We start from the raw sequence: 144,179 nt of genomic DNA, 5'->3' as shown, positions 1-144,179 counted from the left end.
CTCATATGTAGGCTAAATGCTCATATGTAGGCTTAATGCTCATATATAGACTAAATGCTCATATGTAGGCTAAATGCTCATATAGGCTTAATGCTCATATGTAGACTAAATGCTCATATGCAGACTTAATGCTCATATGCAGACTTAATGCTCATATGTAAGCTTAATGCTCATATATAGGCTAAATGCTCATATGTAGGCTTAATGCTCATATGTAGGCTTAATGCTCATATGCAGACTTAATGCTCATGTGTAGGCTTAATGCTCATATATAGACTTAATGCTCATGTGTAGGCTTAATGCTCATATGTAGACTTAATGCTTATATGTAGACTAAATGCTCATATGTAGGCTTAATGCTCATATGTAGACTTAATGCTCATATGCAGACTAAATGCTCATATGTAGGCTTAATGCTCATATGTAGGCTTAATGCTCATGTGTAGACTAAATGCTCATATGTAGACTTAATGCTCATATGCAGACTAAATGCTCATATGTAGACTTAATGCTCATATGTAGGCTTAATGCTCATATGCAGACTTAATGCTCATATGTAGGCTAAATGCTCATATGTAGGCTTAATGCTCATATATAGACTAAATGCTCATATGTAGGCTAAATGCTCATATAGGCTTAATGCTCATATGTAGACTAAATGCTCATGTGCAGACTTAATGCTCATATGCAGACTTAATGCTCATATGTAAGCTTAATGCTCATATATAGGCTAAATGCTCATATGTAGGCTAAATGCTCATATGTAGGCTTAATGCTCATATGCAGACTTAATGCTCATATGTAAGCTTAATGCTCATATATAGGCTAAATGCTCATATGTAGGCTAAATGCTCATATGTAGGCTTAATGCTCATATGCAGACTTAATGCTCATGTGTAGGCTTAATGCTCATATATAGACTAAATGCTCATATGTAGGCTTAATGCTCATATGTAGACTAAATGCTCATATGTAGGCTTAATGCTCATATGTAGGCTTAATGCTCATGTGTAGACTAAATGCTCATATGTAGACTTAATGCTCATATGCAGACTAAATGCTCATATGTAGACTTAATGCTCATATGTAGGCTTAATGCTCATATGCAGACTTAATGCTCATATGTAGGCTAAATGCTCATATGTAGGCTTAATGCTCATATATAGACTAAATGCTCATATGTAGGCTAAATGCTCATATAGGCTTAATGCTCATATATAGACTAAATGCTCATATGTAGGCTAAATGCTCATATAGGCTTAATGCTCATATATAGACTAAATGCTCATATGTAGGCTAAATGCTCATATAGACTTAATGCTCATATGTAGGCTAAATGCTCATATGTAGGCTTAATGCTCATATATAGACTAAATGCTCATATATAGACTAAATGCTCATATGTAGGCTAAATGCTCATATAGGCTTAATGCTCATATGTAGACTAAATGCTCATATGCAGACTTAATGCTCATATGCAGACTTAATGCTCATAAGTAAGCTTAATGCTCATATATAGGCTAAATGCTCATATGTAGGCTAAATGCTCATATGTAAGCTTAATGCTCATATATAGACTAAATGCTCATATGTAGGCTAAATGCTCATATGTAGACTTAATGCTTATATGTAGACTAAATGCTCATATGTAGGCTTAATGCTCATATGTAGACTAAATGCTCATATGTAGGCTTAATGCTCATATGTAGGCTTAATGCTCATGTGTAGACTAAATGCTCATATGTAGACTTAATGCTCATATGCAGACTAAATGCTCATATGTAGACTTAATGCTCATATGTAGGCTTAATGCTCATATGCAGACTTAATGCTCATATGTAGGCTAAATGCTCATATGTAGGCTTAATGCTCATATATAGACTAAATGCTCATATGTAGGCTAAATGCTCATATAGGCTTAATGCTCATATGTAGACTAAATGCTCATATGCAGACTTAATGCTCATAAGTAAGCTTAATGCTCATATATAGGCTAAATGCTCATATGTAGGCTAAATGCTCATATGTAAGCTTAATGCTCATATATAGACTAAATGCTCATATATAGGCTAAATGCTCATATATAGACTAAATGCTCATATGTAGACTAAATGCTCATATGTAGGCTAAATGCTCATATGTAGGCTTAATGCTCATATATAGACTAAATGCTCATATGTAGGCTAAATGCTCATATAGGCTTAATGCTCATATGTAGACTAAATGCTCATATATAGACTAAATGCTCATATGTAGGCTAAATGCTCATATGTAAGCTTAATGCTCATATATAGACTAAATGCTCATATATAGACTAAATGCTCATATGTAGGCTAAATGCTCATATGTAAGCTTAATGCTCATATATAGACTAAATGCTCATATATAGACTAAATGCTCATATGTAGGCTAAATGCTCATATGTAAGCTTAATGCTCATATATAGACTAAATGCTCATATATAGGCTAAATGCTCATATATAGACTAAATGCTCATATGTAGACTAAATGCTCATATGTAGGCTAAATGCTCATATGTAGGCTTAATGCTCATATATAGACTAAATGCTCATATGTAGGCTAAATGCTCATATAGGCTTAATGCTCATATGTAGACTAAATGCTCATATGCAGACTTAATGCTCATATGCAGACTTAATGCTCATATGTAAGCTTAATGCTCATATATAGGCTAAATGCTCATATGTAGGCTAAATGCTCATATGTAGGCTTAATGCTCATATATAGACTAAATGCTCATATGTAGGCTAAATGCTCATATAGGCTTAATGCTCATATGTAGACTAAATGCTCATATAGGCTTAATGCTCATATGTAGGCTAAATGCTCATATGTAGGCTAAATGCTCATATGTAAGCTTAATGCTCATATATAGAATAAATGCTCATATGTAGGCTAAATGCTCATATAGGCTTAATGCTCATATGTAGACTAAATGCTCATATGCAGACTTAATGCTCATGTGTAGACTAAATGCTCATATGTAGACTTAATGCTCATATGCAGACTTAATGCTCATGTGTAGGCTTAATGCTCATAAATAGACTAAATGCTCATATGTAGGCTAAATGCTCATATAGGCTTAATGCTCATATGTAGACTAAATGCTCATATGTAGACTAAATGCTCATATGTAGGCTTAATGCTCATATGTACACTTAATGCTCATATGTAGGCTTAATGCTCATATATAGACTAAATGCTCATATGTAGGCTAAATGCTCATATGTACACTTAATGCTCATATATAGACTTAATGCTCATATGCAGACTAAATGCTCATATGTAGGCTAAATGCTCATATGTACACTTAATGCTCATATGTAGACTAAATGCTCATATGTACACTTAATGCTCATACATAGACTTAATGCTCATATGTAGGCTTAATGCTCATATGTAGACTTAATGCTCATATGTAGGCTTAATGCTCATATGTAGACTAACTGCTCATATGTAGACTTAATGCTCATATGTAGGCTTAATGCTCATATGTAAGCTTAATGCTCATGTGTAGGCTTAATACTCATATGTAGGCTTAATGCTCATATAGACTAAATGCTTATATGTAGGCTTAATTGCTTATATGTAGGCTTATGGCTTATATGTAGACTAAATGCTCATGTGTAGACTAAATGCTCTTATGTAGACTTAATGTTCATATGTAGGCCTAATGCTCATGTGTAGGCTTAATGCTCATATGTAGGCTTAATTGCTCATATGTAGGCTTATGGCTTATATGTAGACTAAATGCTCATGTGTAGACTAACTGCTCATATGTAGACTTAATGCTCATATGTAGGCTTAATGCTCATGTGTAGGCTTAATGCTCATGTGTAGGCTTAATGCTCATATGTAGGCTTAATGCTCATGTGTATGCTTAATGTTCATATAGACTAAATGCTTATATGTAGGCTTAATTGCTCATATGTAGGCTTATGGCTTATATGTAGACTAAATGCTCATGTGTAGACTAAGTGCTCATATGTAGACTTAATGCTCATATGTAGGCTTAATTGCTTATATGTAGGCTTATGGCTTATATGTAGACTAAATGCTCATGTGTAGACTAAATGCTCATGTGTAGACTAAATGCTCATATGTAGACTTAATGCTCATATGTAGGCTTAATTGCTTATATGTAGGCTTAATGCTCATATAGACTAAATGCTCATATGTAGGCTTAAGGCTCATGTGTAGGCTTAATGCTCATGTGTAGACTTAATGCTCTTATGTAGACTTAATGTTCATATGTAGGCCTAATGCTCATATGCAGACTAAATACTCACGTCTAATTAATCATCTCATTAAGATTACTCATAACAGCTTGTTTGTAAAATCATGCTGGAGCATTTCCCAGTAGCTCATGAAACAGTGACACCATGAGGCTAAAAGATCTTCTACCAGGGCCTTTGTACACCTTTCTCTGACCTGTAGGTCACTGTGCCACAGGCCTTCTCTGCAACGCTTGGTACATTTAGAAATGAGCTGAGAAGTTGCATAACTTAGTTGCAAAGTGTTTGTGTGAGTTTGGCCTCTAACAAACTGAGGGCCTGGCTGTACACTGACAGTCTCTATAGAGTCTGTAGATTTGTAAAGACTATATAAATGCTGGTTATGCATTCGATCAGTTTATGGATGCAGTTTAAACCAAATTTACCACGTTTTAGTGCAAATTGGACCAGACAGCTCAAGAAGTTAGGACTTGCTGAGAAAAGCTTATTATGAAAAGTCGTTATAAAAGAATGAATATATATAAATCCTGTTTCACAACACAACTTCAGGTTCGATTTTATTTATTTGATGATAAATGATGTATGAAGGGGTTCGGTTTCCCTGACTTAGGGGAATTAAGTTAGGTGTGTTGCATAAAGCTTCTTACTGTAAAAAAAAATAAAGAAAACTTCAGTTAAATGAAGTTACACTGTTTCCCAGCTGCATCTCATGAAACAGTGACACCATGAGGCCAAACCGGTCTACTACCAGGCCTTTATACACCTTTCTCTGACCTTCAGGCCACTGTGCCGCAGGTCTGCTCTGCCACGCTTGGTACATTTAGAAATGAGCAGAGAAGATAAATGAAAACAGGGAGTCACTAAACAGGTCTGGTAAATCAGTGTAAACACAACAGTTCTATATTGTTTCCAATTCAAACACTCAAAAAAAAGAAAAATCGTGTCCTAATAAATACGAGATTTTATTTACATTGCATCTGATTTCTGATCAATCTGTGAAGAACAGCTTCCAAAAAATCATATTTCTGTGTTTAGGTTTTGTAAACGTTTTGTTTGTTAATTTGTTTATTAATATGTAGAATAAATATTAATATAGAGACAGTTAAAATACAAATTTGGAAAAGCAATTTATTCAGGAGCACATTAACTAAAAAAGTGGTTTCTTTTTATTATTATTATTATTATTATTATTATTATTGCTATTTAGATAAACAGTCAAAGAAACATCACTTTCACGAAAAGCATTTAATTAGGATTCATTATTTGTTTATTTCTCTCTCTCTCTCTCTCTATATATATACATATATATATACATATTTATATACATATATATATACACTTACTCTGTATTTCTACACGTGAATAAATGTACTTTAAATTTAAATTACTTTCATGAAAAGCATTTAAGTGGGATTAATGAATTAATTCGATTAATAGGATTATTATTTTTGTTAGGTAACCAGGTAATCAATCTCTCTCTCTCTCTCTCTCTCTCTCTCTCTATATATATAGTTATAATATACTTAAATATATTGTAAAAAACACAAACATATCAAATCATCTGCCATCCTTTCTATTTTATTTTAATTAAAGTGTCTCTATAGAGGATTTTTTTACTCTATAGAGGATCTATTTACACTCTCTCTATTTACTTATAGAGTCTCTCTATATACTTATCTATATATATATATATATATATATATATATATAATTATATATATATATATATATATATGGCAGTATAATTATATGTTTATCATTTTACTATATCATATTTTAGTTAAACTTGATGTATATACACACACACACACACACAGTGTTAATGGGGACATACGGGGTTCTCTCATCGGTTACTTTGGGGATAGTTTTGGTGTATTGGTGTGTTAAACTAACCCCATCGAGTGAAGGCCAAACTGTAGCCTGGTGAGCTCTGACTAACTCTAGCTGCTCTGTCCTGAACGCCATCAGACCTCTGCAAGCTTATTCACCATAATCAGGATCATAAGCATGGCATGAGATGATATTGTGCTGTCTGTGTCCTAATTTGTTATGGAAAGGGTCCTGTTCACTGATTTCCCCCCTTAATATCCACTTAATTATCTTTTTTACCCCTTAGAACTTAACAGGCTGTTTCTACGGCTCCTGCGATTGTACTGAATTTTTAGGCCTCATTCAAGCAGCAGTCTGCAGCAGACTGCTCAACTTGCCATAGGCTGAGTATACAGATATATGTAAATATGTTGTTTGTGACATTAAAAAAATGATGGATTCAAAAGGGCCAGCTTAGAATCCATATGGATATGCACATGTTTACATATTGCATAAAACACTGGATGGAAATCTGGGTTATCTGGGTTTTAGTTGTTGCTGATGAGAAATTCTAATGACTGATAACGTCCAAGATAACGCCTGTCCAACACTTATACAACCAGAACAACTAAGTCTGATCCCTGATGGGTTACGTTTCCTACTTATGTGACACAAAACACACGGATTTCTGGTGTTTTATTCTGCAGTTTTCTCCACGGTTGCTGCAGAACTGCTATGGAAATGTGTGAACTGTGGGCTAATGGTGGTTCATGCTGATGGAAGTGAGTCTGCTGACCAAAACACAACTAAAGAAACACATCATTTGTGCTATACTGCAGAGTGAAAAGCCCTCCTGTCCTGTCCAGGGTCTGGGAATTTGAAGGCTTTTAAAGGTACTGATAGCAGATTTGAATGCAGGGCAGCAGGAAGCTAGCTAGCTAACCGCACTGAGGCGAGCACAGGAACGTGCAATGTTGTAAAAACATTTAAAGGTCTTTTTTGGATCGAGTTTTTTACATCAAACCATCCTCACAACTTGTGTAAGTGATAAAACACTGCTTTTGGGATCATCCACCAGGCGGCGACAGAGCTCCACAGTAAGAAGAGCCACACTCAGGCTCTCATTTGAACTGAGAGGATTTTTAAAATCTTAAAAATAGACTTTTAAACAGTAAAGTTGTGATTTTACATCAGAAAATGTTTTGCTTTGAACACCAGCCGTGAAAAGACGCTCACGTCTTAAGAGTGTTTAGGTTTTGTAAACCAGGCTCTGTTTATATCTGTTCTGTTTCCTCCAAATAGTTGCTTTTTAATCTGTATGAAAAAGCTGGGAAAAACCCCTAACCATATTTATTACATATGTAATATTTAGTTAAATAAATAAATACATATTGATTTATTAATATTTAGAATAAATATTAATTTAAGGCAGTTTAAATACAAATTTGGAAAAGCTATTCAGTAGCACAATAACAAAAAAAGTGGTTTCTTTTTATTTTATTCAGATATATATATATATATATATAATCTCATTATATTGGACAGTGATGTTATATATAACAATATAACAATAACAATAACAATTGACCTAAACAATATACCTCTATCTATCTATCTATCTCTCTCTCTCTCTCTCTCTCTCTCTATATATATATATATATATATAGTTATAATTTTTATTGTTATTGTTAATTTATAATTTTAAATATATATATTTATATATGGTTTGATATATATATCAAACCAGGGACACATCACACTTCTGTATATGGAAATATAATTATCTGTTACATTATTACATTACATTTACATTTACATTTACGGCATTTAGCAGACTTACAAAGTGCTTTGCTATTTACCCAAGAAAAACTTTAGCTACATTACATTATTTGACTCATATATTTTAGTTAGACTTGATGTATTAATATATATATATATATATATATATATATATATATATATATATATATATATATATATATACAGTCCCTTCCAGAAGTTTTAGTCTGCTCCAGATCTCATCAGATCAGATAAAGCAGAACATAAATCCAGTAAAAAGGAGAAACAAGAGCTTCTCATTCTGAAGAAAGAAAGTAGTGAGATCTTGTCGGTGAGCTAGTCTAGTCTGAAGAACAGAGCTTGGTTCCTCCAGGGTTCTCCTGGACGCCCCCCAGTCCAGCCAGCACAGCGTGGAGGATGTGTTCAATCAACTCCATCATTATCAGCAGCAGCAGCAGCAGCTCACCTGATTTACCATCATTAAGCCCTGATTTACCACCAAACCAGGTGTTGATCTGAGGAGAACTCTAAATAATACTAGACTCCATGAGAGAGGAGAACTTTGGAGATGTTCTAATGATGAACACAGTGATGGAGAACCTCCACCACATGTTATCAGTGTTTATTCTGATATCAATGGTTTACTGAGCAGATCAGCAGCTTTACATATAAATATGTATATTAATATATGTCTGGTGAATAAAGACAAATATAGTAGTTTAAGGTCAAACACTTGAGCTGATGGCCACTAATACAGTCCAGCCCTTCCCTGTTCAGCTGGACGCTGGTAATTTAACTGCACGGGACTGCAGAGGCTGCAGAAGGACAGTGTACAGCGTGACAAATACAAATGTGGACAGTGCAGAAGGATAAACCGTACGTCTGTAACGGAGCGATTGCTCAGTTAAGTCGCTGATTTGTTCTAGGCCGCTCTCTTTAATATGGAAAAAGTCATATTTCCTCGTAGATTAGTATAGATACAGGCTGACAGAGCGCACTGCTCAAGGTATTTGGCCGGCATAATTCATTCATAATGCCACAATGCAGCCCATCTATCATCTCATTTTTTCCCTGCCACTTCGCTCCCTCTCCAATTCACTGCAGGCTCCTGGCTCTTTACTGAGGAGGAGAGGGGGGGTGATTTCTGTGTGTGTGTGTGTGTGTGTGTGTGTATATGTGTGTGTTGGTGCTGGGGTTGCAGGACAAGGTTGGGACGTCGTCAGCTTTGCGCCTGCTGATGTATTAGGCCGCATATGCAAGCGATGAATTACCCAGAGAAGGGAGTCAATTATCCAGTGCAGAAACGGCACCGGGCCCTGCGTTGGCCTAAGGGCCCCTTTTCCAATTGAAGGAACGATTTTTGGGGGACGTAGAGGAAGCAGAGCTGCAGAAAAAGAGAGGGATGAAGATTAGAGAGGGGACGGGACGTGTCCTGCTTCTTCCCTTTGGCTCCCGCTCTCTCGCTGTCTCTCGTAACGCCGCGGTGAGGATCTGGAGCAGGCAGCTCCAGACAGGCAGATGTTTTGACCTCTTCACCTGCTCTCGGTTCTCCTTCGCGTCTTCAGCTCGGACCCTGCAAACGTGACTACAGAGCTAAAGGCAGTTACATGGGAGGATAATATTTATATGTAAGATGTGGACAAAAGTATTGGGACACCTCTTAATCATTGAATTCAGGTGTTTGAAATCAGCCCCTAGCCCTGCAGTCGGCCTCTCTTCCACACATCAGTGAAAGAACGGGAGGTTCTGAAGAGCTCACTGAACTCCAGCGTGGTTCTGTATGTAATAGGAGACGCCGCTGCACCAACAACAACAAGTCAGCTGGTGAAATTTAGACCTTCCCTCCTAGATCTTCCTCCATCAGCTGTGAGTGGTGTTATTATTGAACAGTGGAAGAGTTTAGGAGGAACAGCTCACAGAGAGCAGCTCAGCCACCGAGTGTCTGTCAGACCACGTAAAGTTACAGAGCGGGGTCAGGGCCGAGTGCTGAGCTCAGAGCAGAGTGCAGAAAAGCCTCCAACTGACTCAGTAACTGCAGCAGAGCTCCAGACCTGCTGCTGCTGGTAGAGCTTAGAGCAAAGGAGGACCAGCTCCATATTAATACAGCCTATGGGTTTAGAATGGGATCCTAAAAGCTCCTGTAGGTGGAATGTATAGGTGTCCTAATAGTTTTGTCCATAGAGTATATATAGATACATCCATGCCCATCCATCAAGTTTTCTAGGTCTACCAGATCTCGCCTTGACCTCCGCAGTTCTCTGAAAATGCTTGGCTATCTTCTTATAGCCTTCCCATGATTTGTGGTCATCACTTCTATATAACATTAGAATAAACCCAAATAAACATAAAGTCATAAATATATATATAAGATTCTTACTTATATATATATATATGTAAGAAATAGAATCTGGAACAGCGGGCTGAGGAACAGCGGGTTGAGGAACAGCGGCTGTTCTCACCTCTTTATCTGCTCTGTGTTCTCTGTCACACAGAAACATCAGATCCTGCCCCTCGTTTGAGTACTGCTGCTGTTAGAAGTGGAGGTCAATAGGAATATATAAACGGCCACTCATGGACACGCGTCCCAAACCACCGAGCGCTGTCACTTTCCCCAGCGAGGGGAGGAGGAGGTGTGTGTGTGTGTATGTGTATGTATTTAGATCTTAATGGGGACCAGACTGATGAAATCGTGAAAGTCATGTGAGGACCATTTCTCTGGCCATACAAAGGGTTCTAGAAGGCACTGAAAAGGGGTTCTTTGACTCATAGTACAACAATAGTGGAACCCTTTTTGGTGCTATAGAGAGCCATTTTTCTAAAAGTAGCTCACCAACAGGTTTACCCTGTATTTAAAGAACAGTTCCACTGTTCAAAATTGGTTCTTTACATCACTTAAATGGTTCCTTGCCTGGTTCAACATCTCTTCATATACAAGAACAACCTTTAACAACCTCTAAATGTGGCCATTGATTAGAACCACAAGGTTGGTGTTTCCAATAAAGTGGCCAGTGAGTGGTACCACAGGGTAGGTGTTTCTAATAAAGTGGCCAGTAAGGAAGCACCTGGTAGGTGTTTCTAATAAGGTGGCCAGTAAGGAAGCGCCTGGTAGGGGTTTCTAATAAAGTGGCCAGTGAGTGGTACCACAGGGTAAGTGTTTCTAATAAAGTGGCCAGTGAGGAAGCACCTGGTTGGCGTTTCTAATAAAGTGGCCAGTGAGTGGAAGCACAAGGTAGGTGTTTCTAATAAAGCGGCCAGTGAGTGGAAGCACAAGGTAGGTGTTTCTAATAAAGTGGCCAGTGAGTGGTACCACAGGGTAGGTGTTTCTAATAAAGTGGCCAGTGAGGAAGCACCTGGTTGGCGTTTCTAATAAAGTGGCCAGTGAGTGGAAGCACAAGGTAGGTGTTTCTAATAAAGTGGCCAGTGAGTGGTACCACAGGGTAAGTGTTTCTAATAAAGTGGCCAGTGAGAAAGCACCTGGTAGGTGTTTCTAATAAAGTGGCCAGTGAGTGGAAGCACAAGGTAGGTGTTTCTAATAAAGTGGCCAGTAAGGAAGCACCTGGTAGGTGTTTCTAATAAGGTGGCCAGTGAGTGGAAGCACAAGGTAGGGGTTTCTAATAAAGTGGCCAGTGAGTGGTACCACAGGGTAAGTGTTTCTAATAAAGTGGCCAGTGAGAAAGCACCTGGTAGGTGTTTCTAATAAAGTGGCCAGTGAGTGGAAGCACAAGGTAGGGGTTTCTAATAAAGTGGCCATTGAGTGGTACCACAGGGTAAGTGTTTCTAATAAAGTGGCCAGTGAGAAAGCACCTGGTAGGTGTTTCTAATAAAGTGGCCAGTGAGTGGAAGCACAAGGTAGGGGTTTCTAATAAAGTGGCCAGTGAGTGGTACCACAGGGTAAGTGTTTCTAATAAAGTGGCCAGTGAGAAAGCACCTGGTAGGTGTTTCTAATAAAGTGGCCAGTGAGTGGAAGCACAAGGTAGGTGTTTCTAATAAAGTGGCCAGTGAGTGGTACCACAGGGTAGGTGTTTCTAATAAAGTGGCCAGTGAGGAAGCACCTGGTAGGTGTTTCTAATAAAGTGGCCAGTAAGTGGAACCACAGGGTAGATGTTTCTAATAAAGTGGCCAGTGAGTGGTACCACAGGGAAGGTGTTTCTAATAAAGTGGCCAGTGAGGAAGCACATAGGTAGGGATTTCTAATAAAGCACCTGCACACTCCCCACAATGACAGGAATACTCACTCCGATGTGTGTGTGTGTGTGTGTGTGTAAGTGTGTGTGGGTGTGTGCCTACCTTGAACGCTTGCCAGAACAAGCGGCCCGGCGCTGACTGACATGGGTGACACTTAGGGAAATGAGGTCATTAGCTCGAATTACAGTGGGTTTTGATGGCTCAGTAATGGGGTTTAATGATGGAATTTAGCAAGAGGCCCCACCAGGGACCCCCGGCGAATACAGGCAGACAGGTCATTTAATAAAGAGAGAGAAAGAGACCCTCCGCTATAGAATAAGGTGGAGAGCTTTGCCTGTGTATGTGTACGTGTGTGTACGTGTGTGTGTGTGTGTGTTGGGGGGGGGGGGGGGGGGGGGGTGTATATGGGGGGGTTTGAGGGAGAATCTAAAAATAAAACCTGAAGCCCAGCCCAGAAGAAAACACCAGCAACTTTCCAAAGCTGGCCTATTTTTCTTTTCATCCTCTTCTTAAATACTCAGAACTTTCTAAACAATGGCCAAACATCCTCGCTAAGATCTCAGAGGCTTTGGTATAATGTTCTCTGACTCTGTCCCAGACCAACGGGGGGAATTTCACTGGATCTGCTTTGTGTGCGCCTTGTTTCGATGCGCCCAGCCCGGTTCACTTGGACCTCAAATCAAGGCGTGCATCTACATATCGTTTGTGGCCTTTCATGAAATGATTGATGTTTAGAAGGTCAGGCCAGGATAGCGGTGTCGATTTGTTGGGCTCTCAGCAGTATCGTTGACTAACCATCTGTGGAAAGCACAAAGGAAATCACAAAGCTCTGTGGTTTTAAGCCTTAAAGATTTCAATGGAAAACCTTAATAGCCTTAAATAGAACGAGTCCTTCATCCCCGACTTTTGAAAGCGCTTAAAAACACAGCTGGCACATGTAACCCAGAAGATCTTAAAAAGCAAAGGGAAGTAAGAAGATCCAGCAAACTGGCATCGGGCCACTCCGAGTTTACATCAGAGTTTGAAATGGTTTGGGTGGGTTTGCGCTCTCTTAGCAGTGGAAAGACCATAATATAGCCATGTGTCTGTAATGTTTGCTCGGTGGACACTTTATTAGAAACCCCTTGTAGGTCCGCTTGTAGGTCCTCCTTGCTGTTGGCGGCTTGATCTAGTCCTCAAAGTTCCACTAATGTAGCTAATAATGTAGAATAAAAGCACAAAGTTGTTTCTAATAAAGTGGCCACTTTGTGGAAGCACAACAAGGTAGGTGTTTGTAATAAAGTGGCCAGTGAGGATCTATATAATAGGTGTTTCTTATAAAGTGGCCAGGAAACAAGCTCAAGGTAGGTGTTCCTAATAAAGTGGCCAGTGATGAACTAGATGTTTCTAATAAAGTGGCCAGTAAAAAAGCACAAAGTAGGTGTCTCTAATAAAATGGCCACTTTGTGGAAGCACAACAAGGTAGGTGTTTCTGATTAAGTGGCCAGTGAAAAAGCACAAGGTAGGTGTTTCTAATAAATTGGCCAGTAAAAAGCCCAAGGTAGGTGTTTCTAATAAAGTGGCCAGTGAGGAAGAACAAGGTGTTTCTAATAAAGTGGCCAGTGAGGAAGAACAAGGTGTTTCTAATAAAGTGGCCAGTGAGGAAGAACAAGGTGTTTCTAATAAAGTGGACAGGGAGGAACCACAAGGTAGGTGTTTCTGATAAAGTGGCCTCTTTGTGGAAGCACAACAAGGTAGGTGTTTCTAATAAAGTGGTCAGTGAGGAAGAACAAGGTGTTTCTAATAAAGTGGCCAGTGAGGAAGAACAAGGTGTTTCTAATAAAGTGGCCAGGGAAAAAAGCTCAAGGCAGGTGTTTCTAATAAAGTGTCCAGTGAGCATATTCTATTGTAAATGTACTTGTATATTATTGTACTTCTGGGTTCTGGTGAGCCCAGCAGTTGTGAGGTTCTCCGAGGGAACAGGCAGATGGACTTTGAGCTGGACTTAGCGAGCGGATCCAGCGCTAAGCTGTGGAAGCGGAGGCTGTAATGGCTTGTTGAGCTGCAGAGGCGAGGCCTAGGGGTTTGTTCAGCCATATTTCAGCGCGTATCGATCAGGCAGTGGCTATCGCCCCTAGCCCTCCCTCCCCTCTGTCCTTGATCCTGTAAAGTAATAACCGTACGCGTGTCAGGGAGGTAATTATCATTGATCTGCTGGAAAAAAGTGACAAATTTCTCTGTCGTACAGAGGCATGATTCATACCCGAGCATCGGGTCAACAGTGAAGCTAGGTAACTAGTGGAGAAAACAAGGCTTCTTTTGCTTAACAAGCTTAGTATTGTGACAGCAGTGAGGCCATCAGTTGGGCCAACTTGAGCCAACACTGTTATATATACATGTAAAAAAAAAAAAAGTATTTGGACACCTGCTCATTCATGGTTTCTTCTGAAATCAAGAGTATAAAAAAAACACATTTACCCATGTGTTTGTACTGTCCACTGCTGGAACATCTTGAGGAACATCTGGAGGTTCCTCAGTTTGGAACTGTGGAGGAACCTTTTATGGTGCTTTGAGGAACCTTCAAGGAACCCTATACTTCTTCTAAAATGCTTAAGAGGTTCCTCCAAAAAGGTCTTTAAGGAGCTTATAATTTTAACAGTGAGAGAAGTGAAGACTTCTACAAATCTTTTTAAGAGAAATTGCTGTGTTGATTTGATTGCATTCAGCTACAACAGCATTAGTGAGGTTAGGATGGAAGTACTGGATGGAGCACCACCATCCATCATTCCAGAGAAATGCCGATAAGGTCATGTTACTTCTTCTCTACAGGGACTAGACATGGACTGGGTAGCTGAATGCATTCATTACAAGGGGCGTCCACAAACATTCGGACATACAGTGTTGATCCTGGTAGGACTAAAAGGAAAGCTAACTTTGCTGCACTGACTGGCAGCCTCTCTACGGCCGAGGCTGCTAAAAAGTTATCATCCTACTTAGCTAGCAGTCCCCACTGGCAACAGCGGAGCAGAAAGCAGCAAGCACGTCAGGTCCTAACAAATGAGTTGGACAAGGCAAAGGGCTGGGAGATTGCCACATTCATCATGAGAGGACTAGATGGCATCAGGGGCTTTTAGCGCTTACTGCCAGCACTGCGGCTGCGGCGGCTAGAAGGACAAACTAAAGCCTGAGATCCTATTGAATGTCCTTTTGATTACAGAAATGCTCAGAGAGATGCAGGGATTATTTCCAGGGCTAAACCTTGAAAACCTCCTCTCTCGCTCTCCGTAACGGTAACTTTATGGGGGAAGGCTGGTTTTAGCGTAGCGTGCGTTAGCCTAACAAAAGCATACAGTCAATTTACAGTGTTAGCGCACTGGCCAATAGCCTCGTCCAACATCGCTACCACAGTGTTACCGCACTGGTCAACGTCTTCGTCCAACATCGCTACCACAGTGTTAGAGCACTGGCCAACGTCCTCGTCCAACATCGCTAACACAGTGTTAGCGCACTGGCCAACGTCCTCGTCCAACATCTCTACCACAGTGTTAGCGCACTGGCCAACGTCATCGTCCAACATCACTACCACAGTGTTAGAGCACTGGCCAACGTCCTCGTCCAACATCGCTACCACAGTGTTAGAGCACTGGCCAACGTCCTCGTCCAACATCGCTACCACAGTGTTAGCGCACTGGCCAACGTCCTCGTCCAACATCTCTACCACAGTGTTAGCGCACTGGCCAACGTCCTCGTCCAACATCGCTACCACAGTGTTAGAGCACTGGCCAACGTCCTCGTCCAACATCGCTACCACAGTGTTAGCGCACTGGCCAACGTCCTCGTCCAACATCTCTACCACAGTGTTAGAGCACTGGCCAACGTCCTCGTCCAACATCGCCACCACAGTGTTAGAGCACTGGCCAACGTCATCGTCCAACATCGCTACCACAGTGTTAGCGCACTGGTCAACGTCTTCGTCCAACATTGCTACCACAGTGTTAGCGCACTGGTCAACGTCCTCGTCCAACATCGCCACCACAGTGTTAGCACACTGGCCAACGTCCTCGTCCAACATAGCCACCACAGTGTTAGCGCACTGGTCAACGTCCTCGTCCAACATCGCTACCACAGTGTTAGCGCACTGGTCAACGTCCTCGTCCAACATCTCTACCACAGTGTTAGCGCACTGGTCAATGTCTTCGTCCAACATTGGTACCACAGTGTTAGCGCACTGGTCAACGTCTTCGTCCAACATCTCTAACACAGTGTTAGAGCACTGGTCAACGTCTTCGTCCAACATCACTACCACAGTGTTAGAGCACTGGTCAACGTCTTCGTCCAACATCACTACCACAGTGTTAGAGCACTGGTCAACGTCTTCGTCCAACATCACTACCACAGTGTTAGAGCACTGGTCAACGTCTTCGTCCAACATCGCTACCACAGTGTTAGCGCACTGGCCAACGTCCTCGTCCAACATCGCTACCACAGTGTTAGCGCACTGGTCAACGTCTTCGTCCAACATCGCTACCACAGTGTTAGCGCACTGGCCAACGTCTTCGTCCAACATCGCTACCACAGTGTTAGCACACTGGCCAATGTCCAATTCCAACATCTCCACAGAAGCATTACCGCACTGGCTGACGGCCTCGTCCTACATCGCTACTGCAGTGTTAGCGCATTGGTCAGCGTCCTCGTCCAACATCGCCACCACAGAGGTAACGCACTGGTCCAACATCATCCTGTTGGGGGTTTGATCCCCATTAAGAGCTAAATACACACACACACACACACACACACACACACATTTTCTATTCTAAACTCTGTACACACACCCCTCCCACACCCCCCACCCTCACACCGCCCCCCTAGCTCGGTCTCTCTGAGTTTTGATAGATGACTGATTGCCTGCCTGTACAGGAAGATTTATTAGTGTTTATCCAGCGCTCGGTGGTCACCTGCGGCTTAGAGTCCTGGGCCCAATGCACTGCTAAACATACTCAGTGTGTGTGTGTGTTTGTTGTGTGTGTCTGTGTGTGGGTGGGGGCTCAAAACTCTTATCCTGTACATGATTATATGTGAGACCCTCAGTGTGCACCATATAGTGCACATCTGTATAAGAGCTAAATTTACAGCCTAGATGAAAACACCATACCTGTCTCCCGCCTCGCCCGAATTTCATCTCCCTATCTCAGCTGCTCGAATCCCAGAGGTCCAGACTGGCCTGTGGAAAAATAAACTTAGTGGAAAAGCCTGATGGAGGTGACTCCTTATCCTCTGACTAAACAGAGTGACCCGCAACTCTGCCTTTACACCGCCCGCACATGCTGGCTGTAGATTGTGATTAAGGGGATAAGTGGGGTGAGCGCCGGCCGGATGCAGGAATTCTTAGCCGGGATATTGGTTTGACACAGACTCACTCCGGGGGCCGTCCAGAACCTCTACAGCTGGCCGTGGGCTGCTATACGAGCTACGAGGCTAATGTAGCTAACAAACACACAGACGCTTTTGGACAGCAGTTAGCATCAGGCCTAAATCATCACACACTCAGTGATCTCTCATAGACGTGAGTTTCTGAATGGTATCTGTAAACATGGGCTGAAGTAGGTTAGCATAGCAGAAACAGTGTTAGCCGCTGTCCAGAAGACTGGACTGGTATTTTTATGGACATTACTGGTTAGCTGCATTCACTCCAGTTTATTCCAGTGTATCACCAATGAAACCAGTTCAGTGGTATTTGGTGTTTTATCAGTTTGCATCATATGAAGGAATGCTTAATAATGGGGCGGGGCCAAGCCACACCAGTCATCTTATTTTGGCTTGAGAGCCCTAAGCAACTGCATATACTTAAAGGTCTTTAATTACACCTATTTCCATGGTTACGCTACATCCACTTCCATGGTTATGCCATACAGTTTCTATGGTTTTGCCACAGTAAGTTCCTTTGTTACATCATCCCCATTTCCAAGAGTTACACTACACATATTTCCATGGTTACGCTACACTCATTACTATAGTTGAGCTACACCCATTTCCACTGTTATGCTCCACCCATTTCCATGGTTTTACCACACCCACTTCCATGATTACGTTACCCTAATTTCCATTGTTACACCACCTCCATTTCTATTGTTATGCTGCGCCCATTTCAAAGGTTACACCACACCCATTTCCACTTGCAGTGGATTTCAGTGGGATTCGGTGGATTGCAGGGGGTTTCAGTGGGTTTCAGTGGATTGCAGGGGGTTTCAGTGGGTTTCAGTGGATTGCAGGGGGTTCAGTGGATTGCAGGGGGTTATATTGGGTTTCAGTGGATTTCAGGGGGTTTCAGTGGGTTTCAGTGGATGGCAGGGGGTTTCAGTGGATGGCAGGGGGTTTCAGTGGATGGCAGGGGGTTTCAGTGGGTTTCAGTGGATTGCAGTGCGTTCAGTGGATGGCAGGGGGTTCAGTGGATGGCAGGGGGTTCAGTGGATTGCAGGGGGTTTCAGTGGGTTTCAGTGGATTGCAGGGGGTTCCGTGGATTGCAGTGGATTGCAGTGGGTTTCAGTGGATTCCAGGGGGTTTCAGTGGGTTCAGTGGATTGCAGGGGGTTCAGTGGATTGCAGTGGGTTTCAGTGGATTGCAGGGGGTTTCAGTGGGTTCAGTGGATTGCAGGGGGTTTCAGTGGATTGTAGTGGGTTTCAGTGGATTGCAGGGGGTTTCAGTGGATTGCAGGGGGTTTCAGTGGGTTCAATGGATTGCAGGGGGTTTCAGTGGATTGTAGTGGGTTTCAGTGGATTGCAGTGGGTTTCAGTGGATTGCAGGGGGTTTCTGTGGGTTTCAGTGGGTTTCAGTGGATTGCAGGGGGTTTCAGTGGATTGCAGTGGGTTTCAGTGGATTGCAGTGGGTTTCAGTGGATTGCAGTGGGTTCTGAATGGCTATGAGCTGCTGGTGGGTCCAATCTTCTAGTCTAGCTTTAGAAGATCTAAGAGTTGTCTGTGCAGTTGCTGAATAATAAACCTGGAGGCCCTTTCTGAACCAAACCTGCAGCCTCCGTGTGAGACATCAGTGTTTCACCCTTTTATCATCGGAGATAACAGCGTCCATCAGTGCTGACGTGTGGACTCAAGCGTGTGTGTGTGTGTGTGTGTGTGTGTTCATCCTCTGCCGTGTAACACTAGGACAAATCAGCTACATGGTCTTCGTGTGACCTTTCCAGTGCGCCGTGGCGGTGAAGAGAGAGAGAGAGAGAGAGAGAGAGAGAGAGAGACGAAGATGGAAGGAGAGTGTGAGAGAGACAGGCAATCACTCCTCTGGTTGAGGGCAGCGGAGCGCGGAGGCGTGTAGATGAAACCCCATTTTCCTCTGATTAAGTCCCCCGAAAATATTCCATTTGTCAGTGCCAGCGCGGCCAGCCGGCTGTGTCTGTTGACTATGTAGCGCTCGCCGATTTACATCACTCACTGACAACATCATCTACTCACTAATGTCCTCCTCCACTCTCTATACCCCCCACCCCCACCCTCAACACTTCTCTCTCTCTTCTTTCTCTTCTCTCTCTCTCCTTTCTCTCCTCTCTCTCTCCTTTCTCTCCTCTCTCTCTCTCTCTCTCTCTCTCTATCTCTTTCTCTTCTCCATCTCCTTCTTTCTCTTCTCTCTTTTCTTCTCTCTCTCTCTCTCTCCTTTCTCTTTCCTCTCTCTCCTTTCTCTCCTCTCTCTCTCTCTCTCTCTCTCTCTCTTTCTCTTCTCCATCTCCTTCTTTCTCTTCTCTTCTCTTCTCTTCTCTCTCTTTTCTTCTCTCTCTCTCTCTCTCCTTTCTCTCTTTTCTTCTCTCTCTCTCTCGCCTTTCTCTTTTCTCTCTCTTTTCTTCTCTCTCTCTCTCGCCTTTCTCTTCTCTCTCTCTCTCTCTCCCTCTCTCTCTCTCTCTCTCTCCTTTCTCTTTTCTCTCTCTTTTCTTCTCTCTCTCTCGCCTTTCTCTTTTCTCTCTCTCTCTCTCTCTCTCTCTCCTTTCTCTTTTCTCTCTCTCTCTCTCTCTCCCTCTCTCTCTCCCTCTCTCTCTCTCCCTCTCTCTCTCTCGCCTTTCTCTTTTTCTTCCTCTATCTGTCCCCTTTCTCTTCAGGTCTTTCTCTCATCACCTGTACACTCTCTCTCTCTCTCTCTCTCTCTCTCTCTCTCTCTCTCTCTCTCTCACCTGTCTCTTTATCTCTCTATCTAACTTTTCTTTCTCTCTCTAGCCTATTTTACTGTGATCTGCCCTCATTGCAAGGTTGGCTGGTGTGATTTTCTCACTTAAAAAAAAGAAGAGAGAGAGAGAGAGAGAGGGAGAGGGAGAGCAGGGCCGTCTCTGTCAGCGTCGCTCTCAATGTCATAAATTTCAATTTCCAATCTCCTCTTTTTTTCACCTCAGCCGGTCTCTCCTGCCCTGCGTTCTCCGGGGGAATATTCCTCTCCTCCTGTGTGTGTGTGTGTGTTAGTGTGTGTGTGTGTGTTAGTGTGTGTTAAGTGTGTTTTTCCGTTCCTCACCCAAGCCTCACGGCCCTCACCCTCGTTCTCCTGCTCTCTACACATATTACCCATTACTGTCTCGCGCTTTCTCAGGCTTTCACCAAATAGAATGCAATCTCGCCCCTCGCTCGCCCGGTGATGAGACCCAAATGAAAGATCATTAATATTTTGTTTAAGAAAGCACACACACACACACACACACACACACACACTGATATTGAAATGGAAGGTGCAATTGTTTGTGTGTGTGTGTGTGTGTATATATGTGTGTGAGTGTGTGTGTGTGTGTGTGTGATGAGGCCCTCTTACACCTTTGTGCATTTGTTTCTCAGCCGGCTAATGATGAACGCCCGTCTGCCCCGCGTAAACAAACGCTTCCACAGGCCCTTCTGAGGGCTTCTGAGATTGAAATGAAGCCAGCAGTGGAAACGAGGGTGTGTGTGTGTGTGTGTGTGTGTGTGTGTGTGTGAATGGAGGGGGGGGGGGGGGTGGCTTTCCAATTTGTCAGGCCACAAGACAGAGTGGCAACATTAGTGCCCCAGACAAACCCACGCCAGGTCCCAGTCTGTCATTTGTAAGTGTGGAATGGAGTGACAGCTTGATGAGGTGTCTCTCTCTCTCTCTCTCTCTCTCTCTCTCGCACACTCTCTCTCTCTCTCTCTCTCTCTCTTTCTCTCTCACTCTCTCTTCTCCCTCAAACACCTCTGTTTCGACTCTGATATCCGTTCAGGTGCGCAGAAACAGGCGTGAAGAACCAACCCACACCCATACACTAAAAGGACAAAAGTATTGGGACACCTGCACATTCATTGTTTCATCCAAAATCAAGGGCATTAAAATAAGAGTTTTTCCAGCTTTTGGACTATTGCTGTGAGGATCTGATTGCATTCAGCCACAGGAGCATTAGTGAGGTTAGGATGTGTGGATGATGATCACCACCCCACCTCATCATCATCATCCCCAACTCATCCCAAGAGTATTGAATGGAGCACCACCACCATCATCCCAGAGGTCAACGCTGGTGGGCTTTATACACCCCTCTATAGCCCACGCCTGGCATTAGGCAGCATGGTGCTGATAGGGTCATGATGTCTATTATCTGCTCCAGTTAGTCCTATTCTATTGGCAGTACTTCTTCTCTACAGGTTCTAGACAAGCTGCGCGTGTGCATTTGCACATCGGTGTCAGCAGTGGGTGAGCGTTCAGTAGTCACTGTTTAACCCAGGACTGTGCTCAAAAATGCTAATACTGCTAATTAGCAACCCTTTAGCATCTTGCCAATGTTCTGCTAACCAGGCCTGGCTAGGATTGATGCATGGTTAGCCTTAAGTTAGCCAGGATGAAGAACTAGCCTGTCTCGGTTTCCTTAATAAGACGCTTATTAACTATGTTAATTAGCGACCAGCTATAATTATTTCAGTGAGGTCATGCTACCTTTAAACATGTCTGTTTAAGCCCCGCCTTCTCACCGCCATGACTGGACTACATGACCAACTAGCCAACAATCATGCCTGCGAGGTCATGCTAACTGGCCCTTGCTATTTGTAATTGTTAGCCTTGCTTCTTAGCTTCTTCTTAGCGACCAGATAGCATCACACAAGGGCGGTAATGCTAAATGGGCCTTGCTCGTTCTCTTTCATTGTTAACCCTGATTGTTAAGCCAGGCCCAATAACAACACTGGGTTAGTTTAGCTTTATGCTAACTCCTCTACATTGTTATCAGCTGAGATTTATCAATTAATAAAACAGTAAAACTACTAGCAAAACGTAGCAGCATGCTTTCTGGCCCTTGCTAGCCTTGCTAGCTTAAATGTTAGTGTTGAATTAGCCTGGGTTGGAAAAATGGCTTTCCTTGCTTCATGGTAACTCCACAGTTGGGTCTGTATATTTATTAAAATGATTCGCAATGTTAATTAGCATTTAGCAAGGGTGCTCATGACTAGCATTTGTTTATTGCTAGCTTTGTTGTAGCTATCCTTTCCTGCTGTACAATAACTCGAGGGATAGAATAAGAGAAATTAGCAGCGCTAGCTAAAATGTGTGAGTGTGAGAGCGAAGGAATCGGCTACAATGAGAAACTGAGGAAGAGCGAGAGCGAGAGCGAGAGAGTGCGCGAGAGAGAAAAAAGCAAATTGAGAGAGAACAGTTGTGAAATTTAATTTGGGAATCAATCAGTATTCATTAGCCCAGAGGGCATTTCTCTCTCTCTCTCTCTCTCTCTCTCTCTCTCTCTCTCTCTCTCTCTCTCTCTCTCTCTCCAGCTCTCGCGCGCCCGCTCTCTCTCTCTCGCGCCCGCTCCCTCGCTAACGAAACATTTTGCCACTCAGCATGGCACCAGGCGTACTCACTGCTCACCCAGCCATCCCTCGCTCTCCTCGCCGCTCCGCTCTCTAACCAAACTTTACCCCCCGCCACTGCCCTCATTAGCATACCATTTGCATGTCATTTGCATGGCCTTTTTAAGGAGAACTGCCCTCATTGACTTTAATTGTTTTTGCTCTTGTTGGCGGGGAACGGGAATACGTGGGAATGCTGCATAGCAGAGCACTTAAGGAGGCTTAGTCTTACACCAGTCGTGGTGTACGTGGATACGTTGGAGAACCATTTAAAGGTTCTTTAGGGAACCCAACGTTGTTGTTCTGTGGATATCCTTGGGAAAGGAGATGAGAGATGAGAGAGAAAGTAGGTTTGGATGTTGCAATCAATGCAGTTTCTTTAGGAACTTCGACTAAACCACGTCTTTTATCTAAATACTTGTTTAAACTACAATTATGTGCAAAAGTTTGGGCACCCTGGTCATACGTTGTTGGTGTTCTAAGTGTAATTAAGGCACATCTCCTACTCCAGCTGTGATAACACACACTTACTTCTTCTTTTTTTTTTTACTATATTTAACAGATTGGGAAAATCAATAAATTATAAAATATTCACACATAATTTTTTGTTTTTACCACAAATGTCATTTTTAAGTGAACTATTTAAGCTCAGTCAGTCTTAATAAAACATTTAAAATGTATATTTTTTCCATGCCTGATAATAACTTTAAATATATATATATATATAAATTATTACAAATTATACCAGTATATACATATCCTATATCCTACCTATGTAGTTTAATAATATTTGTATATATACATATATAATATTATATACAATACAATTATAATAATTATATATGAATAAATAATGTATAAGCAATGTTATATTATATAACATCATATAATATAATGTATTTATTAATTATTATTATTTACTTCATGCTAAATAGCACTGTTTACATTCAGTTATTTTACATTCAGTTATTTTACATTCAGTTAGCACAGTTATGACAATATGGTCAGATCTTACTAACTGGCCTTTGCTGGTCATGTTGGAAAATAATAAAACATAAAATATGTCACATTATTTGTTTTATGTAGTAAATTCAATAAATAAACAGAAATGATTTAGCATGTAGAAATATGGCATATTTGAGTTTCCTGCAGAGGATTTGTTCCCTTATTTGCACTCAAAACATCGACACGTCGTCTAAACCAGGGTGAGAAACCTAGTGGCCTTCTAAAAAAAATGATCCTGGATTTACTTTGATGTTAAATATTTAAGTTTAATATTGGCAATTTCAAACAGAAATTTAAAATGTAAAATACACAGTTTCTTTAATACCAGTGTTTAATTTCCCTTATTTATTTATTTATTTATTTATTTACTCATTCATTCATATTATTATCCGTAACAATAATGCTAACCAGGTCTCGTCTACAGTGTTCTGCTGAGAGCTTTTGGCATGCAGCTGCACTCGGTCTCACACACACACACACACACAGGGGGTAATTAGCAGGCTGTCAAGTAGGAGGATGGGGTCACACAGGCAATTAAGAGTGTGACAGCTGCTGGAGTGTGTAAAGCAGTGTGTGTGTGTGTGTGTGTGTGTGTGTGCACGTGAGGCCGGCGCTGACAAGTCGAGGGCTCGTTCACACTTGTGTGTGTGATCAGCCTCTCACCTCTCCACGCCGGAAACATATCTGATTGATTAAGACCCTTGTTCATGGAGTAATAATAATAATAATAATAATAATAATCATTATTATTATTATTATAGAATACAAATAAATATTATTCACAAAAGTGATAATAATCACTATTGATCATCATTAATCATCATTGTAATCATCATTAACTAACTACTAATCGGGTAAGCTTGTTTCTAATAAAGAACCCTTGGAGAACCCAAATGTATAAAGAACATTAGTGCTTCATCATCACTTATAATACTAATAACCATCATTGTCATCCTCATCATCATCATTAGTCTCCATAACTACTATAATTGAGCTGAAATCAGCTGAACTGACACACACACACACACACACACACTCTTCCTCCAGTTGAGCAGTGGAGTTAGATTACAGATTGGTGATGTCTGATAATCAGCAGATCTGTCAGGGACCCGGCGTCTGCGCTGGAGCTCATCTCGCTGGGCGTGTGGCTCCATGCTGGGCTGTAATGTGGCTGTAATTTGCCAGCTATTGCCCCCGACAGACACACACCCCTCACTCCGAGCAGCTCTGAGACGCAGCGAGAGGCCGATCTGCCATCAGACGTGCTGCCGGGGAGAGAACGTGGCTGAGTAATCCGCACTTCTCACCCTCTGATTTCTGATTAACCACAGATCGTTTCTGTTTATCTACTGGATTTACTTTAAGTTTACTTTAGGGTCTACTTTCTGCCACACTACACCCTGCAGCATACATGTATCCCTCCACCATTTTAATGATCTGATTTTAAAAGCAGGTTCTAGAGCCGAACTCTTCTCAGAACTCTGGTAGAACCGTGTCTCAGGCATCAGGCAGCGTCTTCATCACCATTAGGTGAAGAACTTTCTGTGAGGAGCTTTTATTATTAGAGCTTCAGACGTCTGCTCCCCTTCACCTCCACTAGGCATGTTTCTCTAGGATGGAGCATTTCACAGCAAAACCCAACTCTGAATGACTCTGTTTACATCTATATATATACGGGCATCTGAAACCAAGCCTTGCTGTGCTCTTTCTGTGACGTCCGGTTAAAAACTAAGGTGACCTTTATAACCTAATAGACCTAAATCTGACCTTTATAACAGCATTATAAAAACATCTTATAATAATAGAATTTGTTAACCCTTTGATCTTTAAGGTGCACAGTAAAAACAAACAAGCTCAGAGAAGCTCACTGATACACGTGTTACATCCAACGGTGTTAAAAGTATCCACACTCATTCCTCAGGTAGAAGTGAGTGGAGATACGAGGGTTTAAAAGACTTCTATAGAAGCTGAAGTATCAACTGAAGCTTTTTACTCCAGTAAAAGTGTAAAAGTACTGGTTTCAGAACCACTTCAAGTAGAAAAGTAAAAGTAATGGAAGGAAAACAAAGGCTGAAAGCTTAGGCCGCGCCACAGGGGTCTATAGTGCACTACCCCCCCCCAATCCCCAAAAAAACCCATTTCTCTAAAAGTCATAATGAGGAGAATGATCTATTAAAATGTTGATGTTAAAAATGTTGGGCTGCACTAGGCTCCTGTTTCAGCTGCAGATCTGCCCATTGAAAATGAAGCATTTCAGTAATATCAGCTCTATTAAAGGAGCGTCTCTGTGCTCTACTGAGCATCAACATGAGCTTCATGGAGGAAAATATGAGGAGTCGTTGTCTAGAAGTTTTGTAAGGAGGAGAAAGTTTAGATAATTGGGTGAAAATGTAAGAAGCTGAAGTAAAAAGTCTGAAAAATAAATAATTACTCCAGTAAAGTTTAGATAACCAACATTTCTACTGTAGTAAAGTATTTATACTTCATTACTTGACATGGTTACATCACACAAGACTAGTCAAATGTTTGTAGTCAATTTCTTCTTCTTATTATTTTATTTAATAATTGCTCTTTGGGTGTAACTGGGACCTTGAGGGTATCCACCCCATGTAGCACATGTGATGCGAATGAGTCTCCATGAATCCTTGTAATAACACTGTCGGCCCACCGGTGGGACACAGGCTGTTGAAGGGGTTAATGCAGTAATATAGGCCAGACCCTTCTCAGAACTCTGGTAGAACCGTGTCTCAGGCATCAGGCAGCGTCTTCATCACCATTAGGTGAAGAACGTTCTGTGAGGAGCTTTTATTATTAGAGCTTCAGACGTCTGCATCCGTTCATTTTAGAACTCTAGAAGGAATCCAATAGAATTAGACTGTCTAGAACATGACCCTATTGGCACCATGCAGCCTATATAGTGGAACGATGGCGATGCTCCATCCAGTACCAACTTCCTGACCTCACTGACAAGGGTCAGCAATGGTCCAGTAGTGACTTGGAGTAGTTACTCCAACTCTTTTTAATCCCCTTGATTTCCAAAGAAACTGCGAATGTGCAGGTGTCCAAATACTTTTGCCCACACAGTGTATTAGTGTTTTAGCGCAGGCGTTTTTGAACCGGACGCCACAAAAAGAAAAGAGCGCAGTAAGAGCGTGTAATCCATCACGGGCCCGGCTGAAGCTGCTGAAGCTGCTGAAGGTGGAGGGAGATAAGTTGACATTGAGTGCAGGCCTCAGTTTCTGACAGTGTCCCCTAAACTCTATTAAGAGAAAGCAATGCTTTGGTAGGTACACATTCTGCATGGTTCAGAGGGGAGCGCTTTTTCAATCTCTCCCGCTATCATTTTTGAATATCATTAGCGGAGAGCAGTCCATTTTCCATGCTTGCCAGCTCAAGTCCCAGAGAGAGTCGGGCGAGAGAGATAGGCAGCGAGTGCGAGCATACAGGCGCCAGACGAAAGAGAGAGAGAGAGAGAGGGAGATAGAGAGAGATTCAGAAGTCTGGTGATTTATCACTGGGTGTCTTAGGGCCTGCCTGTGCGTTGACATTAAGGGCTGATGATAGGAGCGTGTTGGTGGGATATTAACGGCCTGTTATCATTTCAAATCTTTCACACACACACACACACACACTCCCCCTCGACCGCTAGCATTCCCATACGCGCTCTGGATGTGTGTGTGTGTGTGTGTGTGACAGGCCCGCTCTCTTCATGACTGGACTCGATCACCTGTGACAGTTTTGATTGGATGTCACTTTTCCCCTGTGCGCAGTTTGTCTGAGCGGTTAAGAGGTAATTGTGTGACATTAGCATTAGCATGGAGGCGAATGCGGGGGTGGGGTGGGGGGTGTATGGTTGAGGGGGTCTCGCTTTGTCTCTCAAGTTGGAGAGGGGGGATGTGGGGGGGTTATAAATGGCCTCCATTTCCCAAACCGCTCTGTTCTCCATTGTGGAACGCAGCGCCGCAGGGCAGAAGAGGGGGGTTGTGGGTAAAACGGGACTGAGAGTGAGTCGCCTTTTCTCGGGGTGGGTGGTGGTGGGGGGGTGTTGAGGTGTTGAGCGGAGAAGGAGCGGAGGGGGGGGGGGTGGATGAAACACACCTCAGGTAGGCTGGAATCAGTCAGAAACGCAAACGGGCCCAGCACACTATCATCAGTGTCTCAGCTCAGGCTGGAATACACACTTGGGCAGTGTGTGTGTGTGTGTGTGTGTGTGTGTGTGTGTGTTATACATCGCCTTGCAACTCATACCCTACATCTTACTGAGGTCGAATTCTAACATTTTTTAGGTCTATGTCCCCAAACCATTTTCTAACCTCTTTTAAGCGCTAATTAACTCTTCTTCTTTTTTTGTTACTGTGCCTTTAAGACTGATGTATGTAAATGAGCTCTGTTCTGATTGGATGTCCTGTATTACATCTACTTCAAAATAGCAGGCCTGCCTGAAACAGTCCTTATATCTTCAGTCTGAATTGGACATACTGTGTGTTACTGCATTGGTGTTTGTGACATCATACAAACTGTGACATCATAAAAACAGCCCTTAAATAATGTAGCATCTTACATGATCTTACCTTATCTTAAATATATCTAATTTCTTTATTATCATACAAAAAAGTTTGCAGTTTGCAGACTGTTACTATGATGCAGCAATTCAGGGGAACTGTGGAAGTGTCAGCAATCCCTCTTCCGACCACCAGAGGTCCCCTGCATTTTAACCATGACACCATGACCCTGTCTAATCAGCCTCATCTGCTACTTAAACCCCTCAACTCTTTGAACTTGCAGATGGATCCTTGTCAAGTTCCTGAAACCCTGTTGTCACAGAATATCAGGAGAAGATCTTTAAAACCGATACACCTATTGGTTCATACGCTGGCAAGAAAGGCAAATCATCATATGACTGCCAAGAACCTATAGGAGGGATTAGATGAGTCAGGGGGGCGGGGCACTATTCCACTGTGCAGCATTGCTTGCAAAAACATCGGTGCAACTTTCGTGTAAAAGTCTTAAGAAGGGAACCGTACCCATGGTCATATCATATCATCAAATGTGTTCTACAGAACATCTAGAGAACTCAGAAGTTGTTTATGGATGAAGGGGGCATGCCGGTGTTGGCCAGCCCTCATTAACTGGACCAGCATCTCTGAACTACCTCTTAGGGTCCATTAGGCGTTTAATACAGGTTCGAACCCCTCCATTCTAGATGCTGGGAAACCCAGCTAGCGACCAAAACCTACTTGAGTACTTTTAGCGCCCCCTAGTGGGGAATCTTCAGTCATACAGCATCAGAAACCACTTAATCTTCTTATTAATACCAAATGGAGAGCGTATAAGCCTTTTGTTCCCATATATGCTCTTACTGGCCACTTTAACAGAAACCCCACCATGGTTACAGACTGCAACAGCTCATCTGTTGACTGTTGCTGCACAGTTTGGGTTGGCCATCCTCTAGACCTTCAACAGCGGTCAGTTTCTGAACACAGAGCCGCTCCTGTCTGAATACTGTTGGATGGTGGACCCACTCTGAACCTCATCTCCACCAATCTGCCTGATCCCCGTATCCCCATACCAGCGTCATCCCACCCGCCCACCATCTATCTGGCCAAAGCACAGTGGAGATGCAGGGTAGGTGTTTCCTCACATAGTGGCCAGTGAGTGTACAGTGCGTTTAGGACTTTGTGAACAGCCTTTAAAAGTCATGATTCGTTTGACACTATAAGGCCGCCCACAGCCCTCTAAAATATTGATGGTCCAATAGGCTGATTAGGCCCGTCCTGCTCTGCTTTAGGCAGCCTGGTGATAAACTGGCGGTCATTAAACACACCACGCAGAGTGTGAACAAACATCTCTAATCACAGCCTCTTAAAGACTCTTAATGAGCTGATGTAATTAGCCGGCACAGAGTAAATCTTTTCTCTCCCCGATCTGTTTGCCAGGCTAATTTGTCTGGTATAGATTAGTGGATGGAGAAGGGGGTGCGGACGGGGAGTTTATAGGCCTATGCATGTGTGTATGTGTGTGTGTGTGTGTGTATGTGTGTGTGAGGAGAAAGAGAGATGTTTGGCCAGTGATTTGTCCTCCATTGATCTGAAGCAGCAGTGCTGGGCTTGGGCCTGTTTAACTCTGGTTAGAATCAGAATCATACTTTATTTCCCACTGAATAGAATTTACACAGTCATTCTAGTCATTGGCTGAAGCATCCGACACTGTGCCCGACACAACTTAGCACAGCACAACCCTATAAAACTGATTAACCAAGTAAACAAGCACATTAACAGTAGAGCAGGACCTTCCGGCCCTTCTAGGTCTTCAGAAAAGGCCTGGTTTTATACCACAGGATGCTGGTATTGCAGTGTGTTCCTTAATTCCTATTAATTTATAGTTCATTTCTGTTGTAAACAAAATTCGCTAGTTAAAAAAACGTCCAATCAGGATCAAGATCTCCTTAGATACTGCTAAACAAGCTCTCCCATTGGTTAGGACTTCAGGAGCAGAACTGAAGACCTTGTATATGCGGTATGAGCCACTAACACAATTAGAAGATGACACAAAGGAATCAGCCAATCATGTTTTGTGAGAAAAGCATGTTACTCTGGACCTTCCTAAAGTTCTAGATACATCACTGTGAATATGAGCCGTAGCCCAACCAGTGTTACATGCTAGCTTGAATATGATGTAGTCATAGGGCAGTGGTACTAGAACTAGCTACTAGAAGATAAAAGGAACATTGTGTAGCAAGTTTAGCTTAAAATAGCATAGCTTGAATGAAGTAATGGGGTACAAAAGCATGCATACCCAACCCACCACATAGGGTTCCACAGCAACCACTTGGCAACACCCTAGGAACCACTTGAGAGACCCTGGAAATCACTTAATATACCGTAGCAACTGCCTTACTTCCAAACACTTGGAACACCTTAGCAACAACCTAAAGTACCAAAGCAACCACCCCACCGAGAAATACTTTAGCAACAGCTTAGTTATCACCTGAAATACCATTGAAACCACCATAGCAACCCCCCTAGAAAATACCCTAGCAACTCACCAAGAAACATGTTTGCCTACAATATAGCACTTACCTAGCAACACCTTAGCAACCACCTAAATCCCAAAGAAATCACCACAGCAACCACTCTAGCAATGACCCTAGCAATCACCAATAAACACCTTAGCTACACCACACCACCAACTAAGCAACACCTTAGCAATCACCTGAAATACCATATCAACCACCTGGAACATTTTAGCGAGCACCTGAAGTACCAAAGCAACCACCATAGCAACTCACCGAAACACTTTAGCACCCACTTAACAACACCTTTGCAATCACCTGAAATACCATAGAAACCACCACACCACCCACTAAACAACACCTTAGCAATCACCTGAAATACCATAGAAACCACCACACCTCCCACTTAGCAACACCTTAGCAACCCCATATCAACCACTCAAGCAGCAACCCTATCAACCACCAAGAAACACCTTAGCTACATCACACCATCCACCAAACACACACCACCCACTAAGCAACACCTTAGCAACCACCTGAATCACCATAGCAACCACTCTAGCAATGACCCTAGCAATCACCAAGAAACACTTTCGCTTCATTACACCACCCACTATACAAAACATTAGCAACCACCTGAAATACCATAGCAACCACCATAGCAACCAACCTTCTCAGGAAGTGCTCTTTCCTTGTTCATTACGTAACTATATTCACAAGTAACTTTGTAATTAATTCCACAATTACGTAATTACATTTAAACAGTACAACACGGAGACACTAATAACTCCTAAGGGTTTAAAAATGCCGCCCTGTCCCCTGTCCCCTCTCCCCTGTCCCCGTCCCTCTGCAGATCAGATAAGAGTAATAGTTCTATTGTGAGACGATTTCCGCGCCCGAGTCCGGCCTTGATCCTGCAAATGTCCTCTTCCCCTCCGCCGCCGCGGATAGAGGGGTATAAACCCCAATCCTCCTTTCTGCCAGGGAGGAAAAAAAGACAGAGAACGCAGAGGAGAAAGGAAAATCCAAGAGGATCAGGGGGGAGAGAGCGGGAGAGCGAGAGAGAGAGAGCGAGCGAGAGAGAAGGGCCAAAAGATCGGCTCCACTGGCGAGTTTCTGGCCTATTTCTGCCTGCATTTCTCTCCTCTGGCCACAGAGCCATGCTAGCCCACTTTTTTTCAGCCGGCGCGAATGAAAAGAACGCATTCCCCTTCCATACGCTGGGCTGATCCATTTGTTTTTATCCCAATCCTGGATTTAGAGAGATACAAAGCTGATTAGGCAACAAAAGCATATGGGCAGATAAAGGACACTTAGGTAATGGGTTTTGACAGCCTCTTTTTAGCTGAATTAAAAAAAAAGAGACTCATCCTCTTTCTCTTGCTTTTTGCTCCAAATATGTTTGTTATTCTGTTTCTTTGCCAACTACTTTTGAGGAGGCTGCTGCGGCGGATGGAAGGGGGTAGAAGGCGGGAGGTGGAGGAGGAGGGGGGGCTTAGCAAGACACTCTGAGAAGTCTGTAAAGCCAATGCAGAAAAGCTAGGCTAAATCCTCTGCTGAGGGGCACCGTTATTGCCTTTTTGTTCTCAGGCTCCAGAATGCAGCAGACCAGCACACGGTGGCCACGCCGCCTTTTCTCCACCCCCACCCCCCCTCATTTGTGTCCAAACTCTTAAAAAGTTCCTTATAATACACTTTTGGGAAGGCCTCTGTCAGGTCTAAACGTATTGTGTAGGAGTTATGTAGTGTGTCCATAAATATTTGGACAGTGACCCAACGTTTGGAAAGTGGAATTTCAGCTTTAATTAAAGGTGTTTAACAAAAATGTGACCATTTAGTTGGTGCACAGATGCAAAATTGAGTCACTGTCCAAATACTAATGGGCCTGACTGTAAATAGGTGCCTAGGCATGCATATGTATGGATGGTAAAGAATGGGTATAAATAATTTTGAGTATTAGGTTATATGGTATATGGATGGTATGGATGGGTATGAGTGGATTTGGGTATGGATGGTATGGAAGGGTATGAGTGGATTTGGGTATAGATGGTATGGAAAGGTATGAGTGGATTTGGGTATAGATGGGTATGAGTGGATTTGGGTATGGATGGTATGGAAGGGTATGAGTGGATTTGGGTATGGAAGGGTATGAGTGGATATGGGTATGGAAGGGTATGAGTGGATATGGGTATGGAAGGGTATGAGTGGATATGGGTATGGAAGGGTATGAGTGGATATGGGTATGGAAGGGTATGAGTGGATATGGGTATGGAAGGGTATGAGTGGATATGGGTATGGATGGTATGGACATGTATAGAAGCATAGGCTTTATTTATGCTAGCTGGTAAAAGGGGCATTGATAACACAAGCTTGCTAAATGAGCGTTATAATGAAGCCAATATAAAAGTACACTACTAATTTAATTAAAAAATAGTTTGATGCTGCAAAGGAAATATTGTATGCTTGTATAACAGCACTAATAATAACAATAATAATCTAATTATTGTTAACTATGCCCCAGGTACAAGAAGTAGTCTAGAACCCCTCGACTGGTAAGTACATTTCTACAGTTTTTCTTAATACACACACTTCAGACAGTCCTCATCATTACTGCTGTACCCCAGTGAGCCTAATGTATCATGTACATATTAAATGTTCTTCTGTGCTGAACGAAATCAAGTGAGTATAAATGCTGTCATTCAGCAAAAGTAAGGCTACATTTCAGTCCTGTTATGGATCAACAGTTGATCGTTTTTAATCAGGTCCATAATGACAGAGACAAACAGAGAACCCGGACTCTGTGAGCAAAAAAACAGTGTATGATACAGCGCCAGACAGGCCGACTTTAACGCCGTCTGAGAGTTAAGCTCTTCATCTCAACTCAAAAAAAATCCACACTGATTTTACATACAAACAAACAGCTTCTTAAGGTCCGGAGTGACCAGTATAAACAGCTCCGTCCCCCCCAGTTTGAGGCTTTACAGGGAGGAAAACATATTTACTCCCGTTACCGTGCTGTTACTGCAAATAACACTGCGGAGACTCCTCAGCTATATATTATCTACATACATATACAGAGTATTGGTCAGCAGCAATATATACATAAACATATAGGTATTTTATATACAGTATGTATACATACATTTCGTATATAGAGCATTTCTATTGGTCTATTCATTCAGAATTATTTACATAGTGTACAGAACAGCTACAGGTATATATATATAGTATATACAAGTATAGTTTGGTTAAGTAAGCTATAGTATGGTTAATATTTATGGTTATGTGTATATATATATATATATATATATATATATGTGAGAGTGTGTGTGTGTGTGTGTTGGGGGGCCGGGGGAATGAATAGACCAATAGAAATGCTCTATATACGAAATGTATGTATACATACTGTATATAAAATACCTATATGTGTGTATATATATATATATATCCCTACACATAGACTCTAAAACATAGACAATACATATGGGCCATAAAGGTGTACTTCACATATTGAGCAGAGGTATATATAGGTCAAGGGGTGGCTCTATATATTAGGCAATGAGTGAACAGTCGTATAAGAATCTAAGAAAATAACCAAACTATATATTTATATATATATATATATCAGTCAGACTGGGTCAGCAGGTCTTGTGGGGTGTTCCCGGTATGCTGTGGTCAGACGAAAACCTACCAAAAGAGCTCTAAGACATGACACGTACAAGTCCACACCTCATCTGCTGCTACTGACTTCACTGTCTTGACCTTTAGAGGTCTTGTGGAACCAAAGGAACCAAACTGTGACGTTCTAGACAGTCAAACTGGGTCAGAACATCTCTGAAAACATCAGGCAGGTCTTGTGGGGTGTTCCCGGTATGCAGTGGTCAGTACCTACAAAAAGTGCTTCAAGGAAGGACAGCTGGTGAACCAGTGACAGGGTCATGGGCACCTAAGGCGGCTGGTCTGGTCTTGGTACCAGATACCACTGCAGGACACCTTCAGAGGTCTTGAGGAGTCCATGTCTCGATGAGTCAGAGCTGTTTTGGCTGCACAAGGGGGACCTACACTATATCAGGCAGGGGGTTTTAATGTTATGGCTAATAAAAGTGTTATAACTTTTTATAAGCAATTATACAGACTCATGTCAGGCCTTATAACAGTCCTAAAAAGGTATAAAAACAAGCATATGTGTGTAGCAGGGGGGTCCTCAGTCTGCAGGAGTGTGTGAGCGTATTAATCTGAGCTCAGTGAGAGCGGGCTCTTGGCAAACAGCCCCACAGCCGGAGCTTAGGCCGGGCCGAGTCTGAGAGAAAAGTCCAAAATCTTCACATTAGCTCTCTGCGCTTCTTCAGCTCAAACCGTAAGCTCTTTTTTCAAAACGCCGAGCCCAAACAAACCACTACCCCACTCCCCCCGGCCCCCCAACACACACACACACTCACAAGCCACCCTGTTGCCCTTCATGACCTCTTGAGAAGACACACCGGCCTCCGTCAGCCAGAGTTATAAAATCAGAAGGATTTGGAAATGGAGATTGCATGCAGTTTATACAGCGTGGAGAGAAAAGGGCGGAGGAGGAGGAAGATGAGGAAGGGCAGGAGGACGAGGGAAGCACTTTAGGAAGGACTTTAAGAAGCCTCCTCCAAAGCAAAAGCAAAATCGCATCACTTCTTTCTAAGCTCAAGCCCACTTTACATATTAGGCAGAGCCAAGTTCAGGTGATTTCACACAGCCAGCAGGCCAGAGGCAAAGATACCCCACTGATCACTGCCTGTGTGTTTTATCCTGCAGGGAGCGCTGCACGATGCAGCCAAATCAACTGACCTACATGAGTATTTTTACATATAGATAACTAAATACATACCGGACATATGCTATATAGGTGTCTTATATACAGTATACACATAATATATAAATCTATCGCTGCTGTCCATTGAAAAACATATCTCTTTTTCTTTTTTTTGTCCTTTTTTTAGTTTCTCCAAGGTTTGAACCCTGTAGCTGCTTCTGTACACTGTGTAAATAATTCAGGAAGAACGGACCAATAGAAATGCTCTAAATTATTGGAATAAGCTTTTATTTTACATTAACATCCATTCATAGCTAAGAACATTTTGGAGATACACCTATTTATTGGTCAGCAGCAAATATACATATATATATATATATATATATATATATATATATATATATATATATACAGTATCGTCACATTTTGTATATACAGCATTTCTATTGGTCTATTCACGTAGGCTCTAAAACATAGGCAATACATATGGGGCATTTCTATTTGTCTATAAATCCAGAATTATTTACATAGTGTACAGAGCAGCTACAGGGTTCACAAGAGGAGAAATGGGACACAGTATGGTTAATATTTATATTTAATATTTATATATATATATATATATATATATATATATATATATATATATATATATATATATATATATATATATGGGAAATATCTCTACATGCAGTCTCTAAAACATATGGGTCATCAAAGTGTACTTCACTGGGCAGAGGTATATATAGGTCAAGGGGTGGATCTATACTATCTAACGAGTCATATATTCTATCTATCTATATATTAGCATCTAATATAGGTATGATATATTAGGACCTATTATCATATATATATATATATATATATATATATATATATATATATATATATATATATATATTCTTACACGTAGGCTCTAATACATAGGTAATAAAGGTAAACTTCACATATTTGGTAGTGCCAGGTTCAGGTGATTTCACACAGCCAGCAGGCCAGAGGCAAAGATAGCCCACTGATCACTGCCTGTGTGTTTTCTCCTGCAGGGAGCGCTGCACGATGCAGCCAAATCAACAGAACTGAGGTGAAGGAGAGGTGGTTGCTTTTCTGAAAACTTCAGAAACTAGTTGGGAACTTCCACTTGGAATAATTTCCTGTACCTAAATAACTGGGTGATGAAAGTTTAATGACCATTACAGCTGTGTTCAACATGATACATTTTAGATATGTAAGTAAGTTGTTAATTAAGAGCTAGAAATTGAGTTAAAAGGAAAAACTACACGAAAAAAAAAAGATCAGATAACCACTTTCCTGAACAGAAATGAAAATTAGATTACCACTCCAGGGCTGCAGGAGTTCACGGCTCATTTGAGGGGTTTCCTAATGAAAAAATGTCCTCCTCCGCCGCTGATGAGAAATATTAAACACCGAGGAGCAATTCATACTGGATTCCTCTGCATTTCCGCTCGTTTCTTGTTTTGTTTAGTTAAAACTCATCACTGATCTGCAAATTAACAGTGGAAATGTAATGGATTTCATGGCGGTTGATTATTATGGTTTACAGATAAATGATTTGATTTGCTCACAGAGTTCTAATCACACACTCAGAGATAACTGACTGCACACTCGCCATCTCCGTCATTCCTAATGGAGGTTTTACTCTGTCTTTTAAATGAATCTGAACTGAACGAAATGCAGCTGAAGATGTAGCAAATGAACAGCCTGCCAATTTGGAGGCCTAATGTCCACCAGCTCATCTGGCTTGACCAGAGCATTGATAAATAATGCAGGACAATTCCGAGGTCACAGCATTATTTACATGTCATTAGTGAGCTTTTCCCAGCTGAGGTGCTAAAATACTGTTCAGTTGAACTATGGACCATAGTGTTATTACATATAGATACTAACACATGTAATACATATGGGCCATAGCATTCATTTATGTATGTATTTCAATATATATAATATATATGGACCATAGTGTCATTACATCTATGTACTTCAATATAAATATAATTTGTATGGTCCATAGTGTTATTACATATATACATATAGTGTCATTACATATATGTTCTTCAATATATATAATACATAGGGCCCATAGTATTATTTTAGGTATGTACTTCAATATATATATATAATATGTATTTTAATATGTACAATATATATGGACCAGGGTGTTATTACATATATGTACTTCAATAAATATAATATGTATGGACATATTATAAGGTTTTTCTAAGGTTTTCTTGGGTAAATAGCAAAGCACTTTGTAAGACTCTCTGGATAAGAGCGTCTGCTAAATGCCGTAAATGTAAATGTAAAATTGTTTTTACATATATATATATATATATATAATAACACATGTAATATATATGGGCCATGGTATTATTTTATTGATGTATTTCAATATATATAATATATATGGACAATAGTGTCATTACATCTATGTACTTCAATAAATATAATATGCATGGACCATAGTGGTATTACATATATACATTTAGTATACATATATGTATTTCAATAAACATAATATGTACAGACCATGGTGTTATTACACATAAATACTAACATATTTAATATATATGGACTATAGTATAATTTTATATATATGTACTTCAATATATGTAATACATATTATCTATAATATGTTATAGATTAGTGTTATTATATATAAATACTAACATATGTAATATATATGGACCATAGTATAATTTGATATATGTACTTCAATATATATAATACATATAATCTATAATATGTTATAGATTAGTGTTATTATATATAAATACTAACATATGTAATATATATGGACCATAGTATAATGTTATATATGTACTTCAATATATATAATAAATATGATCTATAGTATAGTGTTATTACATAAAGATACTAAAATATGTAATACATATGGGCTATGGCATATATATAAAAGTAAAATGGCCATAATAACTATATTTACCTTTATGTAATAATGCTATGGCCCATGTGTGTTCCATATATTTAAGTATCCATATGTAAAAATACTATGGGTCATGTGTATTGTGTATTGTATATATTAAAGTACCTATATGTACACATCATGTATATGGGGCATATTATTACATATGTGTGCTTACACATACAAGTACTTACATATATAATATAGATGATAGACATTATTATTAATACATATAGTCACTTATATACATGTGTTATATACAGGAATATATTATATATTTTGGGGCATATTTCATTTTAGGTATATTATTATATTATCAATACTTTTAAACATTTTGATATAATGTAACAATATTGTAATAATTTCCCAAAATGTGAGAATTGTCTCCACTGATATGAAGACAGGAAGTGTCCACATCGTCCCATCCCGTACTCAGAGCTGATTGAAGTGGAGATAGGGCAGGGAATGAGTTTTTATGGATGGAAATGACTAAAATGACTCTCGCGAAAGTGGAGAGATGGTAAGAGCGTGAGGCAGAAAGGAGGAAGGTGTGGAGAGAGAGAGAGAGAGAGAGAGAGAGAGAGAGAAGGACGAGGGCAGTGAGGGGCTGAAATGAAGGGGGTCCGTGGAGATTGGGCCGTCTATCTGCTGGTTGCCCCGGGCGACCGGACGAGTAAAGTTGCTAATGATCTCATCGACGTCAAATCTCTGCGATGTCAAACTGCAAGCAGCTCCATCAGGGAAATGAGACATTGGACAGCATGTCCTGAGGTGCATCGCCCGTGCACACTTACTTTACAAGCCAGCCAGGCAGCCAGATTAAACGGGACGGAGCAGATTGGCACAGGGCGGCCGGCTGGCTCCTGCTGCAGCTGTAATAACTAATGAACTGCATGATAATGACTGGCTAATACAAGTGGGGCCATTTGATACAGGTAGATGGAACTGTTTTAAAGGGATACTCCAGGAGCTTGTACTCAACAAGCAGGCCATTGGGTGCATAACCATACCCTATATATATTCTACACCATATGGACAAAAGTATTGAGACACCTGCTCATTCATTGTTTCTTCTAAAATCAAAAGTATTAAAAGAGCTGATCCTGCTTCTGTTGGAGTAACTGTCTCTACTGTCCAGAGAAGACGACTTTCTACTAGATTTTGGAAAAGGAGCATTGCTGTGAGGATTTGACTGCATTCAGCAACAGGAGCATTAGTGAGTTCAGGATGTTGGATGGATAATCATCACCTCACCTCATCCTCCCCAACTTATCCTGAAAGTACTGGATGAAGCTCCACCACCATCATTCCAGAGAACACAGTTCTTCCACTGCTCCACAGCTCCTCAATGCTGGGGGGCTTTATACCCCTCTAGTCCACCCTTGGCATTAGGCAGCCAATAGGTTCATGTTTGTTTATCTACTCCAGGCAGTTCCTATTCTAGTGGACGCCCCACTAACTATTTTATTCCATCACACTGCATATTTATAATAAATCAAATACACTTAATGTAAAGAAATATTCAGTTTGTAAACCAGTCAGCTACCCCCCCCCCCCCCCCATGGGTTAATCATGGTTCGAACAACCACCTTAAATCTAATTTTGGAATACAAAATAAAAACATTAAATTGATATTCCCAGACTTATCCAATATTAATTCAGGTCAAATATCGATTATCATATTAAATACAGTTGCTGGAATGGAAAATATTCATTGAACTGTACTGAAATGTGCTGAAATGTGCTAAACTGAATTTTACTAAACTGATTTTTACTAAGATGTACAGTACTGTACTAAAATTACAATACTGAATTCTACCGTACTGAATTTAACTGTACCGATTTCTACTGTACTGAACTGCACTGTACCAAAATGTACTGTACTGAACTGGAGTGCACTGAACTGGAGTGCACTGAAATGTATTGTACTGAACTGAACTGAATTCTACTGCACTGAACAGTACTGAATGCTACTGTACTGAACTATACTATTTTGAACTGTACTGTACTGAATTCTACTGTATTGAACTGAACTGTACTGAACTGTACTAAATTCTACTGTACTGGACTGAACTTAACTGAACATTACTGAATTCTACTGGACTGTACTGAAGTGTACTGTACTGAACTGAATTCTACTGTACTGAACTGACATGAACTGAACTGAACATAACTGAAGTGTACTGTACTGAATTCTACTGTATCAAACTGTACTGTACTGAACATTACTGAATTCTACTGGACTGTACTGAAGTGTACTGTACTAAACTGAACTTAACTGAACATTACTGAATTATACTGAACTGTACTGAACTGAATTCTACTGTACTGAACTGACAAGAACTGAACTGAACTGAACTGTACTGAACATTACTGAATTCTACTGCACTGAATTGTCCTAAAATGTGCTGAACTGAACTGTACTGATTTCTAAATTCGAAACTTATTTTATTCTACATTAAATCAGCATATTTTCCATAATTCCGAACTTGTTTGGATCCTTCAGACATTTAGAAATTCCCAACCTTGGACCATTCCTCCAGAACCAGCTTTAGAAACCATGGCTTCTTTTAAAATAACGATGAATAGATAGAAACTGAAATTTGATCACATTTAATTGACATTTATGACTGTTTGGTAACGAATCACTGCTCAAATACGACCAATAGCCTGAATTTGACATCATCTCCTTTTTAACCAGGAAATACTGAGAGCTGTGCTCCTCGAGCTCAGAGAACATATGGACCGTAAGAAACGTACCTCAGTGACGGGCATTAATGTAATGCCTGAAATGGAAACTGAGAAAACAAAGATACATACAGTAAACAACCACGACCTGATGGACTTATTTATCCAGCTCGAGCGGTCAGTTTCAGCGCAGTACGTAAAAAAAAACATGTTTCCCTGACCAGATACTTAGCCATGACCACGCTGAGCTCTTATCTGCTGATGCTTTGTGAGGATTGAGGAGGGGATTAACCAACGGACGAAAACAGGCAAGTGTGCATATGGAGGCCTTGTACTTGTACTGTACTGTACACCAGCATTCACACACACACACACACACACACACACACATATATATATACTACACACACACACTCAGCCATCAGCTGGAGCTGAAACATTAAGAGAAGACATCATTTTACCGGAGCAGTTAACCATAGACTTCATTTGCTACTAAATTATGAATGGTAACCCAAGGCTCAACACTTTTTTGGGTCTGTAATTTAAGAGCGCTGGCGGCAATTTTGGGAAGCGCTCTCGGAAATTCCTCTATCCGTTTCATTAAAGCCATATTTAGATTTCATATTCCTACGGTGGCCCATAAGTTTTCCTCTTTGCATGATAAACAGCTTTCCAGCGTAAAGATCAAGGCTGAGAATATTTAGATGTGGGCCCATATTTATTCACATACAAAAGCAGAAAATTCCACTCTGTGCCCGGGAGCAAATAAATAAATAAATAAATAAATAAACAAACAAACGTCAAAAAATAAATAGCTGCACTAATGAGGTTAACTATTTTGGCTCTTTGAGAAGCTTTTTCAGCCCAAATTAATGACAGTAGACCAAATGCCATCCCAGTACTCGGGAGTGTGTCCAATACTTTTAAAGCACAGCGTTAATGGAGACTTGGGAAGAGATTGATTTGAACATCAAACAGCACCTTATAGGTCAGCTTCTTTCATGCTTGGGTTTGGGGGTGGGTTTTAAAGTTCTGCTGTCAGTGTTGGAGCTCAAACCTGCTCTCTAGATTAACATAATTATGCTCGGAGTCTGTCGACACCATAACGATCTATCCTCGAGAATACGATTGGAGGCCGCCTGACCCAAAAGGACTGAGGATCCCTAAACGAGGCTTATCTATTAAATGACACACTGTGGAATCTATTGCGGACCAAAAAAAAAAAGTTACCAATGGCCTGGGATTTTTCTTTCCTGCTCTAATTGTAATTATTTGGGCCGTTAACCCATTTAGATGCATATCCCATTGAAAGGCTCAAAATCTATTATGCCGTATCTTATTAGCCATCCATCCATGGAGGAAGGAAATGACCTTGCAGGGAGCAAGCCTCCACCCGAACTGCAGCTGAAGCTCCAAACTCTGTGCTGGAGGACACCTTCGTGACTTTGAAGGAGTTCTTTTATGGAACTCTACATGGCACTGAGGATCTCAATGCCATTTCCATAAGCACCGGAGTCAGAGGTGATGTCACCGTGCAACTCGGATGAAATTCATCATCATCAGCCGAGAGCGGCTATAGGTGAAGACTTACACTCCAAAATGATGAGTCCTGGGCATCGGATTCGCCTAGCAGGTCAGGAGTCTGCTGCATTGGTCAAGGTTGGGGCTCAAGCGGGCCAAATGTTGCCTAGAGAGTATGAAGGTCACAGTCGTCCCCTCAAAAGTGGGCTGTAAGGCAAATGGTACAAAGCCCTCCAGCTTGGAAGACATCCAGAATTTCAGATTTTAGGGTTTGAAGTGTTCTAAAATGGACAGTTTTGACTAACTTTGGAAAGTTTCTTTTCCTAGTGGACCATTAAAGATCTAGCATTGCCCCCCCACAGCAAATACAACGGGGCAAAGGGTCCCAGGAGATGCTCAATTAGCCTTAACACCCCTTCAGAGGTGGACGAGCTGTGGACAGTATGAAGGCTATGGTCATTCCCTCAAAAGTAGGCTGTAAGGAACTAGACACATTGCTCACCTACTCAGAAATAAAGAATACAAGAACGATAAAAGAAGGAAGAAGGTTCTAGAACAGTGTGGATGGAATAAGGACACTCAAGAACCGTGCAAATTGACATACTAGACGTATGGTTATAACAGTGTAAAAGAAGAAAGAACATTCTAGGACCGTATAAATGAGGTAGACCATTCTAGAACAGTGTGAATAAACTGTAGCGTTCTAGATATTCATAAACAGATTAAATGGCCATTTTAGAATATTTTGGAAAATTATAGACATTCAATGAAGGGGATAGGGAGAACATTGTAGACCATTCTGAGCAGGAAGAACACTGTAGAACCGTACAAAGGGTGAGATTCTAGAACAGCATAGAAAAAAGAAGAATATTTTAGAACAGTGGAATACAGGCAAATGGGCATTCTAAAAGAATGGACGTTCTAGATATTCTGGAAACGAGGGGGCGGAGCAAGAACCTTCTAGAACATTTTGAGCGTGGAGATCATTCTAGACCAGTGCCAATATGGAGAACCTTCTAGAACTGTGTGAAAGCAGAAAGAACAATCTAGAACACTGTTGAACTGTGATATAATGAGAGGTGAGATCATTTTAGAACTTCACATAAGAAGGAAGAATATTCTAGAACAGTATTGATGAATGAAAATACTCTAGAACCAAGCAAATTGACATACTAGGAGAATGGACATCCTCGATATTCTGGGACAGAAGGGATGGAGCAGGAACCTTTTAGAACATTTTAAGCGTGCCATTACGGAGAACGTTCTAGAACAGCATGAATGAACATTCCAGGATGAACGTTCTTGATATTCTAGAACAGTGTGAATGACCAATTTAGAACGGACGTTCTAGACATGCAAGAATGAAGGGGGTGAGGAGAACATCCGTGAGCACGGTGCGAGGAGAGAACACTGTAGACACACTGAGGACAGTACGAACCTAGAACACTCATAGAACTCATAGATCCTCAAAAGTTGTCCCTGCGTCCTCCCTCGCGCATCCAGGGCCTCCTGAAACACGCCCCCAGCGCCCGCCTGCTTCTCCCTGCCTGGGCCCCAGGCAGTGTCGGGGTGAGCAGGGCCTAGGTGGCTAATCACCCGGTCCCAAGACGCTGCTCATCAAGCCGCCCCTTACAACAGATCAATCTTCTCCTGACAGTTCATTTAGACTGAATTAATTTGGAATTAGAGGCCATTATGGCAATTGGCAGCCGCTGATATTCCCACAACGCAAGCTGAAATCCCCTCTCAGAGAGCGAGAAGGCTTCCAATCGACTAGATAAGGCCTTTTTTTTTCTAGGGACTAGCTTAGAGCTGAGCACAGGATTTCATTTTTACTTTAAGCAAGTCATCATTGCTTTAAATAGACTGATCAGGCTCTTTTTTTTGGGGTGATGGTATTGTATTAAAACATGCTGCTAAAGTCGATCAACCTGCATATTTGGAACTGTACTGCACGGCACACATTCGTCAATACAGCTTAAACTGCTCAGGACTCAGCTCTTCTAGATGCACTTTAAGAATTGTCATCATTTACATGGCGTGGTGCTGTATAGACAGTAAATCGGCTGAGGCTTGTCATGGAAAATGACTAATTACTCTTTGAATTCAAAAGATGTGATCGTTTATAAAACATTAACAAATTTAATTTAATTTTATTTATTTTATTGAACTGTAGCAGATTTACATTGAGCTTTGCACTGATTATACTATATATAATTCCTTCATTCCACATTAATCAAAAATATTCAGTTAATGCAATATTTTAACTCTCTGCAATAACTGCTGGATCCTAAATTGTTCAGTTTCACTCCCAAGGCTAACAGCTAATCTTCACTAGTCAGATTAACTAGGACAATTAACTAAAGTACCAAAAGATAAGTGAATTCTGGGTTCATATCCAATATTTATCCAATATTTATATACATAAAAATGACACTGGGGGACGCGCAGCCATCCACCACGGCTAGAATGCTGTTGTGGGTTGGGGGGAGGGGGGGGGGGGGGGGGGTTGGGGGGGGTATCTTCAAGTAGGCCTAAGTCGTAGCATTGTGGCAGTGTGTGTGTGTGTGTGTGTGTGTGTGTGTGTGTGTGTGTGTGTGTGTGTTGAGTAGGAGAGAGTTAAATATCTCTAAAGTCAGGCAGCTATATTAATGAGCATTCATTCATTAACATGACTTCTAGTATTTACATGGTTCTAGAGTGTCCTTGTTTTATTCACACTGTTCTAAATGGTCCACCCCACCTACAGTGTTCTAGACGTGTCTTATTTTACACTATTATAACGTTCTCCACATTTGCACTGTTATAGAATGTTCTCTCCACTCAAAATGTTCTAGAACGTTCTTGCGCCATCGCCTCTGTTTAAAATCTTCTAGGATATCCCTTCTTCCAGAGGGCCCATTGGCAGGGTAAGCCATTTACACTGTTCTAGAACAGTATGCCTTCTTTTACGTTCTCCAGCAGTGATCTCACGCTTTGCACTGTTCTACAGTGTTCTTCTGACTCACAGTATACCAGAATGTTCTCCCTGTCCCCTTCATGCTTGAATGTTTAGAATACCCTTCTAAAATGAACATTCATACTGTATAAGAATATCTAGAACATTATAGAACTTAAGTTACTTTTTTAACACACTGTTCTAGAATATCAAGAACGGTCATCCTACAATGTTTATTCACACTGTTCTAGAATGGTTCCACCAATTTACAGTGTTCTAGGGTGTTATTTCTGCTGTCTCATGGTTCTCTATATTTGCTCAATTCACATTAATGTTCTTCCTCCCTAAAATAGTTCAGAGGGTTCTAGAGGGTTTACATGGTTCTAGAGTGTCACACTGTTCACACTGTTTCTAAATGGCCTACCCCACTACAGTGTTTTAGAAGTGTCTTATTTTACACTATTATAACGTTCTCCACATTTGCACTGTTCTAGAATGTTCTCTCGACTAAAAATGTTCTAGATATATCCATTCTTCCAGAGGGCCCATTATGCCTTCTTTTACGTTCTCCTATAGTGACCTCATGCTTTGCACTGTTCTACAGTGTTCTCCACTATAAATATCAGGATTTAATGTTATTTATCTTTCTAGTATTTAAGTCAGAGTTGGTATCGGTATCGGTATCGGTACTTGGTATCAGCAGACACTTGAAAATATCTGGTATCGTATCAGACAGGGAAACTTGGTATCAGTGCATCCCTACACATAATACTAAGGACCAAATTGTGCGCTACGTTCTTTTAGCCAGTAAATTCACCGATGTTTTTTATTGCTAATAGTAACAGTGCCTCATATTTGAGCCCAATAGACCTCAGACCTGCAACGTAGCCGGATTTAGTCTTTAACCTGGATCACAGGATCAGTAAACAGTGACCAAATGAAAGGGAAAGTCTCCATCCACTTCAGCAGAGGTAAATATTAACACTCGCACCGTCCTGCCAGGTCCTTCCCAGACTCCGGCTCCAGTAAAGGAGAGCTTCCCTTCAAGTCGAGCGAAACCCCATCCCTCCTCGAACACCTCCGCCCCGAACACCTCCGCCCCAGCTGATGACATACTCCTTCAACACCTCCTGACGATCCTCAAAGACAAACGCGGTGAGCCTCTTGTCTTGACAGCCTGGCCTCTTACACCCGCAATACACACAACCCACCCCCCCAAATTCTTCTAAAGCAGCTTAACGGACCACAGAGTTGCCAATGACGTCACTGCGAGCCTAGACTCATATCTGACCCAGTGTTAACCTCTGTAAGTACAGTATGTGCAAGTCTTACAGTCTGACAGTTTGGTAGCATCAGTATATGAGAAGGGAATGTGCTAGAAAAACGCTGTGACTAAATAAAAAATCTACCGATTCATTTAATTAAATTAAAATATTTGTTTTATTTGAACTTATAAATGTTACCATACGCTAACCATACGTTAACTTTTAACTTTAACTTGTAACTTTTAATGTTTAACTTTTAACTTTCATTTTAACTTTTAACCTTAACCTTAACTTTAACTTTAACCTTAATTTTAACTTAACTATAACTTCAAACTTTAGTTTTAAACTTTAACTTTTAACTTAACTATAACTTTAAACGTGTAACATTTAACGTTTAATGTTTAACGTTTAACATTTAACGTTAACTTTAACTTTAAACTTTTAACTTGTAACTTTTAATGTTTAATGTTTAATTTTAACTTTAACTTTTAACCTTAGCTTTAACTTTAACGTTTAACTTTTAACTTTAACTTTTAACCTTAACCTTAACCTTAACCCTAACTTTAACTTTAACCTTAATTTTAACTTTTAACTTTTAACTTAACTATAACTTTAAACTTTAATTTTAAAATTTAACTTTAACTTTTAACCTTAACTTTAACTTTAACTTTAATTTAACCTTTACACTTGTAACATTTAACATTTAACATTTAACTTTAACTTTTAACCTTAACTTTAACTTTAACTTTAAACTTTTAACGTTTAATGTTTAATTTTAACTTTAACTTTTAACCTTAACATTAACTTTTAATGTTTAACTTTAACTTTAACTTTTAACCTTAACCTTAACCTTAACTTTAACTTTACCTTAATTTTAACTTTTAACTTAACTATAACTTCAAACTTTAATTTTAGACTTTAACTTTAACTTTAACTTTTACTTTAACTTTAACTTTAAACTTTTAACATTTCTCAACGTTAGGCCACATTCATACTGTTGTTTTAACACATGACCATGCCGTATGACCAGACATGGCTTCAGCGTGATTTGGAAGACTGCGCTTAACACGTGAAAAATCATTTGACTTTATTATTCGAATTATCAGCAGACCGTAGAGGAATTCTTCAAGTGTTTGTGGAACCGTATTTAGTACTTTCACTGAATCCTTTAATGTTTAGCACTTCAATAGACTCCAAGATGTTCTAACAGAGCGGCGGTCAGAGAGGTAGACAGGGCGGCAGTGAAGTCCATTGCAAGTATTTAAAGTGTAGGCGTGACATTTTGACATGGTCTTGATAATGGAGTCAACACACAGCAGCTTGGTTTAGGCCTGAGAGGATGTATATGAGGAATTCACAAGAAAGGCAGAGAAAAGGACACGACCGTGAAGTCACCCCGATGTGCAGTACTGAGCAGAAGTTTTAGGCCCCTAATCCCACTATCCTACCCCCCGTCTCTCAGCAGTGAGAGGGTTCTACTGTAGAAGCTCCAGATCTCATCAGAACAGATAAAGCAGAACATAAATCCAGTAAAAAGGAGAAACAAGAGCTTCTCATTCTGAAGAAAGAAAGTAGTGAGATCTTGTCGGTGAGCTAGTCTGAAGAACAGAGCTCGGTTCCTCCAGGGTTCTCCTGGACACCCCCCAGTCCAGCCAGCACAGCGTGGAGGATGTGTTCAACTCCATCAGCAGCAGCAGCAGCTCACCTGATTTACCATCATTAAGCTCTGATTTACCATCAAACCAGGTGTTGATCTGAGGAGAACTCTAAATAACACTAGACTCCATGAGGAGAACTTTGGAGATGTTCTACTGATGAACACAGTGATGGAGAACCACCATCACTTTCTGTAGGAGTGTTATTATTAGTGTTTATTCTGATATCAGTGATTTACTGAGGAGATAAACCTGTACTATCCAGATAAGCAGCTTTACACTCTTTACACAGGAGACTAAACCCTTTATCTAACCTTATAGCCAAGACCTGTAAAGTACTTGTTTTTAATACAATAAATGGACGAAAGTATTGGGACATCTCCTCATTCATTGTTTCTTCTGAAATCAAGGGTATTAAAAAGAGTTGATCCTGCTTTTGTTGGAGTAACTGTCTCTACTGTCCAGGGAAGAAGGCTTTCTTCTAGATTCTGGAGGAGCATTGCTGTGAGGATTTGATTGTACTCAGTGACAAGAGCGTTAGTGAGGCCAGGATGCTGGATGGATAATCGCCACCTCACTTCATCATCCCCAACTCCACAACTCATCCTTAAAGTACTGGATGGAGCTCCATCATCATTCCAGAGAACATAGTTCTTCCACTGCTCCACAGCGAAATGCTGGGGGGGGGGGGGCTTTATACATACCCCTCTATAGCCCACACCTAGCATTAGGCAACATGGTGTCAATAGGTTCATGATGTTGATCTGCTCCAGAGAGTCCTCTTCTATTGGCAGTACTTCTTCTCTATAGGGACTAGACAAGCTGTGTATGTGTGTGTGTGTGCATTTGTACTGTATCTGTGTCAGCAGTGGGTTCAGCTAAAAGGGGTGTCCACAAACATTTGGACATATAGTGTAGGCAATGTGGCTTTTCTGATTGTTTACACCATGTCTCAGCACTAAACACTGTATTATACCCTGGGATAAGCTCACAAATCCCTATATCCCCGTCATCATCTGGCCCTCTGATCCCATCTCTGTCTCTCTCTCCGGGCCCCTCAGTCGGCCCCGTGTTCGGCTCGCCTCTACCTGTTGACTTTGACAGTTTGTTGAGTGCGGTGGTGTTTTTCCTCCTCCCAGCCACCTTAAAGGAGGACTCTGTGATCCCACGCAGGAGCTCTCTGCCCTGCAGAGACTCGGTCAGATTTATCCAGTGCTTTTTGGGCAGCTCGGCTCTGTGCACAGCTACAGGTCTCTGCACTGGATAGATCAGATCTGCCTAATGGAATCCAATTCACAAATCAAACAGTGGCAGAAAATGTGGCAGCAAAACAACCAGGCCTTCAGGAGCTTTCCGCCGTTTAGCTCACTCTGCTCAGGGCCTTGTAGACGTTCAGGCTAAAGCAGGATTTGAGAATTATCATTAATACCCTCGATTTATGGGTATTTGTGAGGATTATTACAGCTACAGGCTGAGCAAACACCCAGTTGACCGGATCTTGTTTGTCCAGCGGGAGTCGTAGCTTGACTCCACTTCGCTGTGGAAGATAAGCCATTCTTGGCCCTGACCACAGGAAGCGAATAGAATTTAATACCACATGAGCTAATCTGCACCTCTAATTAACAGTCGACCCCTCAATATCAGATTCCTGAGGTGATGACTTGTACTGGAATGATACATTATATTAGATTTTTAGGCAATAAATTATATCAAATTCAAGTCATTTCTTTTTCAGTTCTTTTTTACGTACAAACATAAACACAGTAAGGATGTAAAGTTTTAAAAATGCACTAAAATGAGCTCAATGAGCAGTGTTTTAATTACAGGAGAGCATAAAAGCAAGCTTAGTTCTTAGCGAAAATAATCATATCAGAGGTTTGTGGATGGTGATAGGCCGAGGCCCTGGATATAACATCTGGATATTCTTAAAAACACAGCCATTTCTCTGCGTTCTGGCCTCCCGTCCACACCAACACAGTACTGGTGACTGAAAATTGATGATTTTGAGAATGCTCAGCAATGGGGGAGATTTTCTGGAGTGTTTTCGGTATTTTTGTGCGGACAGGCAAAATGCAGAACTACTCAAAGGCACACTTCTCCACCTAGCAGGAGTGCTCTCACTGCTGTATTGTTGTGTATGTGCTAAGTAACGGGCCTTTCTTCTGAAAAGCGCACAGGACGTCTTTCATTAGTTGACTTAGTTGACCCACTGGCATTCAGACGAAGGCCTACAGAGACTCTTCCAGGCACTTACGCTGCTAGGCCGCCTCGCTTTCACGCTGTGCCGAGCCACTAACAAGTCAACACATGCGGTCTGAGCGCTCCCACAGTGGACGTGTGGGGTCTCTTATAATTGCAAGTCTAATATCCATTTGAATCTCAAGCCTTTGGAGGCGAGAGGACCGCAGAGAGCTGTGGACTCTCTCAGGGAAAAAGGGTGGAAACCAAGGCCTCCGTTACATAAATATCAATTAAAAAGGAACGGGGGGTGGTGGTGGTGGGGGACTACTGTGGCTAATCTGCCCCCAGAGAGCAGAGAGGGTGCACGGGGGAAACGACCGAGGAGGGAAAAGGGAGGGACTGGGGGAGGAGAGGAGAAGGCCGTGGGGAGAAGTAGGGGAGGAGACGACGTGTCATTTAAAACAATCAGCTGACACTTTTTATTAGTGCGCATGGCTGGAGATGACCAGGGTCCTTTCTAGGGTTCTAGAGAATGCCAGGGCTTAGACACGTCGGATATGAGGACAGAAGTGTTCTTGAGTAGGATTTAATTAGCCGGGAGGGGAAAATACTGTAATCCGCCTGGAAATGTTTTAATTAAGATTCAATTTGGCTGCGGATTTGCAGAGCGGAGTGATGAGTAAATTCCAGAGCCATTAGTGTCAACTGTCTGAGGCACACTGGACTATAAAACCCCACAAATGGAATACAAAATGTGCAGATGGGTTGGGGGGAGGGGGAGGGCACGATGAGGGGTGGTGGTGGTGGTGGCGGTGGTGGTATAGACGTGATTTCTTTCAAGTGGGGAGGATTTACCCCCACCGGTTGGGCCCCTCTTTCATGTCTAATGGGACGATTGGTTAATAAGGCAGCCAGTTAAGAGGATTATGATCAGTATTGGTCCCTGGTTGATAGCGGCCCACGGAACAGAGAGGATAGTCCTCACTGTCAGGACCCATATTCTCAGAGCCGATCGGTGCGGTAGGCTCTTTATCATTCATGGCTTGAGGGATTTGCCTCTGGCAAACCCCCGCCGGATCACTCTAATGAAGGCCAATTGGATGGGGACCGCTCTGATATGGGCACCGAGCGCCAACAGGGTGCCGGTGGGTGTCTGTCGGGTGCGAGTAAATCCAGGGTCCCCATAATCCACAGCTCTGGGCGGGTGAGATTGCAGAATCCCGTTGCTGGTTCGGATTATTGGAGACGCGTGAGGAGTGGCTTATGGGACGAACTGAAGAGAAGGGAAGCAGGACCCTATACATAAAATTGCTCCAGCTCCTTCATGGTCAAGGATTTGGAGATATTCATGTCTCTGGGGAGCATATGCAGCACGCTTCCTCAGGACGGCTGTTCTTGAGGACCATGCGGAGTTCAAATGTTAGATTCTGTCTGTCTCCAGTTATGCTCCGTCCAGTTTATCATGTGTCGATCAACCATGGACAACGCTTGGGGACAATGGATGGATCAACATTTGGGAGAAGTCTCAGGCCTATAAATCTTGGGCCTTTTAAAGAAGGGTCAAAAATGAAGGCACTTCCCCTTGGTCCACCTCCTTGTTTAACGCTAGCTTTCCCATTGGCTGACTCAGGCCCTGTCCCTCTAAAGACTCTTTTAGGAGAACGTATTATCCAGCATCAGCCTGATACTTGCGTCTCTACCAACCTGCGAACTGATCCTAGTGGTACCTCGAGTCGGCCACTTTGAAGTGGTGCCGCCTTTCGCAAAAAAGGCAGCCAATCAATTATGAATGAAGCAATCTCCTTAGGATATTTAGAGGTTTCTAAAAGTCTATGGAAAAATAAGGGAAGATTAGAGGGCCCTAATCATTTTTTAAGCAATATCTTCAGCAGCGGGACGAAGAATTGCTGTGAGGAACGGAAGGAGGAAATTTCCTTCAAAAGCGATTGTGTATCTGTGTCACTGCCGAACACTTCAAGCTAAATCCCAAACCTGATCTAGTGTGAGAGAAGCAGAACTGGATTATTCCGAGCCTCGTCTGGGAGAAATGTGAGTTAGTTACAAAACCGCCGGCCGTTAAAATATCAGCAAATCAGAGCCTATTCAAAAGAGGTCCATTAACAATAGCAGCCGTCCACCTAGGCTCGCCAAAGGATCTTCCCCCATAGAAAGCAGTATGTCGGGAGAGTGTCTGTTTCTCATGGGTGGACACGCTTGGCCCCTCACTGTGAGTTGTCTGGGTGCAGTGGGGATGCAGTAAATATGAGCTCAGAGGAACTGCAGTATGACACTAATCAGCTTGCGTGGTGCATTTCCCCCAGCAAATGCTTCCAACCGTGGCTATGCTGTCGCAGGAGAGCCAGCCAGGAGGGGCATGACTAACGTTATTTGGCCAAGCAGGTGCCACGACCAATTGGGCCATGTGACATGAAGAGCCTAGGCCATGCCATCACGCAACAAGTGCTTGCAAAACGAGTGGGAGTCGACCAAGGCTTCGCAAACAGCAAGAGGTTGGCAAATCTGGAGCAAACCCATTGGTGGAACATTGAAAAACCAAAAAGATTCGGTTCAGCTGACAGATTTGAACTGAAATCAAGACTATAGTAGATGTCAGATGTAGGCATTGTTTGAACAGACCCTTCAAAACACTGTCAAAAAGTGATCTAGTGGTTAATTTAAGAAAAATTACATCACATTTGCTGAAACAGAAAATAGAAATAGCAAAACTCTGTAGTTGTGAATGTGCATTCTAGGAAAATGCTTGTTAGAAAAGCAGTCTGAGAACTTACGTAATACAATAAGATCCTTTATTAGTCCCACAATTGGGAAATTCACCCTTTCTTGCGAAAGATCCAGGCAGTCTTGTGTTAGTTGACTGTGACCCACTGGGCCACCAAACGGGCCATGTGACATGAAGAACCTAGGCCATGCCACCATGTAACAAGTCGAGCAAGCCCTCACAAAACACGAGTCAAACAAGCCCTCACAAAAGAGATGCTGAAAAGTGCTAGCGAATTAATGCAATTAACGGAACATTGGGAAAGTTGTGGGCATGTTTTGAAGAGACTCTAGATAATTAGAAAGCCTTTGGTGCTCTTTTGTTGTGTGTGTGCTTTCTAGGAACAGAACCAGTCCAAGAACTTACGTAATGGGAACTTTCTTATGAAAGATCCAGGCAGTCTTGTGTCAGTTGACTGTGACCCACTGGGATCCAGATCAAGGTCAACATAAACTCTTTCAGGGACTTTGCTGCTAGCCGGCCAAGTGGGGGATCGTTATTTGGCCAAACTGGTGCTATAACCAAAGGGGCCATGTGACATGAAGAACCTAGGCCAAGCGACAAGTGCACAAGTGGGAGCAACAGGGAGTCGACTTGGTTAAACATCAAGAGAGGCTGAAAAGTGCTAACGAATGATTGCAAAAGCATTGAGAAAAGTGGGCGTGTTTTGAAGAGACCCTAGATAATAGGAATGCTATTGGTGCTCTTTTGTTGTGTATGTGCTTTCTAGGAAACGTCTAGGAAAATAACCAGTCCAAGAACTTATGTAACGGACCCTTTCTTGTGGTAAGTGCAGGCAGTGTTAGTTGACTCCAGTTGAGGTCCTTTAGAGTCTTTCAGACACTTTAGCTGACCAAGAGGACCATGACCATCGTCATTTGGCCAAACTGGTGCTATGATCAATTGGGCCATGTCACATGAAGAACCTGGGCCAGGCCACCTGGAGTGAGTGGAAATCGACTAAGGCCTTGTAACAGACAGGACGCTGAAAAGTGCTAGTGCTAAATTTATGCCAATGCCAATTTTTGCATGTCACAAATCAAGACTATGACAAATGCTGCCTTATGTTTTAGAAGAAAGCCCAGATAAGAGTCCAGGGAAGGAACCAGTCCAAGAACTTGCAGGCAGGCTTGTGTTGGTTGAATTTGACCCACCTGGATCCAGATTAAGGTCTGTATAGAGACTCCTTCAGGCACTAGCCTTTGCTAGCCGGCCAGGAGGGGCATGACTGTTATTGGCCAGGACCAGTTGGGCCTGAAGTGACATGAAGAACCTAGACCAATGGGAGCGAGTCGGCGTTGATCAGGGCCTCGCAAAACAGCAAGCGAGAAAAGGTGCAAGGGAATTTATGCAAAACAAAACATTCGTAAAGTGCTGTTAGATTTGCATGGCTTCTCTACGTCTCAAATCAAGACCAGTGCTGAGAAAACCCTCTGCGGGACGTTAGCAGCTTGACGGCTGAGAAAACGCAGCTTTTTCCATTACTGCTTATCACTCAGGCCTCCAGCCATTTTACCTGTCTACGTTTTTTTTTCTGCTACAGTAAGCTCAAATTCGCCCTCCATCGATCGTGCCGCATATCCGCCGAGTCTCGCTCCTGTCTAGCTCGCTAATTCTCCCTTTTGCCTCTTTCATCCGGATTGAGGTGGCACGATGAGGTGGCAAAAAGAAATGGAAAAATCAATAACAGAGCCAAGTGGGAGAGGTCAAAGTTCAACGGGGTTCTTGACTAATGTCAGTAGTGGCAGGACTCCGGAGCGCAGGGGTGTTGGGGGTGTTGGGGGTTTTGGGGGGGGCGGGGTTGTTGATGGAGATCAAATTTCCAGACATCGATCGGGTCAGCAGTAGCGCTGGTGAAGGGTTATCAGAGAGTGGACGAGGGGGGTTATCAGATCAGCGGCCCGGCGGGGACAGACTTTATCTGGCTCAGGGCCAACGGGTGTCAGAGCGAGAGGAGAAACATCCGGAGAAACGTCAGGAAAAACAACGACCGCTACGCACACTGATGACCAAGCCTCTGGACCCTGCCCTGGGGACTAACGGGGTCTAACGAAGTCACTAATGAGGTCCTGTGATGGACCGCTGGACTGGAACCACAGGCCCAGGCTCTGGTAGAACCTGTGTGTGTGTGTGTGTTTTAAAATAATCATAAATAAGGACAGAAAAATGAGAAAACGTCCAGTTTTAGGGAAGATTTCAAGGTTTTAATCCAGATCACATCAGTGTCTTTGAGCAGAAGAGGGGATTTGATTTATTATGATCTGAATAATAAATCATTTATATTAATTATTATTATTTTTAAATAATAAATAAATATTAAATAAATTGAAAAAAAAAGGTTTTGTGTGTGGAGATGTTGTACAAAGAAATCTACTTTACCATGTTTGTTTTTTTTAGCTTCACAGCTTCACAGTCAAATCTGACTAAATAAACGGAAATTAGGTGTAAATTAAGTGAAATTCATTTACATTTAGGAAATGAATTATGTAATAACATCTCCCTCTCTCTATATTATTATTATTATTATTATTATTATTTATTTTAGTGTGTTATAATATAGTTATATACATATATATATATATATATATATATATATATGTTTGTATATATATATATATATATATATATATATATATATATATATATATATAACAATATATAACACACTAAAATAAAATTATTATTATTATTATTATTATTATTATTATTATTATTTTATTGCTATTAACCTCTTTATTAACCACTTTCTTTATTAGACACTCTGTGTCAAAATCTGTAATCATTCACTGTAATCTCTAAAGTGCTGTTTAATCACCAGGCTTTTCTAGGAATCAGCTCATTTTCCTCTCAATGGACTAGAGATGTGTGTGTGTGTGTGTGTATGTGTGTGTATGTGTGTGTATGTGTATGTGTGTGTGTGGGTAAGGGGGAGGGCATGAAAAGCAAATTAACTGCCATTTAAATGACTGACATCTTCATGATACGGGTAATTATCACCACTGATGTTGTCAAATGAGTTGAGGCAGCCTGTTTGCTGCCCCGCCTCCGCAGGGATGTGGTGTTAAAGAAAGATGATATAATGCGCTCACACACACACACACACACACACACACACACACACACACACACACACACATGCGCATGCACCACACCCACACATGCACACACACACTTGTGAAACGCAATGTAATTAAGTAAGCATCTATTACAGTATTATTATATCAGTTATATTATCTATATGTAATAACACATATAACACAGATACGGTGCCTGAAAAAAGTATTCACCTCCCGGATGCTTACCCCTTTCATTGCTTTTACAAATGAAACTATGGTCAGTATAATTATCATCAAATTTAATGTCAGATGTTTACAAAATAATATCAATTAAAACGATATATATGTAAAAATAAGTGACTGCATTAATATTTAAGCCTGTAAGTGCTGTGAATTCTGTTACAAAGCAATGTGAACTGGCTGAATTGTTCGTAAGTTATACCAGTGGGGGGAAAAGTCAGGAACCACCGGTGTTTCTGAGGAGTTTAGGAGGTTACTAAGGTAAAGTAACTGGCCTAATTCAACAGAGGTCCAGAAATGAGATCACCTGAGTGCAGGGAATGTGCCTCAGGGAACTGTAGTGTAAAGGCTATGTTCAGAGAGGCCCAAATCAGGGTTTAGACATTAGTGCTAATTTATTTAAAACATGGAAAATATATGTACACAAGTTCACACCCGTAAATATGACCCCCACCAGAGACAGAAAGACAGATAGACAGATAGATAGACAGACAGGCGAATAGACAGACAGGCAGACATACAGTCTTACTATATATATATAGAGCTAGATAGATATATGAATTAGATAGACAAACAGACAGACAGAAAGATACATAGATACATAGATAGATAGATAGACAGACAGACAGGGTGATAGACAGACATAAAGACATATAGATAGATAGATAGATAGCTAGATAGACAAATAGACAGATAGATAGAAAGATAGCTAGACAGAGAGGCGGATAGACAGACAGACAGACATATAGAAAAACAGGCAGACGGATAGATAGATAGATAGATAGATAGATAGATAGATAGACAGACAGGCGAATAGACAGACAGGCAGACATACAGTCTTACTATATATATATATATATATATATATATATATATATATACATATATATATAGAGCTAGAGAGATATATGAATTAGATAGACAAACAGACAGACAGAAAGATACATAGATACATAGATAGATAGATAGACAGACAGACAGACAGACAGGGTGATAGACAGTCATAAAGACATATAGACAGATGGCAGACGGATAGATAGATAGATAGATAGATAGATAGATAGAGACAGAGAGTCGGATAGACAGACAGACAGACATATAGACAGATAGACAGACAGATAGAAAAACAGGCAGACGGATAGATAGATAAACAGACAGATAGATAGACAGACAGACAGACAGATAGATAAACAAACAGATAGATAAACAGACAGATACATAGACAGATAGATCAATTTATTATGACTAATTATGATGAGAAACAGATTTGTATAAATGTGTATGTGAGAGAGGGAGGGAGAGAGAGAGAGAGAGAGAGAGAGAGAGGTGTAGAGAGGTGGTCTGGTGGTGGAGGTTGGCCAGAAATCCATTTGCAATTTAGATGGAAATTTAATGACCCCATGGTGCCAGTGAATTAGCCCACTGATCAATTGATCATGTCAAGGACAAATAGGTAAACAAACATGTCCATTAATTCTGGCCCTCCCTCTGCTCCTCCGTCTCCACCCTGCTGGGACGGGGCAATCACACATTAAAGAGAGAAAGAGAGAGAGAGAGAGAGTGCGAACGAGCGAGAGAGAGAGAGAGAGAGAGAGAGAGAGAGAGAGAGAGAGAGAGAGAGAAGCTAACAAGTTCCCTCTCCACTCCTCTCCCACTGGGACGGACCAGCCCACCTCTTTACATGGATAGTTGGGCTCAGCAAGACTCCATTCACCCACCAGACGAGGAGAGAAGGACGAGGGCAGAGAGAGAGAGAGAGTGAGGGATGGAGGGAGGGAGGGGTTGCTGGGGGTGGAAAAAGACCTGCTGCCAGGCCTCCTCCAATCTGGCCCTGAATAGAGCCCTTCTGCGAGTAAAGAAAGCACGAGGGCCGCCCGATGACTGATCACCGCTACTCAATGACTATTGGTTACAGAGACACCAACACATGCTCCACAGCATCTGTTAGAGACTGAAGCACATCCTGAAGCACATAATCCATAGCCCATCCATCACAGCCAAGCAGATTCAGCTACTGTAAACACAGAGAGGAAGAGGGGGGGGGGGGTCATTTACACTGCCCTGGCAAAAGTTCGGAGACACCTTCTGTCTTCATTGTAAAAGATAATAGTGCACTTTACTAACAGGCAAACATCCACTATATGAGAATGTGTGTGCTACCTCACCTAGAATCAAATTAAGAATTAACTTTACAATTAAGTTCACAATTCACTTTAAAAGAAACGGTCAATTGGCCATTTTTGAAACTGTCCATTTTGTTTTATATTAGTTTTTAATTTACTCAGAGAAGGTTAGGCCACCAATCTCCCGTTAAAAGTGCAAATTGAGGCTAATTTAGGCTTTTGGCCTAAGAGAGGTTTAAACACTCAGGTGGTTTGCGTGCTGAGGAGTGTTGGGATCTTAGGCTTTATAGCCAAGCTAGCACTGCCATTAATATTTACAGGTGTTTCAGCAACAACAGGCACTTTTAGGCCTCTTCTGTATATTTTGGTTTGGTTAGCTTGATTTCTGAAGCATATTTGGGGTCAAAATACCCATTTTATTAATATCCAATAATCTATCATCTATAATAATTGCATAAAATGACAAATTAACAGGTTTTCAGTAGAAGCAACACTGCATAAATATAATAGTAAATCAAATTTAAATAAATGTATATAATTTTACACTGTTTTTACTATGCATATATCTGTACACATATGTCCCAAATAAGCTACACGTTGGTTTGAGGGTCATTTTGGAAACATAAGTCATCAAAAGTTGTAACGGAGGCATACACCAATCACCAATCACCAATCAAGTGTCTCAGATTCTCATAAATTCTCAGAAATGTTCACAAGATTAACCTATTATGATGTTATTGCTAAATCTATTGTAGGTGGTTGCTATGGTGTTGCTAGGTGATTTCTAGACGTTTACTATGGTATCAAAAAGTGATCACTATGGAGTAACAAGGTGGTTGCTAGGTAGTTGCCCTGTCATAGCTATGGTATCCTAAGCGGTTTCTATGGTGTTTCTAGGTGGTTGCTAGGGGGTTTAGAATCCAACCTTATTAACAGCACTCTTCATTCTACAGTCCAGATGAGTGAGTCGGAGCAAACCAGCAAGCATTGATCCCACAACTACAGACCCCTGGTGTGGCCTATCGAGACATTAGCAGCAGGTCCTTCAATTAAAGTCCTGAAAGATACCAAGAAGAGGCATCAGCGAGGCCCTAGGTGGCCATGGCTTACCAGGTGTCCTTCCTTGGAACGTGTGTGGTAGGTACTGACCACTGCACACCAGAAACCCAGCCCAAGACCTGCCTGATGGAGTTTTGGAGATGTTCTGATCCAGTTTGACTCGTCTAGAACATCACAGTTGGGTCTCAGATTCTCATAAGTTCTCAGAACACATCGCCTAATAGATCCAGCCCAGGACAGGAGCCAGTGGAGATTCTGTCACTGTTGCTAATGTTATGGTTGATCGGTGTAAGTCAGCCATAAGAGCACCTCTACAAAAGAGGGGGGAGTCCCTAATTCCTGCATTTTCTTTACCGTAATGTATTTTAAATGAGTTTAATGTTTATGTTAGTATCTGTTTCCAAAGGTCACGACCTGTTAAAACATCCTAGGACGTGTCATTACTGCAAGACATATCACAGCATTCACGACATTCACTCAAACATTCGGACCAAAAGACTGCTCATAGCTGCAGAAACACTCGTATACGTGTAACACTGTATCCGAAAAATACACAACTATATGTTAAAAGGCTATTAAAAACTGAAAGGCTAGGTGTTCCCAAACTTTTGAAGGCAGTGAACTCTCAGAGAGAGGACTCTCTGGTCCATTGTGTTACCAAAAGGCTTGTTGGGCCCAATAACAGATTGTAGCGGTCACTGATGGCCAGCTAGCGCAGATCAAGACTGAAAAAACAATTAGCACTGAAATAAACACCTTAATTCACTGCTCATATCCATCGATCATCCCTCTTCAACCTACTCCTACTCCCCCTCTCCGCTTCCAGTCTCCGCCTGCCCAGTGTTGTCCCAATCACCCGACACTGCTAATTACCGCTAATGAGAAAGAGATAAAAGCTCCTGGTCGCTGACAGACTCTCAAAACATCTTGATTACTGCTAAATAGCTCTGGCCCGAGTCGATAGGTCTCAAAGGAAAGGATGTTTACTGTCTTAATAGTTCTTAGAGAAGAAGAAGAAAATGCAATTTGACACCGAAATTAGCTGGAAATGTGCTTTCGGGGACATCGGCTAACGCTAATGATGCAGACACCTTTTATTAGCATTGATGCTTCTCCTCCTAAAAAGGAGAGACACTCTCAGTTCATGAGATGCAATAAAATAATCCAGGTTACACTCCAAAAAAAATGGTGAGGGGCAACAGGGGCTTCAGAGGTTAGCCTACTGGGTTAGGATGCAGGGTGGAGGGCTTTCTGGTCCTATGGTAGAAATAAATTGTCAAATGTTTGTGGACACCCCTTCTAATGAATGCATTTGGCTACTTTAAGTTGCATCATTGCGTTCACAGATGTGCAAATGCACACACACACACACACACACACACCTGCTGCTTGTCTAGTCCCTGTAGAGACATACTGCCAATAGAATAGGACTCTCATGAGCAGACAGTAAGGCACCATTAGGCCGCACCATGCCAGGCATGGGCTATAGAGGGGTATGTATAAAGCCCCCCAGCATTGAGGAGCTGAGGAGCAGTGGAAGAACTGGGTTCTCTGGAATGATGGTGGTGTAGCTCCATACAGTACTTTTGGGATGAGTTGGGAAGTTGCGGATGATGAGGTGGGGTGATGGTGATCATCATCATCATCCAACATCCTGACCTCACTAACACACTTGTCGCTGAATGCAATAAAATCCTCACAGCAAAGCTCCTCCTACAAAATCTAGACAGTTACTCCAACAAAAGCAGCCTTAATTCTGGAAGAAACGATGATTGAGCAGGTGTCCCAATACTTTTGTCCCTACAGTGTACGAGCAAACCTTGGGAAACCTTTATATAGAAGCCTTGAAGACCCCATTTCCTAGTGTATTATAGTGCTATTAGACAGTGAAGAGATGCGAGGGTAACACAGGACAGGCCTTTCACAATGCCGAGAACAGCCATAAAGCTTTTTTAAAACGTAGCCGTTTGTAAAACAAGGAGTTTAAAGCAGATTACGGGTCGACAATAACACAATCCCTTATGTTCATGCCCGTAATACGCGCAGAAGCAGAGGATTTATACTTATTGTAGCAGGCTGAGCATCCGGGAGCCACACTGCAACAACATTTTACAGTCAGGCCAGGTAATCCTGCGGAGGTGGTGCAGACAACAGCGTTGAATGAACAGTGTGTGTGTGTGTGTGTGGGTGTGTTGGTATTTAGCTCGTTGCAGGGACTGAACGTGCCCAGGAGAGCTCAACAGGAGAGACTCTTAGTAGAGATTGCCTGAGATATCACCAGCTACCAGAGAGCAACTACACAGCATCCACCTGGGATACCATAGCAGCCGCCTAGAAACCACTTATCAATGCCATAGCAACCAGCTACAGCAGTACTTTACGTTACAATACGTTTAGTAACGTACTTTATGTTACGTTAAAGGGCATTACTGGTTGTAGGTGATTATCTTTTAAGATAATTAACGTTGACACTTTTGATTGAAGTCCTTTTTGTTACTATTTTTTTTTTAAAACAATAAAAAGTCATAAAGTTGTCAAAATGTTGGTAAAAATAATATAAACACAAGATTAACCTATTATGGTGTTATTGCTAAAGCTATTGTAGGTGGTTGCTATGGTGTTGCTAGGTGATTTCTAGACGTTTACTATGGTATCAAAAAGTGATCACTATGGAGTAATTAGGTGGTTGCTAGGTAGTTGCCCTGTCATAGCTATGGTATCCTAAGTGGTTTCTATGGTGTTTCCAGGTGGTTGCTAGGGGGTTTTGAATCCAACCTCATTAACAGCACTCTTCATTCTACAGTCCAGATGAGTGAGTCGGAGCAAACCAGCAAGTGTTGATCCCACAACTACAGACCCCTGGAACTGTGCAGCACACACACTACCTGCTGCACCACCACGCCACCACCGGTTTCTAGAACTTTCCACTAAACTAAGCTGAGTTAGCAAAATAATTACAGTTTAAAGTTGAGTTAATTGTGTGTTCACTGCCATGGTTGGGTTAGAAATGCAGAGGCTAAATCTCACTGTACTGCTGTGCACTAGCTGCAAAGTGTCGAATTAGTTTAGTTATAATTGAATTATAATCAGTTACAATTATATATATATATATACATACTATATATATACATATATAGTTTTTTATTATATTATATAAATCACACAGAACTGAATATTTCCAGCCACTGATAAAATTTTCTACACACACACACACACACATATATACACACACACATATATATTATATATATATATATATATATATATATATGAAATGTATTTATATATAGACTTCACATTTGTCCCACATATATATATATAATTAAATATATATATATATATATATATATATATATATATATATATATATATATATATATATATGGGACAAATGTGAAGTCTATAAATAAACTTATATATATGTGAAGTATATATATAAAAATACATTTCATATATATATATTATATATTATATATATAATAATATAGTTTTTTAATATTATTATATAAATCACACAGAACTGAGTATTTCCAGACATTGGTTTTACTGGGAATATTTTACACACACACACACACACACACACACACACACACACACACACACACACATACACACATATATATATATATATATATATATATATATATATATATATATATATATATATATATATATATATAAATGGGACAAATGTGAAGTCTATATATAAACTAATATATATGTGAAGTATATATATATATGCATCATCATCGCTGTCACACAAAAACCTCATATCTTCATTACGGCAGCTTTACAGGAGAAGGAAAAAGAAAAATACCTTTGTAACTTTCAATGGAAGTCTATGTAAACAGATTTAATAACAGGTCATGTTGGAGCATTTCTATTGGTCCATTCATCATATAATTCCAAAACAATATAAAGAACCGCCAAATTCATTATGGAGGAAAGTGAAAAACTGCAAAACAAATGTAGCTAAAATAATAGTTTCGCAAAATAATTCACTATAAAATTCAATTAAATTGAGTTGTGCTGCTCTGCGCCGGCTGTAAAGTGTATTATAAAAGTGTGCACACTCACACACATACATACACCCACCGATCCACACTAGCATTTCATTATACACTCATACAGAAGACCACAGACACCCCAAACAAACACAGTGTGTGTGAATTCCAACCTGAGCCTTCCAGGTGCTGTTAATGCTGGAGCCCCCCTCCTCAGCATTTCCAGAGGATTGAGTGGATTTGGCTTAGTTGACTCTCTAATGAGTCAATTGTTCTTCCTATTCTTTCTGTTTGCACTATTAAGGAGCATTAGCCGTATTAAGGTGTGGGAGTGAATGGGAAAGTGCTGAAAGGTCTAAGCTGCGGCTTCTGGCTCGAGCTGTTCAAACAAAGCTCCATGGTGTGCTCCACTTACCTGAGCTCTGACAGCTACTTTCAGCCTGGAACACGGAGGACAGATGGACGTTAAGGTGGCAATGCACTTGTATGTGGAGAGTCGCTCCAAAAGGTATTGTGGTCAACTCCTGGACAAAAGGGTTCTAAAGAAGTGTAAACAACAGGCTTTCCTAGACAAGAACCATTTAAACATTCGAGGAGTTGCCATTTACTGAAGAACCCTTAAAGAACCCCATTTTTATGATGTATTACTTATATACTGCAAAAACAATCCCTCCTAGGAAATTTATCAATGAATCATGTGTAGAGCTAATATTTCTCAAATACTGTTACCTCATATCTCCAAAACAGCAACTTTACAGGAGAAGGAAAAAAACCTGAACTTTCAATGGAAGTCAATGTAAAAAATATTTTACTCATTTTGTCATTTTGGATCATTTCTATTGGTCCGTTCATCATGAAATTCTGATACAATATAAAGAACCACTGCCAGATTCACATTCTTATGTGACGGTGACTATATATGAGCCATTTAGATACAAAACTGAATAAAAACATAATAAAATAATAGATCTGTGAAAAGAAAAATGACCTAAATTTGCAATTATTCAGCTCCTCCTCTGCTGCTACGTTCTCTCCTCACTGGCTTCCTGTAGCTGCTGCCCAGGTCATCAGATTCAACCCCCCGACTCTGGCCTACAAACCCAAGACTGGACCAGCCGGCCCCTCCACCAGTACTTGATGGCGATGGTCAAAACCCCTATCTGCACCAAGAGCCGTTCCAGCTTCAAGTACGGCTCGGCTCGACCCGCCATCCTTTAAGATCCAGGGAAGACGAGCGTCTAGACTTTTTACTGTCCTGCACCGAAGTGGTGGAACGAACTTCCCCTGGGTGTCCGAACAGCAGAGTCCAACACTCGCTGTCCTCAAACCCAGACTGAAGACCCTCCTCTTCTAAGAGTACTCAGGTGAAGAGAAGAGTACTATGGTCTCCATAGTATATTGATTTTTTTTTTACAAACTAGCTGAGGGTATTTTCTGAGTGAACAGTGAAGCTCTGGAGAAGAGACTCTAAAAAAAGGCCTTCAGTGTAAATGTAAAGTTATACACTCTGAGAAAGGTCCTGCTCGAACACATTCTACAGTCCTACAGTATCAGAAACCACCAGAGGTGTCAAGTTTGCAAGTACAAATACTTTGTTACCTTACTTTCGTAGATTTTTTTTTTACTTTGTACTTCTACTTCTTACATTTTCCTCCAATTATCTAAACTTTCTTCTCCTTACATTTTAAAAACAGCCTCGTTCCTCCTATTTCATTTTCCTTTGTTTTCATTCCGGCTCGTCATCAATAAAAAACCCTCTCCAGATAAATCTCTCCATCCGGAAACTGTGAGTCTGATCGTGGTTGGATGAGAAGTATAAACAGACACCATTCTGACTCCCTATTGGTTTATAAGAGATCCATCACACCTGCACACGTCCCGTCACTCTCCAGCGAGCTCACAGCAGACGTCTGTAGTCTAGTATGAAGACTGTGTCCGTGGCAGAGACTCAAGAGAGCTGCAGTGAAACGTCCCGACTGAGCCCCACATCTACATTCCAATAAAGCTTATTGATCACACGCCTCTGAAGTCTGACTTTCTGCAGCTTTACAGAACTTCTAGACAACGACTCATATTTTCCTCCATGAAGCTCATGTTGATGCTCAGTAGAGCACAGAGACGCTCCTTTAATAGAGCTGATATTACTGAAATGCTTCATTTTCAATGGGCAGATCTGCAGCTGAAACAGGAGCCTAGTGCAGCCCAACATTTTTAACATCAACATTTTAATGCTGTGTATATATAGTGCACTATAGACCCCTGTGGCGCGGCCTAAGCTTTTGGTCTTTGTTTTCCTTCCATTACTTTTACTTTTCTACTTGAAGTGGTTCTGAAACCAGTACTTTTACACTTTTACTGGAGTAAAAAGCTTCAGTTGATACTTCAGCTTCTATAGAAGTCTTTTAAACCCTCGTATCTCCACTCACTTCTACCTGAGGAATGAGTGTGGATACTTTTGACACCTTTGGAAACCACATAGTCACGTCTTGGAGAGATCACTGAACACCTCCCACAGAGTGTAATACATGTTTAGGCTTTCTGAGCTATCAGCTCCCGTTACTTGTTAGCTAACATTAGCATTAGCATTTTAGCTAAAAAAAACAACAACAACAACAAAGACACCAAACAGGCCCCGGCTGATCGACTACAGTTGGTGTAAGCGATGGAGTGCGCTGATCTTCTGCAGAACTATTCACCTACATCTGCCGATACGCCTCATGACATTAGCCAGAGCGCTAATGCGAGGACTGGGACTGGAGAAGGTCGCGAGCCTTATCGCTTCTTACAGGATAAGCACGCGCAGAAGAGACCCAACGTGGGTAATTACGGCATAGAGCACGGGCACTTCTAGCTCCGCAGGTATCCTCTTAAATCTCGTCATTTGCTGAGATGATGAAAACTTCAATCAGACAGGAAGAGTCTGCTTATTCCTCCATCATCCTGCGAGCACTTTTAAACCTCTTCTCCAGAAGAGCTTCAGCGGCCTGAGTGTGGAGAGAGCCAGATTACTGACTGATATTACAAAGCCCAGAGCTGATACAGAGGGATTTGGGAAAGTAAAGACAGATGTTGTAGCTGTGCACCGGGGGAACAATCCACACTCAGGGCCAGAGAGTTAATGGGCAAAGTGCTTTGTTTTTTTTCGTGAGCAGATTCGCCACTTGTCAAGCCATCTTTGTATTTGTATTTGAAAGAAGGCTTTGGTCGTATTAAAGCCTGGAACTATCCCTGTTAGCGGCGAGGTCAAGATCAACTAATCATGCCCTGGCGGTCGTCAGTCGATGCCGATAAATCCACACACATACATTTGTTTTTGCACATTATCAGGACAGGACGCCAACATTTGACCCACTTCCGGCCGTACAGACAGCGCAGCATTGAAGGCGTCCACGGCCTTGTCAAAGTCGGAGCTGAGGTTGAAGAGAACACCCAGTCCAGTCTGCAGGTCAGGGTCAACACTGCCCGGGTTCTGCTGGACAGCTTCCTGATACAGCTCCAGCACCTCCACCAGCTGAGAGCTACACATACACACACACACAAACACACAGGGTCATAGGCATTCCCCATATGTTTCATATGACAATACTTCTAATACACAACATGTACAAAAGTATTGGGACACCTTATTGTTCATTGTTCTTCCGAAATCAAGGCGATTGAAAAGAGCTGATCCTGCTTTTGTTAAAGCCTAATAATATCATATATATATATATATATATATATATATATATATATATATATATATATATATATATATAAAACTCCCTAATATATACAGGATGTCCCGATCAGGTTATTTCCCCCACCCCTGATCCAATCAAAGTCTCCTAAAGCTGAGCACTGTCTGATTTTGATCCGATCTTTGTGTGCGTACCAATAATCCAGTCCCACTTTTTAAGTCACTGCAAATGAAGACGTTCAGTTTTACAGCTCGTTTAATATATTATAATGAAAGCTGGGCGATATGATATTACAAAATTTATATCACGATATTTAAAGACGATATTTACTTACGATATTTATCACAATATTTCTTCACGTCGACCAAATGTACCAACAGGGTAAGATTTTTAGAAACTGCTTTCCAAATACTCAAAATATGCTTCAATCCACTGAATTAAATAAGACGGAAACGTGAATTAAAAGAGGAACCGTGCAGATAATCAGTATTCTCCAGTACTGAGGATTTCTACGATACAGTCATAGAAGCATATTGTGCCACATCAAAATCTGATAAAATAGTATCATATTGCCCAGCTCTATTTATGATATCTTATAAACCTCCCTGACCAATCAGATCCCAGCTCATTTAAACACTGCAGTCAGGTCACTTCCTGTGTGTGTGTGTGTGTGTATATGAGTGTGTAGTGGTATACACTCTAGACTGGTATCTGTGGTTGTTGGTCTACTCGAGTGTAATAACTGGTTGGGGGTGAATGTGCTGTGTGTGTGTGTGTATGTGTGTGTTAGCATTAGCGTTAGCATCCACTCGTTTCTAAATGGGTTCTTCAGTGCTGGTTTAAAAACAAAGAAAGGCGTGCGAGCGGTTCTCCGGTTCTCCTGTTCTTTGGTTCTCCTGCCGGTAAAACAAAGCGTTTCAGTGATGGTTTTATAAAGGGTCAGAAATTATGGTCTGTTTATATGTTCCACTGTAAAATAGCTCCACACTGCAGGACCTCAACTCTTTACTTTTAAAACCCTTGATTTCAGAAGAAATGTGAATGAGCAGGTGTCCCAATACTTTTGTCCATTTAGTGTATATGTATTGACTTAATGACTGTATTTAAACAGGAGACTGAAGTCTAAATTAAACTCCATGCACCCAGGAAACGTCCCTGTCCGCCCTGTCCAGCCTGTCCAGCCGCCCCGTCCATGTCCCTTTGCCTGCTAACGGTCAGATTCTCCATCACAGAAGAAGAGAACCTCCTCAAGGCAGGAATCAGAAATCAATTGCCAATAAGGCCGGCAGGGCTGGAGTCCATCCGCTTTAATTCGGCCCACTGCTCTCATTCAATAGCCACCCGGCCACTTAGGAGAGTAAGCAGCCTCTTTATCCGCTTAATTACCCAATTACTGCTAATAGGACCCCCCAGCACACACACACACACACACACACAGAGAGTTCACAACACAGACAACAATAACTCTGTTCATCTCCAGCCTTTTCTTCAACATGTGGTGTCTCTCTACTTAACAATCAATTAAATGCTATTGGAGAACCATTATTGGTTCTCTAAAGAACATTTCAGTGAATGAGAGGCTGCAGGAGACCCTTTCTGGCTCCCTAAATACCCTTTTCATCCATGATGCTGTACGAAGAACCTCCATGTAATGCACACAAATGATGCATGATGCCACAGGAGAACCACTATGTCAAATAGTTCAAATGGAGTGTTGAGGTTCTAAATGCTCAAGAACCTTAAATTTATTGGACTCCAGAGTCCAGTTCTTTAGTAACTCTGTGCCTAATAAAATGTACATATGGTTCTTTAAAGGACCTTTTTTCAAAAACTGTATGTTTCTGTATGTCACCATATGAAGAACAAAAGGGTTCCTCAAAGGTTCTTCAAGGGATCTTCAGAAAATATTGTATATGATATATATATTTTCAAACTTCATTGGAAAAAGAACTTTAAAGAACCATGTGCATGTTTTCTACCAAGCATTCAAATGGTTCAAATGAAGTGTCACGGTTCTATATGCTAAAGAACCCTGGCAAGGTTCTTCAAGGGTTCTTTAGTAACTTTGTGCCTAATACAACGTGCATACGGTTCTTTAAAGGACGTTTTAAAAAAAATATATATGTCATCATATGAAGACCTTTGCTGCAAAAGGGTTCTTCAAGGGTTCTTTAGAATATATATATGACTTCAAATCAAACTTTGATGAAAAGCATGCACATGGTACTATATACTTAAAAACCCTTGAAGAACCCTGGCATGGTTCTTTAAGCATGTCCTTTTAAGATCCATGTGCCAATGTGTTTCCATACAGCATTCGGATTGTTTAGATGGATCTATATATCGAAGAACCCTTAAAGAACCCTTTTGCGAACAGTTGTTCAAGTGTATCAAGATGTGTATGGTTCTTCGAACGGTGTCAATTTTTAAAAGGTTCTTTAAAGAACCGTATACATGTTTTCTACAAAGCGTTCAAATGGTTCAAATGGAGTGTCATGGTTCTATATACCTAAGAAACCTTGAAGAACCTTTTTTGCAACATGGTTCTTCAAGTGTGGCATGGTCCCTCATATAGAAGCAGATTTTTAAAAATCATGTAAACATTTTCTATCAAACATTCAAGCAGTTCAGGAGGAATTGTCATGGTTCTATATAGAACCACTCCTCAAGAACCCTTGAAGAACCTCCTTCCTAAGCACGTGGTCAGCCAATGAGTGATGGCTTTGGCTTTAAATCCACAAACAGAAGAAATACGGATGAGAAATACGGGCTAAACTAGCGTGAAGAAGATCGTCCCGGATTTGGCACGTCTCCAGAAGTTGAACGGCAGAGAGAGAGAGCGGAGAACCTCTTCATGGTTCCTTATTCTCTCAGCTTTTGTTGCCTGAAATTTCAGTTTTTCTGCTATCAGTGGTTAAAGCTTGTCAGAAGCAGTTAGTTGCTTTAGTGAAACCTCGCCTTTCGCTGCCTCTTACCCCAGCGTTCGGCGCGAGAGTGTGAGATTTTCCCTCTCTCTCTTTCTTTCTCTTTTTCAGCCCCTCTTGTTTTTTCCTTTTCTTTTTATTTTGGAAGGCGAAGGTGGATTAAGGGAGAGGGGCTTTTGTTTAGATAAAGCGAGGGATTAGGTAGAGATTTGCCCCCATAAAGTTGTGGGCTTGATGGGGCTTTTATCCCGCCATGTCGCTAAAGCTGTGTTGCTTCTGGATTAGGCCCATACAATAGGGGCCCTTGTGCTGGAGGATCCGGGCCAAAGTGAGCGAAGGAGACGCAGGGAGAGAAAGGAGAAAATGGGAAGAGAGAGAGAGAGAGAGAGAGAGAGAGAGAGAGAGAGAGAGAGAGAGAGAGAGAGAGAGAGAGAAAGACAGTAAAAAGACAGCGGAGAAAGAGGGCCGCGGCTTTTGGCAGAATTGGCAGGTCAGAAACTTTTAGCCTGGGGATTTGTCGGGAAGATCATGGGATATTGTCGGGAATAATAGGACAGGAATAGGATTTCTCCAGGAATCAGAGGCTGGAAAATAAAGAAAATAATTGAGGTGGCAGGACGGTTCTTTGCAGCAGAACCACTTTTTAAAGAAAAGAACCTTTGAACATGTACGGTGAGAGAACCTCCACCAAAGGAACCCGTTTTATTTCTCTAAAGAACCTTTCAATGGATGATATTCTATATCCTCCCAAATCTGTTAGAAAGAAAAAAGCTGGCGTCGTTCTACTGTAAATAAAAACAGGGAACCTCTGTGCAGACAACAGAACCTTTCTAACGTTTGGAGAACCTAAACCTAATGTCCACTCTTTTATGTAAATGAAAGATCCTGAAAAGATCTCTAGAAGAACCACGTTCAGTGAATGAGCTGCTATAGAAGAACCAACATTGGTTCTCTAAAGAATCCTTTCAATGGATGAAATGAGCAGGTACAGCATTAAAAAGTTTTTAAAGTTTAGAGAACCTCCACTCCCCTTACAAATCTTTCAATGAACCACTTTTGTTTCTTTTAAAGAACATTTCATTGGATGAAGTTCTACAGAAGAACCACTTTAGTTCCATCAAGAACCATTCAATGAATAGAACTCTATAGAAGAATCTGCTTTGGTTCTCTAAAGTTCGGATGATCTTTTCAAAGTTGAACCTCCATCTTCTTAAAGAACCTTTAAATGGACAGAAGAACATTTTTGTTACATTAAGTGACTTTCCAAGAATAGAACTCTATAGAACAATCAGTGTTGGTTCCTTAAATAACTTTTCAATGAATTATACTCTAAAGAAGAATCAGTTCAGGTTCTCTAAAGAACCTTTTAATAAATTCAATGTGCAGGTACAGTATGGAGCATTGTATTAAAGGTTTCAATAGATGGAAAGTTACAGAAGAAACATTTTTGGTTCCATCAAGCACCTTTCAATGAATGGAACTCTACAAAAGAATCAGTTTAGGTTCTCTAAAGAACCTTTCAATTGATTAAATGTGCTGCCACATTATTTAAAATGTTTTTCTGCCCCAAAGAACCTTTCAAATTATGAAATTTCATATTTCATGGATCATCCGTACTTTAGAGAACCAAAACTGATTATTCTGTAGAGTTTTGGTTCCATCAAGCACCTTTTAATGAATAAAACTCTACAGAAGAATCAGTTTAGGTTCTCTAAAGAACCTTTTAATTGATTAAATGGGCAGGTACAGTATGGAGCATTTTTTTAATGGATGGAACTCTACAGAATAATTGGTTTAGGTTCTCTAAAGAACCTTTCAATTGATTAAATGTGCCGGTACAGTTTGGAGCATTTCAGGTTTCAAGGTTTCAATGGATGGAACTTTTCAGAAGAGCCACTTTTGGTTCCATCAATCACCTTTTAATGAATTGAACTCTATAGAAGAATTAGCTTGGGTTCTTTAAAGAACCTTTCAGTGGATGAAAGAGGTCCACAGCTTCTGGCAGAATTGGCAGGTCTGAAATCTTTAGTCTGGGGATATTGTTGGGAATAATGGGATTTCTCCAGAATCAGAATCAGAGGGTGGAAAATGAAGCTCTGGCCCTTTAATACAGGTGTCTAATTTGGAAAAAAAAGGAACGAGGTTTTAAGATGAAGGTGGAGTAATAACGCGAGAGAGAGAGAGAGAGAGAGAGACTGAGAGAGAGAGAGAGAGAGAGAGAGAGAGAGATGGCTCCTGGCAAATTGCTTTGTTATTCCTGTCAAAAAGGGTCTCCTGGAAGCAGTCGATTTTAAACCATACATCAAAATGATTAATTGCGGCGTGGAGAACAGATGCTGAAATACCCTTGAATGGAGGCGGAGAGGCTAAAGCTTGCTGGACTGCAGACGTAATGTATTCATGAAGTTGCAGAAACATCATTAGCACTATTAATTAGCTATTAAGAGACGGAGCCCCTCACAGTGGCACGGGTGGGGTTGGTGGTGGTGGTGGTATGGGGGGTCCACACCCTCTTCTCCTTCCCTCATTCCTCGTTTTTCCTCCCGAATCCGTAAGAAAAGAAAAAAGAAAGCTCAGCTGACGTGGTTCTACTGTAAATAAAAACAGGGTGATGATAATCCGCCCACTTCCACACTCAGACATGAAGAACCTCTGTGCAGACAACAGAACCTTTCTAACGTTTGGAGAACCTAAACCTAATGTCCACTCTTTCAAGTAAATGAAAGATCCTGAAAAGATCTCTAGAAGAACCATGTTTAGTGAATGAGCTGCTATAGAAGAACCAACATTGGTTCTCTAAAGAATCCTTTCAGTGGAAGAAAAGTGTTTGGTATGGAGAACCTTTTTAACGTGCAGAGAACCTGTACACATAACGTACACTCTTAAAAACTGAAGATGCTGAAAAGATATCTTTCTTTTCTAGAGGAACCCACTTTAGTTTCCTTAAAGAACCGTATAATCAATGAGCTGCTATAAAAGAACCACATTTGGTTCCTTAAAACACTTTTAAAGGATGAAATGAGCAAGTACCGTACAGAGAACCTTCTAAAAGTTTAGAGAACCATACATACATGAATGTCTAGAAAAACAACGTTTAGTTCCCTGAAGAACCTTTCAGTGAATGAACTGCTATAGAAGAACCAACTCTGGTTCCCTAAAGAACCTTCCAGGTAAGTAAGCTGCTATAGAATAACCAATTGTGGTTCCTTAAATAACCTTTCAATGGCTGATTCTCTGGACAACCGTTTTTGCAAATGCAATTCAAAAAATTTAAAGAACCTCCACTTACACACTTAAAAATGAAGGTACCAAAAAAAAAGGTTCTTTGCACAACGTCATAGAAGAACCACTTTTGGTTTCCTTAGGAACCTTTCAATGCATGGTTCTTCAGAAAAATATTTTTATAAATAAGATTGTGACCATGTGATTGTGAGCATGTTTATAGAACCTCAATACAATGTACAGGTTCTAAGAAGAACCCTTAAATTGGCCTAGAACCTTTACATGACGCGACAACTTATTAAACCATAAAAGCTTCTTCACCCTCACAAATCCAGCTTTTTTAAACATGCATTTTACAGAACCAAAAGTGGTTCTTCTGTGGCGTTGCTCAAAGAACCTTTAGTGGCTTAGGTGTAGGGGTTCTATTGCAACAATTTCAAAGATTTTTGAAAGGAGAACCTTCCTTTTTGTGAAGGTTCTTGACAACTTAAAAAGGTTTTTGTCACCTTGCTCACATGTCTCATTTCCAAACAAAGGGTTCTTTAAAGAGCAGTCCAATTAACGGATTATGGATGAAGGTGGTTCTACAACAGAGTTCTACTCACTCTAAAGAACCCGTCTTTTGTGGTTCTTTAAATGTTTAAGTTGTGACATTTAGTACGTGCTGCTGATTATTAATCAGTAACTCAACGGAAATCAGCAAACTAAGATCTTCTAAAATTACAAGAGTGAGGAATGAAAAAAGTCTAGATCCGAAGAGTGGTTCTGCAGAGGTCATGAGGTTAAAGCATGCAGTTAAGGCCCAAATTATTATATATAATATTGTTAATCTATTTATTTATTTTGACTTCAGTTAAAAGTCAGTGTTTAAGTGCGTGTCCACAGATGCTCTGTTTCTGTGCGAGGAACTCGGAGAACGTGGAACAGTGTGATAAAGCAGACGGAACCAAAACAAAGACCCAGTTTTTCAGAGTTCAGCAGTAAAATCCCCATGACTTTGGCCCAGAGCGCGGAGAGCGCCGCTGCCTGTCTGCCTTTAATTGCTTTAGAGCGGCTCTTTACACACACACACACACACACACACACACACACACTTGCGCTTGCTCTCTCTCTCACACACACACATTTAGCTCCCCTTTAAAGTGCTTTATTTCCATCGCTTCACAAGTTAATCCTCTTTCTCTCACAGAGACACTCTGAGAGCGCTGAGGATGGATGGGAAAGAACCGCGGGTCTGAACTCAGGAGCAGCTGAAACACTAATGATATTAATGCTGATTATTAATATTATTATTATTATTATTATTTTTATTATTAGTGAAGATGCTGACTGGTGTCTCCTCAGGGGTCAGTAAAACGCTCTGGAGATGGGGGATTAAACTGGAGTGTAATGCAGACCCATCACCACTACCCTCATTGTCTCCACAGTCTTCTCCAGCAGAACCTCAAATACACAGCTTTTAAAATGAGGAGAAACCAGTGAGACACCAAAATCAGGCCTGCCGCCACGTCTGTCACAGAGCAGAGCTGATTCAGACTGCACTGGAGCTGCACTCCTGATTATTAAATAGAACAGTAGCCTAAACATACCTATACCTATCTACCTATATACCCTAAAGATATATACCTATATATATATATATATACACACACCTATCTATCTATCTTTCTATCTATCTATCTATCTCATCCTCTCTCTCTCTCTCTCTCTCTATATATATATATATATATAGAGAGAGAGAGATAAATAGATAGATAGATAGATCTTAATTTTTTCATATTTTCTCCATAATATGAGTAAAGTATATGGCAGTTATACTTTACATTGCATCAGAATTTCACGATGAACGGACCAATAGAAACGCTCCAAACTGATTTCGTGGAGTAAAATCTTTCTACATTGACTTCCATTGAAATTGAATTTTTTTATATATTTATATTTTTATATATTTATATATATTTTTTCCTCTTCCTGTTTTGTTCTGAACCTCTTAGATTTTTGTAAAGAACTGCTTACAGAACCGGTTTAAAGAACATTCACATCATACAAAGGTGTGGAGGTTCTTTAAACTAAAAAAAACAAATAAACAACATTTACATCATTTACAAATTATATATATATATATAGATATAGAGAGAGATGTATATATATATGAATACATACACATATATATGTGTGTATATATATTATATATACATACATCTCCCTCTCTCTCTCTCTCTCTCTCTATATATATATATATATATATATATATATATATATATAGAGAGAGAGAGAGAGAGATGTATATAGGATACTGTAGTATGATCAGAGTGCAGCAGTCTGTAGTTCTGTAGTAAAATGTGGACTAAGGAGGAGATTCTCTTATTTCTAAATTCTGTTAGATGAGAACTTGTGGTCAAAGATAAAAATTCAGCTGAGGATTTTCACCTCTCTCTCTCTCTCTCTCTCTCTCTCTCTCTTTCTCTCTTTAACACATTATGCAGCTTTACATTAAAGGGCCACTCTGCCTAAACGCTTTTTGCTCCGGGAGAAGAAATCTCCTCTAAAAACCTGAAAACCCTTCAAGAAGAGAAGAAGGGCATTATTGTTTTAATCCTCTTAGCCGCAGTCATTTGGAGACAGAGGGCTTTCGCTCACTCGCCCAGCGCCTCGCTCGCCCGGATCCTCAGGCCCGCCGAGATTGGCCATCTATTAGCCTTCTGTAAAAGTCCCTGCACAGGCATGACAAAGCCTAAACGCAAACAAAACGCAGGCGGGAGACGCTCCTCGCGCTGGGGCAGGAAAAATGCTGGAATATTGAGGGGGGGGCGGGTGGTTTAAGACCCTGCAGGGCTGAAAGAACAGCAGGAGAACACATAGAACACACTGTCATACCTACACACACACACACACACAGCTTTTAGATGTGTTATATTGAATATATGATCATTGGTATGATCATTCAAGACATAAAAAATCCAATATTTGGTTTTATTTGGGTTTTAATTGTTTTAATTCAGAATTGTTCTGATTTTTAAGAATGTATTTGTGTTATTGTTTATATTTTAGTATTTTGCAGCACAATGTAAATAAAATTAAACATGTTAACATTCCACATATGACCTATTACCCAATAACCAGCATAAACAGTCCAGCAGAACCAGTAAACAGCTCCAGTATCTCCTCACAAAGTGAATAAACCCACGATTTTAAGTGCGGACCTCCCCGGCCCCTCATCTTAAACAGATATGCACTCCTGTTTGTGTTATTTCGAACCCTGCTGTGTGATATAGGACTTAAAAGTTTAGAGTCTCCGGCCTCAAGTGCACAATCAGACCAGAGGAAAAGAGAGAGGAAAAAAAAACACCAGGGTTTGATTGACAGCTCTGAGCACCAATAGCCAGCTGAGCCCTGGAGCAGCCGGGCTCTTTATAACCCTCCTAAAGAGTGTAAGAGTGTGTGTGTGTGTATAGATGGCAGCAGGGCACAGAGGAGCTTTGGAGAGGAGCTGGACACACTGAACTGCGAACACACTCATACACACACTCTCTCACACACACCTGGATGGAACGGGACGGGCAGAGCGCCTGGATGTGGACCTGATTTATAAACATAAAGAAGAATCCAGAAGATTGTTGTTACTGGACAGAGAGGCAGAAAAAGAGAGGTAAGAGCACTTTCACACACATTCACACACGTGTTGACGGTTTTAGCATCAAACCTCAGTTAGAAAAGTGAATATCCTGTATTGCTTCCATTTTCACCTCTTTCGGTTGTTAAACCAGGTGAGACTGAGCTGTTTATCCAGACCTTATAAACTCTAAATCTGAAAAACACATCACTATCAGCGAGAATCTGTGAAAACACTGCAGTTCAACTCAATTTCATCTCTAATATAAAATTAAACTTCTTCAGAAACGTATGTATTCCACTAATTTAATCAATACATGTGATCAGCTTTACTTAAGACAGAACACTGCTCAATAAGTGTGCTTAGTCCTGTAATTGTATACTTCAGACTCTTGCTGTTTTACTAAAAAAGTTAGTAAATAAATTTACTTAGGAATTTATTGATAATGTAGTTTATAAAATATTATATATAAATAAAACATCAAAAATAATATATATAAAACAGTCAAATGAAAAAACAGCAGTGCAGTCTGTGTGGAAGTTCCTTTTAACTGACTTATTAGTTTAACATATAATTTAGTCTGTTCATCTGGTTTAAATAAGTATGAATTGTTTATTTATACATTTATATTTATATCTAAGTGCACAAAATAAGATCATACTTGATTAATCCTTAAGCATATATATATGAGTCTGCATAAGAGTAAGGTACATTAAACACAGTTAGAAAAAATACATTATAAATTAAATATATCATAGTGTCATAATAAATACATACATATTGTTATTTCTATGGGAAAAATGTTTTTCACTTTTCTCAATATAGTGAATCTGGCATTTTGCTCTTTATATTGTCTGAGAATTTCATGATGAACGGACCAATGGAAACGCTCCAAAATGACCTGGGATAATTTTTAATTTTTTTACATTAACTTCCATCGAAAGTTAAGACCTGTAAAGCTGCTATATTGGAGATATGAGGATTTTGCATTACAGTGATGATTATATATACATACATGTGTGTGTATATATATATATATATATATATATATATATATATATATATATATATATACACACACACACACAACTATATATCTATATAGATATGGTTGTTTTATATATATATATATATATATATATATATACACACAACTTACAAAGATGGTAACTAGCTGTAGCAGCAACTGTACTTATCATTCCCACAGTGTTAGTGTTACAGATGAGGTGTTGTCACTTCAGTAGTACACAGTAGTAGTTTTTAGTGAATCAGTAATAAATAAAATATGCAAATAAGATGCTGTAACTGCAGTTTGGTATGAAAACCTGTGTAAAATATATTTATATATAAAATATATAAAAGTGTAATATATATATATAAAGTGTAAGTGTATATATATATATATATATATATATATATATATATATATATATATATATATATATATATATATAAAAGCAGTAATAAAGTGTCCAGTGTAGATTATATGAATAAAAAGGACCCGGCAAACTCATTTAGATATATAACTCGAGAGCTAGAGAGACAGGTCTTCAGAAAGATCTCTCAATGAAAATACAGGTGTAAAAATGTCTGATCAAATTTGAATTAAAACTAAATTATACTTATATAAATATATATATACACATTTCTTATTATTTCTATATTTAATAAGGAATAAACATGACGTTCTAATGTATGTAAAAAAAGGAATGATTATCTTTTCTATTTTATAGTGAACATCAAATACCTTTCAGTAGAAGCTTTTTTGAATAAAATACTTTAAATTCATTCATTTTAATGTTTAAAGTTCCTAAAATATATATATATATATAAAACTTCAGCACCTTTCAAGCTTTTAAGAACGTCCTGAATTGTCCAGAACTGGACACCCAAGCCTAGGACCCTTCAGGGAGGTTTGTCATTCAGAGTGCAGGCGGATCGCAGGCGGCACTGTCCGCACCGGTGTACATAATGATGTTTTAATAACTGAACCATGAAGTGTCTCACACACACACACACACACACACACACACAGGCGCTCTGCCCTGCAGCACTAACAGGGCGGATGAATAGATGACAATAGCTGTGAAACACACTATTAACAAATTAAAAATAAGCTGCTCTTTGTGCTGATGATCCGTTTGACCCCTGTGGCAAAAACACACACCCTCGCTCCAGCAGGAGGGGACGCGATACACACGACAACCTGCGAGGGGTGGAGGACAAGGAGGGGTCTGATTTATAAGAGACAGTTACAGATAAGAGCAGTGATGAAGGAAAGTTTCTATGTTTGATTTTTATCTTCATTTGATAACAATTTAATTCAAGTTCATTTTTTAATTTAATTCATATTTACATACAGTTCTGCACACCTCACCCCTCTACCCCCCGTCTCTCAGCAGTGAGAGGGTTCTACTGTAGAAGCTCCAGATCTCATCAGAACAGATAAAGCAGAACATAAATCCAGTAAAAAGGAGAAACAAGAGCTTCTCATTCTGAAGAAAGAAAGTAGTGAGATCTTGTCGGTGAGCTAGTCTGAAGAACAGAGCTCGGTTCCTCCAGGGTTCTCCTGGACGCCCCACAGTCCAGCCAGCACAGCGTGGAGGATGTGTTCAACTCCATCAGCAGCAGCAGCAGCAGCAGCAGCTCACCTGATTTACCATCATTAAGCTCTGATTTACCACCAAACCAGGTGTTGATCTGAGGAGAACTCTAAATAATACTAGACTCCATGAGAGAGGAGAACTTTGGAGATGTTCTAATGATGAACACAGTGATGGAGAACCACCACCACCACTGTCTGTAGGAGTGTTATTAGTTATTAGTGTTTATTCTGATATCAGATTTTAGTTTTACAGTCTAATCGACTTTTTCTAGGGGACTAAAACTTTTGCAGAGTACTAAATATATATATACAGACACAAAAATCTTGTATCTCCAAAATAGCAACTTTACAGGAACTTTTAGACCAACTTTCAATGGAAGTCAGTGTAAATAGATAATAAATAAATAAATATATAAACATGGCAAAAAATATATCATCATAATCATTTTTTAATTTTTTTTATTTTTACTTATTTATTTTATTTTATTTATTTTTAATACTTGTTAATACTTGTTATTATTGAGTCTAACCGCAACTCTATTGGAAGTCAGTGGAACCCACAGCACAGTAGAGGGTCCTGAACCCACTCCAGTGTTCCTCCTGCAGTGGACTAATAACAGCAGTAGAGCTGACAGTGTCCTACACTACAGCAGCAGAACGTCTAGAGCTGCAGTGGAGGTTCTAAGTCCATCCAGCGTCTCTCAGCACAGTAGCTGAAGTGTGTTCGACTCTGTTAGTTCCTCTCTGTCTGGATCTTCTCCTGTGGTCTAAAATAAGACACTGCAGCTCCACAGTGAGGGGAGAGACTGGAGGAGAGGCAGGGGCATCAGTGGAGAACCCTCAATTATTAATACAGGGTAACAGCTGAGGTAGAAAAGTTATACTAAGATAGCGAGAGAGAGCGAGAGAGAGAGAGAGAGAGAGAGAGAGAGAGAGAGAGAGTGTGTGTGTGTGTGTGATCAGTGTGTCTCTCTCCGGTCCGCAGTGATGATAAATGGAGGCCTCCTCAGTCGAAACCTATTTGCACTTCCATTAAGACGGAGGGACCCAAATGGGGATCCAAACATGCATATTTTTACCCTCAGAGAAGCCATACATCTCAGCCAAAACTGCCCCGGGGGCAGTAGGGAGGGGGAGTTGAGTGGGGGGGTGGAAGGGGGGTGGACAGACCCATTCAATTCAAATACTTCAGGGGGGGGAAAGTAAATGTTTAGCAAAGCACCTTCTGTCCGAGCGAATTAAAACTATTCCCCGCTGGCCTGTGATCACATCCATCAGGCACTGCTCTGAGTTAATAGGGTGGGAGTGGGCACTGCAGGGGGGCATTTAAACTGCCCAACTACCCCCCCCCCCTCCCAACCCCCTGCTCCCCACACACACCAAATCCCACACCACCACCACCCCCACTAACACACAGCACTGCAGCCCTTTAATACACCTCACCGCCACTATTACTAACTATAGCAACTTAAACAGGGTGTGTGTGTGTGTGTGTGTGTGTGTGTGTGTGTGTGTGTGTGTGAGAGAATGTCACTCTTTACTGTGAGTGACTCCTCAGTTGCTGCTCAGTTGCAGAGCGTCTGTCTATCTGTAGGTGAACAGTGTCCTATTTTTTACATTTAATTTTGGCTGCTTATCTAATTATTATTATTATTATTATTATTATTATTAATAATAATAATAATAATAATAATATTATTATTATTAGTAGTAGTAGTAGTATAATCATTGTTGTTATTATTACTATTATCATTATTAGCTTTTTAAAATGATTATTATTAAGGGTCGCCATATGGAGGGAAATGTCTGGGTGATTCTAGGGGCCTGTGATGGACAGGGGCCCTAAAAATTTATTAATTTAATATTTTGCAGAACTGTTAGAGTTGTGGGGCCGAGTGTAATATCCTTTATAATATCTTTTGTAAAGTCTCTAGACAATGTATACATTACTATTATACTATTAATAACGATTATTATTATTATTATTATTATTATTAATTCCAATAATTGAACAATAATAATAACATAATAATACAAATAAAAATAATAAAAATGGATGATAGTAATAATAATAATAATATATATTTTAAAATACCAGTGAAAATCAAGACTGTGACATCACTACTACTACTAATATTAATAATAATATATAGATAAATATAAATAATAACTTATTTAGATGTATATTTATTATACATGTTTTATATTTATATTTTATAGTACAATATATTACAATAATCTGAGTATAAAACTATTTATCTCATGATCTTTCTTTCTTTAATGTAAATATTTATTTCTGAACCAATCGTTAATTAATAACATGTTTAATTTATGTAACAATGAATTATTGAATTATTTCAGTTAGATCAGGGTGAATCTTCTTTTAATTATTTGTAGAATAATATTAATAATAATAACTCCACAGGAGTCAAATCAGCACAGCAGGGAATGATCACATTTATTAACCATAATCTACAACTATTACTTTATTATATACATTTTCATACAGTATTATTATGATTATTACCACAATACTACTAATATAATTATTATTATATTATTATTATATAAGATAAAAGTATGTATTTTAGCAGCAGAATAAGACAGTTGTGTTTAATCTGATAACAAACGCAAGCAGCTTTTATTAATAATAATAATGAAATAAGTATTAATGCATTAATAATAATGGAATGTGTAAATATATAATTATTAAATTATAATGATTATATGAATAATGTGAGACACAGTTTGAGCTCAGTTAGCTCCACTAAGCTCCTCCAGCACACTCTATTGACATGCACATTTCTGTCATTTCTATTGATTTATAATAAATTACAGTCACGTGACACTGCAGCGTAACCATTCAGCGTCTTATTAATGACAGCACCCCCCTCCCCCCCCCCCCTCTCAGTTAAATGCGCGTGGTGATTAAATGGTGATTATTACTGATTATGTTGTAATTGCACTGGATGTCCCTCATTAGGGACTCTTCAGAACCCTCACTGATCTCGCGAGCGCTGTTTCCGTGCAGGATTAGTTGCACTAATTGATTAGATTCATGCATCCAATCAGACAAACAGGGCGGTAATTGCGCCAATTAGACAGTACACATACACGTTCACGCACGCGCCTAATGAGCTGGGCAGGGGCCTAATGGGCTCCTAATGAATATCCTGGAAGTGGACGCGCTCGCGCACCGTGTGAAATGACATGCATACTCACTGCTACAGTTATTACATATTAATTAGGCCGGATTTGCATACGCCGACGCAAACGGGTGCGGTGCGCTGGGTGGGCAGCAGGGGGCGCCGGGGCAGGAGAGCGGGGCTGGGGCAGTTACTGAGCTGTGGTGTTGGGGTTGTTGTTCAGCAGGTGGTCATGCAGCACTACGGGGTGAACGGATACTCCCTGCACGCGATGAACTCCCTCAGCGCCATGTATAACCTCCACCAGCAGGCGGCGCAGCAGGCGCAGCACACCGCCGACTACAGACCGTCCGTGCACGCGCTCACACTGGCCGAGAGACTGGCAGGTAAGAGCAGGGGTCAGTGTCTCACAGCTTCCTCTCTGTGTCTCTCTCTCTCTCTCTCTCTCTCTCTCTCTGTCTATAATGATCTCCACCCCCAACTCTCTTATCTCTCTCTCTCTTCTTTTGATCTTTGATCTCTCCTTTATCTTCTTTATTTCATTTCTCTTTCATCTTCTCTCTTTCTACTCTTTTTTATCTCTTTTATGTCTCCTTTATTTTCTCTTTCATCTTCTCTTTCTATTCTTTTAATCTTTTATGTCTCTTTTATCTTCTCTTTCTTCTTATCTCCCTCTTTTCTTTGTCTTCTTTTTTTCCTTTTATTTCTCTTTCTATTCTTTTAGTCTTTTATGTCTCCTTTATTTTCTCTTTCATCTTCTCTCCCTCTTTTATTTTTGTTTTATGTCTCTTTAATTTTCTCTTTCATCTTCTTTCTATTCTTTTTATCTTTCTTCTTATCTCCCTCTTTTTCTTTCTTAGATTTTTCTTTCATCTTCTCTTTCTATTCTTTGTATCTCTCTTTTATCTTTTCTTTTTATCTCTTTTTTTCTTTTATTTCCTTTCATCTTATCTTTCTATTCTTTTATCACTTTTATATCTCATTATCTTCTCTCTTTATTTATATTTTATCTTCTATCCTTCTTGTATTGTTTCATCCTCTCTCTTCTTTTGATCTTTTAGCTCATTTCCTTTATCTTCACTCTCTCCCTTTTATCTCTTATTTATTTTACTTTCTCTTTTATTATTTATTTTAACATTCTCCCTATTCTTTATTTTTTTGTTTCACCTTTATCTTCACTGTTCTTTTATCTCTTATTTCTTTTATCTTCTCTCTTTGTACCTCTTTTATGTCTCTTTCATCTTCTTTTATTTTTTATCTCACTCAATTTTCTATCTCTTATCTCTCTCTATCTGCTCCATTGGTTTGTCTACTTTCTCTTCAAAACTCTTTATTATTATTATTAATTAATAAATTAATAAATTAATTGATTATTTAAATATTATGTGTTACAGTCAAACTGAATACTCACACGCGCGCTTATTCACGTGCCGTTGATTGACCTCTCCCCTGTGTGTGTGTGTGTGTGTGTGTGTGTGTGTCTCAGACATCATCCTGGAGGCGCGCTACGGCTCTCAGCACCGGAAGCAGCGGAGGAGCAGAACCGCCTTCACCGCGCAGCAGCTCGAGGCGCTCGAGAAGACCTTCCAGAAGACCCACTACCCCGACGTGGTGATGCGCGAGCGCCTGGCCATGTGCACCAACCTGCCCGAGGCGCGCGTGCAGGTGAGACCGCGCCACTTTTTATTTTTATTTTTTTTACTTTCAACGCACGTGCATTTCAAATGCAGAACAGTGCAGTGTCCTGAAACACGAGCTTCTGCAAAAGTTTAGGCACCCCTGCTCAGATGATGCAGTTTGTAAATGTTTGTTTACTAAATTAGAATTAAACTAATGAGAAATAAATGTTAAATTCAATGTTTTTTTGTAATATTAATTTCAGTTACTTAACAGTAATATTACATCATTATAGATCTTTATATACATATTAATTCTCTTATCTCTCTCTCTTCTTTTTATCTTTGATCTCTCCTTTATTTCATTTCTCTTTAATCTTCTCTCTTTCTTCTCTTTTTTTTATCTCTTTTTGTCTCCTTTATTTTCTCTTTCATCTTCTCTTTCTATTCTTTTAATCTTTTATGTCTCTTTCATCTTCTCTTTCTTCTTCTCTCCCTCTTTTATGTTTTGTCTCCTTTATTTTCTCTTTCATCTTCTCTTTCTATTCTTTTAATCTTTTATGTCTCTTTCATCTTCTCTTTCTTCTTCTCTCCCTCTTTTATGTTTTGTCTCCTTTATTTTCTTTCATCTTCTCTTTCTATTCTTTTAATCTTTTATGTCTCTTTTCTCTTCTCTTTCTTCTTATCTCCCTCTTTTCTTTGTCTTATTTTTTCCTTTTATTTCTCTTTCTATTCTTTTTATCTCTTTTATGTCTCCTTTATCTTCTCTGTCTTCTTCTCTCCCTCTTTTATTTTTATGTTTTATGTCTCCTTCATTTTCTCTTTCATCTTCTTTCCATTCTTTTTATCTCTCTTATCTCTTTCTTATTATCTCCCTCTTTTTGTATATTTTAAATAAACACTATATATATAGTGTTTATTTAAAATATACACTGAATATTACTTTTTTACAACATGTTTTGTTTATTAATATAATACTATACATCAAATCAGCAACCCATAGCTTGACTGGGTGCCAAAACTTTTGCATAAGCCCATGTCTACAGCAGGTATCTTTTTACAAGCAAAACATAAGACATCCTCCAACTTACACACACACACACACACACACACACACACACACACACACACACACACACACACGCACACACACACTCACGCTCACACACACACACACACACACACACACAGTGTAGTCCAAATGCCTGAGAGGACTGTGGTGTTTAATTTAATCCTGTAGAAAATATTAGATTCTGATTGTTGGTAAATATTAATATTTAAGCAGAGAGTCCGGGAGGTTCTAGAGGTTCTAGATACAATAGATTATTATAATTATTTAGTTTTATTTTATTTATTTAAAATCCAGGTCGGTAGAGACCAAACCACAACCCCCCAAACTTGGGGACCAAAACCTAAATATATTTTTACTTATATATACTTTCTTTTAACTTTTTAAAAATATTGGTGATACAAATGTGTTTTTGGTTCCCTAAAAACCTTCTTAAGAGAACCATTTTTGTTAATGAAATGTGTCTAGAACCTCTTTAAAACTGTGGGTTCTAGGTAAAGCAGCTGTACATTATATCAAGGGTCCTAAAACCTTTCAAAGGTTCTACTTGGGGAACTAGAACAGCTCCTGTAAGGTATCCTGAACAGAACCTACTGTGGCACCAAAAAGGAACATCACATTCTTCTAAGAGGTGATGATGATGATGGTGGTGATGATGATGATGAAGATGATAAAGACTGTCTGATCTCATCACTTTCAAAACCAGGTTTGGTTCAAGAACCGTCGGGCCAAGTTCCGTAAGAAGCAGCGCAGCCTGCAGAAGGAGCAGCTGCAGAAGCAGAAGGACACATCACCCGATGGACCGACCGAGAAGAACGAGTCTCCGTCCAGCATCAGCCTGGAGAACCCACTGCCTCCTTCGTCCTCCTCCTCTTCCTCCGTGGAGGCAGAGGGGCCGCAGCACGCGCTGGCCTCGGAGCTGAGTGTGGAGCTGAACGTCACCTCAGCCGAACAGTCAGGGAGCGAATCGGCCACGGAAGACAACGCCACGGACCGGGAGGAGGAGCTGAAGCCCCACAGAGACGAGATGAAGGCTGAGAAGCTGCAGTCTGGAGCTCACTCCCCGGCCTGCAAGCGCCTCAGCCCTAAACCAGGTGAACATCGAATGCTGTTATACACACAAACACAGCTTATCTAGCCAATAGAATAGGACTCTCTGGAGCAGGTAAACATCATGAACCTATCGGCACCATGCTGCTGCCTAATTCCAGGCGTGGGCTAGTAGAGGGGTATGTATAAAGCCCCCCAGCATTGAGCTGTGGAGCAGTGGAAGAACTGTGGAATGATGATGGTGGTGCTCCATCCAGAACACTCGTGGACCTCACTAACACTCTTGTCGCTGAATGCAATCAAATCCTCACAGCAATGCTCTTCCATAATCTAGTAGAAAGCCTTCTTCCCTGGACAGTAGAGATAGTTACTCCAACAAAAGCAGGAGAAACTCTTTTTAAACAATGAATGAGCAGGTGTCCAAATACTTTTGAAATTTTATCCTTTTGACTTAATACAAATCTGGCAGTTGTTTTTAATATTGCCTTGGTACAATGGATCAATAAGGCATACTAACTAACCGTCCACGTTTCTGTTTCCCCTCCAGAGTCTCCTCTCGGCTCCCCGGCGATCGCGTCGTCCTCATCTGCCAGCGTTAGCGGGGTTTCCCAGAGCCACTCGTACTCCTCCTCCCCACTCAGCCTCTTCCGGTTACAGGAGCAGTTCCGCCAGCACATGGCCGCCACCAACAACCTGGTGCACTACCCGTCCTTCGACATGGCCGCCCCCTCCTCCATCCCCTACCTGGGCATGAACGTCAACATGCCGGCGCCGCTGGGTTCCCTGCCCTGCCAGTCTTACTACCAATCCCTCTCCCACCACGCTCAGCAGGTGTGGAACAGCCCTCTGCTCCAGGCCTCGGCCGGCCTGCCCAGCCACAACAGCAAAACCACCAGCATCGAAAACCTGCGCCTCCGGGCCAAGCAGCACGCCGCCTCGCTGGGGCTGGACACGCTGCCCAACTGAGACTGACCCAAACAAGCGAGAACTGCCTGAACAAAAGGAGCTTACCCCCGACTCTACTCCGTAAACACTCAGTCAGGCTTAAAGTTAAAATGATGACGTTTCTGGAGTCAAAAAGTTCTGCATCTCAGTTCGCTTGAGCCTTAAACATATTAATATTCATTGATTTAATTAGTGCAAGTTGCTCCTCCCCCTCAATTTGTTTACAGTTTATTCCCATCTGCAGGTTAGAACTACCCCCAGCACACAGCTGGGATTTGCGATGATGACCTCCACATATTTGATGAGAAGCAGTTAGACAGTAGGGCCACTCCTGAGATTTGAAATTACACTACATAAAAACACACTACATTTTCACCCACCTAATTTAGCTGAAGTCATATTAACCCACTCACCCTAACTCCCCCTATCTCCCTAGTGCAACTGCACTAGGAGGGTGAAGACAGGCAAATGCCCCCTCTGAGACAAGTGAAGTCACCCACTGCCTCTTTTCCAACTGCTGCCAATGCAGCATCACTAGGCAGCCAACGCACCGACCCCCAGCTCTGATACATCAGCTGGCCAGCATCGTAATGTGACGTGATAATGTGAGAGACTATCCTATCAACTCTACGAAAGAAAGAAAGCATGGCCAACTGTGCTCACTCATGTTCCGGCTGCCGATAGCGAATCAGCATAGCCCAGGATTTGAACACGTGACTCCCAGGTTTTAGTCTTGGGGCCCCTATAAAATCACCTTTGCAAAAATGTACCTACCATTCTTTTTTTAGGCACAGAAATGCACATGGCTACACAGCTCCAGAGTGGAGCGACTGTCTAACTGTCTGCTTGTCAAGAGACCATCAGAAGCGATCATAGGTTTGAATCCCAGCAACACCACAGTCCTCCATGGTCAGGAGTCTGAGACTAAAAAAGGCCTAAACTGGCTCTAAACTGAAGATGGGAAGGGTTCACGGCCGAAACGTCTTACTGAGTGTTGAAGCACTTTCAGCTGCAGAACCTTTACTCATGTTTTTCAGACTCAATAAGCATTGTTGACCAAACTGAGATGGAGAAGAACAAAATGTGAGACAGGAGAACCTTTGACTTAATCAAGGTTAACTCGAAAAAGGCTCTGTCCTCAGATTTAGTTGATCATTTTAAGTTTCAAGGCCTGACTTGAATGTTTTCACAGTGCACCCCATCAACACCATCAACCCTAGCAACCTCACCGGCCACCTGGAACCTTCTGTGTGGGGTCCAGCTTCTGCAAAATGTACCAAACTGCACATTTTGGCTGCCAAAACAGATGGGCTTTAAGTAATCTTGTATGTTGTTGTACTTGCTGTCTTTCTTGGTTTCTGAGCGGCTGCTCCCATCGCTGCCGCTACAGAGCGTTCAGAGCAACTCGTGGACCTTCCTCGTCGCCGTGATTTAATAAGTGCAACCAAACACTTAGGCAGAGGCGAAGGTGTCGAGTTGCTGCCAGGTAGACAGGTACGACTGACTGTGCGTGCTAATGTTACTACTCACTGTACTGTCTTGCTTCTCACACCACGGTCCATCCTGAATGGGCCCACCTGTTTGAATGTAGCACTTTTAATAGAAGAGCTTAGTGCCTTGCATGCACTGAGGCAGCCTGTACACCGTCCTAATTCAATTAGTCTAGCGCTCAAATGACACGTTACATAATTCCATACGTAAAATGTAAATCCCCGCCTCGTAACAGCAGATTGCTTAATTAAACCTGACTCATTTACCTGTTTAATGGCCGGCGATAAACCGAGAACAGCTGGGGTAATGAGAAAGCGATTCCAGAGAGTAGGCCTACATACTCTACGCCGGGCTTTTAATTACATTTAGCCCTGGGCTGAGGAAGAAATGCAATTACAGGCCGCGCATATCATTTGAGATCGCCGTATATATCTAATGCTCCGAGGGGGAGAAGAAAATAAGCACAAGCACGAGGCGCGAGAAAAGTGCTGCTTCTTGCAAGTGTATGTTAGCAGAGCGGCGCAAGAGAGGCGATGGAAATCACATATATACGAAAAAAAGGGTGCGTTTGATTTGCATCCGTCTACACTTTGGGTTTTATTTATTGATGTCTTCCGCCCTGCCCATCTTTCTTTCCGTACGGCGGAAGCACCCCCCCACCCCATCCCATCCCATCCCAAGCACTTCCCGGAAGGCAGCTCCGTTCCTCGGTTTGGCCCATCCTGCGAGACTCCTCCTCCCACATTGTGTTTGTAAACTATTTTAATATGTAAATTACACAAAGTCTTTATCTATAAATGTTTACTGGTAAGGCAGATGTTCTATGTTCTAGATTGAGAAGAATCTAACCACCTTCCTGTGACGATTCTGGTAGCTGTCCGTTGTAAGACTGTAATTGGTTGGACGGTAACGTTAGTTCTGCGTGCACCCCCGTACCCCCTTACCCCCTCAAATGGATGATTTAACCCTTAATCGGTCTGATTGTAAATGTAAAACTCCTCCGAGTTGGTTTCCATTGTTGCTGTGGTCATGAAAGTTGTAATCACTCCCACCCTCGCCACCACCAGTATGTGGTGAACCTGTAGAGTATATACACTGGTGGAGGGAGATCCAAAAGATCCAGAAGAACCATCAGCTTTCTTTTCCCCTCTATTACAACTGTAGGCTTGAAGACTTGTAAAATAAACCCCTCAATAAAACATTGCTTGAAGATGTTGAGAAGTTCTTGAGAGGTTTGTTGTTTGGGTTTTTGTCCTGGACAGGAGAAGTTCTGGACTCAAGCCGCTCTGAAAGGAGGTTCTTCATGCCTGCTATGCCAAGTTGCGGTGGACCGGGGGGGGCTGAAAGTTCTGTCTTGGAGGGCTGAAGCATAATGTTTGTGGAGACTGAGGCCCAAAAGGACAAAACCAATACACAAATATAGAAGATACACTCTTAAAAAAAGGGTTCTTTAAGGGTTCTTTACTAAATACCATGCCAAATCCAAGAACCGTTTAAATACTTTTTAAAACAAATGGGTTTTCAGGGGTTCTTAACAAGAATGAATTGAATTGTTCTTTACTAAAGGCAATGGTTTTATATAAGGCAAGCATGGCAACTCAAATAACCATTTGAATACACCCTTTAAAAAACGGGTAGAGGTGCTATATAGAACCTTGACAACTCAAAGAACCACTGAATGCACTCCTTGGAAATAGGTTCTTGAAGAGTTCTGTACTAAAGACTAACTAACTCCAGGAACCACATATAAATAAATAAATACACTCTTTAAAAAGGTTCTTTAAGGGTTCTTTACTGAAGGCAGTGAAGATTTATAGAACCATGCCAACTCCAACAACCATTAAAACAAAGGGTTCTTCGGGGGTTCCTTACAAATAGCCATTTTTGGAAACATGACAACTCAAAGAATCAATTAAAAGCTAAGGGTTCTTTACATTTGTACGCACTCCTTGAAAATAGGTCCTTTAGTTCTTTACTAAATACAGTGGTTCTGTATACCATATAAATACACTCTTTAAACAAAGGGTTCTTCGGGTCCTTTACTAACGTGAACGGTTGGAACCAAGACAACTCAAAACTGTATACACTCATTAAAACAAAGGGTTTTGTCACAGGTTCTGTACTAAAGGCAACGGTTCTAAATAGAACTATGACAACTCACAGAAACGTAGAATACACTCTTTAGAAATTGGTTCTATAGAGTCGTTAACTAAAGGCGACGGTTCTATATAAAACGACGACCATTTATAAACACTCTTCAAACAAAGGGTTGTTCAAGGGTTCTCTACTAAAATAAACGGTTCTATATAAAACCATGACTCAAAAAAACATGTAAATACATTTTATAAAATGGTTCTTTAAGGGTTGTTTACTAAAGGCAAAATATGACTAAAGAACCAGTTAAATGTGACTGATATATCAGTATTGTACATTTTAAAATATTTAACTTTAAGAAATTGTAAATAAAACTAAAGGAACGTCCAGGTGAGTCCAGGATGTTGGACAGACATGGTTCTGGTTCTAAAATCTCTGAGAAAGCTGTAGAACATTTAATAAGTCAGTAATAAATTGAATATAAATACCCAGAATTCATCAAATGACAAAATATGCAATCCTAAGGTACACAACATAAACAGATAATTACAGTTTTTTATTTATCAGTTTACTGTCTTCTTGCTCTTGGAATGTTTGTAATATTAATAATAATAATTGTATATATTAACAATATATACAATTCTATTTCAGTAAACAGTTTGTAATAATACGTTCTTGAAATCACATATTTAACTAATAAGAATAAACATATTCATAGTATTTGTTTAATACACTGCATATGTAGCATATTTAAAATTACAAACTAAATTAACAATAATTAATTAATTAATAATATTAATATGTACGTAATTTAAAACTTTTAAATGCTAGTATATGTGATGTAGTTTTTGTGGGATCTATTCTCAGTCAAGAAACATCTTCCCTGCTGAGAAAATTACCGTTATATATTTAGCATATATACTACATATTATATTATCACTTATAACAATGTTTAATTATATGACACACATATAATATTATATATATAAATATAATTATATATATATATACTGTGTGTATACATATATATATATATATATATATATATATATATATATATACATACATTATGTGTGTAATGTATAATTAAACACTGTTAAGTGCTTATATATATACAGTATATATATACAGTATATATAATTATATTTATATATATAATATTATATGTGTGTCATATATAATTAAACACTGTTATAAGTGATAATATAATATGTAGTATACATGCTATTAAACATAATTAAACACTGTTAAGTGTGAAGAACCTTGCTTGGTTCTTGCTGAAGAACCTTGTTTGGAAACAAAGATTTTTGAGTATAAAGAAGCCTTCAGGGGTTTAAAGCTAAAGGTCCTGGATGTAAGGGTTCTTCCTAGAACCTGTACTTCATGTGGGGGCTCTTTAAACTTTAATCATGTCACAATCACAAATCATCCAGATCACATTTATAAAGAGTTCTCCAAAGAGACGGTTCTTCTGTGCCTCTTTTTTCTACGATTCTTTTATAGTACCTTTATTATTATTCTTATTGACTTGCAGGTTGTAAAAGTATCTGTGCAGTTCAGCCTTACCTGTAATCATTTATCATCTGGACAAAAACCTGAATAATCGGAAAACACACCACCGAGCCGAACCGAGAGTCTAGCCCAAGCCAACAAAGCCAAACAAACAGGGCAGATATGCAGAGCAGCAGAGAGAAAGGGAACAAGGGGGAGAAGGGGAGTGTGGGAGGAGAGGGAGGACGGGGTAATCTTGTGAAATAAAATCGGTTTGGGGACATAAGCCATCCCCGATGAATAAGCGGGCCATTATGCTGAAGAATGACGGCCCGGGGCTGTGATTATGCTGCTATTATATCTTAAACAGCGTGGTTTGTCAAAATGCATAAGCCTTTTGCTCACATAAAGAGGGTTCTCCCTTTGGTTTGCATTTTTACCAGAGGCTCGGTGCTGCCATCATGTTCAGGGCCAGGGCCGCTAACTGCTTTTTTAAATGCTCTCTGCCAACCTTAAATACAGCAGGTTCTAACGACCCAGAAAATATGCCACCTCTTTGTGTCTGCTCGTGCCAAGCAAGACTATACAACGGTGGAAACATCAGGGCTTCCACGAGTGAGGCCGACAGTGCTGGAGATCCATCAGACAAGACAAGGCTGGGCTGGGCTGTTGTCCTTCATATGTTCGGTTTGCTGCCAAGCGGTTAAACACTTGAGAAACCGCTAAACGCCCTCGGGACGTTGTTGCAGATTGGAATATGTCGAGGTCAAGATCAGTGCACAGGTCAGAGACGTCTGGTTTCTGATGCAGGTCGAAATCATAGTCGAAATCTGCTCAACACACAGTACAACAGATTACAATACACAACTGAACAGCTGCCCTAAACGGGGGCACCTTAAACACTGAGGTTTTTAAGGGCTTGTGTTGTCCATGCAGAGAGGTTGGTGGGGTAGTGGATAACCACACTGCCTTACCCAACGGAGACTGGGGTTCTTTTTTTTTAGGCCAGACAACACACCACTTGACACCAATAGAGTAGAGAGTCCTTGGGCAAGACTCCTAACTCTGTATTCTCCAACCATGTAACATGATTCACTTGTAAGAGCTCTGGTTTTTGCGAATTTTGAAAATGCACAAAAGAAAAAACCCTGAACCCTATTTTACGCTAAGATGAGGTGGAGTTAGAATATCGAATATCGTTGGAAAAGTTAGAATATCAGTGTCTGAGTGGCTCAGCTGTCTCTAATGCGCATGCACTATGGCCCTGGGGTCGCGAGTTCAAATTCCGAGCCTTTGCCATCAGCAGCCGGAGTCGGAGAGTGCACAATTGCGCATGCTCTCCGGGTGGAAAGATGGTGCTTCCCCCGCCTCATCACTCTTAAGCGATGTTGGCCGGCACAGACGTCCGTTAGCTGTTGGGGTGGAGCTGGGGATCTGGCACTTTCCTCAGGAGAGAGGGTGGGTAAATCATCAATAGCAAATTAGGAGAAATTGAATATGGTTAAAGCCAAAATGCAGAAAAAGAAAGATGGAAAAGAGGTTTCCAAATAAATGATGACGTTTCAAGCCGCAGGTCACATGATTCACATGATTCCCGATGGTGTCGGCTTCTGTTTACACGCAGGCCTGAGCTGTGCTGGGTCTCAATCCCCTTCCAGTTTAATTAGCCTTAAATTCTCAGAAATGCATAGATCTTTGTTTTATTGCTTAATTAATGAACCACATGTTTTAACAAATTATATGCATTAAATTAAACACATTGTTATGCAGGGAATTAAAGGACTCCTTGCAGCAATTTAGTTTGATATAGTACGTAAATATTGTTTGAAACGCATATCATTCATCTCTCCAGTGACTGATCAGTCCATATAGTCTATAAACGTAAACAAGCCCAGTTAAAATGAACTGTTTTTGTGATGTCACAAAAAACTGCACATTTACATATGCCCTCCAGTCAGCCTACAACAGCTTAGCCCCACCCATTCAGGCTGTTTCAGCCTGGACTGCTTTTTGCATGACGCCCAATACAGAGCAGCCAATCAGAACAGAGCTTATATATATATATATATATATATATATATATATATATATATATATATATATATATATATATATATATAGATCATCTTAAAGAAATGAAAAGGTAAAAAAAAATAATTTTAAAATAAATAAATTTAAGCATCATAGATAGTATCATAAATAGTCCTTATGGACAATAAAATAAGTGGGATACTCAATAATACTTATTCCTACTATTATTGGGTTCTAGGAAAAGTTCTGAATGTCCGTAACTGGACGCCCTCCAGCAAAGTGTTAGTGTGTAGCTTTGGCCTATATAGTGTAAAATGATGAAAATGCACTGGTCTTTATTTTATAAGACAGTCCTTAACACACACACACACACACATACATACATACACTCACACAATAGCCTTTGAGCATGCCCAGCACAAAAATCATAGTGTACCATTCAATCAGTACCCCCCCCCCTCCTTTCTCTCGCTCCCCCTCTTTTTAGAGCTGCTAAAGGTTTTAGGTGCATGGAGAATGAAAGCTGCCACCATAAGAAACCCCAGTCCATTGAAGAAGTGACAGGCACTGCCAGAATATGATCCTAATCCTGTTCCCAGCATTCTTTTAGCCTGCTGGCATTGCAATTTCGCCACATACTCTCCGAGCTGTCAGCTGGGGTAAATCCCTCTAATAGCACATTGCCCAGATACACATCAAAGTCCTCCTGGAAACCAACACAGGCCGGCTTTTAGCACAGTCTGACACGGATCCAAGCGCACAAATCGGCCTCTACCATCAACAAAAGCAACAAAATACTGACCACTATTACGCCGGAGTGCGGTCCGTAAGCGATTGGTCTGTGACACTGCTTTAAGTTTTGGCTCTGAACTTGAACTGATTGGATTTGGACTGAAACAATGACTGAGGGTAAAGTGCAGACTGTCAGATTTCTAAACCTGGTGAAACGTGTGTATATATAAAAAAAACTGCAGGCTATTGTAAAGAGTGACCAGATAAACTGACATAACATTATAAGCATATAAATCTAATTAAATTAAAACATTTAGTTTTCACCTACATAGTCATACACACTGCAACTAGCAGTGAAAAGCTTTGATATTATTTGCATAAAACAATAAAATATTACGGATAAAATGCATAAAATATAAAGATACAGATACAAATTAATATAAGATAATAACAATAATAAAAAGATAAGATATGTAAAATTAATACTAAATTAAATTGACATTTTAGTGCCTTGAGCTTATTATTTGTTAATAGACTTTCTGAAGGTTTTTAATAACTACTATGAATCTAAGATTGTTATATTAATGTCAGAACAAAGGACACAATGTTTTTTCATCAGTTTTTTATGAAACTGCGATTGAGAATTTTGATTAGTTTATTTCCACAATTTAAAATACTAAAATACTCTAAAAAACAAAACAAAATAAAAATAACAAAACAAACAGTGTGGGTAGAGGCCAAAGACACCCATACAGGCTTATATAAAGCCTCCACCTAATTAATATTACAATTTCATAATATTATAATACTAAATAGAACAAAAAATGATAATTACATAGAAAGAAACCATCAAATAACCTAAATAATGTCAATATAACAAAATAAAAACCTGTAAATATCTACACATATAAATGAATTGTACCTCTTTTTATTGCACTTTGCTTCTAATGAACTTTTTTCAACATTTCACTTTTAGCTGTTACTTTTTAAAATCCTATTTAATCTTATTACATTATATTATTGTTTGTTTCTTATTTGATTAATATTTTATCACATCTTTATATTAACGTGTGTAAAGCACTTTTAATTAACTTTGTACGTGAAATGTGCTGTAAAGATAAACTGGTGTTGTCTTACCTACAGAAAAGTGATCCACTTCCATCATCAGCAAAACCAAGAGATCCAGTCCTATCAGCAGCAAGTATGAGACCAACAGATCCAGTCTCTTTCATCAAAAAAAGAGAGAAACAGTCCAATTATCAATAATGACCCAGTAATCCAGTTCTATTACCAATAAAACAGAGACCTTGTTGTCTCATCATCAACAAAGATGAGCGACTCACTTCTATTATAATCAATAAAGACAAGCAATTCAGTTCTGACACTACCTCCACCAAGTTTTACAGATGACCTCAACATATTCCAATTGATCTGATTTAGCTTATGGGAAGTTTCCATTTTTTCTCCACATTTTCTTCACTTCTTGAGGATAAAAAGAAAATATATGTTTTCTATTAATCCTCCAAAGGACAATGTGGGGAAATTAAATATAAAATAATAAGATTTTAAATCATTTTTGTTGTTTTTCTTTTTAAGTATTTCAGTAATTATTTGAATTTACTTTTGCACAATCCAACTTCAAATTTTGAACATTTATATAAAACACAATTCTAAGATTTTTAAAAGGTTTTCATGGCATTGTATTTGTTTTCCTTCCCTTCTTGTGGTTAAACTGAATGATAGATTTAATTAATAATAGGGAAATGTGGAGAAATGCAATATAACAAAAACAATTAAAATGTAATAGAACTGTTCTGTTTTTTTGTTATTGTTTTTTTTAATTTATTTAAATTTAATTAACTTTGGAAACTTTTAAATGTCAAACATTTATATAAAATACAATTCTAAAAAGATATTTAAAAAATCTGATGAAATTATATAATTTTTCCCCACTCTCTTAACGCAGGAGACACACAAATAACCCCCAAACACACAATTAAAACAATATTTCAGACAAAAATCTAATTTAATAAAAACTGTCCTCCATAAACCCTCTTTACTTTTGACCAGGCGCTTTGAACCAAATGTGATGTAAAATAATGTCAATTTCTAGTTATCACTTTATTGCTTGACTAAATTGTGTTAAATAAGTACTAAATCACTAATAATAATAATAATGAGCAGTAATAATTTGTTTTATGTATTAAGCACCATACTCAATTCCTAACAGCCTTGTGGTTGATGCTGCAATACATTTATTATTGCACTTTTATATTCATATTTTTGTTTGATTTGATTTGATACATCTGTGCCGCGTCCTGGATAGAATTATAGATCTGTTCAACAACTTTCTTCACACCTGAAAGTATAATAATGTAACACACAAGCAGGGGAACTAACACATGAGCCCAGGAGAAAGTAATTGGGGGTTGGTGGTGACAACAGGTGTTTGAACTCAGTAGCAAGAGGTCACCCTCTTTGGTCCCAGCGCCCTTTCTGATTCAGTTCGTCCCTTTTTTACCCCTCTGTTATCACAACCCGACTTAATCCTCTTAAGCGCTGAAGTGGAGCGCTCTTTTCTCGAGGGGGGATCTGACCCGAGCAAACAGTGGCACTCCAGAGCCTGTCACCCGGGCGCTGTTTCAGTCACACATAATTACGCAGCTACTCCGCGCTACACATGCCTTTTAAGAAAGGACGGAGAGCACTGTTGTTCCTTAAAGCAATGGTTCAAACAAAAATCTCTGTTACTACTGTTAAAATCTGAAAATTAATTTTAAGAAACTTTCTTATATGGTTTCTGGCTTGGACTGAAGAAGCTTCAGCTATGCTAATGTAGCTAGCTAGCTACTTTAGGCCATGTTTATAGCTAGCTAGCTACTTTAGGCCATGTTTATAGCTAGCTAGCTACTTTAGGCCATGTTTATAGCTAGCTAGCTACTTTAGGCCATGTTTATAGCTAGCTAGCTACTTTAGGCCATGTTCATAGCTAGCTAGCTACTTTAGGCCATGTTTATAGCTAGCTAGCTACTTTAGGCCATGTTTATAGCTAGCTAGCTACTTTAGGCCATGTTTATAGCTAGCTAGCTACTTTAGGCCATGTTTATAGCTAGCTAGCTACTTTAGGCCATGTTCATAGCTAGCTAGCTACTTTAGGCCATGTTTATAGCTAGCTAGCTACTTTAGGCCATGTTTATAGCTAGCTAGCTACTTTAGGCCATGTTCATAGCTAGCTAGCTACTTTAGGCCATGTTTATAGCTAGCTAGCTACTTTAGGCCATGTTCATAGCTAGCTAGCTACTTTAGGCCATGTTTATAGCTAGCTAGCTACTTTAGGCCATGTTTATAGCTAGCTAGCTACAGAAAATGTATCAAAACCACGTTATCAAGACTATTAGATGTCACTAATCACCTCCACGTGGTTTAAGAAGAGTGTTATGTCTCAGAAATGCAGTTAGCACCATGATAATAGCTGCTACTAGCTAGCTTTCTTAGCTTGTTAGCTAGCTAGCTAGCCATATTAGCCAGAAACTCCCTATGGGCCAGTCTGCTCACTCGGCGGCCATCTTTGCAGCGCCGCTCTTGCGATGAAAAGAGACCAAAATACTCGAAATTTTAGGTCAACTTATCGTTTAAAAATCATATTTTAAATCGCTGATCTAAAATCTGACTCAATAACGCATTAAAAAGCGTTTTTTTAGGCTTGTTCTGGCTACTGCGCATGCGCAGATCTCCAGGCTTTCCTCACTAGCAGGTTCACACGTCGCTCAGCGCTCGCAACGTAACCAGCCAGCTGATTGGCTCTTTTGGCGGAGGGGCGGGACTTTAAACAGCTGTAAACAGACGCCAGGCTGAACGTTACGAGCATACGGTAGCCGGTGTCGTGACACGTCACACCCTCTCTGACGTCATATTTTTCCTAAGGTCCATTTAGGATCCCCCCCCCCCTTTGATTGTATTAGCTAGCCTAGCATGCTACGCCCCCCCCCCCCTCTCTTTTATCTAGTGGTATTTATTTATTTATTTATTTATTTATTAATTATCAATTTATTATTTTATTTGAATCCCAAATAAATTGATTTGCTGATCTTGATAGCAAGTGCATGATAGCTAGCCTAGCTTTAGCTACCTGTTGGTATCAGCTTTATATGCCAGTGTAGCAACAACAATATTATTTCGCTGAATTTTTGCTAATAAGTGATTCACATTTAATTAATAAATAATAAGTTAATTAGCGACACTTTATCCCGATAAAATCTTCTCAGTAATGATCAATATGATCAATCTTTCCATACATTTTAATCTGGCATATATGTATGACAGCTCCGTAAAGGTGGGCAATATTTAGCTACTTTGCTTATACACCAATCAGCCAGAACATTAGTACCACTGACAGCCGAATTGAATGGACAAGCGTAAGAATCTGAGACACTTTGACAAGAACCAAACTGTGATGTTCTAGACAAGTCAGACTGGGTCAGAACATCTCCAGAACATCAGCAGGCAGGTCTTGTGCTGTGCTCCCGGTATGCAGTGGTCAGCCCCTACCAAAAGTGCTCAGAGAAAGGACCCAGCTATGACTAGTGACAGTTTTATGGGCATCCAAGGCTCATCGATGCTCATGGAGGCCCCACTTCCCAACTTACAGGACTTAAAGGGTCTGCTGCTAATGTCTTGGCACCAGATGCTACAGCAGGACCTTCAGAGGTCTTGTGAAGTCCATGCCTCAAATGCCTACGTAATGTTAGGCAGGTAGTGTTAATGTTATGGCTGAATGGTGTATGCAGAAATGTATGAATATTGTTTTGAGTACAGTATTCATAAACTATATGTCCAAATGTTTGTGGACACCCCTTCTAATGAATGCATTTAGCTACTTGTCTAAATCTAGCTTGTCTAAACCTTGTAGAGAAGCACTGCCAATAGAAAAGGTCCCTCTGTAACATGTAAACATGAACCGATTGGCCCCATGCTTAATACCCTTGATGCCAGAAGACACAATGAATGATCCAGTGTCCCAATACTTTTGTTCATATTGCGTATGGGACTACTTAATTCGCTGGATGTAATGTGCACCAGGACAGCAACAGGTCAGTTAGTAAAGAGGAGAAGCCGAAAGAGGACAAGGGGCTCAATAATATAAATAATTCAGCCAATTAATGGCTGATGCTGTTCCTCAAGGTCCGCTATTGATGCAGAGGTAAGGTCCGTCTCTGTGCAATGGCCATTATAGCTTTCCTTCATGGGCAATAACAGCACCAGAGGAACTTCTGAAGGTTCTTCAGGCTAACTTTACTGTCCATCTTAAAGGACAGTCTTACGCTGGGGTCGAGTTGAGGTCAAGGTGAGCTGTGAGATGAGATTAGGAGGCCTAGGAGGGCTCTACACTGTTCCATCAAACACCAAAAAGATTTGACCAAAAGATCTACAGCTATTTTTTGAAAAAGGAAAATGACATGGACAAAAGTTTGTGGACACCTGCACATCTTTAAAAAAAAAAAAATTAAAAAAATTAAACATTGCTTTGATAATCTGATTGCATTCAGCCAACAGAGCATTGGACGAATCTCCGCCACTCCACAGCCCAATACATGTGGGCTTCATACACCTTTAGGTGCCTTATAACCCCTTTAACCCAGGCCTGGCATTGACCTTGGGGTCAAGTGTGCCTCTCACACAGCCTCCCGTTCTATTGCTGTTCTAGTGCTTTTCCATGGAGGTTACATCAGCTACTCAACTATGTGTGGAACCTGAAAACCTCTGTCAGCACCATCAAGAAGAAGGGGTGTCCACAAACTTCTGACCAGCTCTAAACCACCTCTCCTTGTGAAGAAAAGCTGCGATTCGAGCCACCCAAAGCCAGACAAAGAGGCTCCCTCTGCTGCTGCTGCTGCTGCCATCCAAACAGCACGACAGCACCGCAGTCCCTTACCCAACAGGTCATTGAGCCTCCAGGTACAGAGGATAATTTCAATATTTCTGTCATTACAAAGATTTACATCAGATTTCCATCACTGGCCTTGCGCTTTCCCAAACGATCAGACGCAGAGCATCGCCTGCACCGTCAAAAGTCAATAATGAACAAACTGTATGGATGGAAATAACTCGTCCCTAATGGGCCTCTGTTTCCTGAGTGTTAAAAAATGTAAATTTATGTAAAAGCCCATAGCAAAGACATATTTACAATACGTTTAGGTAATCACAAGATGCAGGCATGGAGAACTATACCCGGGCCGGGAGACGCAGCCAATGCAGAAATAGTTTTTATGTGTCATTAATTCTCTTTGCATTCCCAAATAACCCTATATTACCGTGGTAATACAGTAATCACTCACAATCGCACAGAAAATTATCTGCACTCATCTGTGGAATAAAAGGCGAACAGCAAAATGAGGGGAAAACATCCCATTTCAGGATCCTCTTGCGTCCTTAATGTTCAACCAGAAGCCGGCAACTAAACGACAGTGTGGCCAATCTCGATCCAACACTGTTTTCGAGCAGCTTAATGACAGCGGGGAGTCCATAGTGCTGCTCGGCCTCGTTCTTAAAGTGCGCACACCTTTTCATGCTACATTGCCCGGAATAGACGGCAGGTTCGTGGACAGTGGAGGGGAAATTGAAGCTGGCACGCTCCTGGAAAACAAAACAGACCTCTTACCACCCTCTGACTGGGAGGGGGTTACAGAGGGTGGGATGGAGGGGTGGGGGGGTGGAAAGGAGGCATTTAGGAGCAGCCTGGAGTGTGCAGCTGAACAGCTACTACATGCAGAGGCAATTTCATTTGAAATGCATTTCTTTTGAGTAAAATTAAGCATTTCATTACGGATGCACTGTAATTAATTATCCAGATTAGGAAGACTGTAATTTATCAATATCTGTACAGTTAGGAGGAAATCTGCCTGCTGTTTGAGGTCACTTCATTGCACTTTGTAATGACATCTAGACTAGTTTGGATGATTTTAGTGATAAATATAAATAGATTTCAATTTCAATCAGCATTCGGGTCTGCCAGTGTGGAGAGACTGACGGAACATGCAACATTAACATAAACAAGTAATAATATATCAATTAAAATCAAATAAACAAATACATTTATTATTATTATTATTAGTAGTAGTAGTAATAAAAGAAACAAATAAAAAACTGCAAATAAACTGGTTATTTTGGATTACATAGTATTTGAGAAAGCTAGTTAATGCCCGTGGCACAAAAAATTGAATTGAAGTTTTTTTTTTTAAATAGGACATGGTCATGTAGAAATTAATAATGACTGTTTATATATATATATATATATATATATATATATATATATATATATATATATATATATAAAGTAAATTAATAATGAAAAATAATTTAGAAAAATAAATCCACACAGACCATTTAAGCAGTCAGTAAGGTCAAACAATGAAACAATAAAAATAGGCTAAATAGTAGTATGTGTATATATATATATATATATATATATATATATATATATATAAAAGCCATAAAAAAAAACATTTAAGCAGACAGTAAGGCCAAACAATGAAACAATAAAAATAGGCTAAATAGTAAATGAACTAAACTGAGCCTTTAAAATAGCCCAACATATTTTACAAAAAATTTAGAAAACAGTTATATATATATATATATATATATACACACACACACACACACATTATATATATGTGTATATATGTGAATATATATATATATATATATATATATATATATATATATATATAAATAATGTTATACATACTTCATTTTTAGAAGTAATTTAATTGTATTTCATTTAATTTTAAACAACAATGATCTAAAACACACACACTCACAAAGTAACTGCTTGTCTGACTGTAGATCCCACAATAGTAGGCTATAAAGCCCTTAAACAGACAATCCCATTCTACTGTCCTTTAACTACATGGTTTCAGCTGGAGTCCACACACTCCACCATCACTGATTACTGCTTAATGATTTCCCACCACAGACAGAGACAGGACTTATTGTCAGCTAGTGCCACCTGCAGGCCATAAACAGAACCACCCACGATACACATGATGGGTCTTAAAATTTTTATTTTTGTAATAAACATCTAAAGATTCTTTTATTTATCACATGAAAATGTATCTTGGCCATGGCTGGCTTTCATTTTGGGACATCCTAAAGCACCTATATACATATAAATTAAAAAGGAATAAATATAAATACAATCAACAAATACACTATCTGTCCAAAAGTTTGTGGACACAAGCTTCTCTAGTCCCTGTAGAGAAGTACTGCCAATAGAATAGGACTCTCTGGAGTAGATAAACATCATGATCATGATGATGATTGGTACCATGCTGTCTAATGCCAGGTGTGGGCTAGAGGGGTATAAAGTCCCCCAGCATTGCGCTGTGGAGCAGTAGAAGAACTGTTTTCTCTAGAATAATGGTGGAGCTCTATCCTGTACTTTTGGATGGTGATCAAGCAACATCCTGACCTCACTAACGCTCTTGTCGCTGAATGAAATCAATCAAATCCTCACTGCAATGCTTCTCCTCCATAATCTAGTTGAAAGCCTTCTTCTCTGGACAGTAGAGACAGTTACTCAATCAAAAGCAGGATACACTCTCTTTAATACCCTTGATTTCAGAAGAAACAATAAATGAGCAGGTGTCCCAATACTTTTGTCCAGACACAATTTCCTATTTATTATCAGAAATTATGTACGTAAATGTACAGAAGTGTGTATCAGTAGGGGATGTGACTTATTTACAATAACAAACACTTCCATGTGATCTCACCAGGAGTGCCCAACCTTTTACAGAACACTGCATTTTGTCCCTGCCATGCAAAAACCTGGATCTTATCTTTGTTGTTTGTCACTTTTCTCTATAATGTGAATCTGGCAGCTGCTCTTTATATTGCGTCAGAATTTCAGGACGAATGGACCAATAGAAACGCTCCAAAATGACCTGGAATAAAATCTACATCGACTCCATTGAAAGTTAAGTAGGTTCTCCCTCCTCCTGTAAAGCTGCAGCAGAGGGAGCAGCATGCAGTCACCACAGCAGGTCTCTCAGGTTGGACCTTTAACTCATCCGTCGCAATTTGCACATATAAATTGGCCCAAAGTTGGCACACAAGTGTGGTAAAACTAGTTCCCCGACTGCTGGCTGAGGGGCGAAGTGGAAAGTGTGTGAGAAGAGCTGGACAAAGCTGCAGAGACTCTGCACTTCCACTCTGACGCCCATCTCTTGCTGAGCAAGGCTGACAGCCTGCTGCACCACACACTCATTCTGGAGCTGAGAGAGCGAGCAGGTAGAGTACAGAACATCACCACCTGGGCGAGCGGCGTGGATCCCTGCCCTACGGAGATAGAGATAGAGAGAGGGGAAAAATGTGACCTCTTGACATGACCTCTTAAGTTTGGACTCGACAACTAATATAAATCTATATTTTATAAGAGTGTAAAGCTGCTTATCTGAGCAGTAAAACACTGATTATTAGAATAATCACTAATAATAACACTCCTACAGAACGTGGTGGAGGTTCTCCATCACTGTGTTCATCATTAGAACATCTCCAAAGTTCTCCTCTCTCATGGAGTCTAGTATTATTTAGAGTTCTCCTCAGATCAACACCTGGTTTGGTGGTAAATCAGGGCATAATGATGGTAAATCAGGTGAGCTGCTGCTGCTGCTGCTGCTGCTGCTGCTGGAGTTGAACACATCCTCCACGCTCTGCTGGCTGGACTGGGGGGGCGTCCAGGAGAAACCTGGAGGAACCGAGCTCTGTTCTTCAGACTAGCTCACTGACAAGATCTCACTACTTTCTTTCTTCAGAATGAGAAGCTCTTGTTTCTCCTTTTTACTGGATTTATGTTCACCTGCTTTATCTGTTCTGATGAGATCTGGAGCAGACTAAAACTTCTGTAAGGGACTGTACTTTGGGCATCAGTCAAATCATGTCCTCTGCCCATGACGATGGTTCTACCCTGCAGCTGACTGACTGGTGTGCTCGCTTATTTATACCTGCAGCAAACCCTGACACATGGCATCTGTGACGCCCCGGGCAGAGTTACTTCCAAACCGGGGTGGTCATAATGTTCTGATATGACCGTGCAGTTCTATGTAATTTCAAAATAGCTAGAAAATCCCCTCACATTGGTCTAATGTTTTCCATAATAATATTGATCATAATAATGTTTATAATATAAACTATTAATTCCAACTCACAGAAGGAGCTCCATCTGCAGCAGGGGAAGCATTTGTCTCTCCTTGGTTCTGGATCTCTTGAATATGTTGTTCTCCTCCTCCATCAGAGAATGCCTGTCTGTGGTACAGGGGACGTCCACCAGCACCTGAGGGGAACAGAGGGAACACGGGCTCCTTAAAAACGGAACGCAGACGGGAGAGGAAGAGAGAAATCTCTGCTCACCTTGTCGAACCCGGTATCCTCTTTATTTCTCCACTGCCGTCCATCTAAGGAAGTGACGTGAACCGTGCCCTCCATCAGCAGCTCCCGGGGGAGGTAGCTCTGCAGGGTCCGGTGGAGCCGAACTGTTCGAGGCCCTGACAGGTCATTGGCCCAAAGAAACCCTGAACACATATTTCTAAATACAGTTAGAACTGGCAATGGTTCCTTAGCTATGAAAAGTAGGGCTGTTCTCAGGTGTAGTCGGTTAAGGGGGGGGGGTTACAGTAATTATTCACCTGAATTATAAAGATTCTGTCAGGTACAGTAACCCCCCTCCCCCTTAAATAACACAACCCTTAATAAATAATTTACTATTAACCCCTTGTACCACAGGCTTGGGGCCACAAACAGTATTGAGTTATGGGTGAAATAATATTAATAATAATAAAAAAAGCTGCTTTAGCACAGAATTGAGCAGATTTCGGCTAATGCGTGATTGTATGCATGTATATATTGAGATTTTACAATGGCTTTGAATATTGGCTCAGCCAATCAGATTGTAAAAGCAGAATCAGCACTTTTGAAAAGACAAGTCTTAATTAATTGAACGTGTATTTACATACTGACGACTTGAGTCTGCAGAAGGGCAAGGGTCTTCCCTCCAGGCCCAGCGCAGAGGTCCAGCACAGAGTGGCCTGGCTGGACATCCAGGGCCAGGACAGGCAGGACAGAGGCTGCATCCAGTAGGTAATAGTTCAATAGTCCATTACTGTCTGGTCTGAAAAAAGAAAGAGAAATTGGGGCAAAAGTTACAGTTATATATTATACTTATATATATTATAAAAACATATACTGTGAGAAAACCACTGCATCACACGATCTGCAGTAGATTACTCCCTAATGTCTGCATGTACCCTCCGTCTCTCACCTCGCAGATTTAAACCGAGAAATGTCTCCCCTCGGAAAAACAAAGCACTGGATATTGGAGCTGACTGGAGCTGCACTGTGGTCATGGAGCTCAGGTTCAACGGCAGGCTTCTCTGTGAGCGCAGCGCTGATGAAGTCTCTGCAGCCTTTGGAGTGGAAGCCTGATATCACGTCAGAAGTGGATGCAAAGTTGTTCACTAGAGCGCCGTACTTTTTCTCAGACAGCATTCCAATACGAACCGACGGCCACAGGTCGCCTAACTGTAGGCTGTATGTCGCATCAAAGTGCTGCAGAGCGAGGTCAGTGGCAGGCCTTTTGGCTCTGGTGCCAGCCTGTAGAGAGATTAGAAAAATTAATACAAAATAAATTTATAAATTAAAAATTAAGAGAATAATAATAATAATACATACAATTTAGAATACACTCAGATCACTATGTAGGCAACAGGGTCTGCAACTTCCTAATAATGTATTAATACCCAGAAATAGAACATTAGTAAAATGCTAATTACATTTTGAGGAATTAGTCAAATACTAAATGCTAAAAAATATTTTTTTCAAGCTCTTATCCTTTAGAAATGATCATATATATATATATATATATATATATATATATATATATATATATATATATATATATATTTTTTTTATTTTTTTTATTTTTTTATTTATTTATTTATTTATTTTTTAATTAGTGACAAATAAATAGCAAATATGTACATTTATATATGTGTTAATTTGTTTTGTTATATAAAGTAATGCTTAGTCAATCCTGATGCCTTAAGTCTCTTTCACATGGTGAGGTATACTATATATATATATATATATATACACACACACACACATACATACATATACATATATATATACACACACACACCTTTGTTCCTTAGATTAGTGCACTACAATCAAGAAAACAGCAAACCAGTGACTGATGAAATAGCTGGTTACTAATTATATAATAATGATATAATAATGTATTATTGCTTATAAAATTTATTTTATTTTTATTAATAAAAAAGTTATTTTATTCTGCTTCAAGTCCCCTTAAAGTGCACATATCCTATACCTCACCCCTTTTATAAAGAACAGTCCTATGTAATGTGTACAGTACTATTATGCCTCCTCTGCTGATCCTCTAGAATTAAACAGGCTGTTTTATATTCCACTAAACTGCAGACTTAATTTCGCTCCCTTCATTAGTGCCCTAGATCAGCGAGCAGCTGGTAATTGGAACACAGCGCATCTAGCTAAGCTAACGTGTTCGCAGGTCTGTTAGTACACGGATATATTAGACTCCACACCTCTAATCATATTTTAAAAGTTATATTTACCCATTTCGTTTTAACATGATTCCGTCGTTGGATGAAGAAACAAACGGAGTGTTTTATTCTCTTAAACAAAAACCTCGGGCTAATGTCCACTGCCATGTTCCTACAAGGTGTATCACTAGTAACTGCCTCCTCCGCCGCCCGAACCCAAGCTGTTGGTTCCGCGCTGCGTTCATATGACTTGAGATTTGAGATGTAGCCAATTAAATTCAGATTTGCCATAAAACAAGTTTAATCACTTTAATCAAATCTGAATGTCATGATTTCTGAGGTTTAATCAGTTTATTATCCACGAAGAATCTGAAATAGCAAGAATTATCTCATACTCAAAACAACATATGCTTAGTTAGTATTTTAATTAGTTAGCTAATTTAATTTAAAACTTATTTTTATTAATTATTATCCCAAACTAATAAAAATATATATACATATATCTAACTACAAATCTAAACACTTATCTAGCTACTTCTATAAGTGTGTTTGTGAACGGTCATTAACTAGCTAACTAACTTTCCCCCACTTCTCTAAAGGTGTAAGTGTGTTAAATATACGCTACATTAAAGTATTTTTAATATGTACAAAATGTAAATATGTGTGTAAGTAGTAAACAAAGGCCTTATTTGTAAGTTTAATAAAAGTAAACAAGCTATCCACTTCCTGCGCGCGCCCCTTTATCCAGCAGCTGCGGCGAGTTCGTGGCTGGACGTGTTCACCGCCTCCAGCTCCTTAAGTGAATAAAATCATGGTTTTTGAGAGGGAAATGGTCACTTTCGGAAATCCTGAGGGTGAGGTACGGCCTAAAGTTCTTCCTGTGTGAAAATTAGACTTTAAAACGAAGCTGAAGTTCGAATATTGCACGAATTGTCCGTTCCACCTTAAACGCTGCAGCAGGGTCTGCCCCAGGATTTAAGGTGGAATTGGAGAGACAACAAACTGAACCCACGTGTTCGTTTAAAAACGAGTTTAAAAGTATATTAACATCTTATATTAGTCTCAGGATGTGTGTAATATTAAAAAGTGTAAATATAAAGACATTTCTATCGATTTATATGAGTTATTATGCTGATATTTGGGCTGTTATGAGAACTGATTGATTTTCTACGTGAATAATCTTCTCATAACAGCCCATAATGTCACAGTATGGAGAAAAAAATGATTTATTGGCTAATAAGAACAACAATACTCTACACTTTTCTCATTGCAGGCCTGGAAACCCTTAATCTAGCAGTGTTCAGTCCAGTGTTTTTACTGGACTAACATGGAGAACACAGCCATAACATTAAAACCACCTGTCTTATGTGATGTACCACCAAAACAGTTCTGACCCATTGAGGCATGGACTCCACAAGACCTCTGAAGGTGTCCTGTGGTATCCGGCACCAAGGCAAGAAGGACCTTCGTGGTGAACGATAGTGAGCCGCCTTGGACACATTCATGAAGCTGGGGCTACTTCTTAAAATCACTGTAAGATAATAATAATATTAATAATAATAATAATAAATTGATTTTGTTTTATGTTAAAAGGAGGATGATGCTCCAGCTGAGGAAGAAGAAGAAGAAGAAGAAGAAGAGGAGGAGGAGGAGGAGGAGGAAGAAGAAGAAGACCTGGTGGTAAGTTGTTGTACCTGGTAAATGGTCAAATGACAGGGTGCTGTGTTCTTCTGCACTTATTGCCCATTTTGCTGGAATACACTTCACACCTAGGTTTGCAAAGGGGTTGATTTTTTTAATTTACCATGGGAACTTTAGCTCGTGAACTTTGGAAATATTCCAAAATGTAAACTTTCCATGAAAATCTTGGGATTTCATTGGATTTAATAGGAAATATTGGATAATTTACAGGGAATATATCATACACTATCATTAGTGTACAGCAGACACAAAGGCATAGCATATAAAACAATAGAAATACATTTACCATGGAAATTTACAGGTAATTATGTAAATTAATGGAAATTAATGGGAATAACATGAGAATATTCAGTGCTGAAGGTGAGAAACGTGCCTGTAGTTCACATGTAGTTGGTTAAAAAAATCAACTGAAGCATAATCTTGGCTAAAATAATTAGATATGAGACCAAACTGGTTGAATAGCAAAGCTGCTCCTCAATCCCAGGCACATGGCACATTTTATACTGCAGGGCTATTGAGAAGATCACACCCCCTGCATCCACTATCCATCCCATGTACAGCACATGTCCAGATGATTTCTTTCAAACTTTAGAAATTCCCAGAATATCTCGACCCTACTCCCGCCACACAAACATCAGCAGCCCAGTATAGGTCCAGTGGTGGTCCATTTCCAATGATTGATATTAGGGGGGTGGGGTTCTGACCTAAAGACAGACCTAAACACTGATTGTTCTCTGCAGGACCCGTTAGAAACCATTCGAGAGAAGTGTGCAAAGACCGAGCACTGTGTGCATGCAAGGCAAAGGCTAGAGGCATGTGAAGCTCGGGTCAGCTCGAGGCCAGACACGACTGAAGACTGCACAGAGGAGCTCTTCGACTTTCTGCATGCGAGAGACCACTGCGTGAGTAAACCCAGCGAGATTCACCCACATGTTCCACACATAAGAGCTTTTATGCATCCCATTCTAAACCCATAGGCTGTATTAATATGGAGCTGGTCCCTTCTTTTCTCTAAGCTCTACCAGCACCAGCAGAAGGTCTGGAGCTCTGCTGCAGTTACTGAGTCAGTTGGAGGCTTTTCTGCACTCTGCTCTGAGCTCAGCACTCGGCCCTGACCCCGCTCTGTAACTTTACGTGGTCTGACAGACACTCGGTGGCTGAGCTGCTCTCTGTGAGCTGTTCCTCCTAAACTCTTCCACTGTTCAATAACAATACCACTCACAGCTGATGGAGGAAGATCTAGGAGGGAGGAAATTTCACCAGCTGACTTGTTGTTGTTGGTGCAGCGGTGTCTCCTATTACATACAGAACCACGCTGGAGTTCAGTGAGCTCTTCAGAACCTCCCGTTCTTTCACTGATGTGTGGAAAGTCAATGTAAAACGATTTTATTCCAAGTCTTAGAGCATCTTATCTATAGCCCTCTTTATTTTGCATAGACCGTATATATTTGAGGTTTTATTGCTTAGGGTTGCACCGTTCATCTTATATTAATGTTTTAATATAAATATTTGTGCTTTCAGGTCTCACACAAGGTCTTCGGTTCATTAAAGTGACTTACACTACCTCCCTCACCACTCCAGATTCCAGTTATATTGTCTGACTGCAGCAATTATGTAAATGTATATTATATAACCAGAGTACTTAAGTCTAATTGATGAGATACTTGAACGAAAGCAGATTGTTTTCCATGTAATTGTGAATAAAATTTGTATGGGCATCATCTGGCCGTTCAGTGGGTTTTCCTTCACTCGCTCGTCACCAATAGAGATTACACAAGACCTTTACCAACTTCCACCTGCAGCTGTAATTAGAGCTTACACCGGAGTTCACACAATGTTTTGTGAAGATTAATTTTTGGAAAGGTCTCCATGCAATAGTACTGATCTACCACTAGGTGGCAGCACCACTCAACATTACAGCAGAAAAGTTTGACAAACCTCAGTTTGATTACAGAACAGAGTATTTAGCCATTCAGGACAATACCTGGCAGCACCTGTGTGGAACAAGACTGGGCACTTTATTAGGAACACTGGTGTTCTTCCATGAGAAGCTTTTCAGCTCTACACACCTGTATGGAGTGGTTATCTGAGCTGCTTCATTCTGAGCTGTCTGACCATTCGGTTTTGGACCTCTCTAATCAATAAGGTGTTTCTTTCTGCAGACCTGCAGTTCACAGGGGTTTTCATTATCCTACCATTCTGAGAAACTAGAGAGCTGAAAAGTCCTGTAATGCTAAAACCAGTGCAAAAAGCATGGAGATCACACTTGTTCTCCATTCTGATGGTTGATGTGAACATTACGTCACATGTAGCTGCTGGACTGGACTGCAGCCGCATGATTGGCTGATAATATTTACCTGTATTACAGGTGCATGACTAAAACTCCATTGTATTTTTTTTCTGGATGTTTGACTGAATAAGTATTTTGAACATTATTATAATTAGAAATATAATTTATTTAAATTGGGGGGAGGCCCCAAGTGGTCCAGCAGGATCGCTGGTTCAAATCCCGGTCATGCTGCTAGCCAAGAGAGAGCACAGTTGGTCTTGCTCTCTCCAGGGTGCAGGACAACATGCAGAACTGTGGTTCTCCAAGACCAGGACAGAGAACCACAGAGCTACAGCAAATGTTCATCATTATGTCCAATAATGTCCAGCAACCAAATAGAATGGAGATGGGCACTATTCTGAGTTCAGTACCTTCTTTCTTCATGTCAGAGAAAGTTAGAGAAATTATGAATTGATGAACAGTGAAAAGCTGGTTTATAGAAGAAAAAAACCTTTATTAAATAAAGTATTAAAAAAATTAAAATTGGCATCATTTACAAAGTATGTAGATAAGAGCCACACGACACAGTCGTCATAAAAGTAAAGCCATGATAAATTAATAATAATAAGGACAAGATCACAGTACAGTTCCTTCAGCTCATGCACACAGTGCACAGTCATACGAGGTCGTGACGTTTCCTCACCAAGCTTCATTCTCCTGGTTGCTTTTCCTCACAAAGTCACCCATGGAAGACTGCAAGAGATTAAAAGTAAAGTGAGGAGGCTGAAGAATAATTTGCGGCATAAAACTGATGTTCATGTCATGCTGGTAGATCCAAATGAGCTCCAGATCCATCAAAAGTGACATTTTAACCTTTTTAGGCAAAGCTGTATTAGAAGTATTACACACGCAGACGTGAGGCAGCCTGGAAAATCAATATCTAGTGACGGTCAAATGAATTCTGAACGCCGGATTAAGTCAAGGGACGCATGCGATCCATCCTGCTGTTTTTCAAAGAGCTCGGTTCCTTTACAGCAATTTAGAACGGTCCAAATTCACTTAGCCAAATCGAGGCAATCTCTCAGTCTGGGACAGTGAAGGGCGCTGGTCAAAGCCGCGAATGAGGGCGAGCGGGAGATCAAGGTGGCACTGACCTGCATGAGCAGCCTCTCTTTCCTCAGCTTCTTATAAAACTGAAGCACGTCCTGGTTGGCCTGGACCACTCTCGGATCGAAGTCCATCACGCGGAGACCCTCCAAACTGCGGGCCCGAGATAGAGCCACGTAGGCCTGACCGCTCTCAAAGACCCGAGCCAGGGAGATCTCAACACAGTCCAGAGTCATGCCCTACAGATACAACACAGACGTACGGACAGATGGACTAAATGCATGTCAAAAGAACAAACACACCCTATAACACCAGTGCATATCTAGATAACGCATACTTACTGTCCCCTTACAGAGCCTGAGGGACACTGTGTGGAGGGACACCAGGGGCCCCGTCCTACACCCTGCTTACACCCCACCAACAGTATTTCCACTTCTTCCTCCTGGGTCGTTTAAACAGCAGCGCTGCTTGTGAATATATGATCCACGGGCAGCGTTGCTGTTTAAACAAGATCACAATGACTGACATTTTACACACAATGAGGATCTTTTCATCCATGTTTTTGTGGCAGTTTACTTGTATATACACCTAATTTACATTCATTTACATTGCTACTGCTGCTATTTACTGTCATTTCTGTACTTCAAAGTTACACTCCAATAATGGCCCTATAAACATTATCTAAACTGTGATGTAGTTTTTAAATGTATAGACATTTTAAACTACAAGACTGTGGTGTTTTAACTGTCTTATATAAAATAAATTACACATGCACATATTTATTTATATATATATTTATATATTATATTAAATATATATAATATATATAAATATATATAATATTAATATTATATATTAAATATATATAATATATATAATATATATATTAAATTATATATATATAATGTTTTAAAATATTTTTTTTCTGCTATTTGTAGGGACTTTTGTTTGCTTGCATTACTCATGTAATTACCTCATTATTATAGTCACTGTCCAATGAAAAACATGTAAACATATTCTATGTGTAATAAAAAATAAAAAATAATATATATTACATAAATAAAAATAATAATAATAATAGATAGATAGATAGATAGATAGATGTCCATGTAAAACGATTGTATTCCAGGTAATTTTGGAGCTTTTCTATTGGTCCATTCATCCAGAAGTATCTACAGTGTACAGAACAGCAACAGGCTTCAAATGATTGACAACTAAAATGGAGATACTATTTATTTTAGGTTTTTTTTTGTAGTTTTTTTTAATAATTGGACAGCAGCGATATAAACATCTCGTCATTTAGGTCCTCCTCTATCTGCAGGCTGACTAAACGTGCTACTAAACAAACTTTGTATTACCAGTAATAAAGATCAATTAGTGGCAGGCACAAAATCAATCAATCAATCCCACACAACCCTGATTACTTCACTATTAATATGACTTCCACTGCTGAATCTACTCCCACCACATGATCACTCACTTCTGACCACCCCCTTCCCATATGCCTTACTGGTGTTTTGGAAGTTGGAACAGGCACAACGCAACAGTAAAGCCTGTTAATAGAAACCCAATTAAAACTGAATACAAAGGATCTCGCACAGGAACGGCCCGTCCAGGTCCACAGGGACCAGTCTGCAGCAGCTGACTGCCTCTGAACAGAGCGAAACACTAGACGACATCATCATCATCATCGCCACAATATGTTCAGACAAGCTCAGTGACGTTAATGTGATATCATATGGCCTACTCCTGCTCGCAGCTCAGCCACGCCGCTGAAAAGAGAATCAATAGGACAGTATTGAGCCCAAACACTGATTGCTGTCCTTCCTCCAGTAAAGGACATAGAATTTTCTCTACCGCATCCAGCGCCTCAGAGCAAGGCCAGGGGATCAAAAACTGGTATTAACAGCTTAATCTCTGCCTTAATTACTGAGAAGCTCGATTACGCTGAGCTACATGTACAGACTGCTCTAATGGAGGACCATTAGCAGTGATGCTACACCGGCTGAGTGGTGGCTGTGGGTGCAGTGGGTTCTAACTGAACCCCCTAAAAACTGAATCACTGCTGAGGGAACGAGACCCTAGTTTGAAGCAGTTCTATGACTGGGATGGCTTCCATCCAGCAGCATCTGAGCAATTTCACATTTTCCCAACCCCCCGAAAAAGCAGATTCCAGACGTCAGTAGGGTGAAGAATAAAATAAAGGAGACCCATCAGATGCTGGAGGAGTGATTTCAGTGTGAAAGAGTGGCTGACTAACCGAGAGGAGCTTATTTAAGATGAGTCACAGGACACTTAAGCCCACTTCACATTCATCCGAAAAGACAGCAGCCACTCTAAAGAGACACTTTAGAGACCATTACTAAAAAGACGGGCTACTAAAAACTGTAATGCCCCCCACCGCCCACCCTAAAAACAAAAAAAAAACCAAAAAAAAAAAACAAACACAGGGACATGGTCAAGCATGGTCCTCAGCATACTGTTCTAACACACCCTTGTGGGACTTGCTGTACCCACTTCTGGCCATCTCCAGGTAAACAGTAGGGCTGGCCAGTTGGACCATGGCTGTGTCCCAAATCACATACTACCACAGCATGTAAATATGTTCATCCTGCTTTTGTTGGAGTAACTGTCTATTGTCCGAAAAGGCTTTCACTATATTTTGGAGGAGCATTCAGCACCCCCCCCCCCTTCAAAATAAATATAAATAAATAAATAATAATTGGTGGGGTGATGATCACCTCATCTCTCAGACTCATCCCAAAAGTACTGGATGGAGCTCCACCATCCATAAGTCCAGAGAACACAGCTCTTCCACTGCTCCACAGTTCAATGCTGGGGGGCTTTATACCCCTCTCTATAGCCCACGCCTTGCATTATTAGACAGCATGTCTATGTTTATCTGCTCCAGAGAGTCCTATTCTTTTGGCAGTACTTCTCTACAGGGACTAGACAAGCTGTGTGTGCATTTGCACATCTGTGTCAGCAATGGGTGCAGCTGAACTTAAAGTAGCTGAATGCATTAATTAGAAGGGGTGTCCACAAACATTCGGACATTTAGATGACGGCTGATACACTAACTCATTTGACGGTAGTGAAGATCCAGTTTTAATTATTATTATTATTTTTTAAACTGTTTGTTGTCGACCTCTTGGCTTAGAAGGGAATCATTTCTGAGAGAGTTCTGCTGCTGCATGTCTTCATTTATATTGACTGGATCGATCGATCGCCCAACCAGAGGTCGTCTAACAAACTTCATTTGAGCTAATGCAGGTTATGGAGCAACACTGAAGACGGCCCCAGGGATTCCCGAGAAGCTGGTGCGCGTGATCTATGAGGGAATGTTAAGCAGCAATAAAACAGACGTGGGTCTGGAAACGAAGGAGAAACGTGCAACGAAAAAGGTCGAAACGTCTGCTGTTGTTGGAGACAGAACATACAGTTCAAAGCAAGGAAGTTATGCATAAACCAATTAACTCCAAATAATTTGACTTTTTCTTATCATTAACAGCCTGGTTTAAAATCGTTATTTAATGAACCTATTCAGTCTACAGATTGAATGGATTTCCATTTTCACTGAAATTATAAGGGCAGCCAATTAGAACAGAGCATATTTGCATATTTCTGCCCTAAAGGGCACAATGACACAAACAGCCTGTTGAAAACGGATTTATTTATTTTAAAAAAGATCAATAAATACAATTTTAGATTACATACAATTATATAAAATATATATAAATTAATAAAATATTTCCATATATACATATTTTTAAAATTAATATTTTTTTAATCAACGAATAAAGTGTATATAAACACATACATATTTTAATTACATAAAATTATATAATTTTTTTTTTTTACATTTTTTAAATTTATAAATATTTTTTATCATCAACACATAATATATTATTTATATCTTTATAAATATTACAATTAATTAATTAATTAATTAATTAATGAATGAATGAATGAACACAAATCTAGGCCCTTTAAAGGCCTCCAGCAGGACTAGTGTGTAAACTGGGCTTTAGACTCACCTGACTCTTATGGATGGAGATAGCCCAGGCCAATTTTAATGGAAGCTGCTGTCGACTCAGGTACAGCCCTCCTCCGGTCTTAAACATCCACCGCTCTCGCTTAATGACCTCCACAGCCCCACACAGGAACCGCACGCGGGGGAGGCCTGCATGAGAGGGAGTCATGGAAAAGAGGAGCGTTAGGATAAATATGTGGACCAAGGGAGTGGACAATAAGGTCAGTTTACCTGGTTATTGTCCACCATTTCAGCAGCACTCCTTCAATAATGTAAAGCCCAACTGTGAGGGCTCGTTCAATCTGATGTGTAAAGCACATCACCCAACAAAGCTTCTTTGTTGCTGTAATCAATATTAGCCGTTTCCATAGTGACGCAAACCGTGTGCTCCACACACTGATCACTGTGAGCAATGTAAACCTGCAGCTCACACACTACTGTTAAATCAGTTAAAGCAACAATGCGTAGTCATTCCCACTCCGGGACGGAGCGCTGCTGCTGCTACTGCACTATGGAGGTTTGGTGGTGGAGCTGCAGGAGGAGAACCTCTCTCCAGAACTGCTGCTGTGTAACACTGCAGAACCCATAGAGTCATATTAGTGTAAAATCCTGTAGTGTTACTCTACCACCTCAGCCCACATGCTGCTCCACCTTCAGATCAAGATTCTGGACTGTCCATGAGGGGGCACTCAACAGTGATTTGTATTTATAGCAGTGGAGTAAAAGTGAATTACACTCCCCAACTGCAGGGGGAGTCCAAGAGCAAAAAAAAAAAAAAAAAAAAAAAAAAAAAAAAAAAAAAAAAACACCACACCACCATTTTTTTTTGATTCAGTGACTCAATCCTGCTGGAAATCCAAACAGAAGCTACAAAGCCCATGTAGCAATACCTTGGCTTCCAAGCAAGAAGTCCACCACCACTCCTCTCGCGCCATTCACAAGCCCCCTCTGCACGTCCAGATTCTTGGTGAGCATGACCTAAACAAAGGAACCCCTTTAAATACAGTTCTTTAAAACATTAAACTTCATGAGTTCACTTCAGGGAAAGTCAGCAGCTCCTACCTGGGCTCCGACTTTCAGCTGCAGCATTGCCCCGACTGGACTTTGTGCATCAATGGTCTTCACCAACATGGGGTCGCTGTCCACTGCCTCAAACCCTCGCAAAGGCCCTAGAACACACAGCAGAGGGTGCACTGAGAGATAAAGGCTAAACAGACCTTAACATGTACCATGAATATGCAAATGTGAGGAATGGCATCACAATTCACCTTGAGTGGACTGCACTTCCGCATCATTTTTAAAACTAATTAAAATGAATAATCAATAAATTACTTTTTTTCTTAGTAATAAATTAAAAAAAAAAAAAAAAAAAGAGACATGGACATCAAAAACATTCACAGAGGCATCTTACATTTTTCAAAAATTAGCATTTTCATGCTCATGTTTATTTAATAATTTTTCTTTACTCTTAAAAAATACAAAAATAAATAATATATATATATATATATATATATATATATATATATATATATATATATATATATATATATATATATATATATATATATATATATATACATATACACACACACACATTTTATATTATATATACACACGTCTCGAAATGAGGGGTGTTCGGGTCAATTTCTGGCATATTGCTACGTATCTTGGCGACGGAAAACACTGGAGGAGCTCAACTGACTGAAAACTGTAAACCTAGGCAGACGACAACAGTCAGACGTTCGTTGCTATCTTGGCAGTGAATTGTCAACACAGGCGCGTGCAGCAGCCTGATGCTCGTACACCCCCCCCCACGCTTTACACCACTGAAATAGCAACCCGCCAAGGTCAGTCTGACCTCACCTGGCTCTTAAAGGGATGGCGAGCGACACACTGATGGTTTATTATTGCACGTTACGCCCAAAACAAACACACCCCTATGATTAATTAAAAGACTTAGTACATGACTTTTGAGCGGTTGATCTTTTCCTGTCGTTACCATAGCAAAGACAACGACACGCCCCCTAAATCAAGCTGCTCGGTTGACGGCTTGCTAATGATCGCTAAAATAGGGCCCCTAAAGTATAAGGGGTCAGAAGACCAACAACAGCAAAATACATAGCATCCCAATACAAAGACTATTAGGATGCTAAACTTTAATTATATATAAAAACTGCTGAACTCATCTTCACGCTCCAGAATGTACCTGCAGCCCAACATAAGCTGAGCTCTACTGTGGTGTAAACAACCGGTCCGACTTCCTGCTGGAATTACGTTCCTCAAACAGGAAGGTTGCCAGGATTGAAGGTAACCACGGCAGCCACACATGCACACCCATCATAACACTACCGGATTCACAGCGCTATACTTAGAATGTGAAGACGTCATGGATTATCATCAACACCTAAAACAGGGCGGTGTGTGTGTGTGTGTACACAGCTTGACACACACATAACACAAACCTGGTAACTGCTTGAGTTTGTTCTCATTAGTGAGCTCCACGTCGTCCTTGTGTGTGCACAGCCTGGTTGCCAGGATACCGTCCCTTTCGATGCGGTTATTGGCGCTTTTCAGAAGCTGGGAGGTGACTTCCTCTGTGACTCTGTGGACACAGGTACCTAGGGGTCAATGTAGAGCTAGGAAAGGTCAAAGAGGTTTTTTGATCCAATAGGAAGAGGGGAGGAATATGCCTGGAGGACAGGACTACTTAATATAAATTTAAAAGTTTTATTATTATTACTACTACTACTACTAATAAATATTCACACACACACACACACAATTGTTATTTATCTTATAGATGAATACCTCCCCCCCCACCACTACAGCCACGTCTGCAAAGAAGCCACAGGGTGGCCAACTGCACAGCAAAAAACAATTAGCCATGTTGATGGTACCTGCCCACTCGGACAGCCTGTAGGAGTGAAATGAAGGCCCGGTCAGTCTGCCTGCGAACCTCGGTCAGCTCCATGTTCACGTGGATACACTTCCGCCAGCTCCTCGCCTGCAGAGCACAGTAAAAGGAGTAGTTAGCAGTTAGCCTCCAGCATGGCCCTACTGGAGAGTAACAAAGGGGATTGAATTCACACCATTTTATCCAGACTAAAAGAGGCTAGGTTTCCAAATTCCCCCAAGTTTTCATCCACAGATCAGCCGTAACATTAAAACCACCCACCTAATACTGCATAATACCGGCCCCTCTTGTGCTGAGAAACAGCTCTGACCCATCAAGGCATGGACTCTACAAGGGGTCCTGTGGTATCTGGCACCAAGATACTAACGTTAGCAGCAGATCCTTCAAGTCCTGCAAGTTGTGAGATGGGACCTCCATGAGAATCACAGAGAGCCTTGGGCACCCATGACCCGGTCACCAGTTCACCAGCTGTTCCTCCATGGAGCACTTTTGGTAGGTACTGACCAGGAACACCCCACAAGACCCGTCTGATGTTTTTGAGATGTTCTAGACGACTGGGTCAGAACACCACAGTTTGGTTCTTGTTAAAGTGTCTCAGATTCACCTTCAAGAACTGACTGTTCCCTTCCTGCCTAGTATGTAGATCCACCCCTTGATAGGAACCATAGGAACTAGATCAGTGGTTTTAAAGTTCTGGCTGATGGATGTGGATTTGCTCTTCAGGCCCCCAGTATTCATATTCCAAAGCTTGCCATCTGGGTCACGTTTATATAAACACTTCATGACTCCATACCTGGAAACTGAAACTGGTTTTCTCCTTGCCTTTGGTGACCGGAGGAAGCTGGAGGAAATCTCCACACACGATCAGCTGGATCCCTCCAAACGGCTCGGTAGACCTTCGAATGGACCTTCAAGCACCAAACCACAGAGATAAATACCTTCAACCACCACGTTCAGAGAACATGAACAAATGGATAGTGGTGTATGACTTCTAGCGATGCTCTTCAGGCAGCATGAGGTGGTTAATGATCATTAAATAATCAACTCAAATCAAACTGAGTAATCTGGCCGTGACGCCGGAACTAAAATCATCCACCCCAAAGCAACAATTTGCCATCTGGTAGCCATTTAGGAGACATACCTGAGTACATAAAACCTGTCCATCAGCCACTACCAGATGACAAGTCAACTGTAAGCACCATGGAACTAGAATAGGCCCCAATATAGAGCCCTGTGGCACTCCACAAAATCTGGTAAACTATTAACAGCTGTACGGTAGTTCACAATTTTGAGCTTATGCTGAAAAAACAAACAAAACAAAAAACATATTTGTAATAAAAGATTGAGCGTAAGGAACCTTTAACCCCCTTACACGCCCAAGATTCATTATTCAGTTATAAGTTCTAAAGCAAAAGCTACCGTACAGCCGCTAATAGTGTATCAGATTGTGGGGGGTACAACAGGGCTCTATATTAGGGCCTATTAAAGTGATGTACTAATTATAGTGCCAATAGTGGCAGTTTGCTGATACACTGTGGGTATCGAACCCACAATCCTGTCATCAATAGCCATAATAATAGGCATAAGGAGCTTTTTTTGAACTGCAGTTGTCAATTCAGAGCTTTAGGGTCAACTAAGGTTCTGATACCTGAAACACTATACATTTTTGATATTGTGATATACACTGAGGAGGAGGAGCTACAGTCTCTCATTAGGGTGAATATTAATAAGGCTCTAAATGTAGGTATTGTGATATACACTGAGGAGGCGGAGCTACAGTCTCTCATTAGGGTGAATATTAATAAGGCTCTAAATGTAGGTATTGTGATATACACTGAGGAGGAGGAGCTACAGTCTCTCATTAGGGTGAATATTAATAACGCTCTAAATGTAGGTATTGTGATATACACTGAGGAGGCGGAGCTACAGTCTCTCATTAGGGTGAATATTAATAACGCTCTAAATGTAGGTATTGTGATATACACTGAGGAGGCGGCGCTACAGTCCCTCATTAGGGTGAATATATATTAATAACGCTCTAAATGTAGGTATTGTGATATACACTGAGGAGGAGGAGCTACAGTCCCTCATTAGGGTGAGTATTAATAACGCTCTAAATGTAGGTATTGTGATATACACTGAGGAGGCGGAGCTACAGTCCCTCATTAGGGTGAGTATTAATAACGCTCCATTAGAAAATGAACTAAATTAGTAAATTAGACTGATTTCAAATGAACAAAAAAATTTTTTTTAATAAAATAACTCCTCTACATGCCTTGCGATGGCTTCAAGCTTATCAAAGAACTGGGCCTCCACCATGGAGATTTCATCAATGATGAGATGTTTACACCCGGTCCAGTGCTGCCGGACACCGGGCCGCTGGGCAAGCTCCAGACACTGCTCCAGAGGGGCCGAACCAGAGCCGATACCTACAGACCAAGAGGAACAGCCAAACAAACAGAGAGATAATCAGATACAGCATCCCGGTCAGTTTATTACTGCTTGTAGACACCGGCTCCTAAATATTAGTGCTGAATGCATTCAGCCTCATGAGAGCATCGGTTTGAGGATTAGGTCTGCTGCTCCAACTCATCCCAAAGGTATCATGCCATAGAGCGCACTTCCACTGCTCCACCGCAGTCCAGCACCCTTCTAGCTCACTATTACCACTGGGTACGGGGAGTTCAGGCTCATGGGCAGCTGCTCCAGAGAGTTCGGCTCTATTCATCAGTGGCTTTTCTATGGAGATGATACAAGCTGTGCGCGCACATGCCCAAGGCTACAGCACCGTTACACACAATTTGTTTGCTTGTCAGCTGGACAGGAGCTCTTTTCAAACCACCACATCAATTATACATGATTCATATTACAGTGAAACATCCTAGATCAATAGACGTAAACAACCATTTCATACAAAGGATCTCAGGAAGACAAATCCTTAAATGTCCCCAACCTGCAAAATTGTGCAGCGTTGTCCCTCCTATATGACACGCGGCAACACCTGTGCTGGCAGTAGCGTACGTGCTTTTTGGAGGCAAGGATCCCACTATCCTCTTCAACAGGAAAGACTTCCCTGTACCTGATCAAAGAAACACACGTTCATAAACGATAGAAATCCTGTCAGCATTATTTAAATAAATAAATAAATAAATAAATAAAGCATTATGCAGATAAGCATCTGCTTCCCAATGAAAACCATGCATGCCCATATGCATTTATATTTATTATTTATATTATATTTTATTTGTTATCATTTATCATATATTTTATTTTTATTTATTAAATTTATTTACATTTTTTAAAAATAATGTAGAAAAATAAATAATGAGAAATACATTTATTAAACATTGTTGCCCTCTCCTGTAAAGTCACCATTCTGGAGATACTTGCTTTTCACTGGACAGCGACATAGAAATATAAACATAGAGTAGCAGTCAAAAGTTTGGACATGAGCCCTAAGCAACATTGGTTGAATGAGCCCTAAGCAACATTAAAGATTTGATCCAAATTTGAACCATATTTTGGATTTTAAGGCACTGGGGGCACATGGGTACGGGCCAATCGCTGAGGGGAGGTGGGGTAGGCTTAAGTTGTAGGCTGATCTGAAAGGAGCTGATTGGGTCATATAGACTATTATTTAATCTTTTGCTAAATGGGTAAAATGTGCAGTGTGTGTTTTAATGTACATTAACATATTGTAACTGCACAGATATACAAACTGTTAGTGCCCCCCCCCCTTTTTTTTTAACACCAATAATGAAGGGGGAAACTATTGAGGCTATTAAATTGTGCACTTTTTAGATTTTTATTAGTTCACAAAAAGTTATACTGTGGAATTAACGGCATCAATCCTGCACAAACTTGAAGGATGAAGACCTGGAATCAGTTTGAGGGAGTGGAGAGAAGCTAAGACCTGTGTGTGTGTGTGTGAACGATTTGAGGAACTTTGAGTTTATCAAATAATTTAAATAAAAGGTTACTTGGCTAAGAAAATGAAATAAAACAAAAAAACAAAACCAAAAACACAACATATACATACATACACACACTAATATATATATATATATATATATATATATATATATATATATATATATATATATATATATATATATATATATATATATATATATATATATATATATATACACACACACACACACACACACACACACACACACACACACACACACACACACACACACAATAAATAAATAAATATAAATAAATATAAAAATAAAATAAAACAAATAAACAAACACACTAACTGCAAAAGCAAGCCCAACCGAGTGCCATCGTGGTTACAGGACATACCTGCACTTCCAGTGAAAAAGATATTCTTTCCACTCAAAACAGCGTCGAGAACCGCAGCTTGTTCTTTGCTGAGCTTCCGCGCCACTGGCAAAGTCAGGACAGGCTTTTTGTTCGGGTGGAGAGCTTTTACCTAGAACACACAAAGCAAGCATTTCACCTCAGGAGGAGAAGGTCGGTCTCCGAATTTAATGATGAGCCCAAACGGATGCAGAAGGCCTGGCGTTAACATTCCAGTGGAAATTAAGCAAGAAGTGATCACTGGACACGCATTCAAAAGGCCAGGTGTGAACGGCTCTGCAACGGTCAGGTCAGCAAAGACATGTGTAAAGGCCAAGTGTGAACAGGTCATCCACCCACATGTACATGATTGTGGAGAACATTCACCATGACATTACACCTCCATGTTTACAGATATACAGTGGTGGGATACACGGCATCAGTGAGCACATATGCACATCTACTAAAGATTAGTGAAGAACTGATGATGGAATAGTGTAGTTAGCACATCGCTAATTGGTGGGGTATAAGCTTCCAGTTCACGCCATCCTTAAAGCTCGAATTTTAGTCACTGCTACCATGTAAAGGTGCTCTCTACCCACTAGGGATGTACAATGATAGCAGATGTAAATTGGTGTTTGGCAAAAACTTCTTCCTAAATCAAGGCTATTAAAATCTCCTGTTTTTGTTGGAGTAACTGTCTCTACTGCCCAGGGAAGAAGGCTTTTTACTAGATTTTGGAGGAACACTGCTGTGAGGATTTGATTGCATTAAGCAACGAGTGTTAGTGAGGTCAGAGCATTCACAATCACCACCCCACTTCATCTTCCCCAACTTATCCTAAAAGTACTGGATGGAGCTCCACCATCCATCATCCCAGAGAACACTGTTCTTCCACTGCTCCACAGCTCAATGCTGGGGGGCTTTACACCCCTCTATAGCCCACGCCTGGCATTAGACAGCAGGGTGCCAATAGGTTCATGATGATGATCTGCTCCAGAGAGTCCTATTCTATTGGCAGTACTTCTTCTCTACAGGGACTTAACTTAAAATAGCTGAATGCATTTATTAGAAGGGGTGTCCACAAACATTTGGACATTTGTATGTAAAAAATATGAATATTCCCTTATCTTCCAGAGCTGTGATTGTTCTTTACTAAAGAGCCAATCACAATCTTTTTTTTTAAGATGTAGAGATGCTCCGATGTGGAATTCTGGGCTATTGCCTATTATCAATATTTTTCAGTACTGATTGATTGATAAATGAATGAATGAATGAATGAAGCATTACAGCTCACAGCGTACTCGCCACATGAGCACTGCTGTAGTGACCAGAGTACCATGTGGATAGTCATCTTACCGGGCTTGTGTCACAGTCTGTCCTCGGCCTTTTGACCTGCTGTGATCCTCCAGCCTTATTACTGCTACTGGATCTCACTGAGAGACCCTTCAGCTGCAGGGGCGCGTTCACTTTGCTCCGCAGCTCGTTGGCTTTCTGCACGTCCTTCTGCTGCAGGGGGCTAATTGTGTTAAAGGAGCGTGGTAGGGTGGCCTTCAGCCTGGCCCGGTCACTCACAGGCTTATGGTCACGCGAGGCTTCATGCTTTATGCGCAAGGTCCGGAGAAAAGTGCACAGGCCATCAGGTGGGCAGTCCGAGATGAGCACCTGTGTGCCCTCCAGCTTAACCGTGCACTTGCCGTCTTTGGCGAAGCGGGTGAACAGCTGGAAGTCTCGCAGCATGAAACTGTCAGTGTGGCCTTTGGCTCGGTCATGGATGCGCAGCACCAACTCCTGATGCTCATCCCGGCCCAGCAAGACCGCAGCAGAGCGCACGACCTGCCTCTTCATTACGTGGCCAGAGGAGGCGCTCACGCGCTCCACCGCCACCGCGCACTGCAGCTCTGGAAACTCCTGATCTCTCATCATGGTGGCAAGTCTGGAAGAAGCAGAGTAGTGGTTAATGTGGGTAGTTCATAATATGTCTGATAATATTTGAACGGATCGGGCATTGGCTATTTTAATGGGGTTCTCCTTATCATCTTCTATTCACTCGTCTCCCTCCATCATCAACGCCTAGCTACAAACCTCTTCTTTCTGAATGCCATCATTCTCTTCGGGAACCATACTGTAACGCATCCTTGGGTAACATGAAAAGTGCCAAGAGGTAGGCATCCTAGGCCTACACTGTCTAAAGTCTAGGCTAGAATGTAAGCCTAGGCTCAAGAAGTTACTTTTTTTTTTTTTTTTTTTTTTTTAATATGGTACATGTGCCATCAGCTGACCTTAATATGAGTTCCAGGCCTTTATAGAGGTTTAGTTTAAATTCCAGAGGAAATTTCCTACTATCTCGTTGGAGTAATGAAGCTGAGCCCAGTCAACCTTAAACTAATGGTATTAGTCTAAATTTAAAAAAACAATAACTGAAAATTATGTGACCAATATTTCCTATAATTCAAACTGATCTGATGTATTTATTGAATCAGAGCCAATTTATAAGCTTGGTAAAATGTATATGTACTATCTGGACAAAACTATTGAGACACCTGCTTATTCATCACTTCTTCAGTAAATCAAAGTTATTAAAAAGAGCTAACCCAGCTATTGTTGGAATAACCGTCTCTGGACAATACACTGGCCTGGATGACTGAAAACATGCACATACAATCTTACATGTGACAACACTTAATTAATTAAGCCAATTACACCTTTTTAATTAGAACAACATTATGTTAAGTACAAAATATACAAGGGGCATAAACAGACAACACAACATGATGTCAGTTTTTAATACAACCTATAAAAAATTAGGTCATGACAGGAGGTTTTCTGGTAGCTGATGGTCTATGCTGGTCTTTAGAGGTCAAGGCAGCTAGTTAAAAGGATGGTCATCAGGGGCAAACAAACCCTATACTGGCAAGTCAGATGGTTAGGTCAGTTAACAAGCTTGGCTTTTGGTCATTAAGGAGGTCATACTGGTCCACCACATTGGTTCAGCTTGTTTACCAGTTTGGATCATACGAGCTTATACTGGTCCACCAGCCAAACCATCTAAACCATTAAACAAAATAAATAAAAATAAATAAATAATAAATAAAAAAAAAAAATAATAATAATAAAAACACCATACAGGCCAAGAGGTTCTCTGGTCAACCAAGATTATATTATATATAAATTATAAACATTAGAAAACCAGTTAACGCTCTTTTAATATGCCAGACATCCAATACAAAGGAAATCTGTTAAATGATAAATTATGGAAACGTCGTTTAAACGTTGTAGCTAACATTATTCCTCATATAATCCACGGGGTTATTAAGGGAACTGTCTAGAAAGATAATTATCGTTTAATCCGAATCTCTCGCTAGCCTCGCAAAGTATGATGGGAGTTGTAGTTTATCGATGCGCCTTCTCCGATCTGACTGCATTAAAACACCCAGCGTTTGAAACTACAACTTAAAAGCAAAATAAATTGATTAAAATTACATTAGTGTTATTTACCCAGACTCGACCAGCGTCCTATTTAAACACAGAGAAATCACAAACAGTCGGAACAGCGAGCACGAACCATAACAAACAACCACCGCAGCAAACACGGACCTGCATGAAGTGCTTAGCATTTTTAATATTAAAATAAATAAAATACATACTTTAAAAATTAAACAGCCACCCACGAGCCGCATATTTCTAACATTAGGGTTAATTAAATAAATAAATTGAAACTCACGCTTGAAGCCGGCTCCTCGCGCTGCAGCTGAACGCCACGGTTTTCAAACCGAGCACGCTGAGCCCCGAGAGCCAATAGCAATGAAGCCACCTCGTGTCCAATCAGAGCGGGGCATTTAAACAGCTACCCAATCAGCTACCGGCTTTCGAAAACAAGGAGGGCGACGTCATCAGCGGTGGAGTACAGGACTACAAAGATAATAATAATAATAATAATAATAATAATAATAATAATAAATATGAATAAAGACTGAATTTCACATTGAAACATTTTAAACATTTATATTTTGGAGAAGTTGCTTTTTTATAAACTCAAGAACCCGAAATATAATTGTCAAACATAATTGAACTATCACTCAATTACAACCTTTATTACATGACATTATTAATTCAGTGATTACTACATGGAAATATGTTAATTTATATCACTTGTTTTTGCACTAATTAATGTGACTTATTACATTTTGACGTATTCCTAGTTGTGACAAACTCTGTCACTCTTTAGACACATTTTGGACTTAATTGGTTAATTAATTAACTAATCAACCTTTATTTTCTTTAATTTTCTTTTATTTTCGTAAATACATTGAGGGTACCCCTCATTTTCAGTGAAGCCAAGCATTTATAAATGTGGGAATAAAAAAATAAAAAGTTTAATCAGGTTGAATTAAAAATAACAAAATAACAGTAAAATCATACAAAGTAAATGGGAAAATAATTAAAAACAATAAGATTTTATTTTATTTTATTTTATTTTATTTTTCTTCTCTTTTAATTTATTTTTATTTTATTTTATTTTATTTTATTTTATTTTATTTTTACTTAATTAAATCTTAACACAACTAGGCCCACACATCACAACCATTCACTGCAGAACCACTGGTCACAGTGGATCTACATTAATTTTGTGAGGTCCATTAAGCCCAACACAAACTGACCCTAAGTGAAAAAGTGCTATTAGGTCACAGTTACATAGCAGTATGTTAATGGCAATCTACACTCCCATAGCCAATGTGCTGACTCATATCCTGTCTGAACACTCAGATAGTCTATTACCTGGGCTATTAATATCCATCAAGGCTTCTTCTCTGGTCATATAAAGGGAGAAAGCATCAGGTCCTCAATTTCAGAGTTGATTTATATTCAGAAACATGTGCATGTGCTGAACCTGGTCACCCCCCGGTAATGCATCAGTGTCGGACGTTTTTACAGCTTTCTCGATATATATTGCAGCCAGTTCCCCATCATAAAAGCGCTGCATCGTTAAGGCAATGATGTGCCAGGCCCATAATTAAAGTTTCACCTGGGTAAACCTGTTTCAGCACCCAGGCCACAGTACGAGGCTGGGTATGAGGAGGAATCACCTTTGATTTAGGGATAGTTATCCACACATGCCAGTACAGCATTAATCACACTTTAGCGTACTGTACGTCTCCATAATCAGGAGCACCATTTGCGCAAACAGATGAAGGAATTTCCAGGAATACGTCGGTGCCGCACCATTAAGTTTGACAGCATGAACAGTGAGGCCATTAGTTAGGGATGTTGGCCCGGCCTACATTCAGAGTGCTTGAGTGAGGGTGGTGGGCAAGGACTAGGCCCAGCTTCAAGCCCTGGCATATATATATATATATATATCGTCTCCGGCTGTTTCACCCCAACACACCCCCAACACTGATTTTTACTTGTAGTGGTGATGACAAACAACAACAGCTTGGTTGACTGGTGTCACACAAAAAACCTTGTATCTGCAGACAGCAAGCTTTACAGGAGAAGAAAAAAACCTTCTCAACTTTCAATGGAAGTCAATGTAAAAATATTTTATTCCAAGTCATTTTGGAGCATTTCTATTGGTCCGTTCATCAGGAAATTACTCTATAATATAAAAAACAACTGCCAGACTCACATTATGGAGAAAAGTGAAAAACTACAAAAAAATAAAAAATGGACATACTAGGTTTTGCATGCCAGCAAACATATTTAGTCATTTTCTCATCCATAGAATTAAAAAAAAGTCCATAGAATTGAAAAAAATTAATTACTTTTCTGAACTTTCAAATTTGTATGTTATGGTGTTAAAGATAAAAAATATCCATGTGAAAAAAATAGGACACCCCATGAAAACCTTGTATTTCCCTGTATTTTTATAATCATATTTTATTATTTGATTGGTTCTTCATGTGATTTGGTTGGGGTAGTGATGGTTCAGCAGTTAGAGCTCTGGGCTATTGATGACAAGGTTGTGGGTTCGATACCCGAGCTCGGCAAGCTCCCACTGTTGGGCCCTTGAGCAAGGCCTGTTCAGCCTCTCTGCTTCCTGGGCTCTGGGAGTTGGCTGCCCACTGTTCAGTGTGTGTGTGCTCACTGCCCCTAATTCGTGTGTATGTGCAGTGACAAATACATGCACCTCTATATTATCATCTCTTAATTCTGAGAGATGGAGGTAATATAACTGATATATATATATATATATATATGATAATTTAATATATATATAGAGCTAAAAATAATATTTACACCAATATATATATAATATAATATAAGAGCGTGTGTAATAACCCCGTTGTTATTGATTGTGTTATTAGACATGCTCTACTGAACATTAACACAGTAAAGGCCTTTGGCCTAAGTACCTTGGCGACCTGAGGAGCACGGGTGAATCAGGGAGTTGCGCAAGAGCCGAAATAACCGGCTTCAGTGTTACGGAAGTTAATACGCACCAGGAAGCATAATTTAAGTTTACAGCCCCCTCAGAACACGGTGCTGTGCTGATGCATTTGTTTGACATCAGCGCCGCAGTAATGGGTATAAGAGCGCGGTGGGAACGCGGCGCAGTGCTGGTGTTAAAACCCATCCCACGGACACTGTCCATTTAACATGCACAATATCGAAGACCTTTGTGATTTATATACAGATGTCATTAAGTACAGCAGCTGCTGATGTCTCATTTGTCACACTGAATAATGACCCATTGGAACAGGGTGCATTAACATGGACATCACTGCTTTCTAAATGGATTTCCATAAATAAGAATATGGACTGTTGGTCACTTCTAGTATTCGGGTATTCACTGGAGTATTGGAAGGTTTTTAGTTTGTTTGGGTGTCCAGAGTGATGCAAAAGCTGCTTTAGTAGTGTCGGTCATGAAAGGACACTGTGTTGTCTAAGTCTAACAGTATAGGACAAATAAATGGACATGTCTGTTTATATTTATTTCAAATGCATTGCATTAAAATCTATTTTAAATACATTCATTTAAAACACATTACACACGGACACTGTCCGTCTAAGCACAATTTTCCAGATGTCATAGAAAATGGGCGGAGCTACACATCATAGGCACTGAGGCGCTGGTTCATACAAGAGCTGACCAAACCAGAGACCAGAGGCAGAGCCAGATTTATTGCCTACTCATTTGGTAGACCCGCACCCTTCCCCCAGTGTCTCAGACCGTCTTCACTGAGCTTTCAGTGCGGATCTCCCCCGGATACCCAGTCTGTCTGGTAAGTGGAACAGTGCTCCACCAGTAAAAGTGCAGCTCCTCTACAGCTCAGCACCTTCATGTACTGAACAGAAAGGGGGCGCCATGCAGGTCCTGCTGCATACGAGCAGTCTCAAACAGCCAAGGCTGTCTGTCAATCACTTCATTCCTAAGTGTAGCCCCGCCTTCATACGATAGAGCAGAGTATGGGTTAAGACCTGATTTCTCGGGGAATCCCAGGGTGAACTTACTGCTGGACTCAGAGACTGGATATGGGAAATTTTCCAGATGTCAAAGAAAATGGGCAGAGCTACACGTCATACTTCAACCAGCCAGCAGAGGCACTAGACCTGTGGTGGCTTCACTTCTGAGAGATGTTGCGCTGCCCATGGTTTCTACAGTCATTGGGTTCAAGCTTGCACTGCTTGTTAGCAAGCTTGTTGGCCTCCTGTAGTTTGCATTTCGTCGATGTCATGCAAAAACCTTGTATCTCCAAAATGACAGCTTTGCAGCTTTACTTTTAAATTGAAGTAAAAAAAAAGAGAAAAAGATTGGAAAAAGATTTTATTCCAGGTCATTTTGGAACATTTCTATTGGTCCATTGGTTGTGAAATTTGACACAATGTAAAGTCTATGTATATGGTTCAATAAGCCTCCAGCTTTTACTACTAATGTCTTTATGAGCTACGTCTGTTAAAGCAGGATGCACCAAAAACTTTATAGCCCCGACCAGGATGGAGTCTGACACCTCTGTACACACAGACTGTTCGCCATCTGCTACTTTATCGGAAATCCCTCTTGTGGCTCCACCTCTGCTGCACAAGTACTTATCCTTTAGCTCAGTTTCGGACCACAGAGCCACTCTTATATATTATTTTTGGGTGAGCCCATTCTTAACCTAGCAGTGAAGAAACCCAGCACAGATATGGATGCTGGATAATAAGATCTGGGCAAATAATATAATATTTAAACTATATATATATATAATTAATTAATAAATTTAATTTATTTATTTATATACACTACATGTCCAAATGTTTGTGGACACCCTTTCTAATGATTTCTTTAAGCTGCACCCATTGCTGGACTCTCTGGAGTAGATAAACATCATGAACCTGTTGGCACCATGCCGCCTAATGCCAGGCGTGGGCTATAGAGGGGTGTAAAGCCCCCCAACATTGAGCTGTGGAGCAGTGGAAGAGCTGTATTCTCTGGAATGATGGATGATAGAGCTCTATCCAGTCTTTTTGGGATGAGTTGAGGAGTTGGGGATGAGGTGTCTGAATTCAATCAAATTCTCACAGCAGTGCGCATCTAAAATCTAGTAGAAAGCCTTCCTCCCTGGACAGTAGAGACAGTTACTTCAATAAAAGCAGGATAAACTCCTAGTAATACCCTTGATTACAGAAGAATCAATGAATGAGCAAGTGTCCCAATACTTTTGTCTCAATAGTGTATAATGAACAGTGTAAAGAAGGACTGCAACAGATGGGGGGCAGTACAAATGTATATAGTGGGTGCTTCCAATAAAGTGGCCAGTCAGCATAATAATGCAGTATATCTGTAACCAGCCGGTCACCAACGTCGACAGACGTTATTTTCTGGTTGAAAGTAGGTTGTGACGTCTATTCAATGTAGAATCGTGATGATGGCGGACGATATTAGGTTGATTTTTCGTTGAGATGTTAAGTAGCCAAAATCCAACGTCTTCCAAACGTCACATGCCAACGTCTTACTGACGTAAAATGCCAAAACATTTATCCGTGAGGAACGGCGATCAAAACCCAACGTCTGACAAATGTCACAATGTTACTGATGTGAAATTCTAACGTTGTTAGACGTTTATATGTTGTTGGTTCTATGTCATGATGTAAAGCAACATTCAACATCTGTCTGATGTTGGAGCTTCATGTCATTCCATTGTTGATTCCTACCAGTTTGTAGAACTCTAGGTTTTGACATTAATCATCCCAATTTCAACTCAGACTCAACGTCTATCTGACGTCAAACTGATGTCTGGTGCTTCCCGGGTTTGGTGCTTGCTTTGCGTCTGTTTGTCCTGTGATCAATACAATCAAATGAGCTGAACCACTGCGGCGCTGATGTGACCACTGAGCGGCCCGTTCAGCTCGTTTTCGTCTGTGAATTATAGAAATGAATCAGAATGAATCCCGCAGATTTGTGAGCGTATAAAGTTAAGCCTCATGTCAGGGTAAAGGGCAAAGGAAGAGGAAGACAAAGCTGCAGACCTTCACAGAAGAAAGGTCACTTTAACACCTAATGACTCTGGAAATAAGCTTGTCTTTTTTTGCCCTGAATGAGGCAAAGGTGTCAAAAGTATTCACACTCATTACTCAGTTAGAAGTGAGTGGAGATACGAGGGTTTAAAAGACATCTATAGAAGCTGAAGTATCAACTGAAGCTTTTTACTCCAGTAAAAGTGTAAAAGTACTGGTTTCAGAACGACTTCAAGTAGAAAAGTAAAAGTAATGGAAGGAAAACAAAGACCGAAAGCTTAGGCCACGCCACAGGGGTCTATAGTGCACTACCCCCCCCCCCCAATCCCCCAAAACCCCATTTCTCTAAAAGTCATAATGAGGAGAATGATCTATTAAAATGTTGATGTTAAAAATGTTGGGCTGCACTAGGCTCCTGTTTCAGCTGCAGATCTGCCCATTGAAAATGAAGCATTTCAGTAATATCAGCTCTATTAAAGGAGCGTCTCTGTGCTCTACTGAGCATCAACATGAGCTTCATGGAGGAAAATATGAGGAGTCGTTGTCTAGAAGTTCTGTAAAGCTGCAGAAAGTCAGACTTCAGAGGCGTGTGATCAATAAGCTTTATTGGAATGTAAATGTGGGGCTCAGTCGGGACGTTTCACTGCAGCTCTCTTGAGTCTCTGCCACGGACACAGTCTTCATACTAGACTACAGACGTCTGCTGTGAGCTCGCTGGAGAGTGACGGGACGTGTGCAGGTGTGATGGATCTCTTATAAACCAATAGGGAGTCAGAATGGTGTATGTTCATACTTCTCATCCAATCAGGATCAAACTTTTCCGGATGGAGAGATTTATCTGGAGAGGGTTTTTATTGATGACGAGCCGGAATGAAAACAAAAGGAAAATGAAATAGGAGGAACGAGGCTGTTTTTAACATGAGGAGGAGAAAGTTCAGAGAATTAGGGGAAAATGTGAGAAGTAGAATTAAAAGATCTGAAAAAAAAATAATTACTCCAGTAAAGTTTAGATAAACAACATTTCTACTGTAGTAAAGTATTTATATTTCATTACTTGCCACCTCTGGAATGAGGGGAGGAATGTATTTTAACCAGGGCATGAAGGCCATTAAAGCATCATCATAACTGACACATAATTATCCCATCACACCATTCATCATTTGATCTTACCACGCCAGAGTGTGTGAGTGGGGGTGGGCAGTAGTTACTGGGTCCACTCAATGGTCACCTGCAGTAAATGTCAAAGAGTTCCTTCTCCAAGCCTCCAAACATTAAATTGGATCAATAAAGGTAAACCTGCTCCTACGCTGGAGTAAATCCATAGATGGTGGGGTGACTCATGGTCGTGTGCATCTTTGAAGGCCTCTCTGTACTTCTCTCTCTCAGCCTGCAGCAATCAGTGTTTCAACAAGTGTTGAAAAGGAGCTGCTGGACCAATTAAAACCATTAAACCAGGTCCTCAGCTCTCAATTTCAAAAATAACCTGCAGGATCTATAGATTATTAAATTATTGTGCACAGTCACTGTCTGTCAGAACATCATATTATGAGAACTCTAATGAGACGTATCCACACATTAGGAGGTCTATGAGGTTTAGGTCAGGGGGCTGTGATGGTGATTAAATATTAAGTCTCTCTATAAGTCTTCAGGTCGTCTCTGATGGATTTGAGGTATATTTGGAGATATATATGGAGGTATATTTGTAGAAGCCATCCTCTTTTCAGCTTCAGCCTTTTCTCAGATCAGAGGATTTGCTGGTATTTTGTGAAATACGAATACGTGCACCTTTTACCTTTATCCTTTTAAATCCATTCTTTACTCCAGTCCTGCAGTGTTGCTAATGCCACAGGCAGCAACACAACCCCCCCATGCTTCACAGTTGGCAAGGTGTGCCTTTGCCGATTGTGGCCAAAAAGGGATTCCATGAGTTCCATCAGTCCACAGCACTTGCTTCCAATACTCAACTAGCTTTAACTTATCTTCTGTTGTCAGGCTCTGATTGGCTGCCACTATGGCCCCATGGGTCAGGGGTTCCAATCCCGAGCCATGCTGCTTTGCCATCAGCAGTCCAGGAGAGCACAATTGGCCGATCTCTCTCCGGTTGGGTAGATGGCGCTCTCTCCCCTCATCCCCTCAGCCACGCTGGCCGGCACAGGTGTATGTTTGCTGGTGCGGCGGAGCTGGGGACCCGGCGCTTTCCTCAGAGCGTGTCGGCTGCCCGGCAATGCAAGGTGGTGGCTGACTTTACGTGTATTGGCGGAGACATGCGTTAAGGCCTTCCCTTTCGGGAACATCTCTAGTGCTGGGGGGAGCTATGAACGGGTGGGCAGCAGCAAATTGGGAGACATATGACTTTTGGCAGTCATATTGGGGGGGTGGGTATTGATTTGCCTGTCTTACCAACATATGAGCAGTTCCCACAGAGAGTTTTCCAGGTGTCCCAGATCTCATCTTGACTGCCACAGTTCCCCTGAACAGCCCATATTGTAGAAACTGCAAACACTTGGTACATCTTCTTCAGAGTTTAGACAGTTTCTCAGAGACAGGGTTAGGCCAGGGTCGATGAGTGTGGAAAATCTGATCCAGCTGAAAGTTACAGTTACAGTTGATGCCAAATGATGCACAAATGATAATAATGATAATAATGATGATAATACCTGAGACTCCCCAAACCAGCATCTCCACAAAGCAGTCTGATTCTGTCTGTGCCTTATATACTGTCCTTATCTCCGTCATCTCGATGCTGTAACCCCTATGCATATTTCCTTATCATAAAATGTACCTGTTTGAACCCACCTATCTCCAATGCAGGGGTCTTTTTCTAGAGAAACAGGTATGTTCCTGTTCCATAAAATATAAAATAAATGTCAATTTTTTTGGACATTTTGGAGTGCTGACACCCGCATAACTGAAGATAGTAGTATCCTGCCAAGACGCCCAGCTCTCCTTTCCCCCAATAGCACAGCCCCTCCTCATATGAGTGGCCCCTTTACAGCTTCACTATCTTACAGGTTTGAGTAGGACTAGCTGTCTCATACTGAGGCCTATTAGTACAATACAGTATTTTTACATACTTTAATGCACAACAAACCATCACATGCCTCAAGCCTGTTCTAGACCCTTTAGCTTCCAGCTCCCACCGTTTGCACAGGCCACTACGATGTAAGTATACTTACAATGTAAGTATCTATGCTTTCTAATGAAGCTATTTCCCTGTTAAGTGGAACTTCTAAAGCTCTAAAGCATGTTCTGCCAATAAGCATGTATCCTACAGAGTGAAAAATCCGACAATCCTGGGCTGTACAATAAACCCCAGCAAGATCAGCGTACAGGAGATAACATGGATCAGTTAAAGCTGTGCTGTGGTTTAACAGACATCTAACAGAAGCCCAAACCAGGCCTGATTTATTGCACCCCACTCTTTATCCCGACAGGCTCAACCACAACAGCACTAGAGCACAAAAGGCTGTTAAATGAATTCAACTGAGCAGGTGTTGCATCAATGCTTGAAGGCTGAAGAATTGTGTGAAATATAACACAATAGACCCCTTAGACCCTGTGTGTGGGCATACGCTTCCGTTCTTCACTCTCAGAACTGCGATACTGTCCTATTGAACATCAGCTTCATTGGGCCTAAAATAGAGCCCTGTGGGGCACCACATAAGGATATGCTAAATCAAATGGTTACTAAATAATTTACACTAGTTTCTGCTTTAGGATTAACTGATGAATAATAAACCTAGGGGTTAAGAAGATAAGCCAACAGAGGTTCATTGAGAATAAATCTGATTGGCTCAATTGGCCACATATTAATTACTAATAAGATTATTAGCTATTGTTATAATAATCCCTCAATATAATGATAGGTAGCTTTTTAAGGTGTATATATAAAGTTATGTTCATCCATCCCAACAATTTCTGGCCAATGTGCATCACTCCAAGGGGCTTCATAATCACAGCTGCACTCATTCAATATTAAAATCTTATTTCGGCCCAAAGTGGCCCCCAGTTCAACACATATTTAGATTTCATTGCATCTTGATTCACTGGTCTACAAAAAGCCGTTATCTACCATGATGTGTTTTTCTAAAAGCCCAGAGGTGGCTGAGAGCAGCACTGAGTCACCCAGTGTTTAACAACTATTGAACAGTATGATGCAGCTTCAGTGACTAACAGAACATACACTGCTCACAAAAGAGAAGTGTGAGTCGATACAGGAGAGGCCAAACTGTAGATGGTCGGACCGAAAATACCCAGTTTGGTTGATTACAGATTTTACAGTCCTATACATCACTCAGATGAAGCGACTAATACAGATGATCTGGCTCCAGTGGCTCCTATCTATCAAGAGGTGGATCTACATATCAGGCAGCTCTTAAAGGTGATGGAGGTGTTGAAGGAGGGTAGGAAATCTGAGACCATTTGACAAGAACCAGACTGTGACGACTGGGTCAGAACATCTCCAAAACGTCAGGCCTCAAGTCTTGTAGGGTGTTCCCGGTACGCAGTGGTCAGTACGTGCCAAAAGTGCTCCAAGGAAGGGCAACTGGAGAACTGGCACCCAAGGCTCATTGATGCTCATGGAGGCCCCGCCCACCTCACAACTTACAGGACTTATTAAAGTATCTTCTGCTAACGTCTTGGTGTGATACCACAGGACATCTTCAGAGGTTTCGTGGAGTCCAGGCCTCGATGGGTCAGAGCCATACAAAATATTAGGCAGATGGTCTTAATGTTATGGCTGATCAGACTCTAGATAAACTAGATGAACCTATTGGCACCATGCCACCTTCTGCCAGGCATGGGCTAGTAGAGGGGTATAAAGCCCCCCAGCAGCACTGAGCTGTGGAGCAGTGGAAGAACTGTGTTCTCTAGAATGATGATGGTGGTGGAGCTCCATTCAGTACTTTTAAGATCAGTTGAGGAGTTGGGGATGATGAGGTGGGGTGGTGATCATCATCCAACCTCCTGACCTCACTTACACTCTTGTCGCTGAATGCAATCAAATCCTCACTGCAGAAAGCAGCAGAAAGTCTTCTTCTCTGGACAGTAGAGACGAGTAGTTACTCCAACAAAAGCAGGATCAGCTCTTTTTAACACCCTTGATTTCAGAAGAAACAATGAATAAATGAGCAGGTGTCCAAATACTTTCCTGTCATTCTTCGGGTTTTTTTTTTATTGTTTTTCTTCAATGTTTTATTAGAACAAAGTCAAGAACCTTGGCGGTACATGTTCCTCTCATATAAACTTTCTGTCTGAATGGTTGTCACAGCTGTTGACAACGATGTCTGGAATCAGCTGTGTTCATCCTCTCCGACTGTCAGGCCCTGAACGTTCATCAGACGAGCCGTAGTGCTTTTGTTCCTGAGGCAGAAATGATGTTTCTGTCTTCGAAGGCTGTAATTGCTCTGCTGGTAACACGCGGCTGTTGGAGGCCCAGTGAAGGAGAGGTGTTTTAATTGGACAGTGTGAATATTCAGTGCACATGTTTGTGCTTAACCTTGCTAAATCCCAAAGAGCCCTCATCAAAAAGAGCGGTGGAGAATAACTGAATTATTTACTCCCTCACATTAATCAGTACAGCGGAGCCTGTCTCTCACTCGTCCCTCGCTCCATCTCTCCAGTTCTTTCTAACAGGTGACCCACCAGCAGCATCACTGGGAGGTCCGAACACTAGGATGTTACAGCGGAGCCTGTGCTGATCTTCTGCATGTCTAAGCTCCTTGGACAAAAACCTAAGCCGGCATTACACTGCACGATTTACCAGCAGTGGCAAGAATTCTCCTCATTCTCCTCATTCTCGAGCTAAGAAGTGGGCAAAGGCCTCATGCGTGCCCCTCTGTGAAGCCCTGCGGTCCCCGTCTGCCCATCAGCTTCGTCTTCGGCCACAATTCTGATGAGAATTTGCTGCAGGCTGGGATTTTTTGCCACTGCTGGTAGACCCGTATGACCGTATGCTTCCATACACCTGCAGATTCAGCTGCTTCCTTCACACTGTGGTCTTCGGCCACGCCCAAATGCAGTCGACCCATTTTCCAAACATCCAACGAGACCCTCACTGCACTGCACCACCTCTTCTCAATCTACGAATCCCGTCACACACCCCCAGGTCTTTATACTTTGTGTGGGAAGACGGGTCAGCATGACCTGTCCGGACTGCAGAGGGAGGTGGAGGTGAGCAGCACAGCACATGATGGAGGCTACCATCTTTTTCGACTGAGCTGAAATGTGACTGGGAGGCCAAAAAACTGCACCCTCCAGATATCTCAATTTATAGCACCATCATCTTCGTGCAGCGCCATCTGCAGGAGCCTGAAGTTCCTACCACCTCAAACGTGGGGATGTTTTTTGTGTGGGGAGCTTCTGCCTTCATATTCACCTTCAGATGTTCTTCAGATGCACAGTCTGACCAGCAGGCCCTGAATTGAAAGTAGGCAATGTTCATCAATAGGGGGATCTCTTCTATCTTTAGTTAGCGTCCAGCTCAACTAGTTGTAGGTGTTTAATGGAGTATAGCAGACTGTTAGACTGGTAGACATCAAGCCTTCTCGATTCTCTCACTCTTACCTCGCTCCATTTCTCCAGTTCTCTCTACCTGTAGTATATCAGTGCCAAACTCAGCCATATGAAACCATATTAAAGCTCATGAAAACTCAATTATACTCCAATGAAATGCAGACGTGAAGCGGCGCTGAATTATTTGATGTCTCAGAAACATGATATTTAAACCCCCACAGCAGCGTCCTACACTTCAGCTCTTTTCATAAATGCCTGATCAACCTGCAGGCCTGAACCTCATCTGCACCTCTTTTGTGTCACGAAATAAAATTGCATTTAAATCATTGAATCCAATACATTTAAAGAGAGCTTGACTCTCACAAACACACATTTACATGAAATGGTGTGTGTGTGTGTGTGTGCAGTAGTAGAGAACAAAGCTCGGTTCCTCCAGGTTTCTACTGGACACCCCCCCCCCACCCCCCAGTCCAGCCAGCACAGCGTGGAGGATGTGTTCAACTCCATCAGCAGCAGCAGCAGCAGCAGCAGCAGCTCACCTGATTTACCATCATTAAGCCCTGATTTACCACCAAACCAGGTGTTGATCTGAGGAGAACTCTAAATAATACTAGACTCCATGAGGAGAACTTTGGAGATGTTCTAATGATGAACACAGTGATGGAGAACCACCACCATGACTTTCCGTAGTAAACACTGAGGAGATAAACATTTACTGCCCAGACAAGTTGGGCTTCATTCTGATTGACACTGGGGGGTGAGACTTTTGCACAGTCCGACATTTTTATTTATATAGGCTGTGTTTTGAAGCCTAGGCTGCAGCTGAAGCAGGGCGGGTCTTTCTTAATTCTTTCTTAGTTGTCCATTGATCACACAGATGGAACAGTCAAACCAGGCTGTGAAGTGGTGATGCCACCGGAAAGGTCCCGCCTCTTGCAGCTGTGGCAAAAAAATGAATGGGAATTAATTATAATTCTATAAACGAACACTTTTAAACAAACGTCAGTTGCGTCCCCAAACATAGGCTGAATTTCTGGTCTGTATACGAAGGGTCCTTCACTTTGGAACAGCCTTCCGTGACATAGCGGCCGAGAAATGCAGCCCGGCTCGGTTCAATTAAAAGGGAAAGCTAGCAAACCTGGATAAGCCAATTTACGAAATGAGCCTGAAAACAGTGGAAAACCCTCATAGGACCGTTCCCTCGACTCGTTATGCTCTCAGATATAAGGGTTTATCCTCTAAACAGGTGGGATTTGAGCCTCGGTTGGCTGGACGTTCCTGGTTACACATGGATGCCCATGGACTGTTGGGTGTTTGGTAATGTGGGTGGATCTCTGATGAGTCCAGCTGCCTTTAACTTGAGCAGATAGTCCCTGGTTTTAGTCCTGGTTTGGCTGTTTTCTCTAGTAAATGCTGCAGAATGTTCTGCCATGCAGTCCGAACTGGAACATGACTATTTTACATATTGTTGCTTTCATGCAAAACCCACATTGTATCAGAATTTTTCCCTCTCCTGTAAAATTTTGGGGATTTTGGAATTTACCCTGACTGAAACAGTATGGAGATACTCATTTGTAATAGATACACACATGGTAACGCAGTCTTAACGTAGCACACACATGGACAAAATTGTTGGTACCCCTCGGTTAATGAAAGAAAAACCCACAATGAATCTGACAAAAGTAATAATCAATAAAAATTCTATGAAAATTAACAAATGAAAATCAGACATTGCTTTTCAACCATGCTTCAATAGAATTATTTAAAAAATAAACTCATGAAACAGGCCTGGACAGAAATGGTACTCTTAACTTAATATTTTACTTAATATCTTTTGAGGCAATCACTGCAATCAAACGATTCCTGTAACTGTCAATGAGACTTCTGCACCTCTCAGCAGGTATTTTGGCCCACTCCTCATGAGCAAACTACTCCAGTCGTCTCAGGTTTGAAGGGTGCCTTTTCCAGGCGGCATGTTTCAGCTCCTTCCAAAGATGCTCAATAGGATTAAGGTCAGGGCTCATAGAAGGCCACTTCAGAATAGTCCAATGTTTTCCTCTTAGCCATTCTTGTGTTTTGGGTCATAATCCTGTTGCAAGACCCATGACTTGTGACTGAGACCAAGCTTTCTAACACTGGGCAGCACATTTCTCTCTAAGATTTCTTGATTGTCTTGAGATTTCATTGAACCCTGCACAGATTCAAGACACCCTGTGCCAGTTGCAGCAAAGCAGCCCCAGAACATAACAGAGCCTCCTCCATGTTTCACTGTAGGGACAGTGTTCTTTTCTTGATATGCTTAATTTTTCCGTCTGTGAACATAGAGCTGATGTTTCCAAAAAGTTCCATTTTTGTCTCATCTGTCCATAGGACATTCTCCCAGAGGCTTTGGGGCTTGGGGCATGTAGTTTGACAAATTCCAGTCTGTCTTTTTTATGATTTGTTTTCAACAATGGTGTCCTCCTTGGTCGTCTCCCATGAAGTCCACTTTGGCTTAAACAACAATGGATGGTGCGATCTGACATTGATGTTTCTTGAGCTTGAAGTTCACCTTTAATCTCTTTAGAAGTTTGCTATTATCCTTCTCTTTGATTTGTCATCAATTTTCCTCCTGCGGCCACGTCCAGGGAGGTTGGCTACAGTCCCATGGATCTTAAATTTCTGAATAATTTGTGCAACTGTAGTCACAGGAACATCAAGCTACTTGGAGATGGTCTTATAACCTTTACCTTTAACATGCGTGTCTATAATTTTCTTTCTAATCTCCTGAGACAACTCTTTCCTTCGCTTCCTCTGGTCCATGTTGAGTGTGGTACACACCATCTCACCAAACAGCACAGTGCCTACCTGTAGCCCTATATATAGGCCCACTGACTGATTACAAGATTGTAGACACCTGTGATGCTAATTAGTGGACACACCTTGATTCAACATGTCCTTTGGTCACATTATTTTCAGGGGTACCATCATTTCTGCCCAGGCCTGTTTAATGAGTTTACTTTTTAAAATAATTCTGTTGAAGCAAGGTTCAAAATTATTTATTTACTTATTTTATTTATTTATTTTATTTACTTTTGTCAGATTCAAGTTATTTCTGTGACCATTGTGGGTTTTTTTTCATTAACCGAGGGGTACCAACAATTTTGTCCACGTGTGTAAATTGCTCATTAGCCCAGTCAAAAGCTCATGTACATCCATGACCTCCACTCCAGCATCGAGACCTGCTCCACTCTCCAGTTCACACACTAATTAGTTTAGCTTTTCTCCCGAGCTGCTCTTGGCTCCAACCGCTGGCATGTGCATCGCATCTCATTCCAGCGTTCAGAAGCCTAGTGATGAACATTTCCAATAATCCGTCCACCACCTGCTGGAGCCATCACACTGCACAATGAAGCAATCTCAGCAAACGGCCGCTCTTCATCAGCCACACAGTCATCTGAACCGTGAGCGCGAGGGACTTCCACTGATTCTCACTCTGTCTGTGCAACATCTTGCACCATGTGAGTGAACACATCTGGCAAATGGGCC

The 144,179-nt window shown here is 40.6% G+C and overlaps 4 protein-coding genes across 5 annotated transcripts; 2 read left to right on the top strand and 2 right to left on the bottom strand.

Annotated features, from left to right (window-relative positions):
* The first annotated feature begins 77,472 nt into the window (after nucleotides 1-77,472).
* Nucleotides 77,473-88,008, top strand: dmbx1a (diencephalon/mesencephalon homeobox 1a). The gene is made up of 5 exons (XM_072669048.1): nucleotides 77,473-77,550; nucleotides 83,489-83,651; nucleotides 84,752-84,930; nucleotides 86,657-87,044; nucleotides 87,548-88,008. Exons 2-5 carry the CDS (start codon nucleotides 83,498-83,500, stop codon nucleotides 87,964-87,966), a joined length of 1,140 nt encoding a protein of 379 aa, XP_072525149.1. The 5' UTR covers nucleotides 77,473-77,550; nucleotides 83,489-83,497; the 3' UTR covers nucleotides 87,967-88,008.
* A 15,818-nt stretch (nucleotides 88,009-103,826) lies between these two features.
* On the bottom strand, nucleotides 103,827-108,554 carry nsun4 (NOP2/Sun RNA methyltransferase 4). The gene is made up of 6 exons (XM_072668759.1): nucleotides 108,432-108,554; nucleotides 107,099-107,430; nucleotides 106,794-106,948; nucleotides 106,192-106,352; nucleotides 105,990-106,114; nucleotides 103,827-105,120 (listed from the first exon to the last, which is right to left on the bottom strand). Exons 1-6 carry the CDS (start codon nucleotides 108,525-108,527, stop codon nucleotides 104,844-104,846), a joined length of 1,146 nt encoding a protein of 381 aa, XP_072524860.1. The 5' UTR covers nucleotides 108,528-108,554; the 3' UTR covers nucleotides 103,827-104,843.
* Nucleotides 108,555-109,115: 561 nt separating this feature from the next.
* On the top strand, nucleotides 109,116-111,781 carry LOC140545844 (cytochrome b-c1 complex subunit 6, mitochondrial-like). 2 transcript variants are annotated; one of them, XM_072668849.1, is made up of 4 exons: nucleotides 109,116-109,218; nucleotides 109,953-110,039; nucleotides 110,801-110,962; nucleotides 111,582-111,781. In XM_072668849.1, the coding sequence occupies exons 1-4, from the start codon at nucleotides 109,171-109,173 to the stop codon at nucleotides 111,612-111,614; spliced, it is 330 nt and encodes a 109-aa protein (XP_072524950.1). In that variant the 5' UTR covers nucleotides 109,116-109,170; the 3' UTR covers nucleotides 111,615-111,781. The 2 variants fall into 2 exon arrangements, with proteins under 2 accessions (XP_072524950.1, XP_072524949.1); XM_072668848.1 differs by having other exon boundaries at nucleotides 110,801-111,781.
* Nucleotides 111,782-113,028: 1,247 nt separating this feature from the next.
* On the bottom strand, nucleotides 113,029-126,620 carry pif1 (PIF1 5'-to-3' DNA helicase homolog (S. cerevisiae)). The gene is made up of 12 exons (XM_072669135.1): nucleotides 126,054-126,620; nucleotides 124,698-124,827; nucleotides 123,337-123,462; nucleotides 122,659-122,812; nucleotides 121,177-121,291; nucleotides 120,367-120,473; nucleotides 119,932-120,071; nucleotides 118,532-118,638; nucleotides 118,360-118,447; nucleotides 117,474-117,619; nucleotides 113,484-113,675; nucleotides 113,029-113,082 (listed from the first exon to the last, which is right to left on the bottom strand). The coding sequence occupies exons 1-12, from the start codon at nucleotides 126,618-126,620 to the stop codon at nucleotides 113,029-113,031; spliced, it is 1,926 nt and encodes a 641-aa protein (XP_072525236.1).
* Nucleotides 126,621-144,179: the final 17,559 nt, after the last annotated feature.

The sequence above is a fragment of the Salminus brasiliensis genome, chromosome 23 (genome assembly GCF_030463535.1).
Source record: "Salminus brasiliensis chromosome 23, fSalBra1.hap2, whole genome shotgun sequence".
Lineage (NCBI taxonomy): Eukaryota > Metazoa > Chordata > Actinopteri > Characiformes > Bryconidae > Salminus > Salminus brasiliensis.
This window is presented reverse-complemented; position numbering and strand designations above follow the sequence as displayed.

Coding starts and splice junctions, on each gene's coding strand:
- dmbx1a (XM_072669048.1), top strand. CDS start 83,498: ATGCAGCACTACGGGGTGAACGGATACTCCCTGCACGCGATGAACTCC. Junction 83,652..84,751: donor ACTGGCCGAGAGACTGGCAG/GTAAGAGCAGGG, acceptor TGTGTGTCTCAG/ACATCATCCTGGAGGCGCGC. Junction 87,045..87,547: donor GCGCCTCAGCCCTAAACCAG/GTGAACATCGAA, acceptor TTTCCCCTCCAG/AGTCTCCTCTCGGCTCCCCG.
- nsun4 (XM_072668759.1), bottom strand. CDS start 108,527: ATGGCAGTGGACATTAGCCCGAGGTTTTTGTTTAAGAGAATAAAACAC. Junction 107,431..108,431: donor ATCATGTTAAAACGAAATGG/GTAAATATAACT, acceptor ATCTCTCTACAG/GCTGGCACCAGAGCCAAAAG. Junction 105,121..105,989: donor CTGCAGATGGAGCTCCTTCT/GTGAGTTGGAAT, acceptor CTATCTCCGTAG/GGCAGGGATCCACGCCGCTC.
- LOC140545844 (XM_072668848.1), top strand. CDS start 109,171: ATGGTTTTTGAGAGGGAAATGGTCACTTTCGGAAATCCTGAGGGTGAG. Junction 109,219..109,952: donor TCGGAAATCCTGAGGGTGAG/GTACGGCCTAAA, acceptor TTATGTTAAAAG/GAGGATGATGCTCCAGCTGA. Junction 110,040..110,800: donor AAGAAGAAGAAGACCTGGTG/GTAAGTTGTTGT, acceptor TGTTCTCTGCAG/GACCCGTTAGAAACCATTCG.
- pif1 (XM_072669135.1), bottom strand. CDS start 126,620: ATGATGAGAGATCAGGAGTTTCCAGAGCTGCAGTGCGCGGTGGCGGTG. Junction 118,448..118,531: donor AGCTGAAAGTCGGAGCCCAG/GTAGGAGCTGCT, acceptor TCCTTTGTTTAG/GTCATGCTCACCAAGAATCT. Junction 113,676..117,473: donor TCTCCATCCATAAGAGTCAG/GTGAGTCTAAAG, acceptor TTGTATCTGTAG/GGCATGACTCTGGACTGTGT.